At 34.3% G+C, this 128,205-nt stretch overlaps 23 protein-coding genes, 1 long non-coding RNA gene, 1 other non-coding gene and 1 pseudogene across 39 annotated transcripts; 14 read left to right on the top strand and 12 right to left on the bottom strand.

The window, feature by feature from the left end:
• The first annotated feature begins 1,757 nt into the window (after window positions 1-1,757).
• On the top strand, window positions 1,758-4,090 carry LOC123217424 (transcription factor MYB1-like). The gene is made up of 2 exons (XM_044638460.1): window positions 1,758-2,117; window positions 2,953-4,090. Exons 1-2 carry the CDS (start codon window positions 1,805-1,807, stop codon window positions 3,741-3,743), a joined length of 1,104 nt encoding a protein of 367 aa, XP_044494395.1. The 5' UTR covers window positions 1,758-1,804; the 3' UTR covers window positions 3,744-4,090.
• Window positions 4,091-6,948: 2,858 nt separating this feature from the next.
• LOC123215423 lies at window positions 6,949-9,646 on the top strand. 2 transcript variants are annotated; one of them, XM_044635513.1, is made up of 3 exons: window positions 6,949-7,618; window positions 7,691-7,913; window positions 9,088-9,646. In XM_044635513.1, the coding sequence occupies exons 1-3, from the start codon at window positions 7,441-7,443 to the stop codon at window positions 9,326-9,328; spliced, it is 642 nt and encodes a 213-aa protein (XP_044491448.1). In that variant the 5' UTR covers window positions 6,949-7,440; the 3' UTR covers window positions 9,329-9,646. The 2 variants fall into 2 exon arrangements, with proteins under 2 accessions (XP_044491448.1, XP_044491442.1); XM_044635507.1 differs by having other exon boundaries at window positions 6,952-7,913.
• Window positions 9,647-10,702: 1,056 nt separating this feature from the next.
• Window positions 10,703-15,470, bottom strand: LOC123209198 (serine/threonine-protein kinase BSK6-like). Its single transcript, XM_044627095.1, has 10 exons — window positions 15,163-15,470; window positions 14,854-15,074; window positions 14,619-14,754; window positions 13,868-14,001; window positions 13,680-13,785; window positions 12,834-12,919; window positions 12,496-12,684; window positions 12,054-12,218; window positions 11,626-11,739; window positions 10,703-11,132 (listed from the first exon to the last, which is right to left on the bottom strand). The coding sequence occupies exons 1-10, from the start codon at window positions 15,242-15,244 to the stop codon at window positions 10,890-10,892; spliced, it is 1,476 nt and encodes a 491-aa protein (XP_044483030.1). The 5' UTR covers window positions 15,245-15,470; the 3' UTR covers window positions 10,703-10,889.
• A 4,215-nt stretch (window positions 15,471-19,685) lies between these two features.
• LOC123192268 (phosphatidylinositol:ceramide inositolphosphotransferase 1-like) lies at window positions 19,686-23,586 on the bottom strand. The gene is made up of 12 exons (XM_044604753.1): window positions 23,135-23,586; window positions 22,904-22,993; window positions 22,488-22,574; window positions 22,327-22,395; window positions 21,839-21,919; window positions 21,404-21,475; window positions 21,139-21,199; window positions 20,956-21,058; window positions 20,631-20,726; window positions 20,498-20,544; window positions 20,254-20,378; window positions 19,686-20,147 (listed from the first exon to the last, which is right to left on the bottom strand). The coding sequence occupies exons 1-12, from the start codon at window positions 23,165-23,167 to the stop codon at window positions 20,067-20,069; spliced, it is 945 nt and encodes a 314-aa protein (XP_044460688.1). The 5' UTR covers window positions 23,168-23,586; the 3' UTR covers window positions 19,686-20,066.
• A 6,194-nt stretch (window positions 23,587-29,780) lies between these two features.
• On the top strand, window positions 29,781-31,665 carry LOC123212011. Its single transcript, XM_044631030.1, has 3 exons — window positions 29,781-29,925; window positions 30,109-30,296; window positions 31,041-31,665. The coding sequence occupies exons 1-3, from the start codon at window positions 29,893-29,895 to the stop codon at window positions 31,624-31,626; spliced, it is 807 nt and encodes a 268-aa protein (XP_044486965.1). The 5' UTR covers window positions 29,781-29,892; the 3' UTR covers window positions 31,627-31,665.
• Window positions 31,666-32,330: 665 nt separating this feature from the next.
• LOC123223181 lies at window positions 32,331-35,140 on the bottom strand (the record flags this gene model as incomplete). The annotated part of the gene is made up of 2 exons (XM_044646280.1): window positions 32,331-32,809; window positions 32,900-35,140. Coding segments are annotated over 2 exons (2,544 nt in total), but the record flags the coding sequence as incomplete, so codon positions are not given.
• Window positions 35,141-39,484: 4,344 nt separating this feature from the next.
• On the bottom strand, window positions 39,485-40,117 carry LOC123229646 (annotated as a pseudogene).
• A 1,077-nt stretch (window positions 40,118-41,194) lies between these two features.
• On the top strand, window positions 41,195-41,719 carry LOC123223088 (18.1 kDa class I heat shock protein-like). The gene has a single exon (XM_044646157.1). It carries the CDS (start codon window positions 41,195-41,197, stop codon window positions 41,717-41,719), a length of 525 nt encoding a protein of 174 aa, XP_044502092.1.
• A 1,786-nt stretch (window positions 41,720-43,505) lies between these two features.
• Window positions 43,506-44,223, top strand: LOC123216597 (copper transporter 6-like). Its single transcript, XM_044637069.1, has one exon. It carries the CDS (start codon window positions 43,588-43,590, stop codon window positions 44,044-44,046), a length of 459 nt encoding a protein of 152 aa, XP_044493004.1. The 5' UTR covers window positions 43,506-43,587; the 3' UTR covers window positions 44,047-44,223.
• A 4,081-nt stretch (window positions 44,224-48,304) lies between these two features.
• LOC123194939 lies at window positions 48,305-50,708 on the bottom strand. Its single transcript, XM_044608450.1, has 5 exons — window positions 50,138-50,708; window positions 49,691-50,056; window positions 49,277-49,601; window positions 49,051-49,161; window positions 48,305-48,968 (listed from the first exon to the last, which is right to left on the bottom strand). Exons 1-5 carry the CDS (start codon window positions 50,471-50,473, stop codon window positions 48,868-48,870), a joined length of 1,239 nt encoding a protein of 412 aa, XP_044464385.1. The 5' UTR covers window positions 50,474-50,708; the 3' UTR covers window positions 48,305-48,867.
• Window positions 50,709-61,083: 10,375 nt separating this feature from the next.
• On the top strand, window positions 61,084-62,424 carry LOC123218793 (universal stress protein PHOS32-like). Its single transcript, XM_044640426.1, has 4 exons — window positions 61,084-61,338; window positions 61,442-61,551; window positions 61,740-61,858; window positions 62,135-62,424. Exons 1-4 carry the CDS (start codon window positions 61,161-61,163, stop codon window positions 62,217-62,219), a joined length of 492 nt encoding a protein of 163 aa, XP_044496361.1. The 5' UTR covers window positions 61,084-61,160; the 3' UTR covers window positions 62,220-62,424.
• A 2,684-nt stretch (window positions 62,425-65,108) lies between these two features.
• Window positions 65,109-66,088, bottom strand: LOC123218784 (probable glutathione S-transferase). The gene is made up of 2 exons (XM_044640414.1): window positions 65,668-66,088; window positions 65,109-65,579 (listed from the first exon to the last, which is right to left on the bottom strand). Exons 1-2 carry the CDS (start codon window positions 65,974-65,976, stop codon window positions 65,223-65,225), a joined length of 666 nt encoding a protein of 221 aa, XP_044496349.1. The 5' UTR covers window positions 65,977-66,088; the 3' UTR covers window positions 65,109-65,222.
• Window positions 66,089-67,945: 1,857 nt separating this feature from the next.
• LOC123218779 (rop guanine nucleotide exchange factor 7-like) lies at window positions 67,946-71,487 on the top strand. Its single transcript, XM_044640405.1, has 7 exons — window positions 67,946-68,637; window positions 68,723-68,839; window positions 68,981-69,135; window positions 69,391-69,465; window positions 69,554-69,844; window positions 69,918-70,274; window positions 70,362-71,487. Exons 1-7 carry the CDS (start codon window positions 68,004-68,006, stop codon window positions 70,803-70,805), a joined length of 2,073 nt encoding a protein of 690 aa, XP_044496340.1. The 5' UTR covers window positions 67,946-68,003; the 3' UTR covers window positions 70,806-71,487.
• On the bottom strand, window positions 71,325-71,396 carry TRNAP-AGG. The gene has a single exon. It is a non-coding gene; the product is annotated as a tRNA-Pro (tRNA).
• Window positions 71,488-71,601: 114 nt separating the features above from the next.
• On the bottom strand, window positions 71,602-77,673 carry LOC123218766 (protein SIEL). 4 transcript variants are annotated; one of them, XR_006502737.1, is made up of 9 exons: window positions 76,752-77,673; window positions 76,306-76,386; window positions 75,620-75,853; window positions 75,316-75,507; window positions 74,769-74,909; window positions 74,513-74,602; window positions 73,656-73,849; window positions 72,049-73,208; window positions 71,602-71,955 (listed from the first exon to the last, which is right to left on the bottom strand). XR_006502737.1 is itself a non-coding variant. In XM_044640386.1 (8 exons), exons 1-8 carry the CDS (start codon window positions 77,388-77,390, stop codon window positions 72,287-72,289), a joined length of 2,817 nt encoding a protein of 938 aa, XP_044496321.1. In that variant the 5' UTR covers window positions 77,391-77,672; the 3' UTR covers window positions 71,602-72,286. The 4 variants fall into 4 exon arrangements, 1 of the variants encoding a protein (XP_044496321.1); XR_006502734.1 differs by having other exon boundaries at window positions 73,656-74,173; window positions 76,752-77,672; XM_044640386.1 differs by having other exon boundaries at window positions 71,602-73,208; window positions 73,656-74,173; window positions 76,752-77,672.
• A 3,832-nt stretch (window positions 77,674-81,505) lies between these two features.
• Window positions 81,506-82,548, top strand: LOC123192725 (macrophage migration inhibitory factor homolog). Its single transcript, XM_044605373.1, has 2 exons — window positions 81,506-81,823; window positions 82,080-82,548. Exons 1-2 carry the CDS (start codon window positions 81,713-81,715, stop codon window positions 82,305-82,307), a joined length of 339 nt encoding a protein of 112 aa, XP_044461308.1. The 5' UTR covers window positions 81,506-81,712; the 3' UTR covers window positions 82,308-82,548.
• Window positions 82,549-84,337: 1,789 nt separating this feature from the next.
• Window positions 84,338-86,168, top strand: LOC123219701 (macrophage migration inhibitory factor homolog). 2 transcript variants are annotated; one of them, XM_044641697.1, is made up of 3 exons: window positions 84,338-84,531; window positions 85,453-85,653; window positions 85,953-86,168. In XM_044641697.1, exons 1-3 carry the CDS (start codon window positions 84,421-84,423, stop codon window positions 85,986-85,988), a joined length of 348 nt encoding a protein of 115 aa, XP_044497632.1. In that variant the 5' UTR covers window positions 84,338-84,420; the 3' UTR covers window positions 85,989-86,168. The 2 variants fall into 2 exon arrangements, with proteins under 2 accessions (XP_044497632.1, XP_044497626.1); XM_044641691.1 differs by lacking the exon at window positions 85,953-86,168 and adding an exon at window positions 85,740-85,808.
• Window positions 86,169-87,416: 1,248 nt separating this feature from the next.
• Window positions 87,417-88,471, top strand: LOC123219692 (PRA1 family protein B4-like). Its single transcript, XM_044641686.1, has one exon. The coding sequence runs from the start codon at window positions 87,615-87,617 to the stop codon at window positions 88,275-88,277; it is 663 nt and encodes a 220-aa protein (XP_044497621.1). The 5' UTR covers window positions 87,417-87,614; the 3' UTR covers window positions 88,278-88,471.
• A 2,101-nt stretch (window positions 88,472-90,572) lies between these two features.
• Window positions 90,573-94,060, top strand: LOC123219644 (probably inactive leucine-rich repeat receptor-like protein kinase IMK2). Its single transcript, XM_044641648.1, has 2 exons — window positions 90,573-93,077; window positions 93,171-94,060. Exons 1-2 carry the CDS (start codon window positions 91,205-91,207, stop codon window positions 93,791-93,793), a joined length of 2,496 nt encoding a protein of 831 aa, XP_044497583.1. The 5' UTR covers window positions 90,573-91,204; the 3' UTR covers window positions 93,794-94,060.
• A 134-nt stretch (window positions 94,061-94,194) lies between these two features.
• On the top strand, window positions 94,195-97,513 carry LOC123219677. Of its 3 annotated transcripts, none has more exons than XM_044641680.1 (3): window positions 94,195-95,235; window positions 95,337-95,434; window positions 97,104-97,513. In XM_044641680.1, the coding sequence occupies exons 1-2, from the start codon at window positions 94,414-94,416 to the stop codon at window positions 95,391-95,393; spliced, it is 879 nt and encodes a 292-aa protein (XP_044497615.1). In that variant the 5' UTR covers window positions 94,195-94,413; the 3' UTR covers window positions 95,394-95,434; window positions 97,104-97,513. The 3 variants fall into 3 exon arrangements, with proteins under 3 accessions (XP_044497615.1, XP_044497612.1, XP_044497609.1); XM_044641677.1 differs by lacking the exon at window positions 97,104-97,513 and adding an exon at window positions 96,070-96,394 and having other exon boundaries at window positions 95,337-95,432; XM_044641674.1 differs by lacking the exon at window positions 97,104-97,513 and adding an exon at window positions 96,037-96,394 and having other exon boundaries at window positions 95,337-95,432.
• LOC123219654 (protein DETOXIFICATION 44, chloroplastic) lies at window positions 96,886-103,388 on the bottom strand. 4 transcript variants are annotated; one of them, XM_044641662.1, is made up of 13 exons: window positions 102,943-103,388; window positions 102,730-102,851; window positions 102,044-102,172; window positions 101,746-101,888; window positions 101,109-101,244; window positions 100,521-100,617; window positions 100,303-100,403; window positions 99,780-99,943; window positions 99,049-99,120; window positions 98,830-98,946; window positions 97,749-97,844; window positions 97,547-97,668; window positions 96,886-97,412 (listed from the first exon to the last, which is right to left on the bottom strand). In XM_044641662.1, the coding sequence occupies exons 1-13, from the start codon at window positions 103,287-103,289 to the stop codon at window positions 97,358-97,360; spliced, it is 1,701 nt and encodes a 566-aa protein (XP_044497597.1). In that variant the 5' UTR covers window positions 103,290-103,388; the 3' UTR covers window positions 96,886-97,357. The 4 variants fall into 4 exon arrangements, 3 of the variants coding, with proteins under 3 accessions (XP_044497597.1, XP_044497592.1, XP_044497605.1); XM_044641657.1 differs by having other exon boundaries at window positions 102,014-102,172; window positions 102,943-103,385; XR_006502904.1 differs by lacking the exons at window positions 96,886-97,412; window positions 97,547-97,668 and having other exon boundaries at window positions 97,728-97,844; window positions 98,458-98,946; window positions 102,014-102,172.
• Window positions 103,389-104,959: 1,571 nt separating this feature from the next.
• LOC123195264 lies at window positions 104,960-105,984 on the bottom strand. Its single transcript, XR_006497413.1, has 2 exons — window positions 105,701-105,984; window positions 104,960-105,519 (listed from the first exon to the last, which is right to left on the bottom strand). It is a non-coding gene; the product is annotated as an uncharacterized LOC123195264 (long non-coding RNA).
• A 5,955-nt stretch (window positions 105,985-111,939) lies between these two features.
• LOC123215942 (protein BREAST CANCER SUSCEPTIBILITY 2 homolog B) lies at window positions 111,940-118,880 on the top strand. 5 transcript variants are annotated; one of them, XR_006502174.1, is made up of 21 exons: window positions 111,940-112,121; window positions 112,198-112,335; window positions 112,711-113,748; window positions 113,832-113,956; window positions 114,045-114,199; window positions 114,634-114,756; window positions 114,830-115,027; window positions 115,100-115,181; window positions 115,278-115,328; window positions 115,433-115,508; window positions 115,631-115,742; window positions 115,910-115,981; window positions 116,225-116,423; window positions 116,501-116,683; window positions 116,933-117,075; window positions 117,180-117,242; window positions 117,337-117,547; window positions 117,779-117,946; window positions 118,041-118,127; window positions 118,289-118,390; window positions 118,462-118,880. XR_006502174.1 is itself a non-coding variant. In XM_044636280.1 (20 exons), the coding sequence occupies exons 1-19, from the start codon at window positions 111,965-111,967 to the stop codon at window positions 118,095-118,097; spliced, it is 3,351 nt and encodes a 1,116-aa protein (XP_044492215.1). In that variant the 5' UTR covers window positions 111,940-111,964; the 3' UTR covers window positions 118,098-118,127; window positions 118,462-118,880. The 5 variants fall into 5 exon arrangements, 2 of the variants coding, with proteins under 2 accessions (XP_044492215.1, XP_044492200.1); XR_006502173.1 differs by having other exon boundaries at window positions 118,026-118,127; window positions 118,289-118,386; XR_006502171.1 differs by having other exon boundaries at window positions 118,026-118,127.
• Window positions 118,881-119,709: 829 nt separating this feature from the next.
• On the top strand, window positions 119,710-120,114 carry LOC123223060 (BES1/BZR1 homolog protein 3-like). Its single transcript, XM_044646126.1, has one exon. It carries the CDS (start codon window positions 119,710-119,712, stop codon window positions 120,112-120,114), a length of 405 nt encoding a protein of 134 aa, XP_044502061.1.
• Window positions 120,115-121,126: 1,012 nt separating this feature from the next.
• LOC123223752 (protein trichome birefringence-like 35) lies at window positions 121,127-124,454 on the bottom strand. Its single transcript, XM_044647109.1, is given in 7 exon segments — window positions 121,127-121,614; window positions 122,617-122,766; window positions 122,855-123,051; window positions 123,196-123,314; window positions 123,317-123,366; window positions 123,575-123,860; window positions 124,014-124,454. Coding segments are annotated over 7 exon segments (1,326 nt in total). The 5' UTR covers window positions 124,207-124,454; the 3' UTR covers window positions 121,127-121,283.
• Window positions 124,455-125,132: 678 nt separating this feature from the next.
• LOC123223761 (protein trichome birefringence-like 34) lies at window positions 125,133-127,830 on the bottom strand. Its single transcript, XM_044647116.1, is given in 6 exon segments — window positions 125,133-125,653; window positions 125,893-125,929; window positions 125,932-126,050; window positions 126,156-126,352; window positions 127,125-127,299; window positions 127,405-127,830. Coding segments are annotated over 6 exon segments (1,245 nt in total). The 5' UTR covers window positions 127,773-127,830; the 3' UTR covers window positions 125,133-125,304.
• Window positions 127,831-128,205: the final 375 nt, after the last annotated feature.

The raw sequence follows: 128,205 nt of genomic DNA, 5'->3' as shown, positions 1-128,205 counted from the left end.
AATTTAAACAGGATTTATAGAAAATGCAAAAGATGACATAGAACCTAAGATTGAAGAGTTCGAATGGGTTGAATTCAGGGGAATAATTGACTATTTAAATTCGGTTTAACTAGAATATGAAATTAAATTATTTTCAAATTAAAATAAATTTTTATCTCATTGATCTTAAACTAACTCTTATTTTAGTTTAATACAGATTGAATTTAATATCAGTTTTAATAATTTAGGATGATTACAAAAGAGTTTATGCTAACTTTGATTAGGCATTCTAATTTAATTTGTATAATTTTACAGAATTTTAAGTCTTAATCTCATTTTTAATCTTCTAATAGAAACCAACTAATCCACAGAAGGTTCATTAGCTAGCTTTAATTGCAATTCTCCCGCGTAGGAAAATTCTTGATTGAAATACTAGAAAAAAACGTACAAAACTTAAAGTAAAATGACTAAAAAATGTGATTAGACTTACGTATTATTAAACCTTGAAGGGTCAATTTTTTTTTTTTTTTGCTAAGAAAAAAATTTGTGTACCCACAACAAACAATTGATCATAACCTAAACTTATCTTATCAAAAAACAAGACAGAAAAAAAAAAAAAAAGGCAAAGTTTATAACCATCACAATCTAAAATCACACCTTTTGAATTCTTATCAAACTCTCTTCAAAGATATAACTTAAGAGAGTAACAAAAGAATAATAAAACCCAAATAACAAAAAACACAAACAAGTTAAACACATTGTACACACAACACACACACACACAAAAAAAAAATTAAAACTGATATTCTGCCGCCAAAGAACTTTGAAGGATCAATTTGTTAATAAGCAAGGGTCAATTTGTAGGTCAAGTTTAAAGTTCGACTCCACTGAGTCTAGACTGTGAGATTTTCTTCGTAAAATAAACTAGTTTTGTTTTCATTAATTGTTTTTATGAATAATTTGGTAACAAGCCAAGTTACATATAAGTTTGAACTTGCACATTCCGTTGAAGCTTCCAGCTGACTTACGTATGGATAACATTTCAAAATTCCTGTGGAAGGAATAGCTAGAGATGGGCCCGCCATTGGGTTTCCTTAAGCCAACCCAAACCTCCCCGTTAGACCAATGTTGAGGTTGGGTTAGCCTTTTTAATAAATGACCGGCCCGCTGTTCTGGCTGGAAGTGAGCGCAGAGTTTTCCCGCCAATGTACGAAAATATCATGGCTCTCACATTTTCCATAAACATGAAATTACGCTGCTAACCTTGCTTTTTATTTTTTTAAATTGGATTTTCACCCACTCAATTAGAGATGGATCCAAGTTACTTCAGTATTCAGCTTGAAAGAACCAAATTCGAATCAATATAGTTTTAGTCCAAATTTGAGTTCAGACAACTCGACTTGATTGTATTGAAAAAAATGCATCAAATTTATTTTTTATAAAAATTTTTTCTTTTTTAATAATTTATTATTCTTTTCATCTCCATAAACTTTTCTTTGTTCGAGATAAGTTTCCTGATAAATTTGAATGGACTATTTTGTACGCGAACCAAATTTCAATTAACCTTTATTTGAACTCACTCAATTCAAATATGTTATATTCCCAATCATAAAATGCAAGTGCATACAATGTCAAAATCCAAATAAAATGCAACGAATATATAAGATCAGGAATCAGTTAATATAATTTATAATAGGGGTACTGTGGTAATTACACAAAATGATTTATGGAAACAGTTGCCCATAAATCTAGAGCTGCAATCTTTTACATCACACTTGCAGTTGAGTGAGTTCAAGGTCTCATCCAACAAAAATTCAAAAACAAAATGGAAGCAGAGAGGGAAAGAGCAATCCAAGTCGGCGGTGGAGAAGCTGCAGCCGAGAGCTTATGTGACGGCGGCGGAAGCGGCGACGATTCTGTAGTAGTTGTCGGAGAGGGAAGCAGAAAAGGCAGCAAAGACCGAGTGAAGGGGGCTTGGTCGCCCCAAGAGGACACAATATTGAGCAACCTTATTAGCAAGTTCGGCGCGAGGAATTGGAGCTTGATCGCCCGAGGAATTTCCGGTCGCTCCGGCAAGTCTTGTCGGCTCAGGTGGTGTAACCAGCTTGACCCAGCCGTTAAACGCAAGCCATTTACTGGTAAATTGAATAATAAGCATACTCATTATGTTCTCAATTCTGGACTGAAATGCTTCTCTATGCAGGCTTAGTTTGAGGTTACTTTTATACTTGAATTCGTTATGTTATTTTTATTTTTAAGCTTGATCTTGCAACAAGCCACTTTTGATATTTGTTAGTGTTATTTCTTCTTTAACCTTGTTTTCTGCCTGTAGTCTTTGAACCACTTTTTTTTTTAATTAGAAAAAAGCATGCCTAACCCCCTTAAATGTTTCTGTAGCTACACATGTTTGTGAATTTTCCATGTTGGATGTGTGCAGATTATTTGGTTTAACCTGTGGATAAGGTATTGGAAACATCAGTAGTAATATAAAATTTAATAACTACGATACCGGTTTTGCAATAAGGCATAATCAACATGTTCTTTTTTCTAATTTTAAGAAAACTAAAGTTGGGTTTTGGACTTAGTCATCGGCCCCTCTAGCGTTGGACAATTAGATATTTATCTATCGAGATGTGAGAGAATTCTCCTCATTATATGTGTGTGTGTGTGTGTGTGTGTAGATAGAACCCTCATAAGATCTATGCTGTATAAATTAATTCAGGTTTTCTAATTTGGGCACAACTGTTACTGATGTCTGATGGCAATAGAGACTAGTTAGTGGTTAATTAAGGCCTCTATAAACTATCTTGTTTAGATAACTATACTCTTTAAGGTTATTGCACACAGCTTTCTAAATGTAAAACCTATATTAAATGTGTTAGCATGCAACACTACCCAGCGTGTGATTCATTGAATTAATTTGATGTTAGTGCTTACTGACTGGCAAGGTTGACCTAAGCAAATTCATTTCAGATGAGGAAGATCAAATTATTATTACAGCTCACGCTATCCATGGAAACAAATGGGCTGTCATTGCTAGGCTTCTACCTGGGAGGACAGATAATGCTATTAAGAACCACTGCAATTCCACTCTAGGGCGTCGGGCACTGGAACTTGGCAGGGTAAAGAAGTTCGAATCTGGAAGTATCATGGAGGATACCAACATGGATAGGACCAAAGCATCATCTGAAGAAACTCTCTCTTGTGGTGATGCAAATTCGTTTAAATCCTTGGAGGGAAAAGATGTATGCTCTTTGGAAATTTTGGATAATCAATGTGAAAACAACACCATATCAGAGGTTCCATCTAATCTTGAGCATGAACTAATAGAACAACCTACTCTTTTCCGTCCACAGGCACGTGTATGTGCTTTCAATGTTTACAATACTGTAGATGGCCCAGAGATTGCTTCACTGTATCCAAGGCAAACCCCAATGCAAGGACCTCTAGGTCAAGCATCACTGTCAGATGCTGGGATCTGCAAAATGATTGAGGGAGGATACAGTGAGCGGACGGTGCCTCACTTGTGTGGCTATGGCTGTTGTGGGATACAATGTGGTGGAAATTGTCAAAACTCTTTGATGGGACCTGAATTTTTGGAATTCTCAGAACCTCCAAGTTTTCCAAGTTATGAATTGGCTGCCATAGCCACAGACATAAGCAACCTTGCTTGGATGAAAAGTGGATTGGAGAATAGTAATATGAGAATGATGGATGATGCAGCAGGTAGGATAAGAACCAATGGATCAATTGCAAAGGGTTGACCAAGCTGTTAAGACAGTAGCTAATGGGTTTCAAATGCCAAAGGGTATAACAGGTGGTAGGACAGTATTTAATGGAATTCAGGTGCACACAAGTCATTCTGAAGACAACGAACAAATTAAAAGGCGTTAATGTGCCATGAAAATATATTCGTAGGCAACCTTTTTTACTTCAGCCTTAATGCGGAGCTATCAGTTGAGGATAATGAGTGTATCTCACCCCTTTGATTGGAAGTCCAAGAATCTGAAGTATAATTGAGAAAAAGATTTGTAAGTTTTAGAATCACTGACACTCTGTGGTAACCATTGTGTGATTAAGAATGACACTCTGTGCATCTCCTTTTTGAATGTATTATTAGTGCTCCTGGTGTAGGCATCTCTTAATATAGGTAACTTCCAAAAATTGAATTTATGCATAGGATCAGTAGGCTGCAATGGGAATCCAGAATAACATCTAGGATTTATGAACTAGGCCCTTGAACCAGGACTGCTGTAGAGAAGGAAATTAGGGAGCCATTTGGGTTGATTAATAGCCGAAGTCAGAGGCTACTGTTCTTTTCATCTCGGTTAGTGCTTAACTCATTTCTAACTACCAAATTTTTAAGGGTAATTTAACAGCATGTTTAGATTTTATTGGATGTAGGATTTTGAATATAGAAAAAAAAAAAATCCGAATATCTGTCTCTCTTTTCCTCCTTTTTTGAGTATGCCTATAGTTTAAAGCTTTGAAATTTGGTAGCTAAGGCTTGTGCTTTTGCTCTCTCAAAAGTTGCTCACAGACAATTAAATAAAAGGAATACAGAAATTTTATATAACAATATTAGATAAATTTCACGTCGATAAAGTACAAAAGAGATAGTGGATATATATAATTATTGCATATTACACTACTTGGGATGATAACTAAAAATTGGTTAAAAAACTTGTGAGTTTCCAAACCATCAGTATTAGGCTTGTCAAGTCTAAACAGTGAGTCAAAGTCATATTTTTATGATATATTTGTAGTTAGCCAAATTTATAGAATTGAAGTAGGCAAATTTTCAAGAACTACTAGTCAAAACTAATTTCAAATTTTAGAATTACCTTTGTCATTTCCATGCTCTACCCAATTTCAAGGGCTAGAAAATAGAATTAGATTTAAAATGGAAGCCCTCTGTGCTCACAAATCCTAAGTGCTATGGTTAGTGAGATGAAACCCTTTTCAATTGCAAACACCTCACTAACTCTTCACATGCAAAAAAGAAGGGTGTTTTTTATTAGATTCTTATTTCTTGAATACACACTGTACAGGAGAAAAGTGATTTTCATTAAACCCTTCTTAGTTGAAGTGTGACAATGACATATCTAAAAGAGCCACCAAATGAGAAATAGATGTAGGGTTTAGGGTTAATGGGATTTAACAAATAAATCAAAATTTTAGCATACCAACCGTGTCTGATTGCGGTTTGTTGGGTGCCTATTTTTTCGGTTAATGTTTGGTGAACAAACGCAAATGGCCCCTCAAGACAACCCCAACGGATTGCGCTTCTACTTTCTAGTGTGATGTGAACCGGACTAATTTGTACAGGGCCTACTACAAAACTGCCCCACTGAAAGCAAAAGAAGAAGAGAATGGGATATCACAAGCGCAATTGAAGCATTCAATTTTCTATTTTCAACTGCTGCGTTTTGTACCTGCTCTTCTACCACCATTACTTGCTCCTCATTGAATTCTTAATCAGCAAATGCAACAGTTCCACTTTGATGTTTACTACTAGTTTTCATCGTGGTTATGAAAATTGAATCAATTAATTTGATCGGTTTGATCGAAATCTAATAATTAGTTTCGTTTGGATGATGATGACATACTTTTGACAAATGTTTGATCTTGAGTTTAAAGTCTAATATTTGTTAATAACAGTAGTACAATTAAACCACAAATGAAATATAAGTATTTATTAATTTAAACAAAATTGATTTCTCAATCTGACCATAAATCTTTACGGTTGAATCAAAAATTTTTTATTTAAATCAAGCCTTTAATTGGGTAAAGACCCTGTTTAGTGAGTAAAACATTTTAATTATATTACACTTGATAGAAGATTAACATGTGGCTTGTCGAGCAAGTGATAAAATAAGCCTAAAATACAATTTAGAAACGAGAGTCTTAACCAAAAAGAAATTTTTTTTAAAAAAAAAAAAGAGAAATAAAAAGAGATTATGTGTGTGAATAATTGAAGTGTCATGTTCACCCAATATCATTATCAAACTTATTATGTGATTGTGAACACATGAGGGTTGGTTTTAGTGTTATTCTGTGTTGGAATTTTTTTTCTTTTTCTTTTTTTTCCGTTAAATTCATAAATTAATTTTAAAAAAAACTTATTTTTGCGGTTCAAAATAGGATTGAATTTGATATTATTTGGATTAAATTCAAGGTTAGATAGGATGAGCTGAGTAAGGAATTGCGCATGAATTAATTTAAATATTTAAGTTTAATTCAATTTAAGTATAATTTAAAATTAAATTATTTTTTTGATTGAGTTCAAATTTTAATCTTTTATTCTTAAATTGACTTAAACTGATATAAAGATAGATTTTGTTTAAATTTAATTTAAATCAAATCTAACATTTATTCGAATAAGTAAATATAATAAAATTAAATTTCATGTGATCTTGGTTAGAGATTGTTTAAATTCAATTTTTTTTGAAAGAATCAAGATTCTTTTAAACTAATTTAAATTTAATTTAAATTAAGAGAGTTAAATTTGAATTTATTCATAATATCAAATTAAATTTGAGTTAAATATAATTTGATATTATAATTAAGTTAAAATCAATTAAAATGATGTCATTTAATATATACTAATAAAATAACGTTAATTTAATAATTTTAAATTCACAAATTTAGTGGACCAAATGACTCAATAGTGAAGCTGAATAGTACAAAACAAAATCTGTTAGGCTGTAATTAGATCAAATCGAGCTCAATTAATTCAATTCCAATTTCTCTCTAATCTTGGTCCACCCATAATTATAAGTGTCAATTATAATGACTTCATGTGTCGTACATATTGATAAGAATAAAGAGGATGTAAAAACAAATCTTATTAAATTTGATAAATTGATAAGTCGCACTCGCTCGATGATCATCTTAGTTGCCAGGAGACAAAACAGAATGGATCATCCGAATGTAATAACAATAATAATAATATAATCTTAAGAATTTCTTTGCAACTGACTTGCATACTTCCAAGCTGTAAATCTCTATTCAATATTAACCGTTTGATCATCACTAAGATTTACATTATTTAGAATCAAGCGGGCAGAATCTGCTGAGCAGAAAAGATCCCAAGTGAAAACATCAGGTCTCTCTTTCAGTCTCAGGAAATTTTTATTATTAAATGAAATCTCTCCTCGGTTTCATGAATCCACTGCTCAGTTTTCTGTTCTTCTTCCTTCGCAGTGGGTCTCAGTCCAAGTTTCTTATCAAAAGCTTCAGTCTTTGTCCATAAACTGCCCTTGTTTATTTTGTTTCAGTCTCTGTTTTCCTTCACATTCTTCATAAAAGTCCAAAGCTTCTAATTTATTTTAATGGAGTTGAGGGATCACCAAATCCAATACCCAGCTCTTTAAATCCTTCCATTTTGGTTAACATTTTCTGAAAGTTTTTAGCTTTAAGCGTTTTAATGCTTCCAAGTGAGTCTTTCAAAGAAATATAATGTCAGTCCAAGAAATGTTGTCCCATATTGACATTGAGCGAGGCAGTGCTGAAATTGATCATGATCACCACCACCGCCACCGCCACAGCCAGTCAATCGCCGGAAGTGATGCCAGCATATGCTTCTCAGACGCCGAGGAGGGTGGCTCAGGCTACTCTCAGTATTTTTCAACGGCAGGTCGGTCCTACGATAAGCACAGTTTTGCAGTTTCCAGGATGGTATCCTCAGTTTCTTCTTCTGATTGTTCAGTGGAGATTGAAAGTGAAGTGGTGGGTGAAGTTGAAATAAAAGTTCACGTGGATAGCAGTAAAGTTGAGGAGGGAGAGAAAGATTGTAGGATTTGCCATCTGGGTCTTGAGAGTAATAGCCATGAATCTGGAATTGCTATTCATTTGGGTTGCTCTTGCAAAGATGATTTAGCTGTTGCTCATAAACAGTGTGCTGAGGCCTGGTTCAAGATTAGAGGAAACAAGTGAGGTTTTTTTTTTTTTTTCATGTTCATTTATTACTGGTCTTATCAAGATTTTTATTACTTGTTTTTTGGATTTGTTGGGTTAGAAGAACTAATTTTGCTCACATAAAAAGAATTTGTGGATTGGAAAAATAATATCGCAAAAAGGTAGAGCATTAGGGGTTCCAAAAAAGTACAGGAGTCTTGGAGATTACTAAAGAAGATTGGTTAAATAGTTTAGGAGCTCATACTTTTAAGAGTGTTTTCGTTTGCGAAGCCAAAACAAAACCGGCAAAACCGTGATGCATCACAGTCATTGTGGGTTTAAAAGAGACAATATCATCCCCAATGCTATCTTATTGTTTAGACCTCTGTAATTTGTTGTCGTTTTGCATTTGTAGGTTTTTAGACTTTTAGTATCTTTGCCTTCAGTTGCAGTTTTAATTAAACAGCTACATTCATCTTATTTCCTTTTGCATGGAAGAATTTTGTTAAACTGCCTCTGCCACATTCAAAATAAAGGGGGACCGGGAGATGGAGTTTTCTATTATATGCAGGATATTTGTTTGAAGAGATTTAGTTTAGGACGGTTAGTGTTTTGTACTTTCTGTTTAGATGCTGGAAAAGTTGGTATTTCTTATGCATTATGATTTTGTCAAAAATCCCACGTCCAGTAGAGTTAAGGATCTTGGAATTGTCTCCCTTGCGAGCATTTTTAAGGGTAAAACCATTAGGTCAGAGAAGGCCAAAGCAAACAATACCTTACAATTTTAAGTGACATATTATGTGTAGATCAAGCCAACATTAACAATGGTGTCATCTATTAGGCAATGTCAAGTGTTCTCTCCATATCCCTTGACTAAGGGCAGTGTTGATGCTAAAAATCTCGTTTCGAGACAACATCAACACATTATGTGGACCCTATTATTCTGAGACCATTTATGTATATACTTACGCCTATGTGCACGCGCATTATTTTTCTTTTATAATCACAATGCCAGTTGCTAGCTTTTAAGGGCTGCGTCAATGCATTTCAGATGGCTTATTATGCAAATCATAATAAAAAACAAAACATGAGTGCACCAGACAGCTCTGGCTTCTCAGTATTTATTTCCTGTTCCTATATGTCACTTTATATATATATATATATATAGTGGTAGTATTTATATATATTTGCTCCAATTGACATTTTCAGGACCTGTGAGATTTGTAATTCTATTGCGCGCAATGTTGCTGGAGCAACTGATTTGGAATCTATAGAGCAGTCCAATGAGACCAACAGTGGCACTGCAATGTCTTCAGTCTCGGCACCAGCACGCCATGGCGAGACTCGAAGCTTCTGGAATGGCCACCGCTTTCTGAATTTCCTGCTGGCTTGTGTGGTATTTGCATTTATTATATCTTGGCTCTTCCACTTTAATGTGTCATCATCATAGGATTCTATGAAAGAATTACTGAATGGCAAAAAAAAAAAATAGTAATAAAAAAGAAGAAGTCTGCCACATAAGTAAGAGAAAAAATGAAAAGTTTCCCATAACTGAGCCTGCAGAATTTGTTATAATGGCAACGAGCAATGGGATATTTCTGAGAGCCTTGCAGCCTTTAGTAGTTATTTATACTAGGTTTATTTTCATTGTCTGCTCCTTCATACATGTAGAGGTTTGTTATATCTACAATGGCAATGAGTGATGGGATTGTGTATTATGTTTCCTTAATGCATTTTAAAGATTTGTTGTGATTAGGGTTGGATTTGATCGGTGCGACTTGCAATCGGATTGTTGATTGACTAAAACAAATCAAGTTTGAACTTAAAAAAATTTAACTCAAATATAAGTTAACTTGAATTGGAGTGTCGTGTCAATAATTCTTTTTCTTTTTCTTTTTTTTTAGATGATTCTTATGAATACAAACGATTTTTTTTTTTTATGATTCAAACAAGTTAAACTTGATCTCAAAATGGTTTATTAAAATTTAAATCAAATTTAAATTGTTTTTTTTTAACAGATTTGATTTAATTCAAATTCCTCCTTAGTTGGCATAAAAAACTTTGCAACATAATATGGTGAAAGTCTGTTTTCCGGGAAACTTGAAACATAATTTTTGTACAAAAATTTGGCAGGATACAGAGTCAAGTTTGCTGTCATAATAGATTTATATTGATGACAATATTCAGAGATTTAAGCTTGTCAATACCAGACAAGAACCTGAGAATGGAAACATGCATGCGAGGAGGCAGGTGTCTGATTTTTTCACTTATTGCTCTTAATAACATCTGAAAATTCACTAAAATAAAATATTTTAATACAAACATAACAATAGTACAAATATGAACGTAAATACTGGCATATTATTTCATAATTTGATTATTTTAAATTAAAAATAAAATAAAAATTAATTATATAATAATATGCCTTGTTCATATACATCAATACTTCATAAAAATATATTTAAATTAAGTTAAACTAAATTCAAATTTGAGTCACCTCAAATTTAAATCAGCTTAAAAGGCTCAATAAATTAAACTCAATTTGCAGATAATCAAACTCGAATTCAACTAAAATAACAAACTTACCGAACTAAAATTAATCAAAATAATATTATTTTAATAAATATTAATTAAATATATCATTTTAGTTAATTAAAAGCAAATTATTTTAAGCTCACAAACTTAATAAACTGAACACCCCAAGCTACCTTAACCATGCAAAACCCCTTACCCCTTAGGCTACAGCTTGATCAAGCTAGCAGACTATCAAACTTAAATCAATTCGATCATGCTCCATAATAGTTCATGCTCTGACAATGAAAAAGACAATGAAAAAGGGAACTCCACAAATATTAATATTATCACGACAGAAACAATTATCAAAGAATTTGACAAAACAAAAGCTCATGAAGGAGAGAGATGAGACATAAAGCAAGGCCAAATAAATACACGAGCCTGAACATAACTATGGGAGATGTAAAACGAAAACAAAAGAGAAACCCTATACACTTTCAATTTTTGCTCCTTTTAGCTTCCAAATTTGTGCCATCTTTGAGTGTTTCTTGTGCATCATTCTCCATGCCTAGGCTGAAGAGGCAAACTGCTTGAAGATACAAAGCAGTGGGCCATTCAGGAGAGACCACCTGGGCTTGCATAGCATCTCCAAGAGCTTCTTGCGGCATGTCATTCATCAAATAACTCAAGCAGCGCCTAGCATACACCGTCGGTGAAACCATGGTTCCCCCCTCAATGAACTACACAAAACAGAAATAAAACTTAGCTTCTCCTGCAACAATAACTGTGTAACTTTCATATCAAGCATGTAGCAAGTTACGATAAAACTGTGTACTAATAATGAATACTAACTTATATACAAAAGATAATCTATCATCATGTGATAGAAAATTTTAATTAATGATAAAATAACAGTCAATGATATAATGACATATCATCATTAATATATAAATTAATATTCATTGTTAGTAATTATACTCTTACTCAGCAAGTTATACAAGATTCAGTTCAATGCACAATGTAGTCAATTTATCTATCTTGATTTATTTTTCTCTTATCTGCCATGTAATTACTGTACTTAACATGTCTGGCTTGCATATACATGCGTGTCAATCCACTGCATATTTTCTTCTGTGAATGTATACACTTCATAGTTGTAATAATGAGTAGAAGAATGCCAGGCATAACAGACGAATTGTTACACCAGAATAATTTCCAAGACGGGCAACTCACTTGTGTGTAACAATCAATGGCAGTTGCTAAATCTTTGGCTCGAAAGGCGGTATCTCCATGTTTCTTAGAATTCAAGGTCTCCTGCATTTGATTTGTCCACATTTGGAATGAAAGCTGCAGTAGCCCAAGCAGTAATTTAGAGCTATATAAACAATAAATAAAAAGAAAGTTTTCATGTGCCGAATATATGTGAACCAAACGATTAATATTATCTCCCTTCGGTTACTGCCGCCCAACAAAAAAAACATTTTCAGATTTTTAAGAACTAGTCTGTAATCAATTTTTTAAAGTTTAAATGATGAAATTCACCAAATAGTGATTCAGACGGAGTCTCACATTGGTGTTCAAATATCACCATTTTGTCAAAAATTGCATTATAAAGATATAATTTTCACACTAAGTGAATTCTAGTAGAAGAACCATCAAACCTCATTGGCAACCCCTTCATCATCCTTGTACCCAGTCTTGTCTAATATTTCATGTATGGCAGTGAGATCCTGTCTCAAGCAAGCTTCACCAAAAGGTGTCAATGACAATGGCTTTGCAGAAGATTCAGATTCATGTGGAATACCCATCAGAACATGTGACGGAACCTGCTAAAAGCTCTTTATTAAATTTAACTTTCACAGAAATGATTCAATTTGTGCAAAAGCAGAACAGTGTTGTGAATGACTAAGATTTCCATGCACAGACTAAGAAAAAGATTAAAGGAAAAGTTTGGCAATCAAATATAACATGCAAAGCAACTTTATTTGGTTTTCAAGCCCTCTTTAAATGTAAGGACTAAGAGTAACACTACTGAGGCAAAGTAATTTCATTATTAACTTGAACAAATAATCAAACATTATTTACAGCAACAACTATACATACCTCTGCTTCTTTCTGCAGGGACATCAGAGCAGTGACAAGAGACTTCATATTTGGCCTCTCACGAGCTTCATACTGCAGACAACGAGACGCCAACCGCATTAACTCAGTTCCATCATCATTTGAGCAATGGCCCTCCAAAGCTGAGTCCATTAACATTAGGAAATTCTTCCCACGAATTAAGTCAAGTGCCTGTAAACAACAAACAAATCTTAAATGGGTAAACATCTACTATTTATTTAGTTGTAGTTTTAGTTCCATAATTCCAACCTTTTCTTCCTGCTAAAAAATATGCAGTCTCTAATTATCATATGAATTATTATAAAAGAAGAAAAAATTACATGGCTAGGGGGAATATGTTTGCCACTTAGAAGATCTAGCAACAAAGTGCCAAAACTATACACTACACTTTCAGGTGTCACTCTGCCTGCAAAAAGGTGCATAAATAGAAAATCAGTGTTAGCTTAAACTGAGACCAATGACACTTAGATAATGAAGTAAGCAACCATATAAGAATATGATCTTTTTTGCAGGTCCTATGATAGACTTCTTTGTTAAAAGCTGTGTCACGACAAATTTTAATTTTACATGATCTCCAGCATATCATTTTCAGTATGTAAACTTATACCAAGACAACTATACAAGATTTCATTAATAATTTAAATTTTCTTTTAATAATTTGCTTGTCCTCTCGAGGTTTTGCAGCAAAAATGAAAGAGTTCATTAATATAAAATTATAAACCGATTTGGCATTCTAAACCTTCATAATGGATAAGTAAAGATGCAGACTGAAAAAGAGGGATAAAAGCTCATATGTTCATTACTTTGGGATATGAATTATACTACACTTACTAACTTATCTATACAAATTGATGTGTATTAATATAAATGAATAATTTTGAATTAAAGATAAAGTAAACAATCAAATCACTCGATAATTTTTAATAAACTTCAATTTGTATAGATAAGTTAGTAAAAACAATTAGTAAATGTAGTATTATCCGTTGTGTTTGTTCACAAAGATCTATGATCCTATCTACAGCGGTTGATATTTGCAACCTATTCAGTATCCCAATATGTTATCATCCAGAACAATACAACCAGATTGCTATTTAACTACTTCCTATCCATGAGTAAATATCATATCAAGTAATATAATTACATTTATCCCAGGAAATTGCAGGTACCTGTTCTCAAGTACTCTGGAGGGGTGAAAGCCAAGTTTGTGCTGTAACTTCTGCCGTCTCTGCTATTTTTCATAAGGCCAAAGCAAGAAAGCCGGGGATTACCATCCTACCAACCACCATTTTCAAATAATCAGAAAGACATTTAGTGGTTATTTCAATGAACAGACACTGCAATAAAACTTTTCAACCTTATCAAACATAATCCTGTAGGCATTGAGATCATGGTACAGGGCCCTCCCTTTGCTGCTGCAATATTCCAGCGCTTGTGCCAAATACAGTGCCACCCTCAACCTCATAGCCCATTTCATGGGCTGGGTCTCCCCTGTATCAGTTTGACCGTTAACAACCATAAAGGAGCAAATTCGAATAGAGATGGTCAATGATACATGCTCATCATTAAATGAGATTGTCTCACTCATAAACTAGTTATTCAGATTATAATTTCAACTTAGTTTTCTTCTTAAACTGATAACTGCACTAAATCATAACTCTTAGTTAGCATTGACAGGATGCCTTAGACAGTACTTTTATAGAAAGGTTTTAAGCTCTTGCAATTAATTAAAAAAAAAACTTACTGTGAAAGCATTTTAATTGCATTTTGATGTGTTTCACAAAGTGTTTCTCTTATTCAAAAAGTGCTTTTCCCAAAAAGCAACTACCAAGTCAGTTCCCAAAAGTCCTTCAATTTATTTCAGCCAAACAATTAAATTTAGATATGTAAGTTATTTTGATCCCTCAAACGCCCTACTGAATTGGCATATGAAATCAAGGCCAAATTTTGCGTCCTATCTTCTAAAATGGAAAATTTGTATTATTTCTCTAGTAGATCAAGTCCATAAAACTCAAACCATGAAAAAAAAAATTATTGCTTTTCAAATGCATATATTTAATACAAAATTCTAATAAATTCATCTATTCAAATCTCAAAATGTAACTCACAGTGAAAAAGATGTTTTGCAAGAGTTTCATTCGGCATAAACTCGGCAACCAGCAATCTCTCATCGCCTTCATAGCAACAACCAATCAGATTCGCCAGCCTCTCGCTTCTTAAATTCCCCACCGACCTCGCCTCCTCCTAGACGACATTCAAAGACTTCATTAGCTTTAAACAGAAGATAAAAATATATCTACAAACAGCGAAACTCAATAACTAAAAGCGATATAGTTTCCGCACGAGGAATTGGCGAGAATCGGGCCAAGCCAGCTTGTTGAACCGCTTAACGGCGATCCAACAGTCATCGTCAAGTTTTCCTTTGTACACAACGTTGGGAGCCTTTTCACCGTGTTCCGATACTATGTTGTCGGGAGAGAAACCACCGGTGGCAGCTTTCAGTTGCTCCAAACTGAACTCAATGAAACTCGGCCGTGTGTTCCGGTCATTTTTGCCGCCATTATCTTAGAAAAAATACCAAAATTACATAAACACACACGTCCTACATCAAAATTTACCAAAATGACACACACACAGAGTACTAAAACGTACCTAGATCGGAAGATTCAAGCACGGAGGACTTGAGGTGAGAGTGAAACCAACAGAGTGAGAACTTAGAGCAACGAGCTCCCATCTGGTTCGATCGGACGGTGCTAGGAGTAGCAACGAGGGAAAAAATGATCAAACAGCGTACATTGCATCTGAAATGAAACAGAAACAATGTACGTTTTACGCGTAAAACGAAGCTGCAAATTTTGACACAGAGAATGAGAAAGAGAAAGAGAAGATCTTTATTGAACTTTTATCTCGATTTCCACGTGTCTTTCCCACGCTTCATGCGTGTCTTTCAAAGTTCAAACCTTTCTTTTTCTTTTTTTTCTGCCCACAATCCCATCATTCGCCCTTCCTTTCTGTATTTAATTTTAATTATTTAAATAAATAAATAAATCTGGCGGTGGAATCAGGCGGCGCGACCCAGTGCGGATGGAATCGACGGTCGCACTGTGGAAAGTCAAAGTCAACAAAAATTCAAATCATATAGCTTGGTTAGATAGATTAAGCAATAAGAATGGGTTGGTCTTTGCGTCCGTGTCAAGTCCTTTTCAAGAGATCCCATAATAGTCGACAAGGACTGGGCTTTATTTTATTTGTCAATCACATATTCCCACTCAAGGTTAGGGAAATTCTAGTTTTGATACTTTAAATTCAAAAGCTATAAATTGTCACCCAAAACTCAATTTTGTTAAAAGGAAGAATCATAATTAGGGCTAGATCTAAACTAAGACAGCTTAGATTGATTCTATGTTTGGTTTGATTCAAGTTGTATTTAAGCTAGAACTTTAATTTAAGCTCAATTTGACTTTTCTTGTCAATGATATTTTTTATCTTAGGGTTGGATTCGAGCCGAGCCGAGCTCGGCTCGCAACCAGCTCGGGCTCAACTCGAGTTCGGCTCGCAGCCAGCTTGAGCTCGACTCGAGCTGAACTCGGCTCTGCTGGAGTTTGGTTCGTTTTTTGCTCGGCTCGTTTTTGGCTCGACTCGGCTCGTTTTTCATATCAAAACGATATCGTTTTGTGTACATATATGAATTAAAACGGCGTCGTTTTGTATAAAAAATTTTTAAAAAAATCTGCCCTGCCAAGCCTAGCCAGCTCGAGCTCAGCTCGAACTCGATCGAACTGAATCGAGCTGGCTCGACTCGAATCCAGCCCTAATCTCACTGATAGTATTATTTATTTTATCAATAATTTTTTGACAACATCTCTTATTAATTCAAATAAACTTGAACTTGAGTTAATTATCATAAATTTGAATTAAGTTCGAACAACTCATGTTAAAATTCGACTCAATTCCAAGTTTAGTGTTGATAAAGTGTAAGATAGTTGATTTAATATGTTTTAAATGTTTCATTTTGATGGAATTATCATACTATCTTTAAAGGAGTTGTCATCAATCTAATTGGATTTGAGGGCTAGATTCACAAAAAAAAAAAAATGTGGTACTTTGCCATATTCAATCATTCATACATTTCCAAGGTGATTTCAATAATCGATCACCTTATGCAATTCATTATTTAAAATTACAAAATATGATCTCATCAAATTGTAAATCGTTTGGTGTAATATGGCTTGAATTACACTTGAAAATATGTTATTTCATCACATTGGGTCAACTTATTTTAGTTTGTTTATTTTTCTTTCAAGATTTTGGAACAAAGAATAATTTTTTGCCCTATTAGTTTTTTTTCTAATGAATTTGAATTTTAGGTGAGATTTTTAAAAATTTTCAATTCAAGAAGTGAGACCCTGGGACTTTCCTAAACCTTGGGGGAACTAATGTACTAGTATTTTGTTTTTATATTACAAAGTCGTATTCTTCTTAGCTTGTATGATGCACATAACAACTGGAAAGTGTATGGTCTAATTTTGATAAGTATACACAGCCAATTAGGCATAGTCGTTAGACATTTTTTTTTTTAATTTCCTGTAGAATTCAAACTTAGAAAGCCATAATCAAATTGGGTTTGGTTTGGTTGAAGCTGACTGTGTCTAATCTCTTGTAGATTTCAACTTGGAATGGTCCTTTTTATTAACAAAACCCTTTTTTACGGAGTCCGTCCATAAGCCAGTAAACCCCGTAAAGATTAATCTAACAACAATTCGTCAGAATTTCCCATTTCAATATAAGAATATTAAAAGGCATTAATATCTGCACTTTGAAAAAATATGTGATCAGAAACTTCATATATCTTTTTATATTTTGGCGTCTCCTGGCTCAGATTTTTCCGAAATCATCACTATGTAGATAATGTTTAACATACCAAAACAATCATCACCGCATTGATGATTCAGAAGAAAACATCTCTTAGAACCAGAATGCATTTACCAGAAGAATGCAAACAAGGTTTTTAAGGCTATTAACCGATTCGACCAACCAATCAAATCAATATTTAAAAGTATTTTAGTCATCCAATTGTCTTAGGATCTATCAAACCATTAGTGCAAATTGCTGTGATGGTGGGCAACAAAATGAAAGCATACATAATAACCCTACATAACTTCCCAATTATAGGCAAGGCAAAAATCGAGTGAGATAAGGCAAGAGTCAACCGATGTGGGACCTTAAACATGTATAACCGAAAGAGAAAACAAAACCAGAGCACTCACAGTATTAAAAAATGGAATGAATCCACATAATAGAACTGGATATCAAGCATGCCTGATGAGACAATGAAGCAAAGTCCATATCTGACGGTATAATTATTATAAACACCCAATTAGGAGTCAAGAGGACCCCTTTACAGAGAAAAGGAATGAAAGAAAGTGGTGGTCGTTACAGAGACAAGAATTGCAGCCTCAATGATGATAATTTGCCAGCCCTCTCATCACTTAGCACATACATAACATGCCCGTCTTTTAATTTGTCTGACTTTTGTAGCATAAATTGCGCTATCACCGTTTTCTGGGTCATAGCCATGCACATGTGGGGGTATCCCACCCACCCTTAAACTAACCTTTCAAGGAATGTCAAAGTATAGATCATCTTTGTGAGCGGTGAATCCATTTTAAACTGGTGCAATTTTAATCCACCTTTAAGTTTGAAGAAACCAATCTCGATTTAGAGTTTTATTTTGACAGTCTTAATCATAAATTGCGTCATCACCATTTTCTAGGTTATATATATATATAGCTCATCTCATTCACATTTATATCATATTTTTCAAGAATGACTAAAAGTATAGATCTTCTTTACAAGAAATGAATTCAATATAAGTTTATTAGATTGATTCAAATTCACTGTTAGGATTGAATGAGTCAATCTTAATCTAGAGTTTTATTTTAATAGATTTAATTAAGATCAATTTATTTATCTATCTGATGATTTTTTTTTTTTTATTGATAATATTGTTTACCCATTTAATGATACTATTCACTCTAATAATACCCCTTTAATAATATTATGCATTAACTCAAATAAATTCAAATTGAAAATTATAAATTCAACCAAACTCAAATCAATCCCAAGCTTGATTTGGCTCAAGTTAAATCTACCCTATTCTTTGCTATTAATTAAAAGAGATGAGCAGCCCACATGATGGGCAACCAAAACTAAGTTAGCTCCTAAGACATGTATCCCATTCCCTTCACGTACCTTACGGATAAACAAAAATAATAATAATAACTGGACAACATAGGCAACAAAACTTGTCTATACCATAATATTTTATATACCATTATCAGATGTAAACACTAACGTGAGATAATGTGATTGAGTTTTAAAATTAGATATAAGATAACTTTTATAATATGATTTATATTTATATTTATACGTAATATTATTAGTGCATATAATTTTAGTTTCTAACCCATATGAAAACACATTGTAAGATCATCTCATTTCAAGACAGATAAAATTGACAACTATTGTAAATTTATTGCTTTAACATGGGCTTTCACAGAGACTAAAAGGTGAAATTATTGAGACCGAATACAGATAGTTTCAACAAACCAATTTCTACTTTCTACAACCAGCGCATGTGGGTTGACAGTTGCTTTGAAAAACGAATTGCTAGGAAATTATTACTGGCGTGTTTGCTTTTGGGATGGCGGACTTTCTATCTAATGTGTGTGACCTGTATACTATATATATGAGAGAGGAAAGCCATGTGATAACGAGGAGCAGTTTCAGTTCTATAATCAGACATTTCCTGCTCATAATGGTGAAACTTTTCACATATAAAAACAAAATGCAGATGGGAGGTGCGGGTATGGACAAGACGAGCCTGCATAAACAGCACATGCATCAAAGATAATCATGTGCCTTAACATGCCACCGTATCTTCAACCTTTTTATTCCCTTTCTACCCATTAAACCACAACATCAAATGAAAGCTTAAACTAGGATGGGATTCAATTCAAACCGAATTTAAATAAGACTAAATTAGAGATTGATTCAAATAAAAAAACCAATTCGATATTTACCTCAATTTATTTAATCTAAACTCAAACAGCTCGGATAGAATACAAGCTTAGCCTAAACCAAAGAACCAAAAGAATAGTTCAACACAGTTGAAATGCTAGTAGGCATCATTCTCATTTCCAATAGCCTTTGGCTTTGCAAGATGATTAAATTAACCTTACAAATTAAATAGCAAGGACAGTTTCAACGGCAACAGCAACACTACAGGAGGAAACTATCGACATGGAGAACAATGGAGCAATAAAAATCTAATGATTCCTTGATGAGATACATGCTGATGCTGATGTTGGACCATGCTGATTGTTAACCAAAATATACAAACCTATTAATCAATCTCCATTTTCTCTAAAATACAATTTTTTTTTTTTTTTTTTTTACCAGTCACAGACAAAGGAGCTGATAATCATGATTACAAGAATTCAATTACTGGTCTTTGCGGCAGCTGCTACTGTAGTTACTTCGGCAGCTTCCATCATTTAAGCACCATTCATTGCATTATCAACATGGACTCCATTGCCATCTTCCAGAATCTTGCCGTTGACTTGTGTTCTCGGCCTCTGATGAAGTATTATGCATTGTAAGCATTCAAGTTTTAATCAAATTGTGAAGAGTGTGTGAGACTGCAAGGAAACTATATAGAATTTAAGAAAAAAAATCTGATACCCAATCTGAGGGATCTGAGTTCCCATTCAAGAGCTTGTGATTTTCCTCTTTCATCCTACCATCCTTTTCTTTGGTGCTCACGGGCAGTAATGAAGGTAAAATTCCACTAGTACGATCAGGCAGTTCTGCAGCAAAAAGAAAAAAAAAACAGTGCTTTAGCTCAATGGTGCAACCCCGCTCTAATTCATCCCAACTGAGTAGGAAAGACGAACAATGTAGAGTATTTCAAATAAAGAACGCTTACCAGGCAACTTCTTGTCAATAAAGAACACCACTAAATTAACAGTGTACCTGCAGAAGAACCAAATGGTTCAACTAAAGTGACAACTGCACAGAAATAATAAAAAACGAATATTAAAGGATTATAACATTCATACCACGCAACAACAACATCAACTGTGTAATGTTTGCGGGATGCTACAATCAAGAAACTCTGAACAATTGCAAGCAACCATGCAAACTGCTTTATAAACCTGCAATTTTGCATTAAGAAAAATAAAAGCCCGATTATACGTATGCAGTAAGATGCCAAAAAAAATTAGGCCATAATAGAGTTAAATTCATATTGAATCTAAATCAACCCAGATGCAGCCCAATTATCGTACTGGCCTTAACAAAAGCCAAACGGTTATATTAAGCACTTAGATATTTTGGAGGGAAGTGGGAGAAACTAAAATTGGGGAAATGAGTAGAAGCCAATACCTTCGAGTGCCATGTCTCTGATAAGTGAGTACAAAGACTAAAGTAAAGATCATGTGTGATGAAAAGATCAAATCACCACAGCCATAAATTACGCCCCGCGGAACTGCATAATTGACAAAGCAAATGAGCAAAAATTATTTGAACCAATGAACAAAAGCATTTGAGTCAAACAAGAGTACATACAATTAATTAATAGGACTTCGAGTACACTTTGAGGACGTGGCAACCTGGCAAGTTTAGATCCCTGCAAACATAGCAAGGGGTTCATAAATGCATTTTTCAACTGATCAAATTGATTAAATTTTCAAAGATAACTGCCAACCCTTTACTTAAAAAGAAAAAAAAAAGAACATTTAATACTGTTTCAAGGCTAAAAAGTCAAACTAGAGGCATACTATCATACAAATTGTTTAACAAAATGACAGACTGCACTAAATAAAGAGCTTACCTCACGACAATGATAGTTTGGACCTGGAAGTTGGGTGGAATAGAATGTTATAATCCGAAGAATTTGAGAAACCTGCAATCAACAAGAAAGGCAGATCACAACTGTCAGAAAAACATACAGGAGCTGCTTCCACCCAAAAAAAAAGGTCCAGAGACCAGACAGAAACCATAAAAAATTAAAATTTCTTCAAATCCATCACATTCACAATAAACAGTGAAACTGTTTGACTATGTAGAACTTGTTGAATCCATTTTGAACTCAATGGACCATTCCAGAACCTATTCAATCATGTTCTATATAAACAGAGGGAACTTCAAATTGCCGGTGAAGTTAAGAGATTGATATGGGAAGGAGAAAAATCAAACATAATCCTAACAATCCCTCTTCAGATGTTTCTATAATCTGCAGCGACAGACAGATAAAGCAATAACTTACAACTAAATATGCTAGAACCCTGCACCATACTAGGACTGTGTAGATCTTTTTGCTCTTTAAGATGAATGGATGGAAGCTCCACTGCAAACAAATTAAAACACATGTAAGATGAAATCATGAAAGGAAATGAGAGATGAGAACTTCATTGAGAACCACTAAAGAAACAAAACCACCATAAAAGAAAATTGCAAAACCATGTAAAGGAAGTAACACATTTAACATTAAGTCCAGATATCCACAGAGCAAATCCATTGCAGAATGAACAAGCAAATTCAAGAATAATTGAACACCAACACCATCATTGCAGTTTACTTCATTTTCAGCAGCACATTGAAGACTTCATATTAACAGATTACTAATACATGCTGCATTTAAAATGTCATTTGCATAGATATCAGGAATTCCATGTCTACATGCTACAATCCGTTCTAATGAAGAGAATTGACAATATCAATGGGATAGAAGCAACATTACGAAGAGAACCTTACCAAGACAAACGACAAAAAGATGAATGTGAATAGAGTCTCACTGATGTAGGCTTTATCTTGCCCAAGCTCCTGAGTTTTCACCAGGATTAAATGTAAGAAGGCATTTCCAACAATATACATTTATAAAGACACGCAAACATCAAAATTATGTTAGTACTCACAGGGAGAAGAATGAACCCAAGATCCTGTAAAGTAGGTCCTGGACGATGAAGATAATGAACCCCTCGTGCAGCAAGACCATGTATGTACTGCATACAAGTAAAAAAGATATTACATTAGTCACAAACATTAAAAATTAATATGAATACGAAAACACTTTCATAAACTCTATGATCAGCCATTACAAAAAGAGCCCCAAATTTGTTAGAGTGAAAAATGACAGTCAATAGATTTTATCTCATGCTAAAAGCATAAGTCTCCTCCTCCCTAAAGTTGAACATAGAGTGTAACAAACGGTGATTATAACCCTTTACCATATCCTACACTTGTCTCATCAAAACATGAATCATTAAAACTAATAAATAAGTAAATAATAATAATTTATATTGTAAAAAAAAAACAATATACAATATCATACCTGAAAAACTAGTCCAGCGAGCAAGTACTTCCAGTTCTCGATAAGAAGGTTTATTTCTGTGGTTGTCTCTGCACAAATTCTCTTCCATAGCTTCATAAAACACCAAAAAATTTAAAAAAAAAAAAAAGCCACAACTATTTCAATTAAATCCACAAAAGGCACAAAAACAATACCGAAATTATTTTGAATGATGAGAACAAGAAATATATATATATATAAAGAGAATGAAACCTTCGAAGCTTCGCGACCAATGTAAAGCGTCATTTTCTTCTTCTATTCGTGTAACAACAACTTCCATAGTACTTCATAACCCGACGGTTAAGCTCGGCATCATTGAACACACGGAAATCCTTTTTTCAGCTTCGTTCAAATACCTAATTTGAATTCGAAAATCTATCGACCAGCGATTTTCAACATCTAATAGAGGATCAAAACTCGATCTAGAGCCGAGATCAAGAATTCCAAAAATAAAATAGTAATAGAAGCTAAGTTTGAGATTAAATCACACAGAGGCTTTTTTTGAAATGGCAAAGACTTGGATTGAATGACGAGTTAATCAGGTATAAATCGTCGGAAAAAAATGGCGCTCAGATTCTCTCTCTCTCTTCCCCTCGCCTTTGAGTTTTGCCTGCTATGAAGAACGCGGAGTTCAACACGGGGAGACGGTTTGAGGTTTTCTTAACTCTTGATTTTCAAAAAATAATATAAATAAAAGAAATTAGAATGAATAATAATAATTAATTATAACTAAAAATTCCACGTGGAAAAAATGATGTTCTCTTTCTCGAAAGTTTTCATTTGTTATTAACTTTATGGTAACTTATTTATTTATTTATCCGACAGGGTGAAGAGGGTAAATTTGAAAAATCCCCAGCCTAAGCGCGCTGGTAAACCATTTTTTTTTTTTAAATAACGTTTAGTTTGAGTAATATTTTATTATTAATTATTTAAAATATTATTATATAAAAATAATTACTATTATTTAAAAGATTATTAAATAAAAATAATTACTATATTTGATAAAATTTGATAAATATAAATAATTATTGTATTTGATTAAAGATAATAAAAAATATTAATAAATTATTTTATTTAAATGTTTTTTAATATAATTATTTTTATATTATTTGTCATATTAATTAAAAATAAATTTATTTTTATCTCAAAAAATTAATAAATAATAATAAAATTATAATAAAATTAACATTAACTTAATAATTAGAGTACTACTTATATTACTTATCACATTAATAATTTTTTATTATTAAAAAATCAAATAAAATAATAAAAAATAAATTATAAAAATAATTTTTAAATATTAGAATCAAACAACTCTTTAATAATTAAATAATTAATCAATGTGTTCAAATCAAATCGAGACACTCATCCAATCAAAAGATCAATTAGAGTCTTCACTGGTTAATCTGTTAGACCGGTGACGTTAGTATGATCAGCATTGATGCATACTCGACAGACAAGAAATTTTGTTTTGGCTTCATACTAATTAACTCCGTTTGAGTCTCACGAGATGCATATTCCTTGCAACTGTTAGGTTGAAATTGTAAAATTTTATAAAACAACAGGATTGTCATGGTCACGGTAGTATGATGATGATTTGATCGAATTCATTCTAGCTGCGAAATATTACAAAACTATTAACGTCAATTGATAATTTGATTAGATTAACTGGAGGTAACTCATCATATTCAAATTATTAGTCAATTTGATAGATAATTAATACGAGCTTAAATATTGATTCATTGGTTTTCAATTAAATTGATTCAATTGATAATAGGGTTGGGTCAAACTAAATTAACTTAATCTCCAATGTTGTCTTGGTTTGGTATTGTTCCAATTTGACTTAAATTTGTTAATATCAAACTCAAACAAAACTTAAGTCGATAGGATTGGTTGGTTTCTTAAATTAAATCGAACCTAAGTTAAAGAGAGTTTGACTTGATCTAACTCATGAGTTGATGATGACTTGATTTGATTTAATTTGAGTCATATCAATTATTTATAAAAATAACATTGTTTTGCTTACTGTTATATAGTTTTACCCATTATTATCTAAGACAATATCATTTTGTCAATGATACTCAAATTCAAACTATATATTCAAATTGAATTTTAAATTTTAAACTTTAAAACTAAACTAAACTCAAATTATAATTAACTTTGATTTGATAAATTTAAAATCAAACTCAAATTTTCAATTTTTTATTTAAATAAAACTTTAATGGATGTTCAGGGTCCAAACTGCTATTATCCACCCTTAAATTGGGCAGTTATTCCAATTGATTATAATATCCATGTGCAGTAGCACATTGAGTTAAATTAAAACAGTTAAAATTTTTTAGCGGAATGACAGAAATGACTTTGGGATAGTTGGATAGTCACGGGAGCCTTGGCCCCAGGGACAAGACTGAAACTAAAATCCCTCGTCAGATTCTCAAAAAATTTTATATTTGACAGCGCCAGCCACATCTAGAAAGTAAAATTTCAGAAAATCAGTTTTTGCTCTTTAAATTAAAAAATTACAAACGGAAACCTACTCACTGAAAGTCAATTAACGTTTCAATCGTATTTTAGATCCGGATGGACTTGACTTAGTCAAATGACCAATCCACAGTCTGATTAATCCGACCAAATCATTGAATTGATAAAATGTCATAATTAAAATTATATACCTTTATTGTATAACATTCCTAATTCAATATTTTCAATCCAATCCTAAAACCTAGATATGTTAATATAAGAAACAAGGATTACAATAAGAATAATATTATGTATATAATTTATATATATAAATAATGATGTATTATTATATAATTAAATAATTAAAAATAAAATAATACCTAATATATAATAATATATTATTATTTATGTATAAAAATGTGTAGATAATTTTATTATTATAATAATCAAACAAGGGTAATAATTGAATGACAATTACTATGATACATGATACATCCTGGTTCTTGTGGACCAACTGGTTCAATCAGGTTTTAGTGATAGGAAGATGACAAGGAAAATGGCGAAATTATTGTGGAGCTTATGTAACTGCATTCGTCTCAACATGGAGAATTTTTGACTGGAGGGCCATCATTTATTTGTTGCTGAATAAGAATTTAAAAGTAATGGTCCACTTTGAGCTGCTTTTATAATTTGCCACTCTGTACCATCTTTTGTTTGAACTTTGAATCAAACGGACCTTTCTTTTCTTCTCTTTTAAGCCTTTTTTTGGTTTACGCATGTGATGTAGAAGGGTAAAAGTGTAAATTGAAAGGGGATGAGATGAATCCAGGATTGACAGATATTCTTGGCGGGCATAGAAAATGGGTGGGGCACGCATATCGAATTACATGGAGCGTGAGGAGTCAACGGTCAACTGTCGCGATAGCCGACGGGCCGACCTGTCCTTGTACAGTGGTTTGCGAAATCTGATTTTATTATTAATGTTAAAACTGTTTTAGGTGAGTGGCAGGGCTGTGGCGGGCTAGCAGTGCAAAGGGCCGGTTAAGATTTGAAATAATTGAGGCAGTTAGTGGTTGAGATTGAGCAGACACAAAACGACCATGGCGGCTACTTCAACGCGATTACGACGTGCCTTTTATTTCCATCTTATCAACAAATCAAATCCTCCGCGTTACTTCCCTTTCACTCCCCCTCGTTTTCTATACGTTACTTAATTTGAATGTTAGAAATTTGAGCTAAATTGGATTTCAATCAAATATTAAAAAAATCACTCAATATTAATTTGAAATTAATAAACTGAAATGTTTTAATCTCACGTGAATTGATTTTTAAGATTGAGACTCAGAGTTGAATTGAATGTGACTTAAGTTTATTAAATCAAATTCTTTGATCTAACATTAAAAACGATTAGTCGGCAAATTATTTTTACCTTCATAACTTAATTTAGAATGACTAATTGTAAGAAAAAAGTTTTAAAATAAAGTGTTTTTAAAGGAAAAAGTTTGAAACCCTAAATTTAATAAAATTAGTAGAATATTACAATTTTTAAAATGAAAATTTAAATTTAAATTTGAATCTTTATTATATTGGTTAAACTTTAACTTATTTAATATATTAATTGTAAATTCGATTACTATATCTTAAATTTTATCTGTTCAATAAATACGGATAAGATTTTCAGTTATAAAAAAAGAAAAAGAAAAAAGTTTGAAAATGAAGTATACATTTGAAATGTCAACTAGATTTGAGAATGGGTATAAATGTGGCAGCAATAGTACTCACATGAGAAGGAGGATTTTGTGGGATATTAATTAAAATAGACAAAAAAATTTTCGCTTAAACCTTTTTAGGCAAACACACAGTCGTTTTACTTTTATAAGCAATTTTTTTTGTAACTTCAAAAATACCCTCCCAGCCCTGTAGGTGTAGGCGCTGGAAGGAAGGTGTGGTGCGCGCGGTGCGTGCAGAGGGCGCGTGGTGCGCGCGGTGCGTGCGTAGTGCTTACGGTGCGCGCGGTGTGTACGTAGTGAATGCGGTGCGTGCGGTACGTACCCAGTGCGCAATGCGTACAGAGTGCACGCACCCTCGCACTCTGTTTATATATATATATATATATATGAGGGTGTGCGCACTCTGTACATACCGCGCGCACTTCGCACGTGCCGCGCACACTACACCTTCCTTCCAGCGCCTACACTTACAGGGTTGAAAGAGTATTTTTGGAGTTACAAAAAAACTTGTTTATAAAAATAAAACTACTGTACGTTTTCCTAAAAACATTTATACGAAAAAATTTTTGCTTATTTTAATTAATATCCTAGATTTTGTAGTCTTGAAAATGTTTGTCTCTTATTGCAAAATTTATTGGTACAAGTTCCATATATTGAATTACCGATAGAAAGTCATTGTCAAAGTACTAGGTCCTGATCAACAATGTAATTGTAGATGTCTTATCAAAACTATTAGGATCAAGAGTAAATATTAATTATCTAATGACAATGATTTTACCATCTAAATTTCTTAAAATTGATTAACAACATAATCATGTGATTGAAATTTCTGAAAATGGATCAATAGCATAATTATGTAACTGAAATTTCTTATCATTGATAATCTTCTACATTGTATTTTATTATTATTTAATGTACTTTTCATTAATATAAATTTTACTATCAATGTTAATTATAGATTCCGTCTAAATTGTGCTTAAACTCAAATTTTCTATCCGAGCTGGACAAACTCAAACCTCATCCTGCACAGAGAGCACCTGCGAGATGCAAAGCCAAGAGAAAGTGCAAAAACTTTATATAAAGTAGTGGGGATGTTAGGGCACAGAAAGCACCCAGCTCAGCCAACTCAAAATTGATGGATGCTTTCATTTGTTTCATAGGATCACCATCTTGTTAACTGAGGCATAGCTACACCATAACCATACTTGATAAATATCAAAATGCGGGACTAAATTATATTTCTTGGATTATTAATAATTTTGAATTTATTTTATATAATTTAATGAATTATTTTTCTCAACAATTTGGCAACAGACAAACCTGTTATTATTCATGACGTGGCAACTTTTTGCTTTGCTCTAAAGTTGGTCAAGCTTTGACTATGAAGGCTGTCGCCCATTCTACACTTTTGCAGGGTAAAATCTACGAATGTTTAACAATCTTAAACAGTTTCCAACCGATTTTGAGTTTAACATTGAATTTGTTTTTAAAAAATAAATTTGAGTTTCAATTAATTTAAATATTTTAAGTTTGAATTTATTTAAATTAATTTTTAATTTTAATTTATCGATCTCAGATTGATTTTAATTTATTATTGATACGATATATGGTAATTAAACAAGATAACATTATTAGAAGAATAAAAAATACTCTTTCACCAATTACAATAAATTATTACTTTTTATTAAGTTTCAATAAAGATATAAGTTTTTACCCACCAAAATTTCTAAAATATAATCATCCTCTCAAAAACCAACAATACTAGAGATAAGGGGAAAAAAAAAAAAGCTAGAAGTGTTAGATGCAATTTTACTTATCAAAATCTTTAAAAATAAAATAACTATTAGTACATTTCATAAGATCACATTGAAAAATATGTGATATAATCAAAATCACACAGAATATGTTATTGTTATAAAAAAACAATATTTTTAAATTTATATCAGACATTAACATAATATATGGATCAATCGAATATATTAAGCAATTAGATCAATGATGTCAATATGACATAATTAAAATTTTAAAATAAAGTTTCCCATATGATATTAGTATGACTATTTGGTCGATTTCATTTGACAAATGAACTTAAGTTCAACTTCATTCACTTAGCTCATATCAATATAGTCTATTGGCTAAAAGGAGAATTAATCATGACTCAAATTGAATATGGTATCAATTCTTAATCAAATCATATTTGACAATAATTCTTAACCGAAGCAATTGATCCAATCCAGATTTTTAAAATAGTGACTAAAAGGACAAGATAATGGGAAAATTTATATCAAATTGTAATTCGTCTTTCACAATTCTAAAATATTTTATAGTTTTTGGCTTCAACAAACAATTAATCAAATTAAGTTGTCTTTTTCTAGGAAACTTCTTTTCCGACTTCTTGAAGAAGATAAGATAATTAGGGTTGGATTTGGTATATGGTCGAAAATAATAAATTAAGACTAAAAGGCAAAATAACTTTTAATTTAATCCAAATTAATTTAAATTTTATTGTTTGTTTTTGTTCACAATTGATTTATTGCAAAAATAAATCTAATATTTAACTTGTGCAATCTAAACTTAAATAATTCATATTGAATCAATCCTTAAAGATAATACCTTCAAAATACCCTATAATGGGAATCCCTTCAATTTTAGCCCATAGAAGCCCATTACTCACCTTCAGCCCGCGTTTATTTTTGAACAAAAATTCCCTTCTTCCAAATTCTCGAATTTGGGACTCTATCTTCCAACCCTCATCCTCAAGCTCCTTACTCGTTACAGCTGATGTCGTTTCGAGGATCTACCCTTCGCTACAACGTAATTTCTTCTTCTCACTATCTACTTCACTTGTGAAGTTTCTGAAAACGACTGTTTTGAAAATTTTGTAAATCTTAGTTGATGCATCAGGAAGTTTTTGTTTCAATTTATATATTGATCCGTTGGAAGATTGAAGCAATAATTGTTAGCTACTGATATGGGCGTTATGTGAATGGCTTTTAGGTGAATGTTGTTATGGATGTCAAAGAGCTCAAGTGTATGCCTTGGTCAGGCATTAACAGTTTGAAGAGGCAATATTGCGTCTCTTTTCCATCTTCAAACCGTTGCAGGACAGCTTTGGGTTGTGGCTCTGTAAGGGGGAAACCAGTTCGATTTGTAACTAGTCAACCATGGATTAAAGTGCGAAGCCCGTAAGTTATTGTTCTTTTGCTATGGCAGTTTGTTGATGTGCCTGTTCTTGACTTGAATGAGGTTACTCAAAGGTGGTTTTCTCTTGGACACTAACTTATCTCTTATATTGGAAATTGGAATTAGCGATCGCTTCGTCTATAAGAAGTTAAATGCTGACACATTCGGCTCCTGCTGCCAGGTTAATGGGCAGGGTCCGACTCCCTGGTGAACAGGCAGCAGTGCAAGGGGCAGCACCCTCGAGCCTGTAACCCGTTACACTACCCACTGCTAGACGCTAATTGTGGTTTGAGTTTATTTTATAAAGAGAAGTTTAATTTCCTAAGAAATAAGAATCCTAGAAGGGATTAGTTTAGTAATAAGAATCGTTTGGTTTAAAGATGACAATCCTAGTCGGGAGTAGTTTAGTAATAAGCATAAATAAACATATTATTCTCTTGTGTGAGTTTAATAACAAATTTGTAAACAAATACATTTATTGTAACAAGAGGTGATAAAATATTAAATAATATTGGCATTATTAGACATAGCTTGATTTTTTATGAATGACAAAAAATTGTGCTTGTTCTTTCTTTTTATTGTGTGACTATTTGCTTATTGATCTCGTACTCAATCTCTTGTCTGTTTTCTACATGTTAGGGAATTCGTCAAAATTGGAATGTCTAATTTCTCATTTTAGAGAGCAAATTTTTCCCGAGATTAGTCTACTTATACATCAAGCAGGTATAACTGTGTATTTATTTTAGTGCAGCACTTTTTGGACAAGCTTCTGAGCTGTTATCAATAAGAGCCTGTAAAGTGAAAAAAGGTGACGATGATGCTGAGGGAAACTTGAGTGGTGAAAGCATAATGTTGGATGAGGAAATCCTTAAGCGGGAACTACAGATTGCCGTAGAGGAGGAAGACTATGCTGAAGCAGCGAAAATTAGAGACAGTCTTCGTATGTTCGAAGAAGATACCCAAACGTCTGTTCTGGGAGCAAATGCTCGGTTTTATGATGCATTCAAGCATGGTGATCTTGCTGCCATGCAAGGCCTGTGGGCAAAAGGGGATAACGTATGTTGTGTGCATCCAGGGGCGAGTGGGATATCTGGCTATGACTCTGTTATGGAAAGTTGGGAGGTTGTGTGGATGAATTATGATTTTCCACTAGCGATTGAGTTGAAAGATGTTCGAGTTCATGTTCGAGGGAATGTAGGTTATGTTACATGCGTAGAATTTGTTAGGACGAAAGGTAGCAGTTGGGGTGGACAGTTTGTAACAAATGTGTTTGAGAAGATCAATGGTGAGTGGTTTATCTGTATTCATCATGCATCAGCTATTGATTTGTGAACACATTAATTCACGCCATATAGTATCATTGTTGTATTAGTACTTTTTCTTTTCTAGTTTCATATATTGAAGATTGAATTAGTAACCTGCTGTTAGATTATTGTGGATAATTATAATATGTTCGGATCCAAAAGAGCTATTTTGGAATGGACAAACTTAACTTCAAAATTTGAAAATAATTTAATTTTAGATTTGACCAAAGCTAGGTTAGGTTGAACTTGACTGTCCTGATCGATTTGAGCAAAGCTTGTATTATAAAAACAAGGCCAATACTTGGGTCAAACTCAATTTGTTCAATTCGAGCTCAAATCTAACGATAAGATTAGCACAGTGAATGACTCAATTCATTTGGTTTAAACTCAATTCAATTGCACTTAAGTATAGGTTGAGCTTGGAAGTTTTTGGCTCGAGCTTGTGATAGAAATAGTTGACTCAGGTTAGGATTGATAAATTACAAATACATTTTATAACATATATTTTTAATCAATTCTCTTCTTATATCCAAAATTAAAGAGTAAGATTTTAAAAATATAAGTGTAAAATTTTAAACTTTTAAAGTTTTTGATTTTATAGTTAAGCTTAAACATAAGTTCATAAGCTTACCAAGTCAAACAAGAGCAAGTTTGAGCTTGGTTTGATAATACTTAGTCTAAACGACGAGTAGTTCATTATCAATTTGATTCGATTGTAACCCTATACACACGTACCACAATGCTCATTGTATTACAATCTATTAGGTATTTGGCATTATGCAAAGCAAATGATCATGAATACAAGATACGCATTAAACATTGAGTTGCAACCTTATGGCTATTTTAACATTTTTGACCTCTATACATGAAATAGAAAGCAAAGTATTCACTTGCACGAGATTATACAGCTATACTCTTCCAACAGGGGAGGTTGGCGGATTCGGAGCATATTTGGCAGGAATTTTTCCCTTGAAAATATTATGAGGGGTGCTCCTTATCCCGTTCCAGTTCAACATTGACTCTGCTTGGAAACTTTTGGCTTCGAACAGGCTATTTATCTCTGAGATATCAGATGATTTTTGACAGCCTAAAACAGTGACACAAACAAAGAATGCTTGCAACAGAGAGACTGATGAATTGAATTCAACCGAGTAGATTTCTTTGTTTATTGGCACCAAACTCAAGATGGGTTTGTTCTGTTGAGTTCCTCCCTGAGTGAAAATACAATACAAGAAGTGAATAGCTAAACAATGACTATATTATGTCAAGACTGGTACTGACTGGTAATGTGAAAATGGTACCTGGAGATGAAGTTCAAAACAATCCGAATTTGTGCAGCAATTAGATGTTCTGAGAAATTTTGAGGTTTGATTGTGGTTCGCGAGTATTCGAAGTTTGCAGCCAATGTCCCAACCCCCGCAATCGCATAGTCCACCGGATTTCCATCTCTCTATCAAGGGTGAAGGTGCCCCTTTCTTGGGTAAGCCATGAACATCACCTGGAAGTATGACTGTAGTACTATTAGTGTTGACATTGCCTGCTGAGTTTACAGAACATCCATCTCTTGACATACAGTCCGTAACGCCTTTATCAATCACACCTTCATCTTTCTGCTGCTCACTTGGCATTTTCACAACAACAGCTGCAAGCTCTCTACTTGGCATGAACAACGGAGACGCCGGATTTTCCTGTGTGTGTTCAACACCAAACAAAACAGACTCTCGAACTATGCATTCGCTTTTTAAGTTCTGTCCTGTCAAATCAATAGAACGAGAGCTGGAAACCTTCATCTGACCAACAACATTATAGCCATAGCCCCAACTTTTCATTTTACTTCCTTGACTTATCCAACCACCACTCTTTTTCTTAATTTCCTTCACAGAGTAAAATGTATAATTTTGATCAGATTTATCTTTCTCATATGCTAAATTCTTTGGGGAGGCAGCTAAAACAGTGCTATTATTGTCGACCACAAATCTAAACAAAGGGAGTCCGTTCTTTATGATAAGCTGAAGAAGAGCTTGAGTAGTTGGTGGTTCATGCCTTTCATTTGGAAGTGATTCAAAGCCATTAATTGGCCTAAGGCTGATGTAACTTAAACTTTCTGTTGGCTGAACTGTTGCAGTAGCATGAACTGGGTTTAGGCCCTTGGACCTGAGCAGTGGGTCTAGAATCCTTCTTAAAGGGCTAGATCTAGCTCTGTTCAGACCATTTACCCTCTCTCTGTTTGAATCATCCAAACGCAAAGCCTCCTCAGACTTCACAGAAACACATGGGGAGCTCAATTGTGGTACACTGGAACCCTCTTTTAAGCTGAAACTTCTGCCAATCCGACTTAAGCTAAAGCTGAACCGGCGATTTGGTGATGGATTTCGGCTTTTTGTAGCTGTCATTTCTAGGTCCAGTAGCTTCAGATTTTCAACCACATTTGCATTCATATCCTCAAGGGTGTTCTGTTCTCCCTTTTTCCCTTCAGGGAGTATATTGGAAGTCTTGTTAGAATATGGGTTCTGAAATGCGTCAGATGAGAGCTCCACACGTGGACTATTTGCAAGGCTATCTGCTATCAAGATTGGCTCGACTTTAGTCTCAACTTTAGCGGGGAGCGGGCAAGAGTGTGGGATATCGGAAGGGAGTTCTTCAGAGCAAACATCCTCCTGAGGAAAGTCAACTGAGAGGCTATTATGATTTGCTTCAAACAACTTATCATCCAATAGTCTTCTGGATTCCTTCTGGGAGACTTTTAACTTACGTGTTCTCTTCTTAGTTTCATCAGAGCCACCACTTAACTTTTCCTTTGAACGGGATGAGACCACATGAGTTCTATATAAAGCTTTTCTATTTGTATTCGATTCCTTTGTCTCCTCTACCCTCTTCTTCACATTATCATCCCATGTACTCTCTTTTTCCTTCTCAACTACTGCAATCTTCACATAATTGCTCAAGTTTGTTGACGAATTTTCTCTTTCTGAAATGATCTTCTGGTCTGAATATCTTGTCTTCTCCTTTCTGAGTATTAAATCAGCATTATTGCTGGCGCAAGACTTGCCAGCCCGTGTTATCTTTCTATGGCCATCCAAGTTGCTTCTTGGAGAAGCCCCTAAATTTTGATGGCGTAAAACCTTTTGGCTAGATGGTTTAGCACTTCGAGGAAAGCTATCCTTTTGAGATGGGTTAAAACTTGGCCGAAGGGATGGATGTTGCTTACTTTGATGAGTAGGTGTTCCCTGTTGCGCAGCGCTAGAAGAGGTAGATGACTTGATTGTTGTTCTAAATGATAAACTACTTGTGGACGGTACATTATTGTGTCCACTTGTATGGCTACACTTTTGGGTATATTTCCATTTCTCCAAACGTGCCCAATCCAACACTCCAACATTGAATGCTTTATCTTGAAGGTTTTGTCCTCCATCCATGCGCTGGAGATAACCTGGCAAATTAGACATGTGTTTGACAAGTTCATCTACTTCTGTTGCCTTCTCCTTCACATACGGCCGTTGCTGATTCTCCAAATTTGGTTGAACTAAGATTTTACATCCTGCTTCCCGTTTTTCATCATGAGGCACTTCAGTATTTGGTAGAAACACACAAGGTTTTACCTTTAACTTGCAGTGGGACGTCAAAACATGATGTTCTTCGTGTGGCAGAACCCTCTCTTTCGCAGTTTTTGAGTCTCGCAGCTGTTTAGAGTTCTTTTTGGACTCTGAACTAAATCTCAAATTCATTGCAGATTTTAAGTCCTTCCTACTTGGTCGCACATAAGATGCCATCATGTCAAATATGATGGCACTTCAAGGACACATCTTGACCACAGAAGCATATGTTTGGACGGTTCTCGCACTCACTCAAGTACACTGCCACAGGCATAAGTCCCCTGGATGCCAATGATAGTATCACATCAAAAGGCTATTAAAAAAAGATGGTCAAGAAACCAATGCATTATAAGCATTCAGATCAATTAAACTCCTGAAGTCTTGAAGCCAGCCTACGATTAGTAAGATGCAAAAAGAAATTGAAGTTGATTAAGATAGTTAGATATTTGAGCAACCAACAAATTATTGTCAACAACAGTGATCGATACCCAAAAAATAACAAAATGAATGCTAATGTTCTATGCATAATAAGTGGACAGGAAAATGAGCTCCTCGTTTTTGCAAAGCTTATTTGATCTAGAACTTGCCTCAGTCATCTCAAATCAACTCTGAAACAAGTCCACAAAATTAAATAATCGAGCATGCGCTCTCAAGAATGAAGTTAGTTTATAATTTCAGAAAATTCTACAGTAATATCTCGTATTTTGTTTGAGATGGGATGCCTAATTTTTTGAAGTTACTGATCCGTCAATTCTTTTAGCTGTAGTAACATTTAATACCTGGCAACGGTCAGCCATTGATTAGTTGGTAAAAAATTTGTTAAGAAGTGTAAATTACGAGATTTGGATACTTTTAATAGTATTTATACAGTTTTACGCTCTCTACCTGTTAGTTTTAACTATATGTCTTATCAATAAACTAAAAGATTTGAATATTTAACATAAAACATAAACAAGAAAATTTGTTGCGTTTGCCTGTTGAGAAAACTGTTGCAGTCAAAGAATAATTACGAAAAAAAAAAAACTCACACTCAAATACGAAGTACCCAGAAAATTAAGAAAAAACAAAAAACACAAAGCAAGGAAACACTTACGCTTTGGCTCATAAAAACAGAGAAAACAAAAAAAACTGTACACGAACCAAAATCAAAATGATTGCAAAAGGTTCTAACGCCATACCAGAGCCCGAGATCAAGAAAAAGCAGGTTCATGAATACATCGGGAATACAAACACAATGCCAGCTAACACTTATCGTTTCTGCTCATATATTATAACAAAATTACACACACAGAAAAAAAATTCTTTAACGAACAAAAATAAAAACGATTGCAAAAGCTTCTACAATATTCCAGAGCACGAGATCAAGAAAAAGCAGGTTCATGGAAACCTCGGCAATACAAAGACAACGCGAGCTAACACTTATCGTTTTGCTTATACATTATAGCAAAATCACATTAAAAAAAGTCTCCACGAACCAAAAACAAAGCGCAGGAGATCAAGAAAAAAATGCAGGTTCGTGAAAACCTCAGGAATATCGATAAAGATCCGACACAGAGGCGGTGAATTCGTACTCGAAACGACGTAGATTAAAAGCAAAGAAAAGAATTCGCTTACCTCCACAGAAATCAAGAAACAGGAATGCAGCAGCTATCATTCTTCTCGGTAATCGTTTACGTGCGTCAGTTTGTTTTCTTTTCTTCAGAGCTGGACGGAGGAGGATTAAGAAAGAAGCAGGGGCGAAACAACTTATTTATTATAACACTAAGAAAACACACACTGATTATTTTTAGCAGTGACATGTCATTTCGCTTTCAATCAGACGGTGAAAAGTGAGTCGTAGAGTTGAGGCGGGAGGGAGGTGGTGATACTAGGTTGGGCCCCACTTGGAGTCTGATTTCTTCAAACCGAATCCCAATGCAGTAGAGTGGGACCCCTGTGCGGCTATGATTACCTGACGTTGGGTGCTGTAGCTGGGGTGGACTTGGTGATTCAGTTGTCGTCGTTTTGGGATTTGGATTATTAAGGTTATTGAGTTTAATCAACTGTAATGATTAATAATTAAAATTAAGGACACCGTCTTAATAAAATCGTGACTGTGGGGACTCTTTACAGACTTAGGGTGAACAGAGGTGGACGGGACCCGGCTCTGGCTGAGGCTCCGACTTTGATTGCTGTCAGGTTTGAAAAAGTGAAATAGAGCTGAAAAATAACCTGTTGAAATTGTCGCATCTGATCCTCGAGTTACTCTTATTCCCGTCCTTTTAGCAAATTTTCTTCATCTCACTTTCTTGTCCCGAGAATTGAGTTTAAGCTGGTTATTTTGAATTAGTGTCCGTCCATTCGGATTAATCTTATTTTCAGACTCCATTAAGTTGAAATCTACGTGTGATTAGATATATATAATCAAACCAAATTAAGTTGATAGTGCTTGGTCGAGCTGCACTTAATCATTTTAGAAAAAACAAAACAGGTAATTTCAGCTTAAGACAAGTTTAACTCAGTGAGACTTGACTTAAAGCATGATATTATTTTTAATTTAATCTCATAATTTATATGCTTATTAATTAATTAATTTATATTTTGAATTTAAAAAAAATTAAAAGAATAAACATATGATTTAAAAAATTTATTTAAAGTCTTATTTATATTTTTATTTAAATTAAACTATAGATTTGTAATCTGATTCAGTGGGTTGTTGATCTCATACTCAAACTCAATGTTATCTCCTAATAATTATTTTGACTAATTGCATTGTGTGTACTGTTCACTTTACTAGAAAACAAGGCAAAAAAGTGTCAATAATTGATGAGTTATTATTATTAATGTAAAAATATTTTTTAATTTGATTGATATATAAAAAAAGGAATAAAAAAAAATGGTTTTATATATTTTATTGGGAGAGTTGTCGAATTCCATTCTTTACATGAGGGTCATCCCATCCCCTACACTTTTTATTATGAGACGACTTTGTGGGCGATCACCATGCATGCTTTGTTAAAGAGGAAAGAACAAAATGAAAATCCAATTGAAGCGTGGAAGACGGTATTTATAGCTTACTGTACTTTGCCTGAAACATGGATATTTATTTATATGGTTTGATTGGATTGGATTCTAACAGATATTTAAGTTTGAATGAATGAATTAATTAATTAATTATAATTGAATTTATAATTAAATTGTTTTTATATCGCTCTCTCTCAAATTAAATTCTAAGCAAATTCAACCCTAAAAGTTAAAGGTATCTCTCAATATGTCATATAAACAGGAGTAATTGCTTTGCTTTGCTCTTTTTATTAGAATATTCTAAAAAATTTGATGAAGAAACACATGATATTCACTATTGGAAGAATATAATTGTTTGAAATTTGATTCTAATTTATAAAATTACCATTAAGTACACAAGGCAAGAGCGAGGTCATGACATGAGACTCCCAAAGTGTAACTGGTATTTTACATAAATAAACTTGATCAATCAAGTATATTAGCTAGAGCCGCTTACTTACACATGAGTCAATCATAATAATTAAATTAAGGGTGGATTTTAGCTGAGCTTGAACTTAACTTCAATTTGATTTAAATCTGAAAATTTTTATTTGAATTCATTCAAGTTGACAATAAGATTGTTGTTGAAAAAACCCTCAAAAAGTGGTTAGAAAAATATGAATTTGCTACCGATTTTCCACCAATTTGTTGAATTTTTTTTAGCAAGGCTGGCTTCCAATGGTCCATTGTCAATTCTAAGTGGGATTACATTAACTCTAATTTCATTTGAATCTATCCTAAATAATTATAAAAACCAGCTGAGCTTACCCAGTTTCTGATGCAGTGATATTCAGATAGTAATTTTTGTCACTTCAATATGGCAACTTGCATGAGATGAGAGGATCAATTACAAGGTTGAAGACAGCGGACTATCTACATGTCCGTTACTTATTCATCATAGTTAATTTTATTCATAAATTTTGGGCTGAGCGAACAAAAACAAATACAAGACAGGAAAGCCCAGAATCCATCAAAAGTTTTAGTAGTAGTAGGGTGGGCCGGATTCTAATCTAACCAACTTGGTTCGGAGAGACTCCATGACTCGTTTTGAATCATTTGAGTAGATTTTATGCTAATGCTGGAGGTTTGATTTGACAGTTGCAACTCTAAATCTATTTACCGACACCAAACGGACACTTGTGCAATAACAGGTTATTCATCTGAGAATTGTAAGTTCTTTTTTTTTTTTGTTTTTATAATATATAATATCAGAATACATTGGTCTGTGTTTGTTTATTTATTTTTTACCAATTTTACTGATTTATTTCTTTCGTGGATTGCAACATAAGCCGCCGATCTCAATTGATTTGATCTCTGGCTTCTTCTCCTTCGTTTTTGGAACCATAACAGTGAGAACACCGTTCTCCATTGATGCCTTCACTTCTTCAACTTTTGCATTTTCTGCTAACCTGAATCTCTTCAGAAACTTTCCACGTCCCCTCTCAACACGATGCCACTTATCATTCTTATCTTCCTTCTCCACACGATGCAACTTTCACTTCCTCTTTCTTGAGCCCTGGAAGATCGGCTTTGATTACATGAGCTTCTGGGGTTTCCTTCCAATCCACCTGGGCATTCGCAAATTGTGATATCTCATTGCTGGAGTTCAATGGTGCCCAAATTTCGGATGCAAAGGGGTCGAATAAGCTCCTGTTGCCGAAAATAGATGGAATTAGAGACATCTTTTATGAACAAAGTGAATGATTTTGGTAAGTGTTTCCGGAAATAACTGATGATTAGAGGAAACCGTAGAGTGGTATTTATAGGGATTTCAGTTAAGCGGTCTTGAAGTTTCGGGCTTCTTCTCTTCTATTATTATTGTTCTGGACATGCCATGTTTCATTTCTTCTCCAACCTTCTACCAGCGCCATCTTCCCGCGTGGCAAATGGAAAGAAATAGCGAGAAACTTCTTGTGTACGGGCCCTCTGAGGATTGGCTAGGCTGAAGGCTCATAAGCTGTTTTCATTATAACTGGATTTGACACAGCCGAACCCAAAAAAAAAAAAAAAAAAACCCAGTATAAGATTGGATTATATCTCTAAAAACTCATTCGGTGCAGATTTGAAATCGATGAATTAATATTTAATTTAATAAAAAATAATTTAATTCTAAATTTAATTTATATAACTTCAAATTTAAATTCAACTTATATTTATAAAAATGATTATACTCTTTATTTAAATTCAATTAGTTTAATATGAACTCATATAATAGCTTAAATTAATCCAATTTTAACTTTCATGCATGTTGGCCAATTTTGGGATATTTTACCGACAAGATCGAAAACAATCAGTTCATCGAACAAGGCTAATTCAAACTGCCATAGAAAAAAAATTACTGAAGGAGCAGACTCTAATGATTCTAGCCAATCATCGATCCACGATTCAGCATCAGTGATGTGCGATAATTCAGGTTTTACAGATATATAGATGTTTACTAGCCATTATAAAAAGTGGATTCGCCTAATTGGTTTGGTAGAAATTTATTTTAAATGCCTTGTTAACTTGTGTGTAGACAGATTGAGATTATCTTCCTAGCCCAACTTGTGCAAAAAGATGAGCCAGCTGGTCCATATTCATATTCTTCTTCATCCTGAAATTCCCTTTCTTGTTGATACCATTTCTAAATTAGCATAAAGTTGATTCTTTTAATTTCAGCATCAATTAACACCGCAAATTGATATTTCCACGTGTTAAATAAAAGTGGCTTATATTTTAAATTATGTCAAGTTACAGTTTTTGGATCAATGTAACGGGCATTAAAGTATTCAAGTTAATCAAAAAAATATGTATATTTAATTTTATTATTTAAAAATATGTGTATTTTTTATTTATTGTATCTTTAATTAAGATGTCGTTCGGTTCAAATCTCTTCGGGGCATAAATTCACAACACCATGTTCGCGGGGCTCCGCCTATAAATACACAGCTTGACACAGCACATTATTCATAATCAACAACAATGTCTGTTGTTCCAGGGCGCAGAAACTACGGTGCCCCGGAAAACTTCAGGTACGATCCTGAGATTCGTCCATACTACGTCGAAACCTGGAACAACCCTCCCCACTTCCACAATTTTCATTCCGAAGCCACTCTCACGGTGCCAAATCACCATGCTTTCCAAAGATCCATGATCAGCGGCACCACCAATACTGAGTGGAAAGACACCCCCGATGCATTCATCTTCAAAATACACCTTCCAGGCCTCTGCAGGAATGACGTTAAGCTGGAAATAGAGGACGGTCGAGTTCTCTGTATAAGTGGCGAGAAGACCGAGAAACAAGAGGGCTGGAATTATACAGAGAATACGAAATTCATCACACGTGTTGAATTGCCTGATAAAGCTAAGCTTGACAAGAATAAGATCAGAGCTCACATGGAGAAGGAAGAGCTCACTGTGACCATACCCAAGAAGGAGATGAAGAATCATCATTATTCCATGCCCATTCCTATAAGCGGCCCTCACGGATCAGGAAAAATATTTTAGTAAAATAATACTCAAATTTCCTGAGGGAAGTAACATAATATATTTTACATAAAAAAAGCCTGGAAAATAAAAAGACTTGTAACATGGGATAAATCATGGAATGGAAGTGTGTGACTAATATGTACCAGGTGATCGGTTTGCTATTTGAGTTTGTAATGAATAATTTATATGATAAAATTGCATCTATTATTAGTTATAATTTCTGTCTGAGGCCCAGGAAATATATCCTGTTTTAGTTGTCCGATGATTGCTAAGCTTGAATTCACATCACAATTCTCTATTTAGCAACCCCCAGTACTCCCATTTTTGGATGGATTAATCAGAAGAGTAACTCCAGCCCTCAATCAATTTATACGAATATAGTCTAATCCCCTTTTAATGTTGCACATTGCTCCATTGAGGCACTCCCCCCTCCGGGAGCAAATCCGACTATAATCATAATTTAATGTGTATTACTGCAATTTTTTTCCATCACAACCCATGACAAAAAATTCTGATTCTTCATTTTATATTGATCGTTTGACGTTGATGTTGACAATTGACAAAAGTGATGGAAAATGCTGTACTCTAAGCCACTTTGAAAAGCGGATTCGCCCACAGAGACATTTTATGACACCACAGGTGGCCACCCAAAACTGCAATTCCACTTGACACAAAAATCCAGCCTAATAAACTCACAAATTGTTAGGGATTTCATGTTTGGATTGGAGTGAATTTAGTAACATTATAAATGATGTCAAACCTTAAGGTTTAACAATAATTTGCCTATCATCTCAAATCCAGTTAATGACTATTATACGCCTAGTGGAACAAATACACTGAGTTCAAAGGAAGTTTAGGCATGTATGTGTGGTTGGTTCATGATAATGATCTACTAAATAATATTAATGATTTTAAATACGGATTTAACTGGTGTTAATTTTGTTAAATTGACAACCATTTTAGCCTATATATTGCACTGCACATAGAATAGGAGTGGGCTTGAATTAAGTTAATTTGATTTAATTTAGTTAAACTTGAATTAAAATTTTAATTTAACTTTATCAATATTGTACATCCAATCAATAATAATATTTATTATTTTAATAATATTATTATATCAATTTAAATAAATTCAAACTAAATATTATAAATTCGAATTGACTTGGACTCAATTAGAATTCGTCTCTTCGGTTGACCCACCCACTGAGCTATCAATGTGACCTATGTGCACTCTTTCACCAATTCCATCAGCCACAAGTTTTATTGCTTTGCTCATTGATTGTGAGATGTATGTGTAAGCATCATCGATTCAGAGAAATAAAATGTTTAGATCAGATTTGAAAATTAGATGACTACCAAATCTGGATTTAATTAGTGTTAATTTTTCATAATCTATAAGGTAGTAGATTATGACCACTAAGTTTATTAATAAGCAAACATCTCCATCAAACGATAACGTCCGGAAAAGAATGGCAATAAATTTCTGCCCAGGTCTTTATTATTCAACTTTCAGTAATAAACAATAACGTACATCACACTCATTTCTTGTTTGGCTTACTAATCTAATCTTTTTCAGGACTCTTGTCCACGTATATTTTTTACTAGGAACCCACTAGGCCGAGTTTGACAACTCTTATAATTTTGAATTAGGATTAAAAAAAAACCTAATATCAGTAACAATATATTACAAAATGACCGACCCTGGAATTGTTTTCATTTTCAACCAATATTGAAAGTCATGCTCCTCGTCATTGTCGCCTCCAAGTTTTGTCCTTAACCATCTCACTCCTGCTGTCCGCCTTAAATAAATCAGATGCCCACAGCATTCAACACAACCCATTCCCAATAGATATCTCGAGTTGCTCTCTCTCCATCTTACAGAAACCATGCCTCAGGATGGTATCATAAACATGCCTCCAGGGTCAATGTCGGGATCAGATGGTAGCTCAACGCCATCATCAATGGACATGGCGATGCAAATGAACTTTTATTGGGGCAAAGATGTGGTCGTTTTTTTCTCGGGATGGCCGGGAAACAGTCTTGGTATGTACATATTGGCTCTCTGCGTTGTTTTTGTTCTGGGTTTTGGTGTGGAGGTGTTGTCGGTGTCTCCACAGCTTAGAGGAGAGAAGATGATCAGCTTGTTGCTACAAGCTTGTGTTTACGCAGTTCGAATGGGGCTGGCTTACATGGTCATGCTTTCTGTCATGTCCTACAATCTTGGCCTCTTCATTGTCGCTATTGCAGGCCACACCGCTGGCTTCCTACTGGTCAAGGCTCGTGCCCTTGCTGCGGCTAACCGAGCGGTTCCCATGTCCTCTGCACCCAACGATTCTAAAGTTTAATTCTACAACTGCTTATCAGTAACTAATAATCTTTTGTATCTCCTTTTATCTTCTATATGTAAACCTTTCGCAGTGATTTTCATTTAACTTTTTTATCAGCCCATCTGTGTTGTAAACTTGGGTAAATTATGTATGGTATTGTATATTTCACCCTTTTACCGGAATCGATCCGGGCTATCTTTCTCGCCACACCAGAAAACTAGCTCTCCAATGATTCTTCTCCTTATCCTGGATTCAAATTGAATTTGAGTTAACCTTTGTTTGAGTTCAGCTCAAATACACTGCAAATTTCACTCTGATTGACAATCAACTAGGTCTTTTTATCTCATCCAAGACACAACTTGGAGAGAGATCAACTTAACATATTAGAAAACTGGCAGCTACATACAGACAGAAAGGTAATAAAGGTTTCATATGTTAATCTGTTGAGGAATGTACATTATTCATCCTTTACTTTCTATTTCTTGGCGACATATCAACATGAAAACTGTTTTATTTCCTTCGAATCCGCAGAAAATTTAACTAAATCGCCTCTCTATCAATGGACTAAAAGTAACTGAAACTCGAACCGTAAAAACGTAGATGCCTATCAGTCATCAGCCTCATCTCTATTAGTTAATCGTCATACATCCAAAAGGGGAAAGAAATCAATTCAGATCCAGAAACATAACTAGAAAATGCAGATCAGGTCGTGTCAATCACTGCTGAAGAAAAACAAAAAGAACTTACTCTTGTGTTTGAAAACACCTTCCCTTCCTCATCTTCTTTCGGGTTAAAAACGTAAAAGCTACATACATACATACAGTAGGAAATCATATGGGAAGCTAACTCACATATCTTGAACTGATCATATTGTCAAAAAATAGCGGTTTTGAAAATACTAAGATGCCCATGCATACAAACCTGAAAACATAGACTATTATACGTCACCTAAGCCAAATTAGCCAATACACTTCGGGTAGAATAATACCAGCTAATTGGACAATGGAATTGCCAGCTTAACAGAAACAACTGAAACTAGAATGTAATTATGGCTTTCTACCACTAGAGCAGCCAATGGCTCCAACCAATAGAATTTGTTGAGATAACTGCGAGAGCAAGCGTATATAATAATGTGGGGCAAAACTTTGGGACACTGTCAAGGCTCAACAATCCACACAAAACAATAAGGTGTAGGTATTACTAAGTAAATTACCTTCTCATACTTTGCCTTTGCGAGTTCAAACTTCCCTTCCTTGAAGAGCCTGTTACTCTGAAGATTAAATGAAATATCAAGGTTTGTAGTTAGCATCATCAAAATTCATGTACCCCTAGCCTTGGCATATATAACTGAATCTATCAACATAAAGTAAGGACAAATGAACCTATTTACATTGTGGAAATTCTTTGCCATAATTAGAACTGACATATACACATACACATTATATTTCAAGCAAGAAGAGAACATTGTAAAACATCCAATACTTGATAGGAGGCCAAATCTGTTAATCATCCCACAATGCATCATCGTGATTCTAATCTTCTCTGCTTCATCCATTATATTGTCAAAGGTCAAACCAGTCCAGTCCTGACATCAGTAAATAAATCGCATCAAAACAGGGTCTAGTTCAATAAGATCACAAGCAGAGCCCCTGAATAAATTAACAGCAAGGCAATCTTACAATTAAAATGATAGCAGTGAGATAAAAAATCAATCAAATTCAGAACGCAAGCATCAAATGCTGTACCAACAAAGTAAATGAGCACCCTCTAAGTCTCCATAGTTCAATCAAGGCAAGTCCTAATTACTCAGAGTTGTTGCAGTCATTCTTATATTAACCTGCCCGCTCAACAATTGACAGAAAAACAACTTTCCATGAAACTTTATCATCTGAATAGGAATTGCCACTAACAATACTTATATAATATTTCTAGAAAAATGGTTTCTTTGTAATCATTAAAATCCAGCAACTAGTATCACCAATAGCTAATGGCTAACCAATATTACAAATTATAACCTCGTAAATCTGTCATAAGCATAATCAGTGTCGTCGTCTAATGCCATCTGTAGTTATCTCAAATCGATACACAGTTAAGAATTGATCAAGCAAATCACTGTAACTACAAGTCTACCGAATAACCCCAAGTTCGCTCATGATGATGTTACTTCAAACTTGCAAAATCTATGGTTCAAATTTTTCTAGTTGGGTTGGTTACCCAATAAACGAAAATTTGGGCAAGAGGACATGACAATTAACTAAAAGTTGGAGGTCGAAGACGAATCACGACCGATTGCGTCAACATAGTTGACTTTCTAGCGAGTCAGAGTCAGACTGTTGAACTATTAGAATCGTTTACGAACATTGACGTGACCTACCATTTTAATTGGGTTGTTATTGGGTCCATTTAATTTGAGCGGGTTTTGGCGCGATGCCAGTAAAAACGTAGGCCGGCTGGGCCGCCCTGATAGCTGTTATAAATAAAAACAATAATGGAAGTCTTTCAGCAATTATAGAACAATTGGATTAAGCATAATTACATACTTGTCCCATCAATCACTCATCTTCAAATGATTTTTTTCTTCAATTGTTCAATCGACTGGAGTATTATTTGTTAAGTTAGGTAGATATTAGTATATAAGCTTGACTAAAAGAATTATACATACTGCTTCGGAAGAGTAATTTAAGCGTGGAATCCCTAGAGTAGTTTTGAAAGTAATAGGTTTTGAGACTTACAGATAATATCATATTAAAATCAGGCTTGCCCAGGTTATAGGTCAGTTATTGAACCTAAATTTTACCTTTTAAACTAAGATCCTCAACTATTTTGAGTTGGCTTATTGAATTCATACCAATTTAACCGTTTCAGTTTGAAAATTCTTCTCTAGCTTAGCTTAGCTGTATTCGAACCTTAATTTGTTGATTTTTCTGTAAAAATATCCAAACAAACATAATAGTAATTCAACAGTGCTGCTTGAGACCCATGTGAATGTGTGACTGGTTACCAACTTCCGAAAGCTGGAGTCCAGTTGCCGACTCTTAAGACTTAAAAATTACACCATGTTAAAAATGCTTGATGCCTAACGCTCTATCTATGTATCCCTTCAAATTCGCACGTCGGCAATCCGCATGATTGCGCGCAAATTAATGAGTCAGACTGCTCTCATGTGCTTTAGATTACGGCTGTTCAAACATTGTTAACAAAACTAAATTTGATTCAATTTGGGAAAATTTATAAATCGAAACTAAACTAATTAAAAGATTAACTAGTTTTAAATTGAATTAAAAATACCAAATAAGCCGACAAATTTTGGTTCACAAATATTGTCAAACATTCAGCCAAAATCTTAATCGATTATCAAACCATTTTTCCGGCTACAATTTTTTCTGATCCAATTATCAATTCGGATAATGATTCAGTTTTATTTACTAATTTTTTTAACACCCCTACATAAAATGCAGACCCTTCTGTTGATTAACATACTTCTTTTAAAGCTTCAACAGAAAATTGAGAAGTGGGCGGCACAGAGTAGAGTAAATACGAAGTGGGTTTTAAATAAGGCATAAAACAGGAGGAAGATGTCAAAAAGATTCATACAAGGCACAGTTGAAACAAACTGCGCAACATGTAACCCATATTTTAATATTTTCCTAAGCGCAATTCAGGACCCAAACCGGGGAGTAGTGCGTCGCATGTGGGTTTAAGAAACGAAAGTGGATGGAAGATTTTGGGGGTTGAGGGGCGGTGGGGAACGTGGTCGACCGCCACGAACCCACGTTTTGCCGGCAGTAAAGTTTGGGTGGCTATGCAATGGTAGGCCACGGTGATAGCAACCGCACGACGAGTTCCAAGATACTGCCCTTTAATAAATACAGAAGAGGATATGACGACACGTGTAAAAAGCAAATATCTTTTATACACTCAACAACAGCTCATTTCAGGGGCCACCCCGCTCACAAATACTTCCTTCGTAAGGAAAATTAAAATCTCCAATGAGAAACCGACTAAAATATAGTCCACACTGGGCAGGTGGGTTAAGTGACGAATTAAGACATCTTTGGTGACCCCAAAACAGCAAATCCAGCCACCACTGATCTCCAGTCAAGCATCAAACTGGACGGCCGGTAAACCATAAAAAGACCAAAACCCCCATTGGTAAAACCCTACCACCGAGCCAGCCGGCCAGTAAACCCTGAAGAGACCCGATCATAAACACTAAAATGCATTTGGGAAAGCGAAAAATTTTCAAGAGTGAAATAAATTACAGAAGACAAAAGACTAACAGGCAAATGAATTATATTTTATTATAATTAATCGATGGCCATGGAGGTGAGTGGACAAGATGAAAGGGGGGAATAGTAAACACACAGTATTGTATGAAGATACTGACAATAATAATGCTTGGCAATAGTATAACATCCCTGCCAAAAATAGCACATTGCATCCAAGCAATGTACTATTCTCTATTAACTGATAGTACTATTTTTCTTTTTCGGCCTCCCCAAAACATCCACTGTTGCCCCAGGTTACAAATTACATAACAGAAAATTCCAACCACATCCAACACTTGGTTTTTTTTGCCTTGAGCCCAACAAAAGCTGCCATCTCTAACCAGTACAAAGTTTTATTTTTCCCTAATTCTATCCCAAAAAACCATTGCATATCTGCTGCCGCTTCTTCTTCTTCAACATTTTCATTTTTTGAACTGTTTCTCCCTCCTTAAGACTGTATTCTATATTCTACTACTTTTCCTATAGCAAACTATCAAACTCCCTTTATTTTCTAACCCAGAAATTTCTTTCCCCTTCCTACGAAGCTCCGCGAGGAACAACACAAACACGATCAATAAGTCCACTCCTGAGGCAACCGGATCTCATGATTTGCTCCTTGCTGCTGCCTGAGAATGCGCTTTTGATAACCATTTCGATACCTCACAGTAGCACCTGCAAAACCAGTAAGTAATGTATAAGAAAAACAGACACCCAAAATTTCTCAAAATGGGATTTGGGAAGACCATCATATTACCAGTGTCTGGTGCATAACTCCCGAAACGAGGCTGAAACGGCGAACCCAACTCGTCGAAGTTAAGATTTAAGGCCTGAACCACTTTAGCGGGAAGCAACACCGTAGAACAAGCTGTTTAAAAAAACAAATAAACAACATTAATATATTACCAAAATACGACAACAAATCAAAAACCAGATCTGCTAACAAAACGAGCAAGAAGATTGGTAATGAAGAATCATTGTACCTGGCTTCTTGCGGGTCTCAGTAGGCGTGTTGACACGACGCGGCAAAAAAACACCGGTTCCAGTGCATTCTCTCTTACCATTTGGGGCACCCAGAAACATAGCCCGCATACCCGACCCGTTTTGCTTTTGCGGCTGCTGTCCCAGCTGCAGAGGCGGCCATGCAGATGGCGACAAACCAAGTGGACGAGGAGAGTTTGTACTATTGACTCGGTTAAGGCCCACTTGATAGAACCCAGTAGTTGCCTTATCCCGTGACTGTGATCCTCCCCAAACTGACGAACCTTGTTGCTGCTTCAACCTTTGTTGATGCTTCAGATGGTGCAACTAAAACATTAAAGTAGAAATAATTAGATAAAAGAAAAATATGTAAAGATGGAAAAATTACACGATTAGGACTTTGTTTTGAACTTTACTTGAGAGGCTTGAAGCTTCTGCTGGGAAAGCGACTGCTGGTTCTGGTGGTGATGTTGGTATTGAGAGTTGTACAAGCCAAAATCAACAGGGTTTGCGTTGTGGTTCTTAGGAGGGACAGACACAGGAGACGGTTTTCTGGCTGGACCCAAAAGTCCGCTGTTGTGGTTATAGCCACCGTATGATTCTTGATTCATTCTGATTCTTTCAACTTTCCCCGCAGCCGCGTACAGCAGATCCCAAGTACCCGGCGGCGAAGAAACCTGCGACTGACAGTTTGGACTTCCACGGCTCGAGCCTTGCGTCCGGCTGCACCCACTCCTAACCGTGCACAGCGTGGACTGAGGCGAGCCAGTCACAAACCCACCCTACAAAAACCAACAACGATGTGTTAAAAAAACCCTCAAGTGACAACTAACCGTTGAAGAAACGACACGAACGGCGAGTACCTTAGTTTTGTGGCTTCTTGCGAAATCTTCCTCCTCAAGAGTAGAGTGAGCCATTTGGCGAGTCAATCCAGCCATGAAATCTTCTTCGTCACTCTCGGCCTCGGTCGAACTCATCACCGACTCAACAGGAGAACTGAGATCCGAGGAAGAGTGTCCAAAAGAACCAAAACCATAGGAAAACTCAAACGGAAACAAAGCCTTGTTAGTAGCCTCAGCCTCAGAATCAAACGCGTCTTTCTTGTTGTTGGGATTGCTACTCATGTCGGTGAGAACGTCGTCCTCAGTAAGAAACTTAGGAAGAAGCCAAAACTCGCCATCGTCTAAACTCTCAGCCATTTCAAAAGCCCTCAAGATCGCAAACAAGGAGAAGAAGAATATAAAGAGAATGGCTTTTGAAGAGGCGAGGGGTTTGCCGCTAGGTTAAGTTTTAATAATAACCAGCCAACGGGCCCTCAAAAGCCGACGCTGCCTGCGTGCGTTCCGTCTGTCACAGAGTGTGAGAAGGTTTTTATAATTGTAGATTTGTAAATTGTAGTTATAGAAGGAAAGCAGAGAGAGAGAGAGAGAGAGGGGGGGAAGAGCAATGGACAACTCTGTATATGTAGGCGAATTGAAAGAGTAGACGGACACCAAAAACCACTCGCATAATTCGAAGGTGAGACACACGTAAAAAAGAGTACCACATCGACGGTGGAGTTTCACTGTGTGTCAGGAGTGGGGCCATACAGATGGTAGGAGCACTTGGCAAGCATGTGAGATCGCCAGCAAGGATTTTAAAAAAAACCTTTTTAAGAAATAATAAAATTATACATTTTTTAAATTTTTTTCCTTATTTTAGTTTGAAGATTTTGAGTGTGCATGAATGATTATGAGAGTTTTGTCCGTATATTGAAAATTTATTTATTTTTTATCGGATACTATATTATATTATAAAATATATTTTAATAAATAGTAATAATAAAATTATAAAAAATCATACATTTTTTACTTTTTTTAAATTTATATATATTTTTACGATGTCATTATTTCTCTACAAATGAATCAATTTTCAGTGCATTTTAGGATTAATGTCAGTTTCCATATGAATTGTTTTGTAAGTCAAATAACAATTTTTCATCCAAGGTTTGATAAATAAACAAATTTTCACATATTAAATTTCAATATTTTAAATTTTCACTTGTTATTTATTGAACCACTTTCCTATTTATCTTTGCTTTTTGTAAAAATGAATGACTATAATATCTTTTTTATTAAAAATATAAAATTGTAATTAATATTTAATATAAATGTTAAATTATTAATATATCATTTATATATTAAAAAACTAATCACTTAAATTAAAAAAATCAGAAACTCTAATTAGTTTTTATATATATTACGCTCTATTATTTTTAAGGTGCTGTTATCATATTTTAATTTAAACTATAAAAATATTGAGATTTTAGAATTTTGAAAACATTTTAAACTTTTTTTTCATATTTTAAAAAATCTTTTGAAATTTTTATTAATCTTTTTAATATTTTGAAAAATTATAATTTATTTCTTTAAAATTAAAAATAAAATGAAAAATATAGAGAACAAGAAAATACTTTTACAAAATAACCTTTAAACTTTTTTGTTTAATAAAAATAGATGAAAGGGTAAAATTGCCATTTCAGCAAACATGGGTTGAAAAAAAGTGTTTTATCCGTATTTTGTATTGATAATTAGTGGTTAAACGGAAGGAAAAGAACGTCCACTTGGCAATCCAGGGACACTAAGCTTCGCATGGAAGTCATCCGAGCCTGAATTTGCCGTGACTGCAGAGTGCAGACCCTGCACCCAATATAATATAAAATTAATACTATATTTATTAAGATTATATAATTTTATATTTGGATTATTTTTAATTAACAATTACGCAGTGACATTTTAATACCTACCATAATACATATCAAACTATTTTATTATTATTATATTAACTACCTTTAATTTTGGAATCATTTGAACTCTACATCCTGAATTTTAAAATAATAATTTCTTAATGGATTTATACAACAATTACCTCGCCCTTTTTTTTTTTTAAATTTTAATTCACGTTTCAAGATTTCTTTCGGTTTCGTTCCTGTTCACAGATTTTAAGTAATTTTGAATCTGAAAATGGGAAATTAGTTTTGTAGTAACTGTTTGTACTTTATTGTATAAATTTAAGATAAATATTAAAATACTTATATATATATAATTTTTATTTATTTTTAATTAAAAAACTTAATTATTTTTATTGAATGGGCTAAACTTTAAAACTTTTTTTTGAAACTATTAAACTCTCCAATTTTTTTATATTAAATTAATAAAACTTTTAGATTATTTTATAAAAAAAATTAAATTTTTAATATATTACTATTAAAAATAGTGAAGAAACACAATTAAATTTCTTTGTCTTGTTTTTACTTAAGAAATAATATGATTGGTTTAATATCTTATGATCACCTTTGCTTTTAAATAAACACTAAATTCGACAGTTAAACGGGCTGAAAATAGCATTGCTCTTGCTAATAAAAACATCATTTTTATTTTCAACGGGTGGCCAAATGGCTGAGCCAAAAGACCAAATTCTTCTCCATTAATGCTCTGTGTAGACAGACACAAGGCTAAAGTTTGGTAAAAAAGGTACAAGGACATTTAAACATCCCATTTTCGGCGAAAGCCTGAGAGACCAATAAGCTTTTGATCAGAAAATCTTTTTTACAGCCCAAGGAAGGATACTTGTGGGGACATCTAAATCATCTTTTGGTAAATCAAATTATAATTACCTTTGTCGTTTTAGTCATGTCAAAGGTCGTTTTACATTTGAGATCAAATTACATAACCTGTTCGGACTCTCTTTATTATGTACCCGGTGACTAATAATGGATTCAAATCCAATTCGTTTTATATTTCGTTGGAAGGAATTCAAACTTAAATTAGAATAATCCATGTTTAAGTTTAATCCGAAACAAATAGAATAAATTGAGTTATCAAAATCATTGGTGATAGGTTTTTTTTTCTTTTTACTTTTTATCCGCTAATTCTTTTTTATTAGATCATGTTTATCCTTTCTGTTTCTGTTTGATGGTTCATCTAATAATTAGAATTGGATTTAAATCAAATTTATTTAAGTTTAAATAAATCTAAAATGAGTTCAAACTCAAGTCTAAAATTTTAACATTTTTAAGATTGAGTTTTGAAATATTTAATGTATAAAACTGATAAATTAAAAATTTTAATATAAAATAATATTATTTTGATTAATATATATTAAAACGATATTATTTTAATAATAAATTAGTTAAAAACTCAAATTTAAATCAAATTTAAATTTGACTCTTTTAAAACATACTAAATTTAAACTTAATTATATATAAATTAAATCAATTTAATTTAATTTAAATCTAACCTAACTAACAATTTAGCCACCAATTCAAATGTGTTACAGCCTTAAGAAAATAGAAAGATAATTTTAAAAACAAAATCATAAATGAAGGAATAAAAGGCGTGCTGTGGATGACGTGGCTGCAGTTCAGACTTTACGATTCGGCAGCTTAACTGTCCATCTGTTTGCACGGCCGTCGTTTTCTTTTCACATCATTACGGCATGTCGTTTTCACAGTTTCGCCGGTGTTGGACGGCGCCACTCTCTCGTGGACGCAACATCTCTCCGTAAACTCCATTTAAATAATATTACAGGCACAAAAAAATTTAAATTAATTAATTTTTAAAAACAGAAGAGCAGAATACGTGGTAGGGTCGTGTTTACCAGCAGAAGGAATTCTCAGGTCCATACATCTCAAATCTACAGAGAAATTTATTTGGGCACTCGCATTCTAAGCCGTCAACCGTGTGATGAACTAATCGTATGATTTACCTCACTTATGTGCGCGTGAAGGTCTGATTATCACGTGGGACGGCGTGCGTTGCATGAACTGTTTTCCGTTCAAACACAAGGGCTAAGGAGAAAAACAAAAAGAAAATAAACCTTTAATGATCCTTTTGTTTGTGTAAAAGCTAATAAAGCCTAAATGGTTGCTTCTTATTTTCGCTAATAACTTAAAAACTTTTCCCGCCGAAAGTAGGGAAAATATGACGTCGTTTTCATATACTAGGCCAGCATAATGTGACACGTCCCTAATATTTGCTTAAAATCAATTCCCACAGCTAAAATGTGTGGGTCGAAGAGAGAATTTTGTAGACCCCGCAAAAAATTATTCAATAAGAGTTGTAGATTAATTGACCTTCTTCCAAAAATTTTGATTATGATTTAATTGGACTGTTAAATTCACCTTGAATTGAAGAGATTGTGATCATTTTTTGGGTTAAATTTGATTGGGTCAAGTCTTAAAAAAATCATCATAAGTTTTTGATTGGTTTAAAATTAAAACTTTATTTAAAAATACTTTTAATTTTGAATTTCATTGAAAATTAGTTAAACTCGTTTTATTCTGTTCTGTGCATAGCTTTATAGTATACTAGTGCCTATCAATTCTAAGGGTTTTGACACTGCCATCGGCAAGATGTTGCTTTGTAGTTCTTTTGTTGAGTGAAGACAAATAAGAAGAAGAATATGTAATGAGACGGGCGGCGCAGGCAGTTGCAAAATTTGAAACCCTAACGTGGGCTGATGCTTAGTATTATGATTTGAAGTCAATAAATAAATATTTACCCATTTTGAGAAGCATTACCATTTCGACAAAAATTTGTCTCTTTATCCGGTATTGATCTGCAAACACTCGAATATAAGCACCGTCGCTACCCAACAAAGAGCTGCTCTTATTTTGCACTTCCATTTTGCCCTCATTTGTCGAATAGGATAGATGTAAATTGGACTTGTCCGAGTTAGAATCTAATTTAATTTAGACTATCCTTCTTCCGGTAAAATTGCCATTTATTTTCTAAAATTATGGTGATGGGTTTGATTAGACAGGTATAATTGCACAACTGTTACGAGGCAGTCTTGTAAATCATTGCAAAATTTTAAAAATAAAATTAGGGTTTGGCATGCGGTCGGATCATGCATGCCTGCCTGCCTTAAAAATGGCATTTTGATTTCTGATTTTGTTCCACTGTGGTGGATGGTGGCGGTGGACCCAAATCCTGCCCCGCCTTGGTGGACCAAACTATCTAGTGGGCCATTCCTTGCTCTCTTCCTTCCACTCACCAATTTTATGCACAAAAAATCCTCTTATAATAAATCTCCTCCATTTCCTTTGTTATTATTATTTAACAATTATTCTTCTTTCTTGCTACCCATCTTACGGGTTAGAGTTGAGCTATGTATGTAACTCCTCAAGTTTATAATAACCCATGTTTATAATGATTAGTTTAAATTTATTAGAATTATTCAATAGCATAATATTAGAGAATCAAATAATATCTTCAAAAATAAATTTTTATCAAATTGAAAATTTTAACTTAAATTTGGTTTTAATTGAGTTTAACATTGAATTAAGTTAAATTAGTTCAGTTTAAATCTAATCCTATTTATTAAAATCAATAATATGATAATATTACTTACTTTAACAATAGATATAAATACGTAAATATAATTATGTGATTAAATAAACATTTATATTTGTTTTTTTTATCAATAAGTAGTGAATGAAGTATTATAATTGTCAATATTCCTAGCACTCTAATTCATCTTCCAAATTTACCAATAATTCATCAATTAAATCATTAAAAAAAGAGGTATAATTAATATTTAAACACAGGTTTTAGTAACAGTTATATTGGTTTGATTCCATCATTAAACTGTGAATCAATATAATTCACTAGGTTAATTCTAAATCAATTTGGTTGGAATCCTAACTTCAATTGGTTTGTCGTTGATAATCAGATAAGTAAGGGTTTTAAAATGATTCTTGGTGACGCATGAATCTTATATTTTACATAATTATTTTGATAATAAGAAGGAAAGGATAAATAGATTTAATAAAGAAAAAGCAAACAATAATTTGACAAACATGTTGTGGTTGGTGTATTTATAATTAATTGAAGCCGTTAAGTTATGACACCAAGTGGAGTCCAGACAGTGAGTGGGTCTTACTTAATAGACTTGTATTTCTTTTGGAGAATATAATATTGTGATATTTTATATACAATTTCAAATTATTTAATTTCATAATAAAATATCAACATCTGTATATCGTAATCTGTATGACTCGTTATTTAGGATTCCTTTGAGTGATCCTTAAGTTTGCTTGTATTATATTATATATATATTTTTTTTCAAAGGCTTGCCCCATGTAAGGTTGAGTAGGTCACCCTCCGTACCCACTTTGTTCTATGGCCTTTTTTTATTTCAACATTTTGGTTTTTTACCCTACGCTACGCTTTTTCAATCTCCGAAAGATTAAAATTTTAATCACATATATAAATAATCAATAATTTTGCCCCAAATTAAGTGGATTTTTATTTGTGTTTTAAAACATAGATTTGACCAGTCCATTGAACCCAAGTCTTAGTGTGTGCAAGGATACAAATCATATCATTAATAAGGTTAGATTCGAATTAAATAAATGTAATTTAAAAATTAATTCGATTTGAGTTTGGATCGGAGAGAGTACAACTTGCTCTAGCTTATGAGTTGGCCAAATAACTCGAATCTATTCGATTTAGTTTTAATGTGAAATATAATTCAAATCATGTTAAACTATTATCAAAATAATATTATTTTATTAATAAGTAATAAATATATAATAAAAATTTACTGCTTCAAATTTTAAGCATAGTAATAAAAACAAACTTAAGTTTTTTAAAAATGAAATTTAATTATTTTATTTTACATTCAAATTAAATTTAAATTTAAAAAAAAAAGTATTTGAGTTGGACTTAGATTATATCAAATCAAAATCTAATTATTAGGCTACAATTCTCGTTAATTACATTATTCTAATTTTTATTTGATCTATTTTAATCTTGTGGTTGGATCTGGTTGAATCTTACCGACTTCCTATCCACAGTTTAAGACCTTATCCGAAAGGGTAGGCCCCAAGGCCCTCACATGCGTAGACACTAACAAATTTTACCAAGAGAATAAGCAGCCAAACTGTCACATGAAATTTGATTTTAGGAAGACTGACAGATCATCCAGTTGTTTTCACTTATGAAGACGATTTAATCAGCACCGCTAAAAGAATAATTTGATCGAATCATAATGTCTTCATGGTGGATTTCAATCAAAAGGAAATCATCACAATAATTGTGAGGCAAAAGGAAAAAGAAAAATAATAAAAAAAGGGTGGCGCCTGAGTTGAGTCAAACCAAAGCAAAAGCACCATAAAATCTTGCATACGTCAAAGCGATTTCTGCGGATTTAAGTTTTCAATGCTCATCATCTTCTCTATGTCTGTCTGTCATGTACTTTTTTTTTCTTTTTTCATAACTTAAACTAGAAATTGATTAGACAATTTCAATTTGAACTTTTCATGAGCTAAAATTTAAATCAAATTTATAATATTTTACGTAAGTTGAAATTTAAATTTATTTAAATTAATATATAATATTATTGAAAAATTAATATTTATTACTAATATGAATAATAATTTTTCAAAAAAATGAAAAGTATTATAAAATAATTAAACAAATTAATCTTGTATTGAACTAACTTATATTGAATAGGTCTTTGACTAAAGAGCTTCAAATGAGATGATTTATGTCATTAGATGGGTAACAATACCACGATTGATTACATAGCTCAAATAGCATGGATCAAATATGTGATACCTATTTTGGGTTCAAATTTATTTAAATTAATATATAATATTACCAAAATAGCCATATACACATGGGTTCTTTTACCAATCAGATTACCCTTGTCATTCTTTCAGTGTTGGTCAAAAGTAGCCGATCATCTGAATTGCTGAACAGAAAGAACGGTTTGAGTGCAGGTAATGACGGGTGTAGGAGAACAGCTGTAGAAAGAAAGAAGCTCAAGTATAATTATTAATTATCAATGATTAATGAAAGAAAGAAAAGGTAGTTAGAAGTAGCATGGGAGAAGGAGAATATCGAGGAACATGTCACCTTGATTAGCGGGGAGGATCCATGAATGGGCTTCTTGTGTTTTGTGCCTGTAGCTTAGTTGTTTTTGTTTTCATGGTGTGTGAGACTGTGACTGTCTAACTGTCTCCATACAGCACTTTGGTAGATTCCTTCGTAAAAGTTTGACCATCTGCCCCCCACTATCTCTTTGACTCATAAAAATGAAATCGCCCTCACCAAATCTGCCCCCAAGTGTTAACCAACCACTTGTTAATAAATCTAAATATTAAATTTGAAGATAACACGTGGGTCACATATCAAAGTTTGCAAATGTTGTGGTAAGGATTGAAATTAAGAGGATAATTTTGTGGCCATGATCATGATAGGAGAATGAATCAACTAGTGAATCTATATGAATACATTGGACAGAAAAAAAAAATAAGTTTTTAATATGATTAGATTTTTTTTTTGTTTCAGAGTTATGTTATTTATTAATCTAATCTAAGAAGAATTTTGGCAGTGTCTCCTTTATATCATACATGAATAGTTTTAATTCTAATCATACAAAAAATAAAATGATTATATGATTTTAATTCAAAGAAGACGATAATTTTTTGAGTTGACTGTTCAATGATTAAAAAAAAAGTGTAATATCCAAAAAAAAAAAAAATTAATAAGACGAAATTCAAAGTGGCTATGCCAACAGGACATTGACATAGAATAGAACCAAACTCAACAAGGTAAATCTTCCATGCAAGCTCATCCACCCCTGGATCCAATAGTGTTGGTGGGCTTTTTGAAGATAACAGGTGTGGGACAGACGTCAAAGTTGGTTACGAAACCCCAGTACAATGAATAGATGTTAATAATAATTTATACAAAGCAGAAAGTGTAAACTTAGAAGAGTAGAATATGAAGGCTTTGTTTCAAAGTTATTATTCTGCTATTATCCAATTTTGAGTGGGTTCAGACGTTATTGGGGTGGTCAATAAATAACACAGTTGACAAAATTAGACTGGAGAATTCAACTGGGATTTTTTTACAGTAACTCACCAACTTTTGAAAATCATGTTCATCATCAGTGGCTACCAGTAATAAGAATGTAATGTGGATCATTAGTACAAGTAAATTTGAGTCAGGTCAAGTTCAATCAATGATTTATTCGAGTTTAACTCGAATCTATAATATCTAATTTGAGTTGATGCGCAATGTTATTAAAGCCCACATTGGATTGAGTGGGAAGTTTTAGAAAGAAGCCTGACCTAAAATTTGATTTGGAACTAAAAAACTATGGCCCATTTGAAACCAAAACCATACAGATTATTTATGTGGTTCATCTTGTTGCCTGCAATTGTTGGAATTCATACTGATCCAGATTACCATAGTGTAATTTGTTCAGTTCAACCGTATGTCGAACCAATGCATCCAATAACCAATATCAATTTAAAAATGGATCCTGACTGAACTAACCACTTAATTCTAATTAGACTGGTTGAAGCTAAAGTAGAAATACTTTGTTTGAAAGTAGTTGCCAATTCAGTTTAAGATCCAAACAGACACAAATATATATATATATATATATATATATATATATATAGATGTAAAATATTTTATTTGCAGTAAAAAAAAATTCCAAATAATAATTGAAGAAGAAAACCAGATTTGCCGATCTTCCATGGACTCGGTGGAATGTGCTGAGGGGATCATTTTGTTGGTCCCGGGTTCGAACGTGGAAGGTTGGTATTCCCATCCAAGGTTTAAAATGACTTATTCCCATTTAACTTCAAGAAAGGTATTTCAAAATACCTTTTCCAATTTTATATGTCTTTGTGGTTTTACGTGCATTGGTTTCTTTCAGCTGTACTGGAAAATTCTCATTCCTTCAAAGCTTTATGATTTAGTTTCAGCTTGTGTAATCCAAATGAATTAAGCTTCGTTTTGGCTGAATTTCTAAACAAAAAGACTAACAATATTATTTGCATAATGTACTAAGTATTTAATTCGATATTTAGATAATATATCATTATATAATTTAAATTCAAGTTCAAACTTCAATGCATGCAATAGTTGGTATATCCAATTTTGAGTATCCAATTTGAAAACTTAAAGGATGTGATATCATAAATTTAAGTGTTATTAGATATATTAATTTAAATATTTAATCAGATATCTTATATAACTTTGAATTAAGATGCCCAATTAGATATAATCCTCCTAACTCAACTCATTGAAGTTTTATTGTTCCAGTCCAGTCCAGTCCATTTAAGTTGATGGGCTTTAGTCCCATAAGCAAGCCTGGGTTATTTGATCTTTCCAGCCACAACTCATCGCTTGCATTGCATCACTGTAAGATCCGGGTCAATTTAATACGCACTCTTCGTACCCAAGTTGAACTAAAATACATCCTTAAAATCAATACTAAAACTAAATTTCGAAATTATTAGCTCAATAAACAAGTCCGCCAAATCCGACCAAGTAAGCTTTATTTATGTAATGAACACATGTAATTAAAAATAACAGAATTATAATGAACACGAGAAGTTGTTAAGTTAGTTCCATTTCATCTACTAATTGGAACCCTATATCTATCTATCTATCTATCTTTGTGTCATTAGTATTTATATAATCACTTACATCTCTTGTCTTCTAAAGAGGATCTAATGACAATTTTTATTTTTGTGCTGCCAAATTATAATAATAATAAATACAAGGATGAATAAAAGTTTTGGAATAACCAATTTAAAAATATAATAATTTTAGTGTTTAATACAAATTGATATTATTTCATAAATGAAGAATATTTAATTGCGTGGAATCTTCATCTTTAATTGCCTTGTAAGCCAAGCAAAAACTGGTAATTAAGGACCGCTAATTAGATAACATGTTTACGTGGACGGTGCAGATGAATTTTCAATGTCACCTGCCATATATAATAAAGCACTTCATTTCTATTTTTCTAATTGATCTCAAAACCTGAACACGATCGAATTTCATCTACAGAAGAAGAAGAAGCGTGAGAGCGATAATGCCAGGCGATAAAAAAGTGGGGGTGGCCATGGACTTCTCAGAGAGCAGCAAGAATGCTCTCCATTGGGCTATTGAAAATTTGGCTGATGACGGTGATACGTTGTATATCATCCACATCAACACCCATGATCCTCATGACAAATCTCACAGTAAACTCTGGGCAAAATCTGGTTCCCGTATGTATATTTTTGTTCTTATAACTAAAACAATCCCTTATTTTCATTATCTGTGAATGAACTGTGATTGTTCTGATGATTTGTTGTTGTTTGGGTTTCGAAGCTCTTATTCCTTTGAGTGAGTTCAGAGAGCCCGAGATTTTGAAGAAGTATGATGTTAAAACCGATATCGATGTGCTAGACATGCTCGACACTGCTTCCAGGCAGAAAGAGGTTGCTTTTTCTTTCATGGGAATGATTTATTTATGTTTTGGTAATATTGGATTGGTGATCACCGTTGGATTATTTAAATCTGACGATGATTATGGATGTGGTGCTGTTACAAAACTGAGTTATGCCCTTTTGTTTTGCTTGGTATCAATCAATTTCAATGTATAAGATGCTTTCATGTTTGACTGTAGGTGAAAGTTGTGACTAAGATTTACTGGGGAGACGCCAGAGAAAGGCTACTTGAAGCTATTGAAGACCTGAAACTCGACTCTATTGTTATGGGAAGCAGAGGACTTGGTACTGTTAAAAGGTATGGACTTTATAAATATATGTGTTTGGTCTGGACACTGTTTTATTGGACTGAGGTGAACTCTGGTCGAACGGGAGTTCCAACCCTTGTCAAGGCAATTCCATATATAATATTTATTTTTTTGAATACCGTTTTTAAATATATATTGGTATGATTAGTTAACTAGTCCAACTATCGGTGTTTGCTAGGTTTGAAAACATTGGTTATGGTTAAGAAATAGGTAATTTTGCTGTCATAAAATTGTGACATGTTTAATCTGGTGGGTTGATGAAATAGGATTCTGTTGGGGAGTGTGAGTAACTTCGTGATGACACATGCACCTTGCCCTGTCACCGTCGTCAAAGCATCTCGGCTTCAGTAATCACTGGTGGCCCTTGTTACAGTAATCTGATTATCCCGACTAGTGCTGGAATTTCAAGATATGTTTTCTGGATTCCAGCTTTCATGTATTGAACATGTTCAAAGTTTATTTAGAACCAAAAAATGGAGGAATATTTTTCAGAAGAATGGATTCTGTATTCGGCTACACAACCTCCTAAATAAAGTATAATTTTTTTTCTAATTAATTTATTGATTTCACTAGATTGGTTTACAACTACAAGTATCACCATTTCTGATGAACAGGATAAAGAAACTTAAACTGGGTCTTCTTGGATGTGACTGGGCACACGTAGCACTAGGCTAAACACATTTATGTTTAAAATTGTTCCATATTGCTCAAGAGACCTCAGCTAATAAAGTATGTTAAAAACATAGCATCAAATTTAAATCCGGAAACAGAACAGAATGAAGCCAAGAAGGGTCGATGATGGCTGAACATAATACATTATTTTTCCAGGAGCGGTTAAAAATAGCGGACACCAGACTGGATTAAATCGTGATTATTGTTAGTCAAGAGGTTGACCATCAAAATCCAACGGCTTGTTATCTTGCTGGCATTTTTTCCTTCACAGTACCGCAATTCAAAAACTCATTACCCCATTTATGTAATGTTGGGAATTTGTCTTCTGTAAAAAACTTCACTGCATATCCTGAAGATCCTTAAGAAGTTGGCAGGAATATCAACAATTCCGATATTTTGTCCTCCGAAGAACTTGCTATAATATAATTTATCAGAGAATAGATAGTTGACTTGGAAGAGCAGTTTTGTTGATCCATCACATTGGATACTGACTTTTCATCAACCTAATTTTCATTTATTGAATCTTCAACACACCGCTTACATTTCTAAAATAAATTTGAAATATTCAAAGAGTAAAGGCCAATGATGACACAAGCTATTACGAAATTTGAAGAGTTCATTATCTGAAAAGCTTGAAAACATATTTGTCCATTTGTAATCTTACCTAATAACATAAATTAAGGAAAATGTTTTAAAGTAATTCCATCCACTACTTGAAAGCTTTTACCATTATGTTATTGAGTTTTTTAGTGAAAAATTAGTAGAGTGATAATACGAGCATATTAGTTAAAATTATTTTATACAATCTTGTGTTTATTCTGACAAGAGTTAAAATACATTGCATAATTACATAATTAAATCCAATATAATAAATTTATACATTTAAATGTATAGTGATTACAGGGATTAGAGATGGAATATAATCTTATGATAATTAAAGACGAACACATGGCATAAGGTGTGGTGTTGCCTTTAATAAGTAAGAATATTATTCCAAAGTGAGTGCACGATCTATAGATACATCAGAAACAGAATGTATCAGTTTCTTCCTAGATTTATTAAAACTGCTGAAAATTGCACCAGCATAAGATATACCAAATTGTGGGTGCTATTCGACATATGCAATTAAAAACAGTAGAATTATAGTGAACACGAGAAGTTTTTATGTTGGTTCGGTCCATAATTACATTTATCTTATTAGTATCTATATAATCACTCACACCTCTTGTCTTATAGATAGAGTATTGTACACGTAGGTGACAATTTTCATATTCAATACCATGATCTTCATGACGAAACTGACAATAAACTCTGGGCAAAATCTGGTTTCCCTACGTACATTTTTATTCTTATAACTAAAACAATGCCTTTTTTTCATGACCTGTGAGTATAATGATGATTTGATGTCGCTGGATTTTGCGGAAGTACAATGTTAAAACTGATAGATATCGATGTGGTTGACATGCTCGACACTGCTTCCAGACAGAAAGAGGTTGCTTTTTCTTTCCTGTGGATGATTTATTTACGTTTTGGAAATATGGGATTGGTAATCACCATCGGATTATTTAAATCTAAATGTGATTATGGATGTGGTGCTGTTACAAAACTGAGAAATGCCCTTCTGTTTTGCTTGATATCAATCAATTTAATTGTATAAGATGGTTTAATGTGTGATGGTAGGTGAAAGTTGTGACGACGATTTACTGGCAAGAGGAGATTGCTTTTCCAGGTCTTATCAATGTATTCAATAATGATTTCAAGGAGGAATTTTGACCCTAAAACAATTAGAGTTTATGAAGTTGATCAATCACTTTTGATACTGACTTTTCATAAACCAAATTTTCATTCATTGAATCTTGAACAGACCACTAATATTTTTTTTGAAGAAATTGAAAAATTTAAGGTGTAAAAGTCGATGATGATACAAGCTATTACGAAATTTGAAGAGTTCATTTTCTAAAAAGGCTTTGATATTAACATATTTTGTTCATACACGGCATAAATTTATCTCAAAATCATTCAGAAATTGTACATCATTTTTTACATTTATTTTCTAAGACTGGGTAGATGTAGGTGACTGGGATATGGATGAGTGAAAATTTTTAACTAGACTTTACGAAACTGTTACTGAGAAAGTCGATCATCCTAACCATGTATAAGATTAGAGATGTAATCTTAACCAATAAAATAAATTAAAAAAAGTTTTAAAAGTGATTCGACTTTTCATTGTTATATTATTAAGTTTTTAATTAAATATATGTAAATTCAATATAAAACATCTAAACATTTAAATAAAAATAGATGATCAAATTATATTGTTGAAATAAAGATAATAAATTTTAAAGATGAAATATAATTTTGGTGATAATCAAAGATAAAAATATCCCATATGGTCAATATTGAGATAAGACGTGGCTTTGTCTTTAATATATAAGAATATTATTATAATATTTATTTAATATGTTATCAATCAAACTAATGTTCAAACTGGCCAAACTTGGATTGGCCGCTTGACCAAATTCACGAGTACAAAAACATTGCTCACACATTAACAAATGGAAACCCAGAAAAACAAAGATAAAATTGAGCATTGCATTGAAACGAAAGCCAATGGACTCATGTTGGCATGATACATTATTATGCATAGTATTATGATAAGGTATAATAACGTTCCCTTTCTTATTAATATCTAACCGTTCCATAGTTGTAAACACGAGCTCGGAAGAAGGCAATTAATTTGTCTCTTGGTGGCAGATTCTCCTTGATAACATCGCAACTCAGAAGCCCAGCCTTCCATTTATGCAATACTGGAAACTTCTCTTCTGTAAAAATCTCCACTCCTGAAGCCTCTTGAATGCAACCAACCCAGAACCCTACGAAGCTACCAGCAATATCAACTATTCCGATCTTCTCTCCTCCGAAGAATTTTTTCTCTTTCAGCTCATTTTCTAGCGTTTTCAGATGCCCATATGCTTCTACCATAGCTTCCTTGCGATCCTTCTCGTGAATCCAGCAAGCTTTCCAAAGTGAACGCACGATCTATATATACATTAGAAACAGAATATATCAGTTTCATCCTGGATATATATAAATATAATTATAAACAATAAGATTGAATTTTAATTACCTTTTCGTCGATGAACTTAACCCAGAAACGTGCAAGGGCTCGCTCATATGGATCCTGAGGCAAGATGGGATTGCTTTTCCAGGTGTCATCAATGTATTCAAGAATAATGGCAGATTCGGCTATTGGCTTTCCATTGTGAACGAGCACGGGGATTAACTTGTGAACCGGGTTGTATTGGAGAAGCAAGGAGCTTTTGTTTCCAAGATCCTGTTCTATGAATTCGTATTCAACGCCTTTCAGCTTCAAAGCAATCTCTATTCTGCGACTGAACGGACTTCCCCATGCCCCCAACAATTTCACTTCACCCATTTTACTAAATTTTTTCCAGCGATCAGTGTAGAGTTTTGTTTATGGAGGCTGTGCCTATTTATTGACTGATGATCACCTAACAGGAATTTCAGCTCCTGGTATTATTATTGTAAATTGATCAACTAGATTGAATGAGTAAATCTGACTTTTTATGAACCTAATTTTGTTTCTTCTGACTTATAATCCCCCAATGACATCATTAATGGACTTTAATAATATATATATATATATATATATATATATATATATATCAAGGGATTCAAAGTCAATGATGTACGCTGTTAAGAATTTTAGTATTTATTTATTTATTTTTCTAGGTAGGTAATTGAAAATATTGGATATTGGGTCTAATAGTCAGACGTATCGCTAAGTTTAGAGGTACACTTGGCAATGGTTTTGCTTTTATCAATTCTGAAAGAAAAGGAGCACTTGACTGGTATTCATAACTTCAGCGGACCTACGGTCTTAAAGGTAAAAGGCAACTGTAAATTGATCGAACTTTATTGATCAAAGCTGAAGCTTGTTTTCCTCTTCGCGAGCCAACTAGCCCGCAGCCCCTTAGCACTATAGATAGCCTGATCAAAATCTTAAAAGAAAGTAGACTGATCCGAGCCAATCTAAATTTAGGGGTGCATCCAACTCTTTGACGCCGTACAAACCTTAGTACTAACACTTTGTACCAACTAATGTGGTAGATGTCGACTCACCTTCGTACCAACACAGTTCTACCCATCCCCTAAATGAAAAATCTTTCATGAACTGAAATCCTAAATCAATCCTACTCTCAGTTCGTCAATTTTGAATTGATCATGAATTATCTCTTTTTAATTTGAAACAATTTCAAACTGACTTTGTTCAGGGGTAAACAGCCTCCAGCATTTTGCTAACGGAGGAAGCCTTTCTGCTGTGATTGAAGTTGAACAAACCGGCAAAATGATTATCTGGGAATTAAGGCAAACCTTGTAATCAAAATTACAACAAAGATTAAGAATGTTTTTATAATTATTGTCAGATCTCAATGTCACTTTGATTTACATTCTCAATGGAAAACTTCAAATCCTCGCATAAAAATTACCAAATCTACCCTGCCAAGCTTCGGATTCCTGTTCGATGCCCCCAAAGACAAAATCGAAAACTTCATTTTCCAAATGCCCTTCGGAATCATCAATCTGTAGCTGTTACTTCCTGACAAATTCATCGGATATTTCTTCCAAAGTAAAAGACATGTTGACTTATGCTCCCGAATGTAAAATTCTGTCCTGATTCTTCGTTTTTGTCCTGAAAAAACAATCCCCAACAAAGGACTGAAGTCCTGTTTGGGGAACACGTTACCAGTTCTGAGACAACTACGAGGCAATCATAATAACAAGCGCAGATGTAAGACGTTAAAATGGATTTGATCCAGTTGAATTCAAACTTCATCTTATCTGAATTGATGTATAATATCATAGGAGAATAGCTGGTAGAGTGAACAAACGAAAAAACTTAATCCTATATACTGAATTGAAACTGTAATTTGGGATTGACTGGTTTAAGTTGAATTGTAAATTTGATTCGAATCAGCTATAACCAAATCCACATATATCGAGTACTTTTCAGAAAGGTTATATTAGTCATTAAAGCTAAACCTAGGGAAGTTCAAACACAAGAAAGAATATAAATTTGTAGACATTGTTGATAGATCCGTGGTTAACAGTAACACGACTCCCATGCCTATAATTTTATTATTATTTTTACACAAACCAAGAACTATTCATATTATTGGAGCATTAGAAGAGAAACTGTCAGGTTTTTTACAGTCTTTTGAGTTCTGTCTGCTTAAAAATATGAAGAAAAATGGAGTCTTGCTGGAGTCTTAAATATTCCTGTCTCTTTCATGTCATGTTTTTAGGCCAGCTTCAGTAATCATGCCCATTAGCATACGTTACCTTACGGTACAAGGCTCCTTTTACGAGTAAACACCCACCAAATTCTCAGTATTTTCTGTTTTACCATATACCAGAATCAGACATATTATTGGGACCTTTATGGATAGCGTTTTCACTCAGCAAGAGGAAAGAGAAGAGAATCAACAACAGCAAGAACAGCCGGAGCAACTTCTACAAGAAGAAGACCACCAGCAGAAGCTTTGTGCACCATTTCTGAAGCCTGGAAGCTTTGACAACTCCAACCCTTTTTCTAATTTCCGTTTCTGGGTCTCCAAGTCTTTTAAGAACTTGAACTGCAAAGGGGCATTCTCAAGTGGGTTTGGGTTGAAAAGGCTTGAGTGTAATGTTTCGGTTGTGAACAACCCTGTTAATTGTTCTTCACCTGGGAAAGCTACAATGGAGCATGTGAATGTGATAGAGGAGAATGAAGCCCATGAAGAGGTTAAGCATCAAGTGTTCAGTGAAAATGAGAGAAGAATAGAGACGTTTGCGAAATTGATTGAAGAGAAAGGTCGGGAGAGCACTTCAAGTTCTTATTTTTCGACATATGAGACAACAGGACATGAGCAACATAATCACTCTAACTCAGAAGAGTCATCTTCTCCAACTACATTAGATTGGCCTGTACAAAAAGCCGAGACACCGGATTGCAATAGTGTTGATGGTATTGAGAAAGAGAAGAAACTAGTTATGGAAGAAAGAGAAAAGGAGAAACAAGGCTCTAATCTTTCGGGTATACATTTTTTAATCTACTCATTCTCTCTGTTAATGTTTTTGACGATTTTGACACTGATATTTTTTTTTTGTTGGGCCTGTAGAGATTGACATGATGAAGGAAAGGTTTGCAAAATTGCTGCTTGGAGAAGATATGTCAGGTTCTGGAAATGGGGTTTGCACTGCATTGGCTATTTCAAATGCAATTACTAATCTTTGTGGTACATGCATTAACTAATAGAACTGTCTTTTACCAGCTGATTGATTAATTTGTTTTGAATTTTTTCACCAGGTATTTGGTCATTGTTTTGCATATGTAATTCTTCCTTAAGCTATTCTCATTGTTGTACTCAATTTTGCAGCGACCATATTTGGGCAACTTTGGAGGTTGGAGCCTTTGCCTCTTGAGAAGAAAACCATGTGGCAAAGAGAGATGGAATGGCTTCTTAGTGTTAGTGATCATATTGTTGAGTTGATGCCTTCTTGGCAGACATTTCCCGATGGTAGCAAGCTTGAGGTATGATTTCAAGGATTTTCATCAAATAATTTTTTTTTTTCCATTTTTATGTTGAAATCATTTTTAGCTTCAATGCTTTGATCCAATTCCTATAGAAGTATAAATCACCTTAGAATTGCCTCTTAGCAAAGTACAACTTATTTGTGTCATCAGTGTAAATTCATCACAAGGAGAAAAACAGCATCTGTTTCAAGGTCAGAAAAACAATTGATTTCCTAAACTTATTTGCATTGGTTTTTTCCCATTGTGATACAGGTTATGACTAGCAGACCACGATCGGATCTTTATGTTTATCTTCCAGCTCTTCGCAAGCTAGATAATATGCTTCTTGTAAGAACTACTGACACTTCTTGCTTTGTAAATTACCAAATCACCTCAGCTTGAAAGAGATCATTTCTGAATTTTATCTTGTTTGCAGGAAATATTTGATAGTTTTGAAAATACAGAGTTCTGGTATGTTGACCCGGGAATATTACCCCTGGAGGCTGATGGGTCAGCCTCTTTCCATAGATCTCTTCAGCGTCAAGAGGAAAAGTGGTGGCTACCTGTGCCTCGAGTCCCTCCTGGTGGTCTCCATGAAATTACTAGAAAGCAGTTGCAGCACAAGCGTGATTGCACAAACCAAATTTTGAAGGCTGCCATGGCTATCAACAGCATTACTCTTGCTGACATGGAAGTCCCTGAATCGTACTTGGAATCTCTTCCAAAGGTACAAAGCTGTCATGCACACACACTCATATAATCTCTTCCTGGTTATTAATTGTTTCTTCATTTGTTTTCAGAATGGAAGAGCCTGTTTAGGAGATATTATTTATCGGTACATTTCATCAGATCAGTTTTCTCCTGAATGTCTGCTTGAGTGCCTTGATTTGTCCTCTGAACATCAAGCCATAGAAATCGCCAATCAATTAGAGGCCTCAATCTATGTGTGGCGCAAAAGAACCTACTCCAAACCTGTCAATAACACAACCCGAAACACCTCTAAGTCATCATGGGAATTGGTCAAGGAATTGGTTGTTGATACTGACAAGAGGGAATTGCTTGCAGATAGAGCTGAAAGTCATCTGCTATACTTGAAGCAGTGCTTTCCTGGTCTTCCCCAGACAACTTTAGATATGAGCAAAATTCAGTACAGCAAGGTACATAATTTTCAAGCGATGAGTTCATAATAAAGCCTTTTTTAACTTCAAAGTGATACAAAATTAATCCATTGCAATGTTATTTAGGATGTTGGAAAGTCCATTTTGGAGAGTTACTCAAGAGTTTTGGAGAGCTTAGCATTTAATATTGTGGCACGCATTGATGATTTGCTTTATGTGGATGATGTAACCAAGCATTCGGATCCACACTCTAGGGTGGCCAAAGTTGGTGTAATTGCACAGAAGAGCATTTCTATTCCATACTCGGTGCCTTTGGCCACTACTCCATATAGAACAGCTGACGCAACACCGTGCTTTTCACCAGCACCACTTCTTAGCCTGGCAACGGGAGAAGGATCTCCATTTTGCACTAGCAGCAAGGTTCCCCGGCATGGCACGGGTGTGAAAAAGGTATTGACAGATTACCCCACAATTGAGACCACAGGAACGGAAAGTGACAACTCGATGGATGAAGCCAACTCTATTTTAAATAGTATTCAAGAAGGAACACCACCTCGGCTGGGATTATAATCATTGGAGTGTATAAAAAGAGCTATAAGCTTACCAACACAGGACACAATTGTGGAGGAACAGTCCCTCAAGTTTGCCTTCTAAGGCAATGTGTTTTGATGCTATGCGTTGGATTAGGTAATGTACGTATGTATCTCATAGGAATAGGTAATTCAGATATATATTTGAGTTGGGAAGGTAGTTCATACTGCTTAAACCTTGTTGTAAGGATATGCCAACGATATGTAAGGGCCTAATAGGTAAGGAATCCATATGGTATCAAGAGGCAACAGGCTCACGAAGGAGAAAGGTAAGGACTGAAAAAGAATCCATATGGTATCAAGGGGCAACAGGCTCACGAAGGAGAAAGGTCAAGAGTGAAAAGGTTGAGGCATTCCAAGAATTGAATTCGGGACCTCTCGCACCCTAAGCGAGAATCATACCACTAGACCAAATGCCCAATGCAGAGTTAAAAAGGAATCCATCTGGTATCAAGGGGCAACAGGCTCACGAAGGAGAAAGGTCAAGAGTGAGAAGGTTGGGGCATTCCGAGAATTGAACTCGGGACCTCTCGCACCCTAAGCGAGAATCATACCACTAGACCAAATGCCCACTGTAGTTCTGCGATTGAACTTCTTAAATAAAAGTTTAAATTTAAAGATGGAAGGGCTCGCACCCCAGCAACCGGCGGGAATACTTACCATTATACTACCACCACTTCTTATTTGGATTTATCATATTAAGTTATGAAATCGACTTTATTATAAATAAATCTCAAACCCCATTCAAAACTAAGAAACGCTGTCTGAATCTATCGTAAAAGAGAATAAAAAGGGGCTTTTATCATAACTTAAGAAATCTACAAATTCAAGAAAGAAACTGTGATGTCCAGTCTTTCACCGCTGTGGCTATGGGAGACACAAGTCGATTCAATTCAAGTTGCTGGAGCTTGGAACGAAACAAGCTAAGTTTTAATTGAAGAAATTTTAGCTCTAGCCCTCTTGCTGCAATGACATCGCTTCAACATAGTTTCATCTCATCAATTCTGCTTCTTCTCCCACAATTATTCTCCAATAATTTGAAGGAGTCAAGCTCAATCACAAACTGACCATTTTGGATTAAAGTCAAGCTCAAATGACTATTGTTTGGATTCAACTCAACTCGAACCGTACTGGGAGAACGATAATGTAAAGGCAACTACTGTTCGAATAAAAAGTTAGAAATGAAAAATCTAATAACAAGGCCAGAAGGGAAGTTTACATACCCCTAGGAGAACTGTACCCGCAAAACATCCAAGGGATCCACTTCGATATCATCACTTTCAATAACAATCTTTAATAAGACAGCAGTTGAACAACAGAGTGTGCATCTTCAGCCCTGTGGGATTAAAAGAGCTAGTTTCCCTTCTGAAGAACTGAACTCAAGGTGTCCTCTGATTTTAAAGAAAATTAACTATCTTATACACAGCGAAGCTGGTCTACAAACTTCCTGCTACAAGATAATCAGCCTTTAGAAGCCATGGATAAATAAACCTCTTTTTCCTGGCAAAGATATGCTAGAAAACATCTTGGACCTCCATGGACGTTGGCATGGACATCCTCAAATAAGCATTCCATGCCTATACAAATTCCCAAAGAGAAAGATACAGCTTTTGGAGTCTTGTAAAAGGGTGCAATATATGTGAATTTCAGGAACTCATTGGATCCTTCAATTAAGTTTGGATCTAAAAAAATGAACTGGGTTGACTTTTCACTCATGGTTATCCTAAGCCACAACCTATTCTCACTTGAAATATTATGCAAAGCGATCTCAAGAGGTATGCCAACCGGGAGCCCAGAAACAAAAGTAATAGGATTTTCAGAACTATTATCAGGAACGCTGAGTTCTGCTTTTATGTGCCTAAGCCTCCCACATAATATAAGCTCGGGAAGGAAAAAGGACTCAAGTAATTGATTGAACCGAAATGGCTTGCAGGAAGCAACAGAAAAAGAGGTTCCAATCTCAAGCAATGAATTCCTCACTTTGGTTACAAATTTGGATGGTTCAATGGACTCTTGCTGATACAGAAATTCTACACGTGAAATTGTAGATGACAGCTTTTTCAGCGTAGTAAGATAGCAGCAGATTTCAATTTTAGACAACCTCAACAAACAAGTCACAAGTACCAGCTCCAAAACATGCAACTCCTCTTGTTCAGATAACCCTATAAACCTAGATCTGATATCTGCAAGCCTACTGTCTAACTTTCCTAATAAAAGCTGCAATTCTCCAATTTCATAACAATGAAGCTTTTTCATGGGTGCAAAGTGCTCCCAAACCTTAACAAGCAGTTTCACGACCTTGATATATTGCAATGAAAATGCAAATGCACCATCAGATCCAAAGGATTTAGTAGAAAATGCTAACACTTCTTCATTACAAGACCTGGAAAATCCAAAAAGCAGAACATTAGCAGCAGATTATGATGTAAGCAAACATGACAATATATTACATGCACAGGCCATGAAGGAGCAACAACCAGTCTATAGTATCATTCCTTAATCCAACCATGTATCTAAGTAATAAATGAAAATTACAACTGCTTTATGCATAAGAGCATAAAATACTGCTTATCAACAGTGATGGTGTGTTTATAGGGTTGGGTTGCAGATATTACTCAACCCATAAAACTAACTACATCTCCCTATTTTTTGTGCAAAGAACAATAATCATTTTCTTCTAGTAATAAGTGTATGCAAAAACTCCTCAGCTAACAACAGGTATAGACCAACTGAATGATGACTTACTTGTAAAAAACAAATGCTATATAAATTTCAAATTTAGTACTGAAAAGGAAAATATATGTATATTTATAGCTAATCATAGTACTACCTCAAAATCCCCAAAACTTCCTTTGTGTATCTTGATTGTACTAAGGGCCAGATATTCTTAACCTTTGCTAGTACAATATTCATATAATTCTTTATTTCATCCCCCTCTTCCAGTTGGCGTTTTGCATGTGATGTTACACCCATTGGGTTGCACTGTATCCAAGACCAAGTTTCTGAGGCTTCACCACCTATTTCCTGCACGGAAATCTCAGTGCTTTTACCATTAGTACCGTAACTTTGCACTTCATGGAAAGATGACTCTTCCCCTTTATGCTCTGTGTCAGAGATAATAGACAGTCTACTGCACAGTGAACAGTAGGCCAATAAGGAATGTTGGTCCATAACATCACTCAAAGCACCAGAAATTCTCCCTAGCAATGTAACTGCATAAGAGAATATCATAGGCTGAATGCTGTGGACATTTTGTTCACATGAGAGGGGAATTGAGATGGCCAATACAAGAAACGCAGCTACTCTTGCACTATCAAAACCCAATTTGCCATCAGAATCTGGCTCCATCTGAAATAAATGGACAAGATTTTACGAAATAACTAACATCATCTGATCAACCAAATATAGTCGTTGTAAAAATTACAAGAAGCAAGAATCCTATACATGAGGAAAGAAATTGTAGTGCAACAGCACTAGTCATTATTGTCTGAGAACTTAGAAAGGAATAATTATAATAACAAAAAACACATGCCTAATCCTAATGCAAGCACCTGCACACACAACAGCTCATCTATAACATCCTATATCCCAACAAAGTCAATATCGAGGCAGCAATAGGTAGAGAGATAAGAGCCCGCATTCATCAAATCACTAGACCATAGATTACACATAAAGATTAATGCTTACGTCTTGTGAAACCTCCCTGATGATGCATACTGCAAAGTTCCCATGATTTCGACCAATATAAAACAAAACAGAAAAAACATCAACTTCATCCTAAGGGAAAAAAGAAAACAAAAAGTTAAAGAAGAAAGTAAAAAAGGAAAATCAAAAGAGATAACTACCAGAAATTGAAATTAGAGTGAGCTTTACATAAAAACACAGTGTAAGTGGAATTTCAGAAATTATCTCATAAATTTTCCATAGTGAAGCAACAACAAACCTGTGGATATATCCTCAAGTTTTCAAAAAGACCGTCAACAAAGAGTTTAAACAACTCCAAATTGGGAACTTTCACTGATTTTAGAATTTTCCTTGCTGCAGATCTCACCAAGGCATTTTTGTCAACCAGAGTGCCAAGAAACTGCCAATCAGATAATAATAAAATTACATTTTTGATAGGGAAACAATTATATATTATTCAAAAACTAAGTATATCAAGTCCTGTTTTTAAAGAGAAGGTCTGACTACAACGGAGTGCCTTTCATCCTGCCCAAGGGTAAAAAAGGGGAGAGACTCAAGAGAAAACTGGACTTTATTTCCAATCCAGCAACCAAAAATAATTTACTGATAATACACATGTCTCTCAGAGGGACCAACTGAATTAGAAAAACAATAAACAATTAAAATAAACCAACGTACTAAAGTCCATCTAAAAATTTACCACTTGAACCATGTATACCTAAATGTTATAAAACACTTCTAATGCTCAAGCAGAAGAGTGCTTGTGTGTGTTACCTTAAGAGTAACAAATGGGACAGGAAACCTACCATGTGCATGTGTATCTCTTGCACATTTAGATGCTCACAGTTTGCCATAAGAAGCATTGTTTTCAAAGCCTGCAACCTTACAGTCACTGAGTCATCATTTAGCATGTCTACCAGGTAGTTTAAAGCTTCACCAGCAAACTTTTCAGAGAGAGCTGTCAGCAAACCCAGGGAAGAACAAGCAGACTTCCGTACCTTCAGGTTAAGAACAGACAATTTCATTATCATAGTTATGTATATGAACACAAATAAATTCCAGGCTACAGTAGTCAAATCAATGTGGACAAGCAACATACAAAAGAAATACCTCGTAAAATTCATCCTCAAGCCCATGCACAAAAGCTCCAGCAGCTCCTGATGCTGAAATTTCAAAGCAATCAGCAGGGAACTGACCATGAGGTTTCTTCCCTTTGAAAATCCCTATAACCTTCTTGGACAGAGTTTGCAACAAAATATCCTCAGATACCACTGCTACCTTTCCAAGGGCATCAAAGGCTTCAACTCTTACTTCCTTACTCATATCTCTTGCCATAGAACAGAGCTGCAAACATATATGGCACAAGAGATATCAGGATACTCCATTAAAACTAACAAAGGATAACAATGGGAAATTTCTTAAGAGACGTCAATCACCACGTGTAGGATAGCATAAAAGGACAACCTAATTTTTTCTTATCAACCCAAAATTCCTTGTCTCATTTGCATGCTTACCAGGGTCAAAACTATCTAATGTTCCAAACATCTGGACACTTAATATGATATTGTCATATGCGAGACCTAGAGAACAAGATAATGAGGTAAAGACAAAAGAATGAGGAGCAAAAATGCTCTAAAGATCAGAACAGGCACCACCAATACACAATTCAAGCTACATAGAGATGTCAGTACCTTAAAAGGATAATCAAGCATTTCATCGAGCACATGCCCCTAGACAATCTATAAATGCAAAAGCAATAGTGTAGACAAAAAATCAGCGTTAGTTTTGTAAAGCACCTGAGTAAACACCGCATTAGACAAGTCTATTCCACTCTTCTCTTTGTTGTATGCTACAAGCATTTGACCCCATCCACTAACCTGATTCACAATCAATATAGAATCCAGTAATTAAAACTCAATCTACATATATAATTTGCTCTGCAACCCATCCCATAGACAGATTACTAAACCATATTGAAATCGGCAATAATAAACAGGATGGTATGTGTGATCAGATAGAACAGTTCTTGTACCATCATGTATAGCAAAAGGACAATCACGTTTAAGAGTTTTCCAAATGAAACCTACCATTGTTAACAAAATTTAACTTAGTTATTATTTCATTGGCACCATTTAGCGTATTATTAGTTACTGACTGATGAAACTGCAATGTATAATATATTCAATCGACAAATATAAATTTAATTCCTGTTTATTAAAATTCAGTAAAACGAAAAATTTACCACGCGAACAGCGGCTAGTCTGACGCAATCTTCCATGTCGCGTAGAAGCTCAACGGCACGGCAATAGCACGCTTTGATAACGTCAAGGTCCTCCAAAACTCCCGACTCACACAAGCCAAGCAGTCCATCTAAAGCAACTCTTCGCACGTATGGATACGGATCCTTGGTAAATCCTAAGAACAACGTGAATAACAAATGCGACCGAACACCGAACCTCTCAGCGTTTCTTAGTAACCACAACCGTTCGGACACGGACGAAGCGAAACAGAGAGAAACGAAGAAGTGATCGTCGATATGAAGAACTAGGTTAGGGTTTTGATCGCAGATGGAGACAAGCGCAGCGAGTGAGTCGGCAGAGAGGAGTGAGTAGTTAGAACGGAGCGAATCGAAGATAATAGGAGAGAGGTGCGGCTGGCGAAACGACAATTCTGTGAGGAGCTTGAGAGTTTGGTGGCGAGCGACTAAGTTGGCAGGAGTGAGTTGGAGAGAGCGAGTTAGCGTTTCGAGGATTGTAGAAAGAGTGGAACCGGAGGTGTTAGCATTAATTATGAGAGACCTCACTGAAGCTAGGGTTTGTAAAGAGAGTGATTTCGAGAGACTGAGAATTTGTCCAGATTGGTGTAGTATTTCTTGCTCCATTCAACTGTGTTCTTTGGTATTCAGTTTTGCTCTTCAATTTGAAACAGCGAGGTATACCATAATCTGCCGGGAGCTTTGAAGGAGGAAGCAAAGCAAAAGCGCACCGTTTTTTATGAGTTCCACTTTTCCAATTATCCATTGAAACGCACCGTCTTGCATCTGGCACTCTTTCTAGCGCCACTGTGCCACGGCTGAGTATAAAACGAGCTGTTTCAATGCAAGGGCATATAAACATGCGGCGTTTCATGCTCATGAATTCGGTTTGTATTTGTTGCAGTAAATATTTTTCGAATCCGACTGGACGTTGATCCGGTGAAATGAGTGATCAGTGGCTAGATCGTTTCACCAATAGTTCAATTTATTAATCATTAAAAATTTTATTCAAAACAATTGCATATATTTTGTTTATGAAAATGATTTCAATCATATTAAATTTTGCTTGTTAATCTAAATATGGTTTGAACTTGGAAAATTGCATCTAGCATCTCGATTTCAAAATAATAAAATTATATTTATAAATAATAAAATATTATTATATAATTAAATAATTTTAAAATAAAAATAAAATATTTCATAATAAAATATTATTATTTATATATAAATTTATATTCATTATTTATATACCTGATATTATTCTTTGAAAAATATAGTCAATATGAATATGGATCTTAATTTGATTCACACAAAGAAGGGGAATAAAATGAAAATTCTGGAACAATTAAAGTACATCCTAAACTTTTCATGTTTTAAATATCATAAATATGTTGTAAAAGAAAAAAATTGAAAAAAAATTATGTATCATCAAATTTTATATCAGAAAGAAAATGTTAACCGTGAGATTTGAACCTGCCATTAACACGTTGATAACGTTGTTAATCTAATTATCGATCGAACATATCAAAAGTAATATCGATCTTTTGACCAAGTAAATGCTCGACCTTTAATGAAAACATTGATTTTAAGTTGAAGATCCGCGTAACTTTTGTATCAGTAGAAGAAATCGGCCACTTTCCTAATTTTATATTAATTACTTTTATTTTGTGTTAATATTAAATAATCAGATACGGAGGAGGAGCACATGTTTCATGTCAAGTGTAGATTCATCAAAATCTTCGTGATGGGTTTGGTATTAGCCATTATATAATTTAATTACTTACAACTCATTATGGGGGAGAGTACTAGATAAATTATAATAAGATAATTTAATCGGATAATTTTGTCACAAACGGATTAGAGATTATTAAATAAATTATAATAAGATAATTTAATCATATGATTTTGCCACCAACGGGTTATTTTAATAGGTGTCAATATATCATAAACAGAAATAGAAATTAAATATAAGATTTAATTTGATTCAAATTATTTGAATTTAAACTCAAATAAATCAAATTTAAAATAATAATTAAATCTATGTTTATAAATAAACCAAATTTATATTGACTCAAATCATTTAAAGCTAAATTATTTTTTAGACTAATTTAGACACCAATTTATAAATTTTAAATTAGATTTATTTAAACTCAATCCAAAATGAATATAACCTTAGTTAAGGAAAAATTATGTTTTTAATTAGTTTCTCTCAGTATATGTCAAATATCTTTTAGTGTAAAAATGAGGCCAAACGACTATTTCCCACCCAAGATTTAGCGTTTTCTCAAATATCTCCCCTTTAACTATGGAAACACCAAACACCCACACATGGTCGGTTAGATTTAACCAAACCCTAACGCCTAAAAATTTTATCTCCTTTTGCCCCCCTAAACTTTAAAAACTAAAATTTTCCCCTAGTCTAAGTTTTAAAAAATCGTAATTTCACCCTAGGGTTTGGTTTTGAAACCTCCGACGACTGTTCCGGCTCCGTTGCCTACGGTCTCTCCCTCCCGAAGTAGTCTCTCCTTCCGGCGAATGCTTTCCTCCCATTTGGAGGCTCGATCGATGTCAGAAAAGAGAAGAGGGACGAAGAACTTTGTCGGGGAAGATGAAGTTCTTCGTCTTCGTCTGGGGAGACGAAGAACTTCGTCTTCCCCAACGAAGTTCTTCGTCCTTCTTCCCGTTTCCGATGCTGATCGAGCCTCCAAATGGGAGGAAAGTATTCGCCGGAAGGAGAGGCTACTTCGGGAGGGAGAGACCATCGGCAACAGAGCCGGAACGGTCGTCGGAGATCTTAAAACCAAACCCTAGGGTGAAATTGCGATTTTTTAAAACTTAGGCTGGGGAAAAATTTTAGTTTTTAAAATTTAGGGAGTAAAATCAGATTCTATTTTAGTTTATTTTTAATATTATAGCAAAAATGACGATTTTACCCCTACCACCGTTAAGGTTTGGTTAAATCTAACCGGCCATGGGTGGGTGTTTGGTGTTTCCATAGTTAAAGGAGAGACATTTGAGAAAACGCTAAACCTTGGGTGGGAAATAGTCGTTTGGCCTAAAAATGAATATGTAATTTTCCAAATGTGTACATTATGAATTGGGTGGCAGAATAAGCATAACGTTGAAATCCATACGGCAAGTCGCCTATGTTGTCTAGCTTGCTTAAAAATTGATTCAGTCAACACAAATACATTCATATTCTCTTCATTCCCAATAACTTCAGAACTAAACCATCAAACCGACAATCAAATCCACAAAATTCAACTCATAAACTTTAAATAGTAATACTTTCTAACACCTTCAAACATTGACGAATTGCACAAATTACACATTTTGATTTCATGTTAAAATTTTATCTTAATAATTATATGTAATGATATTTGTTACTTGATTTTGAATTTTAAAAATTAAAGATATTACGAAAGAAAGTTAAAGATAATCTAGTTGAGACAAAGGTTTTGCTAAAAAATTATAAGTGATGATAAAATTGTATTAATCAAGTTAGTCAACTACATCAATATAAGATTTTAAGTTGTTTGGTGTAATTATAACTATATACTGTCTTTTTAACTCTAATTATTCCATATTTTTTTTTTATATTCCTTTTAAATGTAAGAGTGTACGTGAAATAAATTAGTTGGCTTAAATTAATATTTGATTTGATTCAAATTAAAATTTTAATTTGATGATTTATTACATTTGACTCAAATCTTCATTTGATAATATTATTTATCTTATTCATCATATATTTTTATTTATTTAAATAAATTTAAACTCAAATTCAAATTAATTATTTAAGATTCGAGCCGGTATATGGCCTATTTAAAATGTTTGTTGTCCCAATGATCCATTAAAAATTCTCCAATATCATGGTTTATACCTTCATTCATTGACTTGGAGAAAAAATAACAATACTAATAATAATGTTTGGATTGAAAGTTGGAAACGGTGTTTGACATAAAATCGGATGAGACATATCAAAATGGTTTTGCGAATTTTCACCATACATTATGACACCATGTGCCACACATATACTAAAAAGGCAATCAACTCCAATGTGAACACTCTAATTGTTATGCCACAGTCCAAGCTAGATAAAGCCAATTTTGTTCCTCCTTTAGTGGTTGGTAAAATCTTAGATATGACGCAAATAAGACAGAATTGGTGCGGGTCATTGGTATTTTTTTATCCCATAATATCCTTTTTATATTTAAAGGCTACAATGTTTAATATAATTTCCTTGTCGTGATCTTGTAATTCTAAAAATCAAATTACGGAAATCACAATTTATAAATTTATAATGTGAAACTCAATCTTCACGTAAATTTTATGATATTCATCTATGGTTGATTTGTCATATATGTTTTTTCAGACATACCTAGATGACATTAAAGTAGATAACTTATTCTTATATTGTAAATAGTTATAAAGTATTATTATAAAAAATGACATATCATCAAATAATTAAATAATTTTAAATTAAAAATAAAATATTTTTTAATTATATAATAATATATTATTATTATTTATATACATAATTGTATGGTTAGTTATATATGTAAAAATATAGCAATAAAACCTTTTAGCTAAAAGAGAAACTACCTGTAGTTACAATAATTTGCTGTTAATGTATTCTTAAACAGTATTAGTGTACTTCTCTTTTTTAAACTATTATTTTAATTCGAATATGGGATGGAAGTCTGAATGATTTGAGGGGCTGTAGCTAAAATAAGAATAAGAGTGTGGGCCAAATTTGATAGTCTAAAGGCTCTTCAGCCTCCATGGTCCCGTGCACCATTTACCGACTGAAAATGGCGCAACATCAATATGATTTGTGGGCGTTTGCCATGTAGACTCCAGTTATATAAACTACCAATCTTTCCACCTCTTTTTCAGTTCTCTCTCCCTTCTTCACCATCACCTAAAAGAAGAAGAAGAAGAAGAAGAAGATGCCTTGCCTTTATATCTCTACTAACGTCAACCTCGATGGCCTTGACGCTGACCCCATCTTCTCTGCCGCCACGAAAGCCGTTGCAGAGATCATCGGACGTCCCGAAAATGTAAATCTTCTCCATCCTACTATTTGTTATTAGTCTGTCCATGTTTCAGATCTTCTGCTCAGAGTCTGTGTTTTTGGTGAGGCCAATACTGATTTCGGGTGATTGATTTTAACGTGATCGAAAACTTATCTGAAATCTTTTCCTTATTCAGATCCATCTTCTCATTTCTGAAAGTTTGGTCCTTAAAGATCTGTCCTTGTATCATTACACATCTGTTTCCTCCGCGTATTAATCTGTATTGTATTTTGATACGCAGCTGGTTATGGTGATACTGAAGGGGTCAGTGGCGATATCGTTCAATGGGAATAAAGAACCAGCGGCGTACGCAGAGATAGTTTCAATGGGTGGCATTAACAGAGAGGTGAAGAGGAAGCTTATTTCAACTCTTGGTTCAATTTTACAGGCCAAACTGTCGATTCCCACTGCAAGATTCTTCCTCAAGGTTTATGATACGACAGCGGATCGAACCAGCTCCAGATTATGATTCCCAGAAGGGGCAAATTGATTAATATCTACGGTGAACTGGGTAAAGCAATCTATTAAGACTAAAAGAATAAAGATTGTTGAATGATGTTGATTATTGAGTGTTTAGTTGACTATCAACTAAATTAAGCTTAAATTTTACTGGTTTAATTTGAATTAGTTCAAACTCAGATATTTAAATTGATTTACACATGGTTGGAGAAACAAATCTTTGACTTGTTTCCTCCGAGTTTGAAGTTAAATTCAGCACACTCTTATTGTATTCATTCTTAATTATTTTTAACTACCTAACAAAAACATATTTTATTATGAGTTAATTTGTTGTAATATAAAATATGTTGATGTGATATTTTTTATTATTAAATAGTATATATAATTATAAAATTTGAGTAAGTTATACTGTAATAATAAGATTTAAAATTAGTTATATATTTTTATTATTTATTATATTGATAATAATTGATAATGTGTAAGCTAGAGGATTAAAAGTTTTTAATATTATTCAATCAAAAACTTAAGTTTATTGATATCTAAAGAAGATATTTCAATTTATATGGTACGTACAAAATAGGAATATCGTAAGCCTTTCAAGGTATTGATTGAAAATAATTGTCTTCTTTATTTATCGGAATAATAAAATTTCTATCAGTATTTAATAAGTGCTCCTGTCGTGTGGTGGGTTGTCAATGAAGGAGTCGGGTCAAAATCCAACCGGCAAAGTCATTTGCAATATGAAGTGATATACTTGGTATGTATTGAAGTTCTGATTACCGGTCAAACTAGAATTCCATTCCATTTCTTCTTGGATTCAGCTCATAAATCTTTCCAAGTTTGGAACCGAAATTTAGTTTAAAAATTACATGTATTCCGAAACACTATATCCGTCCAAACTATTGAATTTAAACTCAAACAAGATTAACTCATAAAAAAAAAAAAAGTTTGAGATTAGGGTTTTAATTCAAATTAAAGCATTAATTTTGATTTTAATTCAAACTCATTAACATATGAATATTCAAATTATATTAAACTCGGTTTATTCATGAAAATGATTTAAGAAAACATAAAATTTTATTTTGTTGATAACAAGAAATTTCATCCAAATTAGATTGCCATTATATGTTCATTCAAATTTTGTAATTATAAATTACCCTTCAATATACACAATTTCACAATAAATATTCTCTCACAATTGAAAATAATAGTCTAATTATCTATTAATGCACCAAATAGTGATGAATTCGAATCAAACTAAATCCAAACAAGGGCTATCTCTAACTCAACTTAATTCTAGAATAACCAATTTAGAGATTGATGTTGACTTGTTTGAATTATTAGAAGAGAAGGTTTTAACCATTAACCTTAAGGGGGCATTTGATTCAAGTTATTGAAGATTACCTTGGTAATCTATCTTTTATTTTCTTGTTTGGTTTGTCAGTAATAAAATATTACAGTAATCTTCTATTATCAATACTGACGTGACAGATAATATAAGTGGTAATCTGATTACCACATTCACCTTAGGTATTTAATGATTACTAAGGTAATCTTGAAATTATTATAATTATATTATTATTTATTAATTTTTTGAGATAAAAATAAATTTATTTTTAATTAATATGAAAAATAATATAAAAAAATATTTAAAAATAATTATATTTAAGGGCATTTAAATAAAATAATTTACTAGTAATTTTTTATTACCTTTAATTAAACATAATAATTATTTATACATACCAAATTTTATCAAACATAGTAATCATTTATACCAATTAATTTTTTAAGTAATTTATCTTCAAGATAATCTTTCTATTTTGGTAATAAAATATTACCCAAACCAAACGCCCCATCAGAGTTAAGAGTTAAAACCACTCAATTTTGAGAAGCATTGAGGTTTTGCTTGTTGGGCCCATTGGGCTAGTAGCAGGTCCTATCATTTTGATAGAGCTCTTTTAAAAAAATAAAAATATAAAGGGTAAATTGGGAAAATTAAATATTTTTCAGTCATTTCGAAAAAAAGTTACTTTATATAATCCTTTCATTATTATATGAAGAGTACTGCTACCGGTTAGGGTTTCTGTATTTCCAGAAGTAACAGCGTGAGAAGTAGACTGAAGATGCCTTGCTTGAACCTTTCAACTAACGTTAACCTTGATGGCGTCGACACGTCGTCTATCCTCTCTGAGGCCACCTCCACCGTCGCCAGCATTATCGGCAAACCTGAGGCCGTGAGTACTTTCTTCTTTTCGTCTCTCTGTTGTTCTTCTACCTTCACTTTATCTTACATTTTAGCTTAATTATCGTATGCAACAACTTTTGAAGTTGCTTGGAACTTCGTTTTGTTTCAGATTTTAGCTTAATTATGTTCCGCTACAAGTTTCGAAGTTTCATGGAACTTGTTTTTGCTATCTAAATAAGCTTCGCTAAAGCAACGTACATAATTGGCGATATTTTTGGTGGTTTTAAAAAATTTAGAAATATTTCCAAGATTATTTGATTATTGTATCGGCACATAGATTTTTTTGTGGTATTTGTATTACTTGTAGCATTTAACAATGTTGTGTAGGCTGATAGTGGAATTGAAGTTAACCATTCTGTTCATCCAGGGGTTAATTAAGTGATTAGTTCTGGCCTATTATATGCTCCTAAATCCTAAGAAATTCTTAGGATTCTGTTTCAAATATAAGTTCTCTAAGTTGATCTGGGGATTTTCTTGGCATCTGAAAAAGGGCAAAGCAAATCACCAATCTCTTGATTTCTTGCTCTTGTATAGTGTAGTAGGAGATAGTGATGGAATTATAACTATTTTATTTGTTTTTATCCGATTTGATGGAACACCATGTGAGACCCCTTTTCATGTGAACGCAACATTGTTTGAACTACTTATGTAACTTGTAGTAATTGTGTGGGCTAGCTAGTGCAATCTTGTCCGAAGTTTTGTAGTCATGTTACTTTTTAGTTGCTGTATATTTGATAATAATTTAGATTTTCCTTGTCTTCCTATCACGACTGGTTAATTTGAATGCAATATGATGGTTCTTTTGTTGATAATCGCGAAGCAGCTAAGAAGAAATTATATGTTTATTTATATCTTCTACAAAACCTTTTGTTTTACTTATTTTCCTCTCAACTACTCTGTTGGTATGCAGTATGTGATGGTTGTGTTGAAGGGATCAGTACCTATAGCATTTGGAGGAACTGAGCAGCCAGCTGCTTACGGTGAATTGGTGTCCATTGGTGGTCTTTCCCCTGATGTGAACAAGAAACTAAGTGGTGCGATTGCCGCAATCCTTGAGAAGAAGTTGTCAGTGCCCAAAAATCGATATTTCCTCAAATTCTATGATTCCAAGGCAAGCCATTTTAACTTTTTTTATTGTACACAGGATGACTACCCATGCACTTGTCTCATCTCATTGCATTCTTCCTGTTTGTTTAGGCCCATCAAAGCCAAGAATATGCACAGTGTTTGCATGCTTTACACCAGCACTAGATCATGTAAATAAGTCTTAACTGTTTAAAACCTTGAGTATAGTTTTATCATCTTTTCTTGAGAATACAACTTATGACTGCCTTCTTGTCATTTGCTTATCACTGCATTATGTTATTTGCCATCTGTTTAAGTGTTTTTGATCCTTGGTTCTTTTGGCAGGGCTCCAACTTTGGATGGAATGGGTCCACCTTCTAAATTTAGCTCTCAGAAGATTGATGCTGTGCATCTGACAGCTATCTATCTATCCATCTGCTGTATCGGTATCTTTGAAACTATGTTAATGTTGCTCATAATACTGTCATTCTCCCTATTTTGTGGTTTCTTATGGACACTGTTTTTTCTCAATGCTATGAATGATATTATGCTGTGTTGGTATACTTGGTGCATGATTGAATTCGTTATATCATCCACTGTTTTATCATTAGGGGCCTTCTGATTTGCCCAGAAGAACCAATCTTTGAGGCCGAGGTAGCAGTGTAGCATAGGCAATACACTTAATAGTTGATAATGAATAGAGCTAAAACATGAATTGCGGGTGTTTTTTTATTTTTTCCCTGAGTTGCCCCCTTAAGGCAAAAGTTTTTGAGATGCATGTCTAAACTAAAGAGCTACAGATTACTTGTCTTTCAGATGAACCGTTAGAGAAGTTAATATGTTAAATGATTTGCTTGTAAAATAGTTTAATCTGATAGCTTAGTTTAGAAAGAAAGGGACATATCATTCATCGATCTTCTTTGCAAATAAAATTTTGGTCAAATAGTGTCAGCAGAGTCTCAAATTTATAAGGCTTAACTTGAAACTTCTTCATTCTGTTATCATCCTTATTTTATCAAGTTATCTGACAAAATTAAGTTCAATTTGAATGAGTCAAATTAAAAATAAAAGAATTTCAGTTTGAACTTGGGTCACCTTGGACCCTCTTGTGTCATTGGTGTCACTGTATTAAAGCTCGACTCACGGTTTTTCTGGATTTGATTTTTTCTTCTCTTTCTTTTTTAATGATTTCTTTTTTTTGTGAAAGTGTATATCAATTTCAGGTTGAACTCTGCTCACCTTGAACCCTCTTGTGTCATTGGTGTCACCGCATTAAAGCTTGAGTCACTAATGGTTTTTCTAGATTTGATTGATTCTTTCTTTTTTCAATGATTTTTTTTTTAACTTTTTCTGGTGAAAGTGTACATTAATTAAGCCATTTGAGCTTGAGTTTAATTTAATCACTTTAGATTCAAGTCGGATTCTAGTTAATCCTTGTTGAGGTTCAAATTCAAATCCTAAGGATATATGGAATTTGCATATATAGAAGCCCGATGGTTTAAAGTTCATATGGATCATTGGTCCAAATCCTTTTCATTTTAAAAAACAAAAGAAAAATAAAAAAAACACGGCATTGAGCGTTGTATTGGTCTACTTGGCGTCAAGTCTTTGACGTATTCTTGAAGCTGCCGCGTCTCCATCTGGTATGGTTAAGAAATGACAGGTCAACTTTTGAATGACATGTCAATATCTAATTGGTCAGTCTACAAATGTCGCTAGGAAATTTCTATGTTCACTCCTCATCGCGTCTGTCGGTGACGCGTAGCTACAAAGAAAAGTAATCGAAATTGATAAATTGAAAAAAATACGTAAGACGACGTCGCTCTCTTTTCTTCTCACGCCTCCAATCAACCTCTCTCTTCTTCCCCGTTCATCTCTCCACTCCATATCCCCTCCACCTCCAATTCTGAAATCCAGATCTCTCTATTTTCAGCCAACCCTAATTCTAACAAATTACCCAAAATCCTTTTATTTTCATTCTAATTCAGTCATCCAGATCCTTCCAAAATGGCTTCTTCAGCACCCCCGATTCTCCCCATCTCCACCAACCAACCCACCGCCGCAACAGCCACCTCCGCTCAGTCCCAGCCCCCGATCGCTACCCCCGCTTTCCGCGCCCTAATCACCCACCTCTCCGATTCCCTTCGCAATGGCGTCGCCCAGCGCCGTCCTTGGTCCGAACTCGTTGATCGTTCTGCCTTCTCCAAACCCGAATCATTCTCCGAAGCCACTCTTCGGATCCGAAAAAACTACTCATACTTTCGCGTGAATTACCTTTCTATCCTGGCCATTGTATTGGCTGTTTCTCTTGTAACAAATCCTTTCTCTCTGTTAATGCTCGTTGGTCTTCTCGCTTCGTGGATTTTCCTCTACCTGTTTCGTCCGGCTGATCAGCCGCTTGTCGTATTTGGCCGTACGTATAGCGACCGTGAGACTCTTGGGATCTTGGTTGTTCTGAGTGTGGTCGTGATCTTCCTTACCAGCGTCGGATCTGTTTTGATATCCGCTTTAATGGTTGGAACGGCTTTAATCTGTGCTCATGGTGCGTTCAGGGTTCCTGAAGATCTGTTCTTGGACGAACAAGAGACTCCCGCCACTGGGTTCTTGTCCTTCCTTGGTGGAGCTGCCTCCAACGCCGCCGCTGCCGCTGCCCCTGCCGCACGCGTTTAAGTCGATTGTTTAGGATTTTCATACCCGAATAAATGTCAACTGGGTAATTTTTCATATAATTTTTTTCTTCTTATTGTCATGAATAGAATATGGATCTGATATGTTTTTCTTTCTGTTCTAGTGCATATTTTACATGATACAAATTGTACTGTCATCTTTTTCTTACAATCATGGAATGGATATTGAGTTTTGTATTTTGATTATTCATTTTGATTTGTTTCAATAGAATTTTTATTGATCCTTCATATGAAAATTTTGGTTGGTAATATTTTTTCTGATTGAGATGATTTTTACTCCTTGTTCTCAAGAGTTGTGGGTTCTTGTGAAAATATTGATCTCCATCTTTCTTTTTTCTGTTCTTCATTGTAAGCGCGAGTGCAGAATTGATAGCATATCATAAGTGGATTCAAATTCTCAATAACCTCAGAGTGAGTTTTGAGTTTAACCAGAAAGATTCAGTTTGAGAAATAGGCTCTTTGTTAAGGTCCCAAATAGGGTTGGACACCATCCCAGCCGGGCTGGAAGCTGAGTTTGAGGGGCTTGAGATTAGGGCATCAAGTTTGTTTTGCTGGTGATTTTTTCTCTGGTGACTTGTCTTCTTCTTCGTTGTAACAGTAAGCTGAGCTTTATCTCAAACTGATCCATTTTGACTTTGAGCCGAACTCAAAATGACAACCAAATCTTGGTGGTTCAACTTTAAACCGAGTGATGATTTCTGAGAAGCTTTATCTATTTGCACGATCGAAAAGCATAAGGGCAGGGCTGGCAGCAGCCTGGCATTATGTGGAGAGTACATTTGATTTTTCTTGGGCGGGTTTTTGATATCGAAAAGTTTGGTTAGCCTTGGCCATCTCCCTAGGAAGATAGAAATTTTGGGATTTACAGGTTGGGGCCTGTAAGAATCATTCTCCTAACTGATAAATCTTATTGACATTGCTTCAATCTTTAGTGTCAACCTTCTAGGAAGTAGCAGTTCTCTTCTTCCATAGGGTACAAGTTCTTTCTGATTGAACTATTTCTTTACAAGCAAACTACCCACCCAGTCTAGAATTTCTTCAACCACTCCATCCAATTCCTCATTGTTTCTCTTCTTGCAGAATACTTGAAGCGTTTATCTATTTAGCCACTGACATAATGCTAACTTCCCGTTGTCATCTCCACTAAAACATTGAAGACAGACACTCTTAGTTTAAGGTTTCTATTGATATTCACACAATGTTCTGAGGTTCAGTATACTTGAATTTTATGCTCTTCATCTTTGTGAATTCCCTTCTTCGTCTGAGTTTCAATATGCAGGAAGTAGCCCAAGAGCCACTATGAGATTCTTAATATTTTCTCCTGAAGAAATACATTCTTCTTGTATAGTTTAGGATCCGTGTCAAGGAGTAGAAATGTTTTGTCAAGTAAAACAATTTTGTTCCTTGTGAAACAACGTTGAAGTTGCTCTATTTAACTGCCCTATATGCCTTGTTTAATTCTTCAAGATTGGATTGATACTCTTACCTGATTTGGTAACCTTAATTGGGCTAGTCTGTATTAGAACCATTTATTTAATTGAGACTGAACATAACTAAAAGATGGAGGAACTCAAATTTGTGTTAAAGGAACTGAGTGTCTTTACGCGTATGATCAGACCCATGTATCATAAAGTTCAAAATTGTTGAATATTGTTCAATAAACATAACTAATATATATTTTTAATTATGTTATAATAATGTTATCAGGGATTTGGCCCAGTAAAAATCTGGTTTAAATCTTTAAAAAAACAATTGACTTCGTATTTCGTGATTTATTTTTCGATTTGGAGCATCTTGTGGGGTATCATTTACCAGTGTTATATTTTTTGTGGTTGAATTGATTTTGAAGGGCCTTCAAATGAAATGATTCTATGCACGCAGATTTTGTATTTTTAAACTTTTTCAAAAAGATCAAAACCCTAGGCCTTGAATCTAGATTCAGTCAATCTCTTATTTTATTTCTTCGAAAGTTGAAGTATATCATATCATATCATGGATTTTTTATTGTTTCATGGTTCAAGGAATACGTTTGTAAGCGTTAATATTTAAGAGTTTGGTTTGGTCCTCTAAAAGATATAAAAAAAATTGAGTCTCTATCAATTTAGGAGTAACTCTATTATCACCAATGTTTTCATGCATTTTGCCGGGGGAAGAGACTGATCTCTAGGTTAATCAAAGGTCGCATCTGATCTGAATTACCATGTACCATTTAAATCAATAATAATAATAATAATAATAATTATTATTATTATTATTATTATTATTATATAACATGATTGGCCACTTAATCATTAAAAATCAAATTATGTTTAATCAAAATCTAATTTAGTCTTATGAAACAGACATATTTTATGTATTTGCAAAGTGCTAGTTTAAGTCTAGCTGTTAATTGCAAAATATTTTATGCCAACACCGTTTTAACCTAACCTAACCTAACCTAACCTAAAAATTGGCCTCACACACATGGGATAAAGCCACAAGGTTTGGCTGGTTTGATTGAACGATTTGATTATGGCACCTTGTTCCACATTTTTTTTTCTTTCTAAAATGTAATTTGTGGGCTCTTAATAAGCTAAAAATTATATTATGATCATCCACGTGATTCCCCCGTGGCGCATGCAATATAGCCGTTGGAGAATAACAACGCCTTGCTGCCGTGCCACATGACCCAGTTTCTTCACTAGTAACCGTTCTAAGAACGACTATGAAAGAAAAAACTAGCCGTTACAAATTAAGTAGGAAAAATCTGATCCTCACTACCTATCGCTGCTGACTTTGTCTCCCTCGCTTCCTCCATCCTCTCTTATATCATTTATTTTCTCCTTCCAAGAAGATAACAAGAAATATCATAACTTTTTTCTTCTTCTTCATTCTTTCTTAATTTCTTTCAGCAATTTTGCTGACTCTTTCATGTTCATGGAAAATACTTGTTGCTTCCTGAACCAATTTCACAGCAACAAGTTCTTTATCTATGCACATTTGTTATTGTTTCTGCTTGCTTTTACTTCTCATTCTGTTTCAGGCCGTTCATGGGATGGGGTGCTTGTCACTCAAGCAGATTTTCAATCACTTGAAGCCATCAAACTTGAGCTCATAGACTTTAGAGGAGTTCTCCGGAGCTGGAATGATACTGGTTCAGGAGCTTGTTCTGGTGGGTGGGCAGGGATTAAGTGTGTTAAGGGAAAGGTTGTTGCTATTCATCTTCCTTTTAAGGGTCTGGGTGGCAGAATCTCAGAGAAGATTGGTCAGCTTCAATCTTTAAGAAAGCTTAGTCTTCATGATAATGTTATTGCTGGTTCAGTCCCTTGGTCTCTGGGCTTCCTTCCAAATCTCAGAGGGGTTTATCTCTTCAATAACCGGCTTTCCGGTTCAATTCCTCCTTCAATTGGTAACTGTCCTAATCTTCAGACTCTTGATTTAAGTAACAATGCACTTACTGGTACAATTCCTGCTAGTCTTGCTAACTCCACCAGGTTGTTTAGACTTAATTTGAGCTATAATTCCTTCATGGGTTCTATCCCAGTACGTCTTACCAGACTGCCTTCTCTTACTATTCTTGATCTTCAACACAACAATCTCTCTGGTTCTATTCCAAACACGTGGGGTGTTTTAGCAGGAAACAACTCTTACCAACTTCAGTTCTTGAACCTTGATGATAATCTTATCTCTGGAACAATCCCAGTTTCCTTGGGCAAATTGGGATTGCTTCAAGAGATTTCTCTGAGTCATAACAAGATTGTTGGTCTTCTACCTGATGAGCTAGGAAAAATCTCTAAGCTGCAAAAGATAGATTTGTCATACAATGCTATAAATGGCAGCCTTCCTGTTACATTTACCAATCTAACCTCTCTCGTTTCACTAAATCTTGAGAACAACCGCCTTGGTAACCAGATTCCAGACGGAATGAAAAAGTTACAAAACCTTACAGCACTCAACCTGAAAAATAATAAATTTGAAGGTCATATTCCTGAAAATCTTGGTAACATCTCTGGCATTGGCCAACTCGATTTATCTGAAAACAATTTCACTGGTGAAATCCCTGCTTCATTTGTCAACCTAGCCAATCTTACTTCTTTCAATGTTTCTTACAATAATCTTTCTGGTTCTGTTCCATCTCTCCTCTCTAAGAAGTTCAATTCAAGCTCTTTTGTGGGGAACCTTCAGCTATGTGGCTACAGTATTTCAACTGTATGCCCTTCCCTTTCACCTCACAGTTTTTCACCTTCCCCCCAAGAAGTACCAAAACATCATCATCACCATAAACTCAGCACCAAAGACATTATTCTCATAGGAGTTGGAGCTCTCCTGGCAATTCTACTTATCCTGTTCTGTATTCTGATCTGTTGTCTGATGAAGAAGAAGTCCACTTCAAAAGAAAAGAGTGGTAAATCTGCAGTTGGGAAAGCTGTTGAGAAGGAAGCTCCAGTGGTTGGCCCCCAAGTTGAATCAGGTGGTGAAATGGGTGGGAAATTAGTCCATTTTGATGGTCCATTTTTGTTCACAGCTGATGATTTGTTGTGTGCAACTGCGGAGATAATGGGAAAGAGTACCTATGGAACTGCCTACAAAGCAACATTAGAAGATGGTAGTCAAGTTGCTGTGAAGAGATTAAGGGAGAAGACTACAAAGGGACAGAAAGAGTTTGAAGCTGAGGCTGCCGCTCTTGGAAAGATTCGCCACCCAAATCTCTTAGCCCTCAGGGCCTATTACTTGGGACCAAAAGGAGAGAAACTCCTTGTTTTTGATTACATGGCCCAAGGGAGTCTTGCATCTTTCCTCCATGGTAAGTTTAACATTCAACCAACCCATAAATTGTATTGTACAATGCCTAAGGTTGCTTCAATTTTTCTAATGCTAACTGTTCCCTTTTATGCAGCTCGTGGGCCAGAAACTGTCATCAATTGGACGACGAGGATGAATATAGCTGTAGGTGTGGCGCGTGGATTAAACTACCTCCATACACAAGAGAACATGATACATGGCAATCTCACATCCAGCAACATACTAATAGACGAGCAGACTAATCCTCACATTGCGGACGTTGGTCTCAATCATTTAATGACTGCTGCTGGCAACACTAATGTTATTGCCACTGCAGGAACACTCGGATACCGGGCACCAGAGCTCTTGAAGCTGAAGAATGCCAGCACGAAGACGGATGTCTACAGTCTAGGAGTGATCATTTTAGAGCTCTTAACTGGGAAGTCCCCTGGTGAGTCAATGAATGGGATGGATTTACCGCAGTGGGTGGCCTCAATTGTGAAGGAGGAATGGACAAATGAGGTGTTTGACTTGGAGCTCATGAGGGATACCCAGACAACAGGGGATGATGAACTGCTTAACACATTAAAATTAGCTCTGCATTGTGTGGATCCATCACCTGCAGCACGTCCAGAAGTTCAACAAGTTCTGCAACAACTAGAGGAGATTAAACCAGAGCTAGCAGCAGCTGCTAGTTCTGGAGATGATGCTAAAGTCCCAGGCCTCCCAAGTGAATAGAACTACAGTCATTATTACCTACCACTATACATTATTTTTTAGGTTCAGGAATAAAAGGGATTTTGATTATTTTGTAGCAGCAGATAGTTGTTGAATTCATATTATTTTTTAATTTATGTATGTATATATGTATATGTAAGTTGAAGTGGGTTGAATTTATTCATTGTATGCATTCTTTTTTTCTAAGTCAATAATGAATTTATTCATTATATATGTATTCATCATGTTTATGTACTAAACAAAAATAAAATTAAGAGATTGCTTTTTCATTATATTATCAGTATTACGTATTATAGATTAAACTGAATTCTCATATATTTTTTTAAGAGAACAAGTGAATTTTCAGATTTTCTATTTAAAGAATTAAAGTTTCAATTTTTTTCTAACATAATTAGTATTATTTGTTCTATTTTATAATTTCGTTGAGCACAAATAACAGGGTGAAAGTTTGGCGGGAAGATGTGATAGTTGGATACCATCATCATACCAGTTTTGTTATCTCTGTGATGATTGATTTGAAAGGGGAGACTGCTTGAAAACGGTGTCGTTTTACTGTAGAGAATATAAATATACTCACCTCTCTAGCTCACTCTTGTTCTCTCTTTCTCTTGTGATTCACCATGGAAGACCTTCAGTTGCAAAAAATAGCAATATCAGGTCCGACACTTGCGTCCATGATCCAGCGGTTCTCCTCTTCCCCTGGCGACGTGGACGGCTTCGTCTTTGGCCACGTCACGCAAATCATCACGCTCTCCGACGACACCTCCGCCTCCCAACTCACTGCTACTATCACCAGCTTCCTCTGCTCCGGCTCACCTCTATCCTTCTACGATGCACTCGGCGGAGTCAACTCACCCAAAGTCTCCGCTCATAACCAACACAACCACCTCCTTGGCTGGTTCTCCGGCCGCCGCCAATCCGCTCTCCGTCCATCCATGAGAGAATTCTCCGTCACAAATTCTCTCTCAAAAATCCCCCAATATAAATTTTCAATCAAAAACTCTTCAGAAACCCTAATTCCATGCGTTTTCATTCTCTTCACCACTCCCTTAACGGACCAACTAATCCACACGCACCAGTACCGCGCGTACCAATTCAACACTTCAAACAAATCCTTTCATGCCAAGTCACTCGACGTGGTTAACATCGGTCCGGCATTTCGAGGACATTACGATAATTTCGCCCCGAACTGTGCGCTGCCGTTGATGAATTGCTCGGCGATGGATGAGGAAAGCTTGAACGCGAAGAAGGAAAAGGAAAATGATCAAAAACAATTGGATTTGTGTACGGAAGGGTTTCGAATTGAGGAGTTGAAACGGCTATTGGGACCCGAGGCGGCGAATTACACAGAAGCTTTGCAGGATTTGTATGAGAAAATGTTGGCTAAAGCTAACATGTTAGCTCAGCTCGTTGAGTCCAGCTCGGCTAAGGTTTTCGAGCTGGTGAGTTTATTAATCTTCTTGATGAAATTGTTTTGACAACGTTGTGTTTTGATTTGGGTTTGAATTTTCTTGAATGACTTTTTTTTTCGTTTGTTTGGCAGGAAAACAACAATAGAAAGTTGAGGTACAAGGTTTCCAGGTCTGCTGCAGTGGAGTAATTGCTTGTTTGTATCGTCTTTTTGCTTGTTCATTATCAGGTAATTTTGTTGCTTATTCTGTTTCAATTTCAATGTTCTGTATTGAGTTTGACATGCTTGCTGTTATTGCCGGTGAACATGAATATCCATGTTCAGTAATTCTTGGAATATGAAAGCTTCAGGGCATGCATATCTTTAGTTATGTGATGTTAGCATGACATTGTAATGGCGGTCACTGACCCAACATTTGAACTGTGATTCATCACTATTCAGACCATTCAATCTTGCATTAAGCCTAGTCAAACGGCTTTACTCTGTCCTGGTTTTAAAACAGTGATGCGTGCCGGTTAAAATTAACTGAAAAGCGATGAGACACAATTCAATATTGGTTTAGCAATTGTCCCAACTATATGTTTGTCCGATATGTAGGATATTATGTTTCCTAGAAACAAGCATATATAGTCCAAGAATTCAGCCATAACTCTTGAGGATACAATTTCTTTGGTATATATGCTCGGTTCTCGAATTGATGGACTGCAAATGTGTTGCCAAGCCAGCTCGTTCATCAGTGTTTCTTTTAATGATAAGCTGGATTTTGATAGTGAACTGCTTTAGTGAATCCATTACTTTCTCCCTGATTTATTGTTCTCTTGGTTGCTTCTAGAATTTTGATATCAGAGAAATGCCCGTTCTGCAGTTGACTGTTGGGCAGTGGCAATTTTTCCAGTGGTTCTGTAAAGATGCTACTTCTTGTTGGGATTTTTTTGGGTGATTTTTGAGCTGAAGTTGGCATATACTCTGTCTGGAGCCGTTGATGTAAATTGGGAATGTTTGGTGGTTCTTGAAAGATGAGGATGACTAGACATTGCCCATATTGGGGCACTTATACACCTCTGAATCTTTTGTGTTATGTATATCTCCATTGCTCTCATTTGCTTTTTAGAATTGTGGTATTATAGGAACCTAAAGCAGTTTGTGTTAAAAGAATGAAATTCGATTTACGATGGATGAAGTTTGGATTACTCTGTTTTCTATTTCTGGTTAGCATCTTGACAATATTTCTGGCTACTGGATTTGAAAAATGTTATTAAATTGGGTTATGTTCACATTAGGAACAGCAAGGAATTACCAAATTGCATGTTATAGAACTAGGGTTTGTAATCGAGCCAAGCTCAAATTCAAGTGGTTTGAGTATTAACTTGGTTCGAGTTCAAGTAGACTATTACTTGATTTGGTAAGCTCACAAACTTAGACTAAGCTTCTTGACCTTTTCTTGAACAATTTGGTCCTTAAAAGGTTAAATAAACAATCCTCAATAACCTTTCTTGAATTGAGCTACAGTTAGCAATTCCTAACTTGAACTTGCGTCTGCAACTTCAAACTTGTCAAGTTAAAGAGCTCAAATCTTGCACCTACCCTATTAAGCCAAGGTCTAGCTCGAGTTCAAACTCGAATTCAATAATACTCATTCAGTTGCAACCCTAAATAGAACCATAAAAGTACAGACAACATATTTAATAAAATAATGCAGCAATACTTAATAGAATAGATATTATCAATTGTAAGTCAATTTTGCGATACAACTCAATTAGCCGGGAAAAAAACTATCAATAAATAACATACACCCGATTAACGTTGGCATAGCCGAAGGAAAAATACTTTGCTTCTAAATTCCTTGCCTTACCACCAATTACTTTATTGAACAGTCATACTATACTAATATCCTATTTATGCAGATTGGTGGTATGTTATATAGATGTAGTTCTCAGAAATTTACTCACCTCATATGAATCCTTCCGGCCACAATAGAGGGTAAATTTTCAGATACAGTGATGTGATTCTGATATGAGAAAGGCATTGTTGCTGCTGAGTGGTTACCCAACTGGAGTTGATACTCGAAGCACTTGCGTGGGGTTTGGCCAGATGGAATTCAACTGTCTCAACATCTTTAGAAGGCAGTAGAAATGTCAATAAATCAGCAAGATTCACTGCTCCATCTCAGACCAAACCAATTTCCATGGTCCACTTTTTGTTCTCAACCTGCAATACATTATGATCAACAGAAAAGCTACATGTGACATGATTTACCATTACCCTTATTAACGGTTCAGTTAACATATATGATATTAGTAGTATCTTGATATTGGCTCCAACAAAACCAAAATTTAATTTACCTCCAAATTCCAAATGCCACCCGCAAGGTCATGAATAGAAATAACCCAGTCCAGACACCAAGAAGTCCGAAAACAGGAGCAGCCACAAGAAGGAAACCTGATGAGATTATTGCAACCAGAACCTACCCATTCCAACTTTGCAGGTGAGAAAGGAAAATCAAGTATTATGTTAATAATGTCAATTTGATTGAATAGTAAGCACCATAGAGTAAGCAGCATATTCATAGTCGGAAACCCCATAATAAAGCCCATCCAGGACAAAGGCAAGAGCATTCACTGGCTGAGTTCCAGCAACAAACTGTGAAATACAGTTGATCTCAGATACAAGTAAAGCAGTTTTATCTCTAAAATTACAAGCTGCAACTAGTACCCAATAGTGGTACTGTAAACCATGACAAGCATCAACTTGATCATACTAATTCATTTTGTTTATAAAATCAGGTTCTTAGATATATTAGATTTTGACCAAAATTGGAAATGGTATAAATTTGGTCTAGACGGGAAACAGAAATCATATATAATCAAACAAGAAACTACCAATAACATCTCTTTCAAAGGTAGTATGTAGTTTGTTGTTAGGCCTCACACTACCAAGATATGCATGAAGAAGGATAAGGGCAAGAATAGAGGATTATTGTCTCTTAATGAGGTGGTGCAAACTAAGAAAAGGGAAACCCGTAGGCAGCAGAGGAAATGAAGTGAATGTGGCACAATGTAGGACAGAATGCAGCAATATAAAAAGGGAGAGAAAAGAGAAAGACAGGAGAGGAATTTGTGAGAATATTAAGGAAAGCTAATGCTTGGGGAGGAAGGGCACCTCTAATTGCTAGGGTTACTTCCTATTTTCATTTTTTCCATTTCCGGTTGATTGTGTGGTTGAAATAACTCAGAGTGTGTAGCCATTAACTCACCATTGTAAGTTTTATCTTGGGTAAATAAAACCAGAATAGTTTCTCTACTATATTGTTGTGTGTTGCTTATGAGAGACCATATTGGGTTGTTCTGAGATTTTTTGTGCAGATTCCTATCATTTGTGCTTGATGCTTCACCTACTACACATAGAACATGCAAAGCCAATTTTGAGCTTCAATATCAAAACTCAAATCTGACTGAAAAACCATTCCAGTCAATGGAATCAGATCACATTTAGCATTTTGCTGTTTCGAAGTAGCTCTAGACTCTGCAACCAACTAGTCATCCCAGCATGTTGATGACAGTCAAATTTGTTCAGCTGGTAGAAAGTTTTCCAACTTTAAAAAACTGTTGAAAAATAAGTAGCTTACCATAATACCGGACAAGGAAATTTCCAGAACTTCTGAATCTGTGCTGAATAAATGAGAAAATGCTCCAAATCCAAGGAATAAAATAACAGCCAAACCTAATCCGGTTACTAAACCAATCTGCCGCCAATCAAGGGCAATAACAAGAAATTGAATGAGTTAAATGAAAAGAAAGCAAACCACCATGAAAATTTAAACGTAGCAGTTTTTGATTATACAGACCTGCAAGAGTCTGTAAACCACCTGGCGTGCTTCTTCATAATTCCCTTGAGAGTAATCAGTGGCAAGTAAAGCCTATGAAAGAGAGGTCAAAACCATAATCTGAGAACCAAATGGATCAATTATCATATAGATCTGTGCATAAAAGGGGGGTCATTATCAAAGCGACATACAAGAAAGAGGCCAACAATCCACCATCATACCGTCTTCCGTTAGGGTCTGTGCATCATAGCCAGAATTCACTTCTACTACGAGATAACTAATATTTGCTCTCCTTCATTGTGTCTACAACTTACTTACCCATTGGAAAACTGGTGTGAGATATGAATATATACGAAACGAAAGAATAGAAACTGCATTGGTTTTGTTTTATTAAAATCTTTTCCCAGTGAAACATCAGGATTACTACCCATTTGCAAAAGAAAAAAACTAAATCAGCGTAAAATGATCATAGTTGTGATAATGAGACTTGTCTTCTTCACATTTAGATGAAATCTAGTAAATGTTGATGGAAGCATACATAATAAAGTATTCTCAAATGTATTATGATCAACCAAAGAAGTCATATTACAAGTCAAATAAACTTTCAATTACAGGAACTCCAGCATTATGCATAGATTATTTTGTTCCTGAGTAGGAGATCAGCTAAATCTCAAAATATTCTTGGTCAATCAATTTTTTGCAACTTTCTACCATATTATGTGAAACAACACTGGGACTTGAAAAAGTTCTACCTGACCAGCCAGTGCTAGCGCATCATTAAGCAAAGATACCGTCAACCAAACTTGTACACAAATTTGATAACCAGCCATTGGTACGGGGCCCTCCCTAGCTGCCATGGATGTCGCCAGTGTCATGGTCAGAAGGACTGCTATTGTCCTGCCGATCAGAAGACCACCTACAAAATCAAATAGCATATCCTTTAATTAAGTGGAAAACTCATGTAAGTTGTACCACTGTTTACATCCATGAAGTATAAGTGCATCTAATCTCCTCTTGTGTCCACAAGCCATCAGACTATTCACTTGACCAGACTGTTCTAGTAATTTTTTCAATTGTGTAATGAAATCATAGGCTGGTTCGATCTGTCAAAAAGTTTTTTAATTAAAATGGCAATTACTACCAGTAAAACTGAAATTAGAATTGGATTTTCTTTTCTTTATTCTTGTTTTTTTAGAATTAACACACCAACAGGAGTTATTGCACTTGAAGAGAAGAGCGTGGCAGACCTTAAATTTTAGGGTATGAGAACAGTACCAGATTTCAGGTAACTGATTAATCTTCCTCCATCAATTTCCGGGGATATCAATGATACTTTGCCATTCAATTCCCAAAGAAGGATAAAAGTAATTAAATATCTGGCCAAGATGTTAGTGAAAAAACTGTTATGAAAAAACAAATAACTTCTGTAATTGCATGAACATAAATTGCAAGAAACATCAACAATGTAAAAGTTTACCACATAATTGACGTACTCAGAAATCACAGTAGCAAGAGCAGCTCCACGAATGCCAAAATGAAAGAAAAATATTAAAATTGGATCCAAGATTGCATTCAGTAAATTGCCAGCCCCTGGAATACAGAATTAAAAACATCAAGAAAACAGATAACCCATATGGCAAACCTTTTTTAGAATATAATTACGTACTGAAATACTATTTCTTGATAGTTACTAGAAAAGGCAAAACCATAAACCTTGACTCTAGAGCCTCTAGTCTTAACATAAAATAAGAAGTTCACTTTGACAAGTACAAGTTGACAAAGTGCTACTTTAACTCCAATTATTAACTTCACTTTTTCAGTTCATAATCAGTTGGAATTATGTTTGTAATACATTTGACAAAATGGCTTTGATGATGGTCAAATAAGAGTATTGACTATTATTCAAGAAAACTGCTCAATGCCCGTTATAGAAAAATTACTAACAAAAACTAACGGTTATCTGAATATTGTATAAAATATTCCATCCAGAGAAATTCTAACGTGGGTACACTTATGGACATAAATATAGATATAGCCAGCTAAACCGAAAGAGAGAGAGAAGAGGTATGAGCAATACTTGCCAATGGCATATAAAGGTGTCTTTGTATCCATAAAACCGCGAAAAGCACCTTGTGCAGCAAGTGCAATTACAATGGGTGGAGCACCGAAGGCCCTTGATGCAAGAAAATTCTCAGCTGGTACTCGCATAGGTGAATCCTATAAAATAAGGAATCTTAAAAGAAAACTCCAGAAAACATTCTCAACAAATATATTTTAAATAAAGAATCAAAATATAAACCTTGACATATTCACAGTCCCTGTATTAACCATTTAAGCCACAAATGGAGGAGCCTTAAGCACCAAGTGGTGCTCAAAACTACATATTTTGAAATTTGCTCGCGAATTTTAATGTCTTAGTAGTCAAAAGTGGCATTTACTTAGATTACCCTTGCCAAGGAAATTCGGATGTAACCACTAAGAGTCATAAACTTTAAGCAACATTCTAACTGATGGCATTCTAGCATTACTATACCCACCCCAAATTCATGCATGTATCAGTGACCAAGAAGCTAATGTTCATTCACAGAATCACAGTCTTGAGGAATAACAAGCAAGATATACGAAATTTCTCATGCTCTAAGAATAACAGAGATTACACTTCGACAATGAATTTACAATACCAGAAACACAGAAGAGAATTGGAAAAGTAGGACTTACGACAGGAACACCCATGATATTCATTAAGAAACCTGAGCCAAAAGAGAGTGCAACAGCTTCTGCAATGCCAATGCCAGCCGCAAGCACTAAAGAAGCTGATACTGAAGGAAGATGTTTCTTGCCTTGTTGCTCCACACCATAATCTTTATGACAAGTCATATGATCAATAATAGCATTCAACCAAAAAACTCAAGAAATGTAAAAGGAAATAACATTAATGCAGAAAATAATTAAAACAAAGAATGCTATCACATAATAGCTTTATTACCATCACCAATTCGGCTAGTACCACCATTACCCTGATTATTTAATGCCTGCTCTTCAGCAACAAAGGATGTTGTTATGTTAAGCAATGGAACATTGAACAGTTTTGACACTAAATTAAACACAGACACTGAAACCCCAACTGCTGCCAATTCAACCGATCCTACACAATAAATAAGCAAATCCACTTAAAATTATGAACCAACTTATACGAAAACAATAAACAGAAAAAAAAAAAAAGGCAAATCATAATCAGGCATCACCAAAACTAGTCTCCAATAAACTTCGAACAGACAGCATCCACAAGTTCAATAAACTTGGCAATCAAAGTGGAAAACATGAAGTAGTTTGAAATCCTAGTGTACATTTATATTCCCAAATAATTAGCTGAATCATTCAATACCACGCAACGCTGCAAATTGCGGCGTTCAAAATCGAACTTCCAAAGACACTTTTACAAAGCTAACAACCTGTGTATTGTATGATTCAAAGACAAACATTTAAAACTTAAAATACCAATCGAAAATCTGAAAATGTTTAATTTAGTATTCCAGAACCATATTCTAGTTAAAAGCTATAAAGATTAATAAGCTGAAAACACTTTATCTCAACAACATGTTTAAAATCAATTTAACACATGTCAACTAAAGGCAATTAAAATTCTGCGCGTTTCTCGTTTTTGGAAACGCAATCGTCAACAAAGATAAATAATAAAGCTACCTAAATGACCAACAAAAGCTGTATCGACAAGTGACGCAATAGGATCAGCAGCCAAAGCCAACGCAGCAGGTAATGCAATAGACCATATCTCCATTCCCAATTCATCGAGCTTAAATCCATCTCTACAATATTAAAAACAACGACAACAAATTAAGAACCAAAACAAAGCTACAAGCTACAACGAGCAAACTAGTGAGCTAGTTCAAATTTTACCTCAAACTGCTGAAGAAAACAGAAAAAGAATCAGATGGAGTCAATCGTTTCGGGTCGGGTTTATCTATCACTTTAGGAATTTGTTTTTGCGGTGGAGTTTTGAGAGAAGTGGCGGTAGTGGTGGTGTTTTTCTCGTGAAGTGATGATTTGAGGACGGTTTTGTAACGAACTGAGTAGGTGAAGTTTCTGGAACGAGATGAATTGAATTGTTTGGAAGAAAAAGAAGAAGAGTAGAGACAGAGAAGATGATGCGAGAGAGTCGTGGTGGCCATTTTTGAATTGTACCTTAAAGAATGAGAGATAGCAAAGAGATTCTGATTTGAATCCCAGGAGGTAACTGGAACCATGAGTTCTTCAGTGTTGTGTTTGTCAATTAACTTGTTATCTACCAGGGAATCTTCAGCGGCTAAACTTGTGGTTGTTCAAAATATCTTACGTTTGGAATTTTGTACAGTACGGCTGCTAGCTTGGTACACTTGTGTACTGTACTGGCATTGTTTATCGTGCTAAATATGTAAATTTACTTTATTTTAATTTGGCCAAAGAATTATTTCACCTCAAGTTTAATAGCCATCCCAAGTCATACTAATGAGATTTAAAAAACAAAAAATCTCATCAATCTATTAAAAATCATAGTTATAAAGATAAGTTAATAATTTAATAAAAAAATTTTAAAATATAAAGTTTTGTTATATTTCTCCTCCTCAATTTGAAAACTCATAATTCAACTCCTACCTAAAGTTTGAAAAATCAAAATTTTTCTCCTAAGGTTTACAAATTATGGTTGAAATATGGTTGTCTCTAGTGGCGTTGACTCTCCCTCTGAGCTCAACTCTCTCTGTTGATCACTTCCCAATTATCGGTGTAGGCTATTTCCTTCGACAAAGACAATTTCATCTTTGTCGAAGGAAATAACCTACCCCGATGGTTGGAAAATGATCAACAAGGAGAGTTGAGTCGGGAGGTAGAGCCAACACCACCGAAGAGGACTATCTCTGACGACTTCGACTATGATTTGTAAACCCTAGGAGAAAAATTTTGATTGTTCAAACTTTAGGTGGGAAGAATTGTGAGATTTTCAAACTGGGGTGGGATAAACATAATAAAACTTTAGTTTTTTGTTAAAATACGGTTTTACTTTTAACCTTAATTGAGATTTTTAACGGATAGGTAGGGATGTTGGATTTTTCTAATCTCATAGATGTGTCTTTGGGCTAGCACTTAAACTTGGGTGGGAAATAGTCCTTGGGCCTTTTAATTTTTTTTTCTTATATATGCAGATGTAATCGAGACGAGTGCGGTCCAAACTGAGCCCATATTTGTTAAATGGGCCTGCACATGCTTATGGTTCCAGCGTCTATCAATTGACATCTGTATAATAGGGGTGAAAGCTTGGATTCATCTTCGGCGATCCTTAAATATTAGACTATTTTTTTAATCTTTTTCAGCAATTCGAACAAAAAAAGCTTAATTTTGAGTTGATAGTTTTGAATTCAAGTCAAGCGTTATTTGGGTTCGGTATTCCTAGTCTATTTTTTACACGTCTAAGTGAACCTTTAAATGATGTTTTAGGCTTGAGCATTCTTTATTTGTGACTGGATTACTGGAATTAGTATGAGTATAACTTGAAGGTCGTGCACTCACTTCTTCATCTCAGTGAAGGTTTTTTTTTGGGTCTTCAAACAACCAACCAAATGTCTCATCTTTTCTCATCATATTATCAAGTTAAATTAGCTTATGTTCGAATTTATGTTTCAAACGAGTTAAAATCAAATTAAAAGTCCTTCAATTCATGTTAAAGGGTTCGTCGGTACCACTGTATTGAAAGTATTTGTATTTGGTGATTTGTTCTTATTCAATGACTCTTTTTTTTCTTTTTATTGTCATTATTCACTATTCAACTTAAATTTGAAGTTAAGCTGGTCATTGCAAATTCAAGTTGATGTTTATTGGGGTTTGGTTAAGCTGGAATCCATTCCAATTTTCATATTAACATTTTTCTTGACTGAATCCAAACCCTCAAATTCATCATTTTAGTCAAGAGTGTTACAATTTCTGGTAATAAAACATACAAGTAGTAAAAAAATATGTGGGATTTGGAGACTTCCTGCTTGAATTGCGCCTCCTGCAACTGAAAATGTTTCCTCAGCCATCTCTTTATAAAACAATATAAAACAAAATTTGTCACATGTTTCACGCTATCACAACTTATTGCATGTCAATTCAAAGCCTCCTTTGACTAATGATCTGGAGGCCAAAATGGGTTAAAAGATAAGCACTAAATCTGTAATTAATGAACCCTCTTTATGGTTAATTTCATCCGGTTAGGTCAAGTCATAACTACATGTTTGTCATGTATTACAAAGGCCAAATTGAAACGTATAAAAAACACAAAAATGGGGTTGGTCAATAATGATAGATATAATTTAGTGGACGAAAAAAAGGAAGCGTGGAAATACAGTCACCTGAAAAGTGGGAAAAAATATCAGAGAAAGTTCAAAAAGAGTGAAAGATAAGGCCAAATAAAGCCTAACCTTGCCTTCAATTCTGATGGAATCCAAACTATTCACTGTAAAACTGAAAAAAAGAATGATGTTAAAATCTTGTGATGAGAGAGATGAGATGTGACAAGTCCTACAATATACCCCTTCTTTGAAGTTAACAGATCAGAGGGCAAACAGAACCCTAGCTAGCTCCATTAATGTTATGAATTAAGATCTTCTTTAAAATTGACACAAGTAACGACATTTATACGTACCCAAATGAGAACCAAGATCCTTCATGTGCAGAGTCTCTAGAGAGAAAGAGAAACAGTAAGAAGAAGCTATGAAACTCAGGATGGATAGCGCTACAGAAGAGCCATTTTCCATGGCAATAACAGTGGCGCTATCCCTCCTGAGCTTAACAGATTCTTCCATACAACATATTTATAATAAATGATCGTTAACAAAGGAAGCAGCGACGGGCAAAACGTGCTTCCGGGAAGCCAAAAAATAGGTAGCTCAAAGCAAGCAAATTAAGCTCAGACTAATGGCTGGTTGGTTCTTACAATGGTGGGGAAGATTTAAACAAGACTGGGTGTATTTATAGCAGCTGATCAGCAGAGAACGTGGCAATTGCAGACAAACGTCACTTCTCCTGGAGCCATGAGAACCCTTGACTAACTTATTATTTGACAATTTTTTTAGTAGACTCTGGTGAGTGAAGAGACGGATTTATTAAATTATTATTATTCATTTTTAAGATAAAAGGACAGTTTTACTCTAATACATTGCAAAAACTTCAAGCATTGAAATGTATTCTTTAAAGAAAAATTTTGTAAATTCATAATATTATAATATTTTTCATGTTCCGATAATATTACATATAATAGATTAATTAACATAATTGAATGCTTAAATAGAAAAAATAAAGAGTCATATACAGGGTTGAATCTAAATTAAATTGAGTTGGTTTAATTCAAAAAAATTCAGCTCAAGTTTGTATAAGTTGAACTTGATTTGAGTGTGAGTTAAAGTTTTTAGTTTTAGACGTTCAAATCTAAATTTTTTTTTTTTAAATATCTAATACTTTATCAATTTTATTAACATTTTTTTGATAATTTAAATCAAATTTAGTTGAACGATTGATAACAAAACCTCATTTTTTATTCTAAAATCTATGTCATTACAACCATTATTAAAATGAATTACAAAAAAATGAGTTACAAATCTAGGTCAAATTTTAAACTTTAATCTTAAGCCAAATTTGAATTTCTCTAAATCTCAACTCAGTGAATTCAAGTTATCCTTTATGTGTGCTAGCCAAATTCGAGTTAACAAATATTCAGATTTGACTTACCTCATGTCCAGGCCTAGCCATATTAACGTATATCTTCAAAACTAAGGAGTTAAACCGTTAAGGTAATTTCTCAATAGATTGAGGGTCAAAAAAATAGTTGACCCATATTTAACATGACTTTCTCTTTGGTTACGATGTAATAATTTTTAATGCGTCTGCCGACTACGGTACGATTAAATATACAAAGGGAAAGTATTGGACTATGAAATGGCCCTACTTGTTCATTGGTTTTGAATGTTGATTTGGCTACTGGTAACTCTGGTTTTGCCTTTTTATTGAAAAGAAACCATCTTTCCTCTTTCTTTCATTCATCATTACCACTCCTTTCAAGTTAATCTTCTAATTAATGATTATGATTGTACATAATATCGTCTTAAATCTCAATCACTTACAACTTCAACGGCGTGCGTGGGCTTTACCCTATTTTGCTTGTTTGTTTGTCACTTAATTCTTTCGTATTAATATTAATTATTACTAAAATTTGATTAAACTAATCTGAGACTCAATTTAAATTTAAAAAAAGTTAATTTGAGATAGATTTCATGTTTAATGAGTTGAACCAAACTTTAATTTATAAATAATTTTATTTTAAACTTGAATTAAACTTGATTTATTAAACTTAAATTTAAATTTAAACAATTTGAATCGGCTATAATATCATTTACACTTGCATAAAAAAAATATATAATTTGTTGATTTAATATTATACATATTTATTTTTTTATTAATTCATCTATATAAAATTATATGTATAAATGTGATTGTGTAATCATATCCACCAATACCAGTTTATATAAATTGGTAATTGAATTATCATTCCTAAGACAATAGCGTGTTTGCATGCTTTCTCAAAATTCAAACTCGTATTCTCACTCTTTATTTTAATTGATTTAGATACATTTATCATATTCTTTATAAATATCTCTTTTCGGTAATTTGATATTATTTTTCTAACAAATATATTTTAAGATAAGGCTTATGATTTTACAAATATTTATATTCCCTAAAAAGTTAAACAGTGTAAAATTTTAAGAGGAAAACAAAACATATAAATTATACTCAAAATTCAAAAATTGAGGCAAGGATTCAGCCAAAATTGCCATTAAATAAGCCATCATAAAAAAGAAAACAATATCATGATGTGTGTGGTCCATCCATACGGGCTGCAATTAAAATTATTATACATATGTAGCCTAAATGGTAAATGGAAGCGATATTTATTTATTTTCAAACTTCGGTGTCGGTCCAATTGGTAAACATTTATTAATCGAATTGGTATGTTCATTACTTTATAATAATAATGATAATAATCTTGACCAAATTAACGGGCTTCGATTTAAATTGTAATTACCTTATTGTACTTGCCACCATCACCGTGTCCATTAGCAGGTCCCATGTACAAACCAACGTCAATTATTCTGGCTGCACCTGCTGTCAGTTGATCATGACACATTCCTAATGCGAGGATATAAGTGTAAATTATGAATTAGTTTCCGAGTGTGTGAAATATTATAGATTTTTTTAACTTGAGGATATCAAAATTTTGAGTTTGCATCCGAATTAAATGGGTTTGAATGGCTTGAGATCAAGGGTTTACTGGTGTTTTTTAAATAATTTTTCTTTTTTTTTTTCTTGTTTAACAATTTTTGTCTTTTTTTTTCTGTATTATTGTGTACAAACCAATTGAGCTAAGCATAATAATGAATTGATCCTTATTCAAATTTATTGTTGCATTTCCTTAGGAAGGAAAACCATCAGTATTTTGATGGCAAAGAAGTAAAAAAAAAGGCAAGAGTAAGGGTAAATATTTGATGCCACTTATGGGAAAATCCCAAGTCCCTAAAATAAAATTCTCACATTCTTACTTTCATTTTCTCCTCTTCCCAAATATTTAGTACTGCCTATGAGTCCCAGTAAAGGCATAAGGGCCACAAATATTTATTTCCCTGGGTCCCTAATTTGCATTAATTTAAAAAATTATAAAGAAAATAAAAATAAGATTATAACATATAGCCATAAGCAATGATGGTTTCGGACTTGAAAATTTATTATGACGAGCCCTGAGCTACCGCACGTGATACATAAATTGATCCCTGAACTTGCAGGACTTTGCTCTAATCATGAATCACGGTCAATTACTTGCGGAGAAACAGCTAGCTGTCGCCGGTGCTTCCTGCTCAGCCCACCTGTACAAATACAATTCTAGTTAACATCGAACGGCTCAAAACCATTCTCTTCTCCGGACGTTTCAGACAGCAACAGGCTCGCCATACATTTTCCCACGGCGAAAAAAAATATTCAGTTAGGTCAACAAAACATTTGACAAAGAGTTTATACAATGTTATCAAATAAATATTTAATATTATTAACATTCTCCTTTTTGTATATGGTTTAGATTGGATATAAAATTAAATTACTTTCCCAACATAATTTAGCTTAGCTGGTATTATTTGAACTCTGAAAAAATCAAATCTTACTCTGCTTTCATATTTATTTTTTTTCTTTTTACCATGGTTTTAAATTATATTATTACTATTAATTAAAATAATTATTTAAAAAGAAGGATAACAATAATATTGAATTATTATTATTTATTTAAAAGGTTAAAATTTGTTTTAATAAAATTATATATATTTACTTTGAATACATAAATATATACATATTTTATGTGTATCATCATATAATTAGATGATCTTGATTTAATAATAAATTAATATCTAATTATATGATAATACTTATAAGTATATACTTATTTATGTATTATAAATGGATATATATAATATTGTTTAATTTGTTTTTCTTTATTAGAAAAAAATTGAATTATTATATTTTTTTATTAAATAAATTGAATCTTTAGATTTTAATTATAAAAAAATTAAAATTTTAGTATTTTTTTAATAAAAAGTACGGAATAACACTAATTAGGGATATAGGAAAAATTTAAAACTTAATTTCTTTAAAAGAAAATTTGAAAATTTAATTGCTAATTAAAAAATAAAAACAATAGAATTTGGTGAATATGTGGTATAGGTGCATTCACCCGTCATCCTTAAGGCGGCTCGTCCAAGCATATTGAGAATTGCGATGGTTATATATAAGTGTATATTTATTTATGTACTATAAATAGATATATATATAGTATTGTTTGATTTGTTTTTTTTATTAGAAAAAAAATTGAATTATTATATTTTTTTATTAAATAAATTGAATCTTTAGATTTTAATTATAAAAAAATTAAAATTTTAGTATTTTTTAATAAAAAAGTACGGAATAACACTAATTAGGGATATAGGAAAAATTTAAAACTTAATTTCTTTAAAAGAAAATTTGAAAATTTAATTGCTAATTAAAAAATAAAAACAATAGAATTTGGTGAATATGTGGTGTAGGTGCATTCACCCGTCGTCCCTGAGGCGGCTCGTCCAAGCATATTGAGAATTGCGGTGGTCACATTACAGCCTTCTGATTCGTTCTTCATGCACCACGTGGGGGCCACGGATTCACCATTAAGATTTAAGCATTCCAGTTGTACCGTTATACAAAAGTCCAAGTACAAATTTTATTATATTATAATATATAAAGAAAAACATAAAAGTATAGTTACTCACCTAAAGTAGACATATAAATACGGATATTAATATCTTATTATATATATATATATATATATATATATATATATATATATATATATATATTATGTGATATTATAAGATATGTATAAAAAATTGTTATTTAAAAAATAAACAAATTAAATTATCAAAACTGTAATTTTAATTTTAATTTGATTCATTCAACTTTATTATAAATTTAAATACGACTTATTCTATCATAAATGAGATAGATAACCTTATGTGGCCCCCTAATACAAATCCTCTGCATGAAATTTATTTGATTTTGAACTTGTTCAATGCACCCAATACAAATTTTGCATCCAATTTGAGTTGGATCCCGAAATTACTTACATTATCGATGAAAGATAAGCCGAAATCTATAGAAATATGTGATGTCTTATTATGCTTATACTTGGTGTGGAAGGCACTCAACATCCTTTGTACATATCTGATCCTCCAATACATAAACTAAACGGCGTCTCAGATCTCAATAATGTATTGCAAATAATGACAAGGAACCAAATTAATATTTGGCTTCATTTGCTAGAGTCGGAGGACAAGCTATAGAGAAATAAGGAAGACTTTTGACTTTGAATCATTTTATGTATTTGAGATTGATTTAAGACTGTAAGAGTCAATACTTGAGTCTATCTAAGAAATTTAATATAAGTTATCTCAAACTAGTATTAAATTTAAATTAACTTCATTTAATTAGAGTTTATATAAATTGAGCTCGAGTCAAACTGTAGTTATAGTTCTAAGTTGGATTAATAACAAAGATAAATTTGAATTGTATAGTGTTTAATTCGATTTAATTCACAAATCAATCATTCAACTTAAATCAATTTAAAATTGGTTTATAATTCAAATTAAGTCAAATTGAATAGTTAAAATAATATTATTTTAATTATTATAAAACGATATCGTTTTAATAATAGAAATAATATATCATTTTGATACTTAAAATGATATTATTTTATAATATAAAAAACTTGAGCCAAATCAATAAGCTATAAATATGAACTGAGCTTTGAGTTTCATACTTTTCCACCAAATCAAGTTTAAGATTTTTTTAAATACGACTCAACCAACTTGAGCCATCCTATCAAAATCAAGCCAATCATGTTCAAGCTAAGTTTGACTAAGTTTGATTTGTATCCAAGCCTAAAATCAAATTCAAATATTTAGATTGACTCAAATTTTATTTATTCATAAAAAATATGCCTAATATATGGCTTGAACTTGGTTTATTTGATTAAATTTGAATTTGAATTTAAACAAATTGAATTGAATCTAACCCTAACGTCGAATAAAAATTAACTTCCAGTATTATGTGAAACGAAAAAGAAAATTTAAAGTTGGGCTTGTAGCCAAATTGCTGGTAAATCAGATAATTGAATTGAGCTTCACAAATTAGGCCCGGCCCATTAAAATATTCTACTTTTATTTCCCCTCCATCTCCTTTTTAATTTTCCCGCCTTCTTGAAAATTAGAAAAGAGCAGAGAAAAATTTAATCTTAATTTTTAGCATAATTCGAGCTGGAAATCGGAACCCTAAATCTTTCCGGAAAATGTCGACGTGGCAGATATTCTCCGACAATGCTAACAATTTTCGATGGGAGGTATCCGGCCAGATACTCCGAACCAAACACGAACCGGACCGTGCCTCGAATGAACTGCACAACTCCGATTTTCGTCTTCCTTCCATGGCCGATGTATTGCTCCAGGGTAAATTTCAGTTATGAGTTGTCAATAATTATATGTTACTTGGTTCAGGTAATTATGCAACTATGAACTTGTACAGGACAGTCGAAGCTTCTGGAGAATGAAAATGAAGCTTCTGAAACTACTCCGATGTTTAAAACCGGATTGGGGAGGTCAGTGAAGTTGAAACAGTCCTCGATCGCCAAAGCGTTATCTGTTCTGGGCAACTATAAGGATGGTAATGTTTCGATTACTGGTATGCAGTTTTTTATATTTGTTGTTATAAACATAACTTAACAGATTGTTGATGATATTCAATTTAAGTGAAATGTTGAATTGGGGATATTTATTAATTTATTTTTGATTCTAACATTGAAGAGTATAAGGCAAAAATGTTTGGTTTACATATTGTGTATTATTATCTATCTATTTCATGGAAGTTCAGAAAGGGATGAAAAACTATTTGTTGTTTCCCATTGTCATAGAAAGTTGTTTATTCAGTATTTGTGAGAAACGATAACAAGTTGGTCCTTGTTGACTTAGCTTGTGATTGTACTACTGGAAACACAGCCTTATTATTTCCTTTTTCCCTTCTATAAATTTTGATGTGTAGGTGAAGGGCATCAGGCTGGAAATGAATGCGGCTATTCCAATTCTCTTTTCCAGACAGGTTCAGGGAAATTTGTTAACATATCTTCTGCTGGTTTGGTTAAAGCTAAGACATTATTGGGATTGGAAGAAGATGATGATCATTGCAACTTTCAAGACCTTCAACATACAAGGACTCCATCCACTCCTATTAGCCCTTGTGGGTGGCAATCTGTGTCAAATTTGCCGGTGAAGGAAGTTGTGGAAGTTAATCAGTTAGTGAATGTTGCACAAGTTCCAAGGCCTTCGTCAATTTGTAACTCTGGTTTGCCTGGACATATATTTAAAAATGAGATAAATTCAGGTATGATGCCATCTGAATCACCAAATTCAGCTCCCAAACTGCCTCCTATTAAGTTCCTTACTGCCGGTGGGAGATCATTATCCGTTTCCAGTGATGCACTGCAGTATGCAAGGAGTCTCCTTGGTGATCCAGAGTTGGGGACACCCTTTGATGAAGGGACTGCAGGGGAATCGGATCTTTCATTCTTTAAAGAGGCAAGATTATATAATTCTATTTCAAACAAGGAAATTGATGTTTTCACTTCTACTCAAGAAGCATCAAAGAACAGATCTTTAACAAAAAGTTTCACCTCTCCTTTGAGATCATTTTCGAACCAAGCAATGTCAATGGTGAATTTAGAAAATATATATGTTTCAGGTAACTTGATCAAGAAATTTGATGCAGTTGACGATGACAGAGTTGGTGTATTGGATGAATTGCCTCCCATGGATAAAACCTTAAGCAACATGCCTTCTGCACCCAATACCAAAATGGCTAATCCTTTGGAAGATATTAATGGTTCAAGAAGCAATTCACTTGGGAGGTCTTTTGGTAAGCCACTTGCTGATATTACAAATAGGATTGGTGCAGCTCATCGCAATATTAAACAAAATACATCTGAAAAGAGGAGACAGTGGAGGAGTTCTGTTTCTCCATTCAAGAGACCTCGCAGCTCCAAATTCTCCACCCCTTTGGTTAAAAATGTTTCTCTTGCTAATGGTAAATTCTCTAAGGGTTTTGAATTAACTTTGCTTATGTTAGCTCTCCTAGTTTGTGCTTCTCATTAAGGTAATCACAATCAGGTTTATCTGCCTCATCATCAGAACATTCCAGTTGCAGAAGAACAGTTTCCTCTAGATATCCATTTCAATTTCAAAGAATTTATATTAGGGATTATTTTGGAATGCCTCCATCAGTCCAGGGCAGGGTACACAAACATCCACTACTGTCATTTGTCCCCTAGAAATTGTTTTTCCTCTGACACTGACTCCTTTTCCTTGCCTGAATGAATTTAGTTGGAGCATTTGCAACACCAGGTAAGATGGATCAAATCAGCCAATGCTGAAAAGTACGTGTTTCAAGATGAATCTGGCTTAAATTGCATTGGGGCAGAGGCTTTTCTTCACATGTTGGCAAAGTCTGGGGCTTCAGTGCAATATGCTTCTAAACAGTAAATTTTCTGTATCTTCTGCTTGGTTTCTTATCATCCTCTCCAAAAATAATATAACTGATTCTTGAAGGAATGTTACTTCTCAATATGCAGTACATAATATGTGGGTGCATGATGCTAAATGACAATAATTGTTATATAAAACTTGTGATAAGCTGGCATATTTAAACTGGTCGTGAGACAGGCAGGACACTAAATTAACTATCTGTGGTTGGCCTATTAATATGAAATGATTGTGTGAAACATTAGCATTGTATCTGTGGTTGACTTTGTTAACCTAGATTGAGTGGTACTGTGCAAATACAAAATTTCAGTTGTGCTTAATGGACATGTATTAATATGTTTATTGGTATTCTGTTATCTACCAATTATTTTTGCAGTATTAACTACAATTTTGGCAATTTATGAACCTGTTCCGTTAATTATCTATCTAGATGGGTCACTAATCACTACAAATGGATAGTCTGGAAATTGGCTTGTTATGAAAGATGTTATTCGGCCAAATCTGCTGGAAAGTTTTTGACAATTTCCAATGTGCTCGAGGAATTGAAATATAGGTAATTGTTTTACTTAAGTTGCTCTCTGATTTGTAAGATGTTCATGAGAGCATGTTGGGATCAATTTGGACAGGTATGAAAGAGAAGTAAATAATGGCCATCGATCTGCAATCAAAAGAGTTCTGGAAGGGGATGCAATGCCTTCTTTGATGATGGTCCTTTGCATTTCAGCTATTCACTCAAATCATGAACTGAAGATTGAGACTTGTCCAGTGGTATCAGATGGAGGTGAAAGTAGTTATTCTTCTAAAGTGGAACTAACTGATGGGTGGTAGGAAATTTAATTTATTAATTCTTACTCCAACTGAAAATTTCTTGGCTTAAAGTGCATATTGGCTCCCAGGTATTCTGTGAATGCTCTTTTGGATGTTTCACTGTCAAAGCACCTTGCCGCTGGGAAATTGTTTGTGGGACAGAAACTTCGGGTAATTTCTGAGTTTTTCATTTATGTCCTTTGATTAGAACATTTTGCACAGAACTACCTCTTGGCTCTTGCTTACAGTTAGATTTGTCTTATGAAGATCTGGGGAGCAGGATTATGTGGCTGGGTTGGGCCTGTTTCACCCGCTGAGGTACTTACATACTTCAGTTTTTCAGTGAAGTTATCATGTTGGAATATTTTACTTAGTCATCATAAGATTTTTTACTTTTAAATCACGTTTTGCTTAAATTTCAGGGTTCAGGATCAGTTAGTTTACTTTTGAACATAAATGGGACATATAGAGCTCATTGGGCTGATCGAATGGGATTTTGTAAGCACTCTTAGATTATTATTATTATTTTCTACTCTTACTTTGGGGGAATGTAGCTTATTTGGTATTCTTTCTTTTTTGTTAAAGTTTCTACTCAACCATGATGCTTGCTCTTTACATAGGTAAGGGTGTTGGTGATCCGTTGGCTTTTAGGTGCATCAAGAGTAATGGAGGTCCAGTTCCTAGGACTTTAGTCGGTGTCACACGGATATATCCTGTTCTCTACAAGGAGAGGTCATCTGAAGCTAATTCTGTCTGAAAGTTGTTTATTCATTTATTTTTATCAACCTTAGCAGAATGAGGAAAAATTCAATAAAGAACAAAGAAATAACGACTCCTGTTAAATTTATAATACGTAATGTATGCAGTTGACAAACATTTTCCTTGGTACTCTCATTTAGGTTAAGTGATGGGGGATCTATTGTGAGATCAGAGAGGATGGAAACTCAGATGATGCAGATGCACCAACACAGGTGACCTGTTTATTTTTTTGCATATATTATCTGCACTGTTAAGGAGTGGTGCATATACTGGTTTGTAGCCTCTTAAAGAGATTTGTGATGCTATCTGTGTGATTTGTGATCAAATCAGGCCTTTTTGGATGTGAAATAAATGAATTCTTTTTCAGGCCATAAAAGTAGTTTGGATGAAGCTGTTAGATATAATATATTCTTTCTGCACTATTCCTTCATCACTCTTTCCTTCTTTGGCTACAGGCGCTCTATCCTTGTAGAAGGCATCATATCTGAATTTCAAAGGGAGGACAGCCATTCTCATGTATTTAACGATAATGATAGTGAAGAAGGAGCAAAACTTTTGAAAATACTTGAGACAGCAGCTGAACCGGAAGTTATAATGGCAGAAATGAGTCCAGAGCAACTTACTTCTTTTTCCACTTATCAAGCAAAATTAGAGGTGATTTTTTGATTCTTTGCTTAAATATAAGTCCAAATGTAGAATGACATTATTAATACCTTCTAAATTGACCTCAGGCAACCAAGCAATCAATCCTGGAAAAATCCATTGAAAAAGCTTTGATAGATGCTGGTCTGAGAGAGAGAGATGTCACCCCATTTATGAGGGTGAGGGTGGTTGGATTAACAAATAAAGACTATCAAGAAAAGTTTAGCTCCAGGGAAGGGATTATAACGATCTGGAACCCCTCAGAGAAGCAGGTGTTCTTGTTGTTCCTCTTTGAACCGTTATTTGGATAATGTTATTCATTTTGCTCTCTATCCTCTTTTCCCCTTTGTGTGTGTGTCTTAGAGGCATTGTACTTACAAGTTTGTCTTTGCGTGTTTCCATGCCTTTCTAGCTAAATACAGATATGTCTTCCTTTGTTCTTAGAATCTAGTTATATTCTGTCAGCTTCATTCTGATCATTATTGAGGAAATTTTAGAGTTTCTATATATGCTAATAGCAGCAATGTGAGCTGGTTGAGGGGAAGGCATATGCTATTACAGGGCTTGTACCAGTGCACTCTGATTCCAATACGCTTTACTTACAAGCAAGAGGACCTACTACAAAATGGCAGCCACTATCTCCCCCAACTCTTGAACACTTTAAGTAGGTTTCCATTTATATTTTCCTTCTTGGTGGAAAAGAAAGGAAGTCTATATTTCGTTTTTACTCTTCATTTATCTAAATCAAGCTCATACTTGTGTCTGTAGGCCATTTTTCAGTCCTCGCAGATCAATTCCATTGTCAGATTTGGGTGAAGTTCCACTTTCTAGGTGAATTTGTTGTTGCTCGGCAGATTTATGCATATGTTTTTTTCTTCTCCGAGAAATTGCATCATATTAATGTTTGTTGTTTTTGCTTATTCAGTGAATTTGATACGGTGACCTTTATTGTGCATGTGGGAGAGGTTTATAAGGATTCTCACCAAAAGAAACAGTGGGTGTTTGTGACAGATGGCTCCATTCCAGAGTTACAGTTAGAAGAATTACCAAAATCTTTATTAGCCATCAACTTCAGCTCAGCATACATAGATGATGATTCATTTTTGCCAATAAACTATAACCTTGTTGGATCCACTGTGAGTGTACTGTGTTTATTCAACTCTGAACTCTGGAGTCCATGATTGTTGAAAGCTAATAAATTAGGATTATGCAGGGTAAATAAATGCCAATTGACACATGTAATAGTTCATGGCTGTTAATTGCCATTTGAGACATGCATCATCTGATATAGTGGGATTTTGGTCAATACAATGCTTTTTCTGAACACAAGGATAATGACTGAATTGACCAAATGATATTCATTGTAGGTTGGCTTCTGTAATCTTATCAAGAGAGCAAAAGACCACACGAATCATCTTTGGGTGGCTGAAGCAACAGAAAATTCAACCTATTTTTTAAATTTTGATCTCCCATGCTGTACCCACCTTAAAAGTGCTGCTGCTGCTACACAACGATGGGCAATGAACTCTAGCCTGGTGCGCATTATTATTTATTAATGTTGATAGCCTGTTTACTGTTTTTGGTGCCCTGCTATTTTATTAACCTTGCTACTAGTTTAACTTCTTTCAGATCATCGACAAGCTTAAGGAGAAGGTTTTATTTATAATTGGTGATTGCAAAGGTTAGGTGGTGAAGTTGGCTGCTTTAAATTGACAAGTAAGCCTCCAATACACAAATCTCATTACAACTTGAATTTTAAATCTCAGAAGTTCCCAAAACTTGTTATATTGATTATATTATTTGAGTGAAAAGATTCTTCTGAGCGTTTGGACTTAGCACCTTGCATAATTTGTAAGAGTTATTCTCGTTGTGAGCAGGTTATGTATAAAAAGAAATGATGGAACAACAACCTCAGCTTCTTTATGGATGTTGCAACCTTATCCCTTGAAATTACTCAAGCAACTTCAAACTATCTGTCGGTATAAAATGAATATCTGGTTGATCTATCAGCTCCCATGTGAACTCCATAATCGAGACTTTCCCTTTGCAGGTGTTTTGTTCATCAACATCCTCTGAACAGCTGACATTTTCCGGAGGAATCGAGGGACAACACATTCATGCATGCAGGATCGATGACAATTATAACCAGGCCTCAGTCAGCTACTGAAACACCTGTTTGTGAATTAATATTGGCTCTGTAAAATGTACAGCCAATTGGGGACTATGGTTCTTAATGGAAGGAAGCTGTGTCAATTACAGAGTGAGATCTTGTAATATCTGATTAATAAAGGTTTGATCGTCTGCTAGTAAACGTTTATAATATTTGTATACCATGTGCTGTATGATTTTCCAGTTGTATTTTTATCCCATTGACCTCGTTGTCTTCATCGAAGTAATCAGACTAATCCTGTAAATGTAAATTGCTAAAGAATTGGCAAAAGTCAAATTAGTCTTTTACTTAGATTTAAATATGTGGTTAGAGTATTTGAGTTGTTTGAATTCAAATTTTGATTGAATAAGCCGAATTTAAGTTGATTCGGATTGAATGTAAAGACATATTACTTTTTAATAATCTTAAGTTGATCAAGAAATAAGTGTTGTTTGGCCCTAAACGTGGATTTGTCATTTTTGTTAGTATGGCATTTCACAGATTGATCGCGCATCTATTTCTTTTCAGAAAATATTCCAAAGTGGGTGCATAGACTGTGAACTCTACCTTCTACTGGGTCAGATCAGACCGTTGATTTGTCCTTTGTCCAAAGAAACTTAACCCAGCACCTGATTTCGAGGGTTGATCTTGTGAATAAACTGAAACACAAGCATGAGGCTTCACTTTTCATTACTTTATATTGTTTTAGTACTGAGAAACATAATTGGAAGCTTTAGTTTCTTTAAACGTGTCTACTTCTCCAGGAACATAGTATCGAAATATCTGTCAAAAGATTGTACTTCCTCTGTCTCCGAATCTCAGGCCCCTCTGATCTTCCTGCTGCATGTACGGCCACATCAGAAGGCCTGCTGCATTCACAAAAGCGATGATTATCAAATATCAAAACTACCCTTGAAATTGGAAGCAAGGCCTGGGATAATATGGTCACACTAACATTGTAGTAAATCATCAAGAGACAAGAATGTTCCAAAATCACAAAAATTGTCTTGCTTTTGGGATTAGAGAAGATAAGAGAAGGAGAAAAGAAAAATGGTGGATGATGAGAAGAAGAAGAAAGGTGCGTTAAGAGGGTGTATACAAACCAGCAGGGGGCCATGGCTGGTGCATAAAAGGAGAAAAGATGGTGTGATGGTGACTAAATACAGGTTTCCAAGTGAGAGGGAGCGGCAACACAATAAGCAAAGGGAGAGGAAAAGGCGAGAGATAACAAAGAAAATATTTGCAGGGTTGAAGGAGCATGGTAACTACAAGCTTCCGAAGCATGCTAATAGCAATGACTTGCTCAAGGCTCTGTGCGAGGAGTGTGGGTGGCATGTTAAGGAAGACGGAACAATTTACCGAAAAGCTAACCATTTCTTCCAGCAGCAGAAATTTACGTCAGGATCTCCGAGCTTGATCAGCATTGAGACGTCGGACCATGAAGAGTATTGTAATTGCTACAATGGTATGGCTTCATCGGTCAAAGAGTATGAAGAAGAGCATGGTATTAATCTGACTCTCTCACTTTCAACCCCATCAACTCGTCTTGTTTGAAAGCAGGTTTTTAAGTTTCAGCCCGGTAGCCTATAGATTTCTCACAAAATGAAAAGATAGTCAATATTATTACCCAGTCGTCAATCCTTGTTTTATATATATATTTCACAGTTTATTACAAGTTATTCCAAAATTATTATTACCCTTCACATCAAAAACGGGCTAAAGTATAGAATTTAAAATGTTTTAAAATGTAAAGGTGAAGTACATGCTCCTGCAAGTAGATTTAGGTATATATATATATATGTATGTATGTATCAGTAATTTTTAATAAGTTTAATTGAAGTGGGATGTTTTGAGAGGAGGTTCTAACTCTATCAAGTGAGGTTATTCGTTTTAAAAATAAAATAAAATTATTACCTTTAATATCAAAGAAATCTTGATGCTTATATATTTAATGCATGTGATTTGTTATCGAGGAGTTAAAAAGGATCTAAATGCGACTTTATATTTTCACAAATGAATTTCAATGTACACATGATCACATTTTGATCTATAATTTATTTATTAATGTACATTTAAAAGATTTAAATTCGATATCATACTATCACAAATGGATTTGAGCGTATACATTAACAACTTCCGATAATATTGTGGCTTTGCTTAAAAAAGGTGATCAAACTCTCCTAAATAGGGTTATTATTACCATTAATATCATGGAATGGTTTACTGTTATTTTTCTTGACGTAGGTGATTTATTAGCTCCATAGTAGCCAAATTTCATCATCCTTTTAGCTCAAAGACAATGTTTCTCATGCCTTGTCATTGCAGAAGTATCAGTTAAACTCAAAACTGACTTAATATTATATATATGGAACCTCCCATAGCAGCACAGCTACTATTTTGACAAATATCATCTGCAATCTCCCCACAGATTTTAAGCCAAAGATGAGAGAGTAGAGAAATAAAATCTCAAACATTTTAAACGAATTGCTCCCGCATTTGGATTGCATTTACTTGCATCCATCCTCGACGATTGTTGATTGAATCTACTTGCAGTACAGAAGACAAATGAAGCGAGAAAACCTTTCATTCGCATCAACATTTGTCGACAACAATGTTTGACTGTTTACCAATCGTATTGGAAAATCATGAAACTATAGAGTGAACCATCCTAATCACATCTGCTATGTCAAGGAACAAAGAAAATTTGAAGTATGTATTAATTTTTACAGGAAATGGAATACTAATTCATTCCATACGTCTGGTACACCTGGCAAGCACCAATGGATGCAATCAGAGTAAGATGGTGGATTTGACAATTGTTGAAGGCTCAATGTTTCCCAGAATTTTCGATAGATGGAAGGGTGACCATCTTTTCGATACTCTGAGAGCTGAGTAATATTGAGAACTGTGACCTTTGAACTCAACCTGCTGAGAACATCTTCCACCATGCGCATTGTAGGCAGGTCTGAACCGCTTCCCCAATAGCCTTCTTTATCTATTGGGGTTTTCTGATTATAGCAGTTTCCTTCACTTCCTGGTGCCCATTCTCGACTCCTGAAATATGATAACCGAAAAAAATCAGCTAAGGGAAGTAGCTGTTATTTGGTATGTTAAAAGGTAATCAATCATGAGTGGAGAATTGATAGATTCTAGAGGGACAGAGTTTTTGGTTTCTCAAAAAAAAAAAAAAAAAAGAAGAGGTTTTAGCTGCATGATTAGCGTCTTCTGTTCAAATTACGTGAAACAACCAAGGCAATTTATAGTTTTCATTACATCTATCAAGAAGCATACTTGGACTTTGTTCCCATGTAATAGGAACATCAAGATCAGAATATTGTGCTGATAGGAAGACTCAACAACAGAATGAAATACAAACTAAAAGCACCCCAATTGGATAGGTGGTGTTTCCCAGTTTGAAGTACAGGTGGATTTAAGCTGAGTTGAATCTGAACAAGGGCTGGCTCTTAGTTAGCTTGAATCCATAATGTTTAGCTCGAGCTCTTTACGAGCTCATGCACAATGTTGCTAGAGAGTTGACCGGCGAACAATTGCTTGACAGATGAGCAGTGTCCTTAGAGGGAAAATGAGCTGAACAGTTGAGTTAGAACTCCGACTCAAGTTTGGCTTGTTTGAACCAAACATGGATTCAAGCCCGAGCTAGCTTGGCTTGAAGCCACCCCAAGTTTGAAGCTTAAAACTGATGAAAAACATACAGTAGGCAGGAGGTCACTACTAGAATCTGAGAACTGTTAGATGGAAGGAATGAGTCAATTTTGACACAAGATTTCCAAGTATTTATTATGACCAAGGTTCACATACAGGCAAAATGATTCTAATCATTCAGTGACAAACCCCTATTTTCCATCTAAATTAGGTATTCTTTATTTTATACATTATAATCAATTTATACTCCATGATTGGCATAAAAATTCCACATTTTAGGTGACTAACCTGATTCAGATCTCCAATTGACATATGTTTTATGCCCAAGGAGCAAATTTGCAAGTCTTTCTGATGATTTATGGGAATATTTCAAGGTATGTATTTGACACTCACCAGAGATGTGTAGGAGACATAGTAACAAAAAATACGTGCTTCTTCTGGAGATTGGCTTTAGATACCCAGTCTGCCCAGGAATGCATGGCCAACTCCATGGCCCCAAGACCACCTAATTCTTCACAAGCTCCTGTTTCTTCAGTAGTCCACCTGTAAGTTGTAGGCCTTGTTATAGGTATACACAATTCTCTAAATAATCCATTCTCCTAAACTGGAGCATTGATGGCTTAATACTCACAAAAGCTTTACAGGCCCTTGTCTCCACCACAAATATGTGTTGAAAATTAGTATATCAGCATTCTCCCACCGTGATGAATGCTTAAGAACTGAATCTGGATGGATTATTCGCTCATCCAACCTGTGATTCACTGGATCATCGGAATTAGAATCAACAAGCAGTGGTGCCCACAGAAATTCCACGGTAGCATTGTACTCCTGTGGATAAAACAAACACAAACAACAGAATTCACATGAGATTCCCAGTCTTATTGTTTACTAATAATGTTCTGTAAAGAAAATTATGCATACAAAACTTCAACTGCAATTCCCCTTCGCACTCCAAGAAAGCAATTTGGTTACCTCTGCTTTAAAGATGGTAAGCTCTGCATTTGGCGTAATGGATCTCTTATCAGCTGGAATCACTGACTGTAGTAGACACAACATTGATATCCACTGCCCTCTGTTTAGTGAATCTCCACAAACATCAACCTCTTCCCTCTCAACTTTTCCCACATCTCACTTGCATTCCACCTATACGCATGAAATTTCAACAATCAAATGAACAATTAAACAAGTCCCTTCACATGATTCTCCACAATAAACACATTCATAAATCATTTTCCCACATTCTATTAGAAGGGCTGCACCTGTTCATTAATATTCCAACTTAATCAAAATTTCCCCAACCCTACACAGCAAACTTAACTCTGAGAATAATTCATATCTTTTTTATTTTTACCTCTTCAAATTGCAGTTATGAGGTTGCCATCTCCAGTGTTGGTATCCCAAATCTGACCGTCCATGCTTGTGACATGCCAATTGGTCTGACATGTAAGGACATTGAGACTCATTGTACAGTGGATAAGATGTGTTATCAAATACCCATTTCCCTGAAAACACATCACAACTCTCTGAATCTGAGCTCACTTTCCTCCGACCCGATTGAAGTCTCTGGTCAGCCCACCCGATTTTCCAGCCACCATACTTCTTGGTAGAGTTACATTTACTGAATCTATCCAAAACCTCTGAAATCCCCAAAAAGATAAAAATCAAAACAAAAACATTCATCACATGAAAATTAAAGAAAACGTGTACAGTAAAGAAACATGACTAAAACAAAAAAAGATTCAAGAAACAAAGCTAAATCCTTACAAAACTTAACCAAAAGATTGCCCTACCTGCAGCTCCATTTACAAGATTTGGCTTTACATATTTGATTGGAACTTCTTGCTCATGGTGATCATGATCTGAGTCTTCATGGATTTGCTGAATGCTACGTTCATTGTAGAGGATAGAACAAACAATAAAGACTAGTAAGGCAAGTGCAAGTAAAGGAAAATGGGTTTTCTTTCTGCTCCATCTTTGCATCATGATAAACACTAATAAAACTGAAACTTTCTTCTTTTGATTCCTTTCTTTTGTCTGCTAAATACAATTATAAGAATTGTGTCGCCATCAGTAAATTTATTTCTTTGCTGGATTATTTGCTCTTTGACCAACCCTGTTTGTACTTCTGGAGATGCAGGCCCTTGCCCTCTTTCACCATTTCACCCTTATTTTTGCTCTTTCTGAAGAAACTTTGACTGCCTTTAGGAAATTTGATTATTTCGATACTTTTTTTTTTCTCGATGGGACGTATGTAATTGAAAATTATTGTAGCGGTTCAAATGCATAAATGATATGGCAAGCTTCTAATTTTTTTCTTTAAAAACCATGGTGTGTTTTGATGAGTTAGGATTGGGATCAATTTTAGTTTGGATTAAATAAGTTGAGATTGAGAATTAAGTTTAAGTTAACTTAAATATTATAATTCAAATTGATTCAGATAAAATTCAATAAATTCAAGTCTTAACTTATTGATTTTGAATTGATTCTTTTATATTTTAATTAAGTTTGAGTTAGATTAATCTACTTGAGCTTGGATTGAATGAGCGAAGTTTGAGTTAATAATTGGATTCATTTTTATAAATAAGTTGAATTTGAACCAATTTGAATATTTGAGTTTGAAGTGACTTAAATCAAATATAAAATTAAATTATTTTTAAGTCAAGTTTGAATATTAATATATTGATCTCGAGCTGACCTTGAGTTGACTATTTTGATATTGAGCTTAAGCTTGAGTTGAAATTCAAGTTTAGATTGAAAAAATTAAATTTGAACTAAGGATTGAACATAAATTTATAAAGAATCGAATTTAAAATCGAATCGAATACTAGAGTTCAAACTGATTTGTATAAAATTTAAAGTTAAATTTTTTTTTACCAATCTCAATCCACTCATAGACGAACTCTTTTGAATTCAAAACTAACTTGGGTTGAACCTTGTTAAGAACGGATTGAATTCCAGCCCTATGTTGAGGGGTCAATTTCTTAAATTTGTTACATTTCCGTCTGCCTCAGTCACTTTCAGAATTGAACCAAACATTTACAGGTTCTTAATCTCAGTGAATTTTATTTCCATCTCCACTCTTCACTCGCGAACAATGTAAGCATAGAGCAACTCATTCCAGACGTCGGGGACTCCAGGAAGGCACCAATGTATGCAATCTGCATAACTAGCTGGATTCGATATCTGATTTTCTGTTAAAGGTTCCCATTGCTTCCTGTAAACCGATGGATGGCCCTCTTTTCTGTACTCTGAAAGCTGTGTGATATTGATCATCTGTACATTTAACCCTCTTCTGTTTAGATCGTCCAGCACTGATTCAACCACTCGCATCATTTCTGAGCTTGTGTCTTTTCCAGAATAGCCCTCTTTCAGTATAGGTTTTGTCTCACTGTAACAGTTTCCATCTTCAGCTCCACCCCACTCTTCTGCACTGCAAATATTATAAATTCGAATTTTAAAACACTGGATGAAGCGTGCAGCACTTTGTGGTAATATTTTAATCTGTAAACAGAATGATTTCTGCCATTTATGTTGTTGACATGATAGCTTTAAACTGGTTCAAGAAAATTTTATATTTTGTTAAGATTACTGATCCAAAATGGCTAGATTTAACTCGTGATACATCTTATCTTATTTTATTTCATATTATATAAATATATATATGCATACCTTAGGTGAGTTGGTGACATGCTAACGAAGAACAACTGGTTTTGGTTGGATTGATGTGAACTTCTAACCAATCTGACCAAGTTCTTAAAGCCATCTCATAAACACGAGGCATTGCCACCTCTTTGTGAATTGCATCTGAGCTTTCGAAAGATCCCCACCTAATTTATTGCCATAAATTAATAGTGACTGAAAATATTTAAGCTGAAACAGATTCAATAAGTTGAAGAAAGAAATTGCACGTGTTGTTTAAATAATGTACTCACAGTACGTCCATTTTGGATCTTCTCCACCAAAGGTATGAATTGAAGACTAAAATGTCTGCATCACTCCAATGTTTCGCATGCTTTTCAATTGCCTGTACTCTAACCACCCGATCTGGCAACCGGTGGTTCACTGGATCGTCGGAGTTCGATTCCACCAGCAAAGGAGCCCAGTAGAACTCTATCGACGCATTGTATTTCTGCAAAATGGAAAAGAAATTTATAAGAAGCATGCATGCACCAACAGCCTGGCCAAATCTCACATCAACAACGATTTATGGGAGAGATATTGAGTATATATAATGAGTAGTGCTATATATATAATTAATGTGTATAATTTTATATATAAATAATGATATGATAATAACTAATTATATGATGACATATCATTGTGTGTGCATAAAGTTATGCATAATGTTCATACATATAGTTTTATTGATGCATGAATACCTAACATCATTTATGAATGATCAAAGAAGATTGATTAAATTCTTTTTGAGATCAATTTAGATGCATTTTGGGATATAACAAAATTTAAAAATAAAACTTTGATGAATTATATATCTAAAGCAAATAATATCTTTATAATGACTCAAAGATTAGATTAGGGTGTCGAAAATGGTATCAAAGTCATTCTTTATATCATCTTAATCGATGGTAGAGTAAAACTTAATGAAGTTAATGAATCTCTTAAGATGAAAGTGAATGCAAATATCTCATTTTAATGCGATACTAGTTAAACATATACAAATATATAAATCTCTTATTTTAATAGAATACAAATTAAATAATTTATAAGTTTCTAAATTATGGAGACGTATTTAAATTATAAAACCTAAAAATAAAACTATATTGAATTATATATTAAAGGCATATAATAACTTAATAGTGACCCGGATTATTACACCGGAGATGTTACATGCAAGTTAATTACAGGAACCGAAGAGTGGCAATCAAATATATAGAACTTACAATGGCCTTGAAGGTAATCAATGAGCCATTATGGTGCATGGATTTGAGAGAAGGCTGAGGGATTGATGTGTCAATCAGGCAGACCATTGATACCCACTGCCCTCGATTCAGAGAGTCTCCAACAAACACAAGCCTCTTGTTTCTCAGCCTCTCCAGCAATGCTGTGGCATTGAACCTACCTTATTAACATACACAATACAACAGTCCACCCAACTCAAGAAACCCTGCCAAAACACACACTTAACATCATCTGTTAAAGAAACTTAAAAGACAAACAGACCTGGGGAGGTCACACTGGTGAGGCTGCCACCGCCAGAACTGGTGGTTCAAATCCTTCCTTCCAAATTTCTCACAAGCCAACTGATCGGACATGAAACTGCACTCCTTCTCTTTGTATAAGGGATAGGATTTATTATCAAATATCCATTTGCCAGAGAACAAGTTACACTTATTTGAAATCGAAGTTAATCTATCTTCTTCCATGAACTGCACGTCGTTTTGGCTTAGAAAAACCAAGGCTATGAACAAGAAGGCAACGAACAAGGCAATAAGTGAATTGAAGCTACTTCTGATTGATCCCCATGTTCCTGCTGCAACTAGTTGTTGTTGTTGTTGTTGTTGTTGTTGTTGTTGTTGTTTCTTAGCCATAATTGCTTAGTGTGTGAGATTGTATGTTTATGTGCTCTGGTTCCTCGTTTTTGAAGTTTCAGAGAGGTGGTTGGCGATCATTTTTCATGATTTCATTTTCGTGGATTAGGAGCAGTGGAAGAAGAGTTTTGGTAGTTTATTGAAAGCTATAGATGGCAACTTGTCATTGGATGTATGTATGATGTGGTTTACGAAAATACCCTTTCAGCCCTTCTACGAGGATTCTCATTTAGCAAAAATAGACCTGACTAACCAATTAACATCAAGATATTTCACGGCAACCCAGAAGGTGCTAAGATATTTTTTATTTATATTCTAATTTGTTTTCCTTTATTGTGTTAGAGCTTAAAGGCTTTAAATTAATACAATGTAACATTATATAGGATGTTCAGTCTTTGACAAATTGGAGGCACTCCTCGGAGAGATCAACGTT

This window comes from Mangifera indica, chromosome 1, assembly GCF_011075055.1.
Source record: "Mangifera indica cultivar Alphonso chromosome 1, CATAS_Mindica_2.1, whole genome shotgun sequence".
In the NCBI taxonomy this organism is placed as follows: Eukaryota; Viridiplantae; Streptophyta; class Magnoliopsida; order Sapindales; family Anacardiaceae; genus Mangifera; species Mangifera indica.
Note: the sequence above shows the minus strand (reverse complement) of the source record. Positions and strands in the feature narration are given on the sequence as shown.

Excerpts from the sequence above, each read along its gene's own strand:
- LOC123217424 (XM_044638460.1), top strand. The coding sequence starts at position 1,805 with ATGGAAGCAGAGAGGGAAAGAGCAATCCAAGTCGGCGGTGGAGAAGCT. Across the intron at positions 2,118-2,952 it reads TAAACGCAAGCCATTTACTG|ATGAGGAAGATCAAATTATT; the intron begins GTAAATTGAATA and ends AATTCATTTCAG.
- LOC123218784 (XM_044640414.1), bottom strand. The coding sequence starts at position 65,976 with ATGGGTGAAGTGAAATTGTTGGGGGCATGGGGAAGTCCGTTCAGTCGC. Across the intron at positions 65,580-65,667 it reads TTAAGTTCATCGACGAAAAG|ATCGTGCGTTCACTTTGGAA; the intron begins GTAATTAAAATT and ends ATGTATATATAG.
- LOC123223088 (XM_044646157.1), top strand. The coding sequence starts at position 41,195 with ATGTCTGTTGTTCCAGGGCGCAGAAACTACGGTGCCCCGGAAAACTTC.
- LOC123194939 (XM_044608450.1), bottom strand. The coding sequence starts at position 50,473 with ATGGCTGAGAGTTTAGACGATGGCGAGTTTTGGCTTCTTCCTAAGTTT. Across the intron at positions 50,057-50,137 it reads CAAGAAGCCACAAAACTAAG|GGTGGGTTTGTGACTGGCTC; the intron begins GTACTCGCCGTT and ends TGGTTTTTGTAG. Across the intron at positions 49,602-49,690 it reads AGAAGCTTCAAGCCTCTCAA|TTGCACCATCTGAAGCATCA; the intron begins GTAAAGTTCAAA and ends TTAATGTTTTAG.
- LOC123218793 (XM_044640426.1), top strand. The coding sequence starts at position 61,161 with ATGCCAGGCGATAAAAAAGTGGGGGTGGCCATGGACTTCTCAGAGAGC. Across the intron at positions 61,552-61,739 it reads CTGCTTCCAGGCAGAAAGAG|GTGAAAGTTGTGACTAAGAT; the intron begins GTTGCTTTTTCT and ends GTTTGACTGTAG. Across the intron at positions 61,859-62,134 it reads GGACTTGGTACTGTTAAAAG|GATTCTGTTGGGGAGTGTGA; the intron begins GTATGGACTTTA and ends TTGATGAAATAG.
- LOC123223060 (XM_044646126.1), top strand. The coding sequence starts at position 119,710 with ATGGTGACTAAATACAGGTTTCCAAGTGAGAGGGAGCGGCAACACAAT.
- LOC123218779 (XM_044640405.1), top strand. The coding sequence starts at position 68,004 with ATGGATAGCGTTTTCACTCAGCAAGAGGAAAGAGAAGAGAATCAACAA. Across the intron at positions 69,136-69,390 it reads CCGATGGTAGCAAGCTTGAG|GTTATGACTAGCAGACCACG; the intron begins GTATGATTTCAA and ends ATTGTGATACAG. Across the intron at positions 70,275-70,361 it reads GCAAAATTCAGTACAGCAAG|GATGTTGGAAAGTCCATTTT; the intron begins GTACATAATTTT and ends AATGTTATTTAG.
- LOC123192725 (XM_044605373.1), top strand. The coding sequence starts at position 81,713 with ATGCCTTGCCTTTATATCTCTACTAACGTCAACCTCGATGGCCTTGAC. Across the intron at positions 81,824-82,079 it reads TCATCGGACGTCCCGAAAAT|CTGGTTATGGTGATACTGAA; the intron begins GTAAATCTTCTC and ends TTTGATACGCAG.
- LOC123219644 (XM_044641648.1), top strand. The coding sequence starts at position 91,205 with ATGTTCATGGAAAATACTTGTTGCTTCCTGAACCAATTTCACAGCAAC. Across the intron at positions 93,078-93,170 it reads TCTTGCATCTTTCCTCCATG|CTCGTGGGCCAGAAACTGTC; the intron begins GTAAGTTTAACA and ends CCTTTTATGCAG.
- LOC123218766 (XM_044640386.1), bottom strand. The coding sequence starts at position 77,390 with ATGGAGCAAGAAATACTACACCAATCTGGACAAATTCTCAGTCTCTCG. Across the intron at positions 76,387-76,751 it reads GACTAGCCGCTGTTCGCGTG|GTTAGTGGATGGGGTCAAAT; the intron begins GTAAATTTTTCG and ends ATTGTGAATCAG. Across the intron at positions 75,508-75,619 it reads TTGAGGATGAATTTTACGAG|GTACGGAAGTCTGCTTGTTC; the intron begins GTATTTCTTTTG and ends CTTAACCTGAAG.
- LOC123192268 (XM_044604753.1), bottom strand. The coding sequence starts at position 23,167 with ATGACGCTTTACATTGGTCGCGAAGCTTCGAAG. Across the intron at positions 21,920-22,326 it reads TCTTTTTGTCGTTTGTCTTG|TGGAGCTTCCATCCATTCAT; the intron begins GTAAGGTTCTCT and ends ATTTGTTTGCAG. Across the intron at positions 20,379-20,497 it reads TATTGACAAGAAGTTGCCTG|AACTGCCTGATCGTACTAGT; the intron begins GTAAGCGTTCTT and ends TTTTTGCTGCAG.
- LOC123219701 (XM_044641691.1), top strand. The coding sequence starts at position 84,421 with ATGCCTTGCTTGAACCTTTCAACTAACGTTAACCTTGATGGCGTCGAC. Across the intron at positions 84,532-85,452 it reads TTATCGGCAAACCTGAGGCC|TATGTGATGGTTGTGTTGAA; the intron begins GTGAGTACTTTC and ends GTTGGTATGCAG. Across the intron at positions 85,654-85,739 it reads TCAAATTCTATGATTCCAAG|GCCCATCAAAGCCAAGAATA; the intron begins GCAAGCCATTTT and ends CTGTTTGTTTAG.
- LOC123216597 (XM_044637069.1), top strand. The coding sequence starts at position 43,588 with ATGCCTCAGGATGGTATCATAAACATGCCTCCAGGGTCAATGTCGGGA.
- LOC123212011 (XM_044631030.1), top strand. The coding sequence starts at position 29,893 with ATGTCGTTTCGAGGATCTACCCTTCGCTACAAC. Across the intron at positions 29,926-30,108 it reads GATCTACCCTTCGCTACAAC|GTGAATGTTGTTATGGATGT; the intron begins GTAATTTCTTCT and ends AATGGCTTTTAG. Across the intron at positions 30,297-31,040 it reads TGGATTAAAGTGCGAAGCCC|TGCAGCACTTTTTGGACAAG; the intron begins GTAAGTTATTGT and ends TATTTATTTTAG.
- LOC123219654 (XM_044641657.1), bottom strand. The coding sequence starts at position 103,289 with ATGGTTCCAGTTACCTCCTGGGATTCAAATCAGAATCTCTTTGCTATC. Across the intron at positions 101,245-101,745 it reads ATATCATGGGTGTTCCTGTC|GATTCACCTATGCGAGTACC; the intron begins GTAAGTCCTACT and ends CTTATTTTATAG. Across the intron at positions 97,669-97,748 it reads AATATGCTGCTTACTCTATG|GTTCTGGTTGCAATAATCTC; the intron begins GTGCTTACTATT and ends TGGAATGGGTAG.
- LOC123209198 (XM_044627095.1), bottom strand. The coding sequence starts at position 15,244 with ATGGGAGCTCGTTGCTCTAAGTTCTCACTCTGTTGGTTTCACTCTCAC. Across the intron at positions 13,786-13,867 it reads ACAGGATTATGTTTGATAAG|GATGGTAATCCCCGGCTTTC; the intron begins GTTGAAAAGTTT and ends GGTGGTTGGTAG. Across the intron at positions 11,133-11,625 it reads CCATTGATTGTTACACACAA|TTCATTGAGGGGGGAACCAT; the intron begins GTGAGTTGCCCG and ends TGTTTTGTGTAG.
- LOC123215423 (XM_044635507.1), top strand. The coding sequence starts at position 7,441 with ATGTCAGTCCAAGAAATGTTGTCCCATATTGACATTGAGCGAGGCAGT. Across the intron at positions 7,914-9,087 it reads TTCAAGATTAGAGGAAACAA|GACCTGTGAGATTTGTAATT; the intron begins GTGAGGTTTTTT and ends TGACATTTTCAG.
- LOC123219692 (XM_044641686.1), top strand. The coding sequence starts at position 87,615 with ATGGCTTCTTCAGCACCCCCGATTCTCCCCATCTCCACCAACCAACCC.
- LOC123219677 (XM_044641680.1), top strand. The coding sequence starts at position 94,414 with ATGGAAGACCTTCAGTTGCAAAAAATAGCAATATCAGGTCCGACACTT. Across the intron at positions 95,236-95,336 it reads CGGCTAAGGTTTTCGAGCTG|GAAAACAACAATAGAAAGTT; the intron begins GTGAGTTTATTA and ends TTTGTTTGGCAG.
- LOC123215942 (XM_044636265.1), top strand. The coding sequence starts at position 111,965 with ATGTCGACGTGGCAGATATTCTCCGACAATGCTAACAATTTTCGATGG. Across the intron at positions 113,749-113,831 it reads AAATGTTTCTCTTGCTAATG|GTTTATCTGCCTCATCATCA; the intron begins GTAAATTCTCTA and ends AATCACAATCAG. Across the intron at positions 117,243-117,336 it reads GGTGAAGTTCCACTTTCTAG|TGAATTTGATACGGTGACCT; the intron begins GTGAATTTGTTG and ends TTGCTTATTCAG.